This window comes from Labrus mixtus, chromosome 16, assembly GCF_963584025.1.
Source record: "Labrus mixtus chromosome 16, fLabMix1.1, whole genome shotgun sequence".
In the NCBI taxonomy this organism is placed as follows: Eukaryota; Metazoa; Chordata; class Actinopteri; order Labriformes; family Labridae; genus Labrus; species Labrus mixtus.
In genome coordinates, this window is record NC_083627.1 from 23,813,451 (window position 1) to 23,957,629 (window position 144,179).

At 39.3% G+C, this 144,179-nt stretch overlaps 1 protein-coding gene across 1 annotated transcript; it reads right to left on the minus strand.

Moving 5' to 3' along the window:
- Positions 1-4,714: 4,714 nt before the first annotated feature.
- On the minus strand, positions 4,715-120,156 carry csmd3b (CUB and Sushi multiple domains 3b). The gene is made up of 66 exons (XM_061060306.1): positions 120,057-120,156; positions 119,572-119,659; positions 119,275-119,399; positions 108,522-108,691; positions 100,966-101,069; positions 100,081-100,193; positions 91,009-91,191; positions 90,403-90,729; positions 88,474-88,668; positions 86,963-87,101; positions 86,037-86,224; positions 85,558-85,746; positions 81,678-81,794; positions 81,112-81,327; positions 79,033-79,221; positions 74,311-74,411; positions 74,004-74,072; positions 73,671-73,827; positions 71,823-72,014; positions 69,435-69,561; positions 68,803-69,005; positions 68,159-68,350; positions 67,739-67,877; positions 67,128-67,315; positions 66,041-66,159; positions 65,537-65,612; positions 65,308-65,424; positions 61,758-61,871; positions 61,551-61,646; positions 60,989-61,192; positions 60,602-60,726; positions 59,955-60,051; positions 57,067-57,171; positions 56,857-56,975; positions 56,264-56,333; positions 55,538-55,654; positions 55,088-55,297; positions 54,037-54,225; positions 52,751-52,928; positions 48,438-48,583; positions 44,480-44,560; positions 43,342-43,455; positions 43,034-43,222; positions 42,654-42,800; positions 40,154-40,342; positions 39,177-39,362; positions 38,589-38,783; positions 35,646-35,819; positions 33,619-33,792; positions 29,504-29,677; positions 28,662-28,847; positions 28,053-28,226; positions 24,077-24,259; positions 23,726-23,902; positions 22,050-22,229; positions 21,350-21,523; positions 20,919-21,092; positions 17,360-17,433; positions 16,207-16,318; positions 15,921-16,100; positions 13,949-14,008; positions 12,639-12,797; positions 10,723-10,859; positions 10,177-10,264; positions 9,236-9,371; positions 4,715-8,613 (listed from the first exon to the last, which is right to left on the minus strand). The coding sequence occupies exons 1-66, from the start codon at positions 120,154-120,156 to the stop codon at positions 8,454-8,456; spliced, it is 9,870 nt and encodes a 3,289-aa protein (XP_060916289.1). The 3' UTR covers positions 4,715-8,453.
- Positions 120,157-144,179: the final 24,023 nt, after the last annotated feature.

Here is a 144,179-nt window from a genome sequence, read left to right on the forward strand (position 1 = left end):
AGAATCACGTTGTGCATCTGTCTCCCTCACGCACTGTAGGAGTGTTACGAGCTAACACAGCCCCACAGCTAAATGCTATCCTAGCGCCTATGCTAAGGCCAGTGAGCCCGTAACCTAAATGCCTCTCCTTACGTGTTGCATAAACGTGAATGTGTATCCTGCCTTATCTGAATGTGTGTGCAACTGTCCTGTCTGTTTGAGGGGTGCGTGTAGGTGACTCACCCCAGAGATCCTCGTACGTGCCGCGACCAGCTCACTCGAACAGCCCGATCCACGAAGCCACTTGGGGTACGATCTCCTCCGCCAGCCCTCTCTTTCATATCAGTTTAGTTCATGTGTAAAATGAACCCGTGAAGTGTTGAAACAAAAACAAACGTTACTTCAGATTCAGTCTCTCAGGTGTCTGCGTCCTCGCGGCGTCTCTTCGACTCGGAACCAATTTCCACCGGCTCCTCCACAGGTGCTGCTAATGAAGATTACAGAGACAGAGCCACCACACCCCCCACAGGTGTCATCAGTACTGACCCTGCTTCTCCTCCTACCAACGACGCCTACCGCTAAAGACACTGAAGTGAATCCTCATAACGAATTATCATAACAAGGAGTGACATGCTGACTGTTTTCACTTGAGAAAAGTAATTCTATATGATGACGTCCTTTAAGTGTTGCGCGAAATCCTAGGCTATATTATTCATTCATTTGAATCATAGGACCTAATTATTAATAATACGTAGAATTAACAGCAGCTCATACAGATTTAAAAACATTTCAAACTTCAACAGCCAACAAACCACACTGAAAATTCACACAGACTTGTCCTATGAACTGTTTATAGTTTATAATGAACAGAGCAAGGTGACCAGCAGACATCAATGTGCACTCATTGCATGTTGGTGCTGATTGGACAACAGATTTTTTTTTCAGTTTATTCAGTTCAGTTTATTTGGACAAAACAGCCCACAACACAACCATTAATCCCTCGACCTTGGCAAAATCGCAGCCAGTGGCACATCAATTGAGCTGTCCTGACTTGTACAAAATGTCCCTACATGACCTGACCTCTCTTTAAAAAAGAAGAAGAAGAAGAAGAAGAAAGAGAGATTTAAAAATGCGTACAAGCAGGGAACAAGAGATCCCCAGTAATTTAAATGCAAAAAAAGAACATCAGAATAGATAACATTAAATATCGCTCCAAATTTATTTCAGAGATTTTGATAGTGACAAAGGAGGTGCTAGATCCAATCAAATAATTGCTGGTCCTGGATCTTGTTCCAGCAGGATCCGGCACAAATTGAGCCCTGGTCTAGGTCAACTCAGATTTCATAGATATTCCAGAGTTTATTCATTAGTAAGAGTGTCACTGTCCTTTGCATGGGTTTCCTAAAGTGTATCTTCACGTGGGAGTATAAAAAAATCACAGACAAATAATTCTAGTGACCAAAATACTAAACTATTTCAGATATAACATGTTACTTTTATGCCTCCTAATTGAAAAGTGGGGGTTTAGAGAGGTATCCATGCAATGTGATTGGCTCAGGAGAAAGTGAGATAAGTTAGCCTGATCCTGATAAACTTCCTGACCCTAGTTTGGTTATAACTAAAGTCAGACTTTTCACAAGTTCAGCTTCTCCCATTAACTGACAACCTGCAAATATAACAACTAACAGACATGCAACTGTATGCTTCATTATGTGAAACATTGTGCAGTAGAAACTTATGAACACCTGGACACCTCTCCAATTCTGTAGCTTGCCACCTCGAGAGGATGACATTAGGCTACATAAGCAAGCTTGATTTTCAGAACATCTCAGAGAAGACTTTTTCAACTATTAAGCTAACATTTCCCATAAATGAATCAATGTAAACCAAGACATTTCCGCAGAACACAAACAACTGCCTAAACACAATTACAGACAACAAGCAGTCACTCACACAGTAACAGCTACCAGAGTGAGAAACACTTAAGGCATTTTAAGCCCAAAACATGCAAACTTATCGTAGCCAAAAGCACGCAGAATGTAATTTGTACTCACTATTTGACGATATATCCGATGGAGAAACAGCTATATCCACCTCGAACTTTTTGTCGACTCAAAAAGCTACTGTACGTGTTGTCCGCCCTACGGAAAAGTCTGATGGCGTTTTGGTGCCACCAGCCTCCAAGCAAAACTGACAAACCGGTTTCAGAAGTGAAGTCACGATTATGACGTAGTGACCTGTGGTGATGGGCGGTACCAAACTTTTTTCAAATCACATGGTCCAGGCCAACATTATGACAAAATTTAGAGTGAGTTAACTTTAAAGTTTTTGTGCAATATTTTAACAATTGTCCACTTTAAACAGTAATGCCACAAGTAATTTAAATAAATAATGATTTCATGAATATAAATAAAATGAACTCAAATTCCAGACATGAAACATATAGACCTCTAGAGTGATTTATCAATCTATAAACTGAACTTAATTTTTCACGGGTAACTTTCAAATGTTTTCTAAGCGGGCTATTAAAAGTAAAATAAAATAAAAAGTATCCTGTCTCTCATTAGATTGAAATTACTTATTTAGAATTTAGGTTTGTGTATTGTCCATTGACCTATTTTACAAACTGCAACTAATTAGTTGGCTTATATTTAATCGCGGTTACTCGTCTTGCTGAAATTGAAAACACCACATAATCTACGTGTCTTTCTGTCATTCTCACTATAGTTTGGTACATAACTGCAGATTAAGAGGTGTTGTGTGTCTGTGTGCTCGCAGGTCCTGCTGAGCACTATTCTCATGTCTGACTGGTCCTCGCGGTCATGGGAGCAGCGCTGTCTCAGCAAAATATTGACAGGAAATGACTGAAAAAAAATTGGAAGAGAAGCAGGGATACACCTTTTTATCCCTGCTACTGTTATAGTACTCATTTAGTAACTATATCCTTTTTAAATATTCACTACCAAAAGAGTACTTTGTAAGTATTGATACTGCAGTATCGATACGCCCATCCCTAGTCATTAGGCCTTCTTGGCGACATGGGAAGAAATCTGATAACTGGCCAGTTTGTGCTTTCCTGTTAAATTGGGTGTTTTTTAATCACTGGAGAACTATGGTATCTTGCCAGAACAAAAATATTATGAGACCTGATGGGTAAATGTACCTTTATGCATCTTATAATTAAAACAAAGGTTTGAGGAAATGGGGAATGTTCTCTGGAGGTGAACAGGTAAAAAATATGTTTATCGAAAAAAAATAAACTATTACGTTCATTGTGAGGACCCGTCCACACCTATTGGTGTTCTCGTGCTGCTGGTTCTTCTTTTTGTTGTAGGTTCCTGTCAAGTCATAATCAGGGGATTAGCTACACCTGGGCCCAGTGTAGTCCTCATTCATATGTTCCTCCTCTCCAGACAGACGTTTGCTCTCCACTTGTTCTCACACCCCGTGTGAGCATTGCGGCACGGCTGTTTCTTTTTTCTTATACCTCGTCTTCAACTCCTATTTTTGTTGCAGCCTAAGAGCCAGGTTGTAACATCATGTATAGAGATCAAGGTGCATTTGAGAAGAATTCTGTTGAAGATGTTGAAAAGTTCACAGAAGATGAGTATGCAGGTTAAAGTAGCTGTTGAAATATATAGGACTCCAGGCAATTGATTCTCTCAAGATTTATTTTACAAAATGAGACTGTAGACAAATTATGAGTTTAAAAAAAATATTTTTCTCTCCCTACAAGGGGAGGTGATTGGAGCTTCTCATTGTGGTGTCGACTAAATGCTGCATCATGTTGGTTGTGCTATTTGTGTAGTTCCCTGTCTTCTTGCAATATTTGCACACAGTTTTTGCCTGTTAACTTAATAAATTAAGTTTACTTTTGTGTTAGTTTTTCTCCTACAGAACAGTGGGAAATGGCGCAGCAATAAAAGGAATGTCGCAACTATATGCACTTTGTGCCAGATGTATTTCCCTCATAAGGAACTCCTGGACTTTAAACTAGTTATGCAGGCACATACTCTATGAGCATTAAGAAGATATTAAATTCCATATTTAGCTTGTACTTCAGTGTTCATAACTGACGATCTGTTCAAGTGTAATCTCAGTTTTTGTTTGCATGGTATAAATCAGTGAAAGAAGTTATAACACATGAGTTTACAGAACAGACAGAAAGGAAGACAATTCTGTTTTTTACAAAAGCAATTAGCCTTTTTTAATCTTACATTGCATTGAAAATTTACATAATAGATTCATACATTTTACAAATAATTTCATCATAAAAATATATTTCTGTACAAAACACTTTTTTATTCTATATTTCATCTTTTTTTTTTCCAAATGGTGAATATTTCCAATGTCCCCGGGCAGGAACAGCTTTTAAGTCTTCCAAATCACATGGGTCTTATTGCGGTCAGTCAGTAGGAAAAGCTTGTGGCAAAATAGACTGAAGCTTAGAAAAAAATGACTTCTGATGGAGGGGGAGGGCTGGAGCATGTGTGTTTGTATGTATATGTTCAAGTGTGTGTGTGTGTGTGTGTGTGTGTGTGTGTGTGTGTATGTATGTGTTGGTGACAGGGAGGGTCCCATGGTTTTTGGTAGGCACTGTGTCAGATCCATACCGAAAAAACAACGACAGCAACAACGACAGTAGCAACAATTAATCCAAACTGTAATCAGAAACAATGTCACCATAGCAATGCAATGCAGGGATGTCGGGGCAACGATAAATAATCTTGGGGTTCTTCAAGAAAAGTAGATGTCTTCACTTCACTGTGACACCAACTTTAGAATCAAACTTTATATTAAAAGTCTCCAGAACAAGACAAAGAACAGTGACTCATGCTCATCGATACATGTCATCTTGTTAAGTGAAAACAAATGCTATGTGTATAGTGGTATACGGTGCATTGTCAGATCCAACCCTTAAAATATGGCACCATTATATACGTGTTATGGGAATGGTTTCTTACAAAAATCCTCTTCTCCTCTTCCTTTAGAAAGGCCAATAAACATGTGCAACAACAGCCCCTAGTGGCTAACAGGAGCTACAGATATGAAGAAATAGGCTTCAGCCAGGGAACATCAATCTGATATGTATGTGTATGCAACAAAAAAGGAAAAGGAAAAGTTGAATCTTGATATGTTTGAATTTACTAAATTTGCAACTTGTAATCTTAATGTAATCTCCCAAATCAACAGAGTTTCGGTGTCTCTGAAAAAATGTGGCTTTCTCTGCCTTTAAGCTTTTTAAATGAAATGTCCTGATGCAAAAAGGTTGATTAAAATAGTGTGCGGTACTGCCAAAGGTTGTTTCCATTTCTTAAAGACCTGTAATTACAGGCTTGTAAACTGGCTGCACCAATTTATTATTGATGCAGATTTCAGTACAAGGGCAAATTAATTTTTAAAAGAAGCTCACAAAAACAAAATTTGTGCATCCTTTTTAGCATTGATTTGTTAACACCAACACATCTTTGCACAGAGCCAAAGTCAAAGAGACTGAAATCCTGGAGGTGATTTAAGATCATTTAGAATTTAACAATTTAGTCTGAGATTTTAAGAGCAGACAAACTAGAAACACATATATTTTTGTAATAAATGAACCTATAAGAATAAAAATCAAGACTAATCCATCCCTTGTGTGATGAGTTCCTCATGTGTAATGAAAAAAAAAAAAAAACTTGAACAGTCTTTTATCTTTTTTTCTGTAGATCCTCACCTACAGACTTTATGCAGGGCAGTAATTAACATTCATTTCTAGAGAGCCAGAGCTAGATACAGCTCTGGTCGTGTATAAACAAAATACTAGAATAATTTCAGAACTGATATTTTTATATTTCCAAGACAACGCTGACTTTATCGATATCTGAGAACTGTAGCTTAAAACCCCCAGCATCTGTTAGAAGTTTGATGTGCAAATTTTGGTGACATAACATCACTGGTTAGGTTCTGAAAACAGCGCTGTTATTCCAGCATTTAAATACTGTCTGGGACACAATGGGGACCATAATGGAGGACAGATCTGTAACAGCTCCAGTGAAGAGGAGGCAAAGAAATGGCAGACAAAACACAACCTCCAGCAATGAATAGATTAGAAATCTGCCCTCTGTGATGAATGTTTGAGACAGTCACTATAAACAGCGTGATTGTTGCTGGCAAACCTAACATCTCAACAATAATGACAACTATAATACCCATGACACTCTTGATTGCCTCAGTGGGAAAGACAGTGATGGTGAGAGAAACTTTAAGTCACACAAAGAAAAGAAAAAAAAAACATTTCAAAATGAACTTAAATACTTTTTGTGACCTCTGTGAACAACACATAGGAATATCTTTTATCGGTTTCATTTTTTCTAAAAACTCTCAGGTATAATCTGTCTTTCCCCTTCAGCCCCTCCCTTGTGGTAAATATATAGCACAAAAATATAGGTGGTGAATGCTCCCGAATATATATGCAATAGATTTACAGATCAGAAGATTCTGCAGCAATAACAAAGAAAGGAGATAAGCACTCACAGAGTGCAGAATCACTGTGGAGCTGTGTCCACAAATGAGGGCTACAACCCTGTTTGTCTTTCTTTTAGCTTGTCTATCACTTTGTGTCTCTGTGTGTCTGGCTTTGTGTCTGCTCATCTATAAGCCGGTTAATCTGTGTTTAAATGTGTCTGTCTGTGGAGTGGAGACAGGGTGATGGTCTGCATCAGTCCTAAGACCCTGCTTGTCTCTCCTGAAACTGTCCATCTGCTTTTGATGGTCTTAATACCATCTGTCAGCTCTGTCTCTTCACATTTCTGTTAGTGAGTGTACCTGTCATCTCTTCTGTCTGTCACTCATCCTGTCAGCTTCCCTCTAACCTTCCATCTATCTGTCCCTGTGTCAGTCCATCTCTCAGTGGGTTAGACAGGTAGTGTTCCTGTTAAAATGTGCTTTAGTGCCAGAGCTTTCTCTGTTTCTCAAAGTCTTTTTTCTTTGGAAGTCCATCAGAGTCCTCTGTATCCGTTTGCTGTCTCTCTCATCAGAGTCCATTGAAATTCACAGGATCGGATTCCTCAAGGCCATATCCCGTCTGATCTGATTCATTATGTGGAGGAAAGGCAGACTTCTCTCAGCAGTTGATTTCAGGTTAGACAGGCTCTGATTGGCTGCGTTAGGATTTTTAAAGATCTCATCGTTTTCTCTTGATGACTCCCTCACCCTACTTCCAGTTCAGTTAGGGGTTGGCTCGGTCTCCTCTCTCATCCATTGGATGGGAGGGAGCAGTTTATCCATTTGATGAGTCCGTCTCTTCTCATCTGTTCTCCCGGTGCTAGCTCCCCTTTAGACTCCTTTTATTTTGGCTCTTGCTCTAATCCCAGTTCAGTTAGGATTATAGCTCCGTCTCGAGGGCTGCCCTTATCCTTTGCTTAGGAGTTAGGCTCTGTTCAAAGCAACTTTTTGCTACTGTCTGCTAGCATTAGCATTTTTAGATTCCATTTTTAATAATAGAAAAAGACAAGAGACTAGTAGTATCATCAGCCTCTTGTTGTCATGGAGACAGAGGGTTATTCTGTCCGTTTGTAAGGGTTGTGTATTCCTTGGTTGTTTTAGGCTAATATTTAGAAGGAGTCAGACTTGTTTACTGACTAATGACAGTGTTGTTGTTTTCTGTCAGCTTTGAAAACAGATTTTAGAACAGTTTAAAGAACAGTTTTATTTGCTTCACAGTGTCTTCTGTGACATCATTTTCATGTCACACCTTACCATCCATGTCTGTTCAGCTTCTCTCCCTCACAGAAAGGATTTGTTGAGTACAGTTTGGGGAGAAGACATGGTACAAATAATATCAAACATTTCTGTAGTGCAGTTTATCTCCATGATGTATAACCATGGCCTGAGCACTGATAATGTGCTCTCTCTCCAGGCAGGGCTTTACTCACAGAGCAGAGAGTGGCTCCTTTTCTCCAACGCTCTGTGTGAAATACAAAATTTGGCACTGGGTTAGGGTGACATGACAGGAAATCCGACAGGCAGGTCATGGCTTGATCGGTACGACTCGTATCAGGGAAAGTGAGTGGGGTTAAAGTAGAGGTTGGAGTATAAAAGCAGTGTGTGGTTAAGAATCAAATCATAATATTTCTATGAGCAGCTGAGTGTTGGGGTTAGAGTTGGATCACAGCTGGCTTAGATTTACTGCTGGATGGTATCTTTTTCATTAATATAATGGCAAATCTCAATGTGAGTTTGCACATTTGGTGTTTTAGTTTAATTTGTCGATTCAAAGAAGAACAAAACATTGGTTCTAAGGTGACACTCTTCTTTCCACTTAGCAATTTTGGATTTGTGATCGGGGACTGGAGGTCTCCTGTAATCGATGTGTAGCCCGTGTTGCTGACAGTGTCGAGGTTTTAGTGGACACGTACGGCTCCCACAGACTCGTAACCGATTGTGGTCCCATTAGAAATCTGAGTCATTAGGGTGCAAGCGAGGATAATCAATCCTCAGACCATGGTGCAGACAGTATTCAGATTGGGATCGAATCTAACCGCCTTCCCCTCCACAGCCTTGGCGTTGGTGTTGTACATGGGGTTCTCAAAGGCGGCCTGGCCGTTGTTGTTTTCGTGGACAGAGCAGCCTGTGTACTGTGTTTTTGGTGTGGTTCTAAAAAACAAAATAAACAACAGTTAAGAAATTGTAAACACACCATTAGAGATATAAAATGGTTCTAATTGTCTTTTAATATTAACTAGGTAGCCAGCAGACAATGGTGAATGCAGTCTTGGGAGTAGAGGCGGAGTAAACAAGCTTAAAGAAGGATTAGAGAGAGCACTGAGCTTTTAGAGAAGCCAAGCGAGATTCCAATCGGCCCCTCTAAAACTAATTCCTTCAGCAAGGTTCTTCTTTTCCGGTATTAAGAACAGAACAGAAGTTATTTGCAACTGATAACAATGTGAACACCAGTCGCTTGTTCTTACATGATATCTCTGAAAAATTCCAATTTAACACCGTCTAAACAGAATTGTTTTGCAGCACAGTTTGAAACTGACAGTGTCTTGAATTCCTCTCAGCGCCTCAACAGTCAAACCGCTGAGGCAGGTACTGTTTTCATCACTCAGCTTCTTAGCACACCAACAAGGCATTCGCTACTTTTCTTAAGACTACATTAACAAACAGAGATGAAGTAACAAGAAAGGGACAGGTAAATGTGACTTTTTTTTAAATCGCTGGAGTTGACACAGAAATACAAATAAATGGGACACCTTCAAGTTTTATTAGCACGTACCTTTGTTTGTAGAGATAGAAGCCAAAGCCGGTGAATATCAGAGCAAAGAAAGGCACCAGAATGGCGATAGCCACAGAGCTGCTGTTTGTACCAAGCTGGGGAGGCGGAGAGTTCTGACTCTCTGACATATTCAGACCTATGGCATACATAAAAGGATTGTCATAGTCCATACACTAAAATCAGATGAGAATAAACAAGGACTAATTACCCCAAGGGGTAGTTAAGTGTGTCATTACGTATCATATTTGATTCTATCCTATCGTAGAGTCTTCTTGTAATGGCTGCCCTTTATATCGTTAGCAGTTTGGTTAATATTTTATTTTAAAGATTTACTTTATTGTAGAGATAGGACAGTGGATAGAGGTGGAAATCAGGGAGCGAGAGAGAGGGTATTGACATGTGGGAAAGGGGCCACAGGTTGGAATCGAACCTTGGCCGCCCCCGTTGAGGATTATAGCCTCCATATATGGGACGCGCGCACTAACCACTGCGCCACCAGCGCCTCGATAAATACTTTATGTAAAGTATAAAAGCGAGACAATCCCTTTCTTTGTGTCAGATGTGCAGAACGTGAATACACTTTGTTTTCATGTGTGTGGTTATATCTCAAAAATCTATTGTCTCTAGAATTGTGCTTGTCGATTTTGAAGGACTGCTTCCAACTCTCTCTGACAGATATTACAGTCATCTTTGGATGCAGGTTGAACAGATTCAGCCAGTGTAAGATGGCTTTAAGTCTAAAGAGAAGCTTTTGCTCTCTGTAAGAATTTATCCACTGCAAGGCTGACTGAGCATGAGCACTAAGGTCACTGCTGCCAGCAAAGAGAAGCTCCCTGATCGCTTTCTCCATTAGTGAGCTTCTTTCAAGCAGCTCATGAGCTCTTTCCAGTTATAATTCATAGTACAAATGCAATTACATACTGAACCAAAGAGAGAATTACCTAGTCTTTGCAGTCCAAACTGGCCATAGTCTTTTCCCTGAATGAAACCCTGGAACACATAGCTTGAACCATCAGGCTCTGCTGATACCTGCAGAGGAAAAGAGAAAACAAGAAAACAGGGAAGACATGGTTTAAAGAGACTGTTTAGTGTTTGTGTCAACACGTGAACATTCAAGGCAGAAACTGAATTTGGGAAGTTGTCTGAACTGAATTCAGAATTTTAAAATAAGCCTGTGGCATGTGCTGTTGCTGTATTTACAGGTAATGAGAGAGTAAGAGTATGTTTTTTTCCAGCCCGATAATAATGGTACTTCATGATGTATACTGATGTCCCTTGAGAAAAGATGACCACACTATTGTGACAGTATTCGATTGCATTTTGTAGAGATGATCTAAAAAAGTCATCTTCTTACACTAATGCTGTTTTTCCTGTACTTGTGAATTACTGCAATAAGAACCACATGACATTTAGTTCTAGCTCTTCTGAAATACTCCAGCTCAGCTGAATCTTACTGGATAGATGGTTCTGTATCCACTGAGACTTACAAATCCATCCATGGTCCAGGAGTCTTCAATGATCTTGGCTGGAGTGATGGCCGAGTCTTTGAGCTGGTTCCCCTGATTCACATAGTTCACCTGGTACATCAGCAGTAAAAGCCTGGCCTCAGCAGTTTTATACACTCCTACAGAGGACAGAAGAAAGAACCGGTTTACTTTATATCTGAGAAAAATACATAAGAATGCAATGGCTGATATGATAGCGTTTGTCATATCTCTAAGGTCCAGTTGAGAATACCAACGATAAAAAAGGAAGAAAGCTTTCCTGTAGCAGCTGATAGATATGAGAAATACTGCATTCTACTATTCTGGTCAGATACGGTTTAAACAAACATCACATGTTAGACTAAACACATCTTGTCTACACCTTGGCTCTTCATGCACTGACCTAAGTATTAAATCTACTAAAACTACTTATTTAATTCTTGAAAGTAGGATAATGTGTTTATTTCCAAAAATGTGCTTAGGAATCTTGACATTTAAGAAAGACCTTGAAATGAAGTCATTCAAACATTATGCAGCTGGGTGGTGGCATTTGTGTGCCTGTGTGAGTGCTGCTTTAGCTGTTATTGATCTAAAGCGGTTCCTTTGGGCCAGGAGATGCGTGTAAGAACTCTCATAGCTGCATGGTTCTGTGATATGGGGTTTGTGCTCTCTGCAACTCCAGGAGCCAATTCTAGCTTCAATAGGATTTGTGTTTTAATAAGGTCTTAACCCCCTGCTGATACTGTTGTAGGACCCTGGGAGGTCTGTGTGTGAATATGTGTTTGTGTGATTTTGAGGGGAAATACAGTAACACCATTAAAAGTAAGCATGGCAGCTCTTGTAGAGAAATGAAATTCAGACAAAGTTAGAAAACAGCCCAGTGATTCAGAGAGGCTCAGTCAAAGTGCTGGATGGTATGAGCTGAATGCAAATCAGAATGGTTTTGTGTTTACAGGGTTCCCACTCTTTTCCAGAGATCATTTTCCAGGACATTTTCAGCGATGATCGAGCTGGTATGACAGTCCGTGATCGTGCCATGCCAATATTAAGTTTAGTCTTTAACAAGGCTAATCACACCCACTGTGAGGTACCGCTTCAAAGGTTAAACACTTAATATCATGTTATGGTCAATTTCTTACCCTTAACAACGCAGTATTGCATTTGAAGAGACAATGCTAGCAAAGTAAAAGGAACGTTAGCCAGTATTCGGCCCGTGTTTGACTCATACATCATTCATTGTGCATATGAATGCATTTTTTCACACATGACACGGTTATCTTTTCCAATCTGCAGTTTATAAACATAGCCAATTGGCATTTATCAAACGTATGAAATAATTGTATTTCACTATCACTTTTGTCAGGCACAAAGTCATAACAGAACACAGTCCTGGAAGTGAGCCAGCAGCTAGCAAGAAAGACCATTGCAAGCTAGCATGTCATTAATAACGTTAACTAACTACTGTTAATGTGCTGACCTCAAACTAAGGAGAAAGCACAATTCTACCTCCATCCTTTCAATTAAATTGTAAATAAATATTCGCTTTTGACACGAGGGGGAGGCGGAGCCATTACATTATCTATAGACTTCCATTCAATCTGTGTTGTGGACTATGTAACAAATAGATACTTTTATTAACGTGTGGCGGTGAAAATGTCCAAACCTGTAGGAGAGTGTTGGAATCATTTTCCAGGACAACACGTGATTTTCCAGGACATTTAACTTTTTCTCTCATTTTCCAGGTGTTTTCCAGGTTTTCCAGGACGAGTGGGAACCCTGGTTTATTTACGTTGCTACCTAATGATCCATGTACTGTTTGACAGACAGTATAACCCTAATACTGTGTGACATGTAAAGCACCATGTACTAAACACTGGATATAAATCATAAAGGGTGTAAGTATCTATACTCCAGCATGCCTGATAGCAGCAGGTCCATGTTGCCGTTGCTAAGGGAAACGTTGACTCTTCCAGTTGTGGAGTTGAAGCTGGTGATACTCAGTGTCATAGGCTGCTTCCTCCCACGGTAATTGTAGGAACCTTTCCATATGTAGTTAGGAGCAAAGACATCATCTGGAACTACACAGAAGAAGAGGAGAGGACGCATTACCATCAAATCAAAATGAGCAGAAGAGAGGCAGAATACAACAGAGAAGATCTGAGGAAACTGAAAAGAAGAGAAAATACAACAATGGATTAAAGCTTCAGTTAAGGAACATACTTCATTAGAATTTTGGTTAAAATAACACATTTTAATCCTTGCATATCACTGGAAATTGTTAATCAAATTGTTCCTTTTAATAAATATGTGTCTGATCTGTGTCTGTGAGTTTCCTACATTTAGTTTTTTTGTAATTTAAACGCACAGTATCTTAATTCTGCCGCAACAGAGCTCTAAATAAAAATAATAACAAAAGTTGACATCGAGGCTGCCAGGGAATCATGGAGCTGATTCTCTCTGCTACCCCCCACCCCCGATGAAAACAAACTCTGAGTTGACCAAACGACGAAACAGACCTGTGGAAGACAATATGTTTACCGACGATGTAGCTCAGTATAATTTACATGATGTCTTTATAACAGCAGCACATACAGCAACAGTACGGCAGCTTTCAGTAGCAGTTCCCCCTTCCTTATGTAGCGGTCTTTGACGTAACATCTGGTGTTTCTATGGTAATGATAAACAGTGTCTGACACAGGCCATTGACATCTGTTAAAAGGAACCCCATAGTGTAAAATGTAGCCTTTCCTGTACTGTACATTCCTGTCGTAAGTTATATTCTTAGGCCATTAAATGCTGCATCCTGCTTTGATAGTTACAGGAACATGCATCTATAGGAAACCTTGTATGAGCTTTTATAAGATGCTGAGATATTTGGAATTACAACAGAAAAGGACAGACCAAAACTAAAACTGGAGGACTGAACAGAAGGGAAGCAAAGAGTAAAGCAGCGGCAACATCACAGCAGTTAATTCACCTTTCTGTGTGAAGTGAGAAAAATATTTTGTTATTTTGTTGGATAGCAGTGAGGAACAATGAAATCGACATGAGCAAAACAGTGTGGAGCAAACAGAGCCGAGTGTGGAGCAGCAGGGAAGAATTTATTAAACTATGGTTGACAAAAACGAAAACACTGTGAAAAAAATAAAGAGATTAGATAAATCAAGAGCAGAAAATAAATGAACGGACTGTACTAGCCTGTAATAGAATCAAATGTAATAGAACTGACCATTAAGTTTGGGGCTTGGAGTTCCTGTTGCTGGTTTCACAGGTTTCTTCTTCTCTCCGGCTACACACACACACACACACACACACACACACACACACACACACACACACACACACACACACACACACACACACACACATACACACACACACACACACACACACACACACACACACAAGAAAGAAACGTGGGAAAAGAGATATTAAAATACATGAGCAGAGCTGCAGGGACTCAGTATGAAAAGATATTAAAATGTTTGCCTCTTGTTAAACTTACAGAGCCATCATCTCAAATCCCCAGAAACCCGCCTTATGCAGGAGAAAGGACTTTATATTACCAAATTAGCATGCAGTGTTGGTGACTATTAGTCACACATGCGAATAGTGAGTGACAAGTGTGCAGAAAAAGGTCCCTCCAAATAAACCTCTCTAATGGTTATTTGTAGGCCGTGCAATGCAAATAGAGTTCCTGACCGATAATTGTAGTGCATATTAGATCCTTTTAAAAGTGGCCTTAAGGCACTCTGGGTTTGGCCATTCAGAGCAGCCTCTTATCGTCACTTCAAGATGCAGCCATTGTTGCCAACAAGGAGAGGCAAGCAAAGACAGAGGGCTTTTTGTCCTAGAATCTCAAATTGGATCAGAGAGTGCTCCAATTTAAAAAGGCCACCTCAGGGTTAGAGGGGGCCAGCCTTAGTGGAATCATGTCTAGGTTGGAGCTCGCTGTCCCCCCACCCCCCTTGTGCTAAGGTTGATACAAAACTCTATCATCTACATTTCTTTTTGAGTTATTTATTAAAAAATAAACACATTGTTATAACAGCCACACTTCACAGTTTATAAAAGTATTGAGGGAAGTGATTTAATCAAAAAGGCTGCAGAACAACCACCAAATGAACTTGGTGGTGAGATTGATTTGTTTCAAAGCTCTGGAAGGCACTTTCAATCCCAACATTTAAACAAACTCTGATAAGAAATGCTTAAAGTGCTCAGAAAAGTGGAAACTTGAACATCTGTAATTCCATGGCAGCTGGGCAAACTCAGTCTGCTGAAGAAGATTGCTTGAAGCAATTTAAAGCTCCACAACATCTCCTACAGACTATATCGTGGGATTGTTTTGATGTAGTTTAAGCACTTTGTACTGGTGAGTATTCTATGGTCGTATACATTAGGTCACCTTAAAGCTCAACATCGGACATACTGTATATAGATCGAGAAGACACTGGAGTGGGAAAATTAAATAAACTGTGGCCTTAGAATTAGTCCCTGTCTGACTGATCTCTATTAACACACAGGTATCTAATCCATCATCATCCAAACTGTGTTTATATTTACAAAAAGCAAAAGTCTCATTCGAGATATAACTCAGTTTAAGGAGATGTAAACTGTCTGTGTGTACTGTGTACACATTTTGGTAACTTGGAGATCAGAGAGAATCTTCACTGGACCCATACTCATCCCTGAAACATCCACTGTTTGAAGAATGCTTTACTTTTAAGTTTGTTATATCCAACAGACACCTGCTAGGGTTCAACAGATCACAGTAAAGCTCAACGCAATCATTCTGTCAATGTGAGCTGCAGTAAAGTTGATGGGGGGGATGAGAAATGGACCCATGAGATGTGATCAATTCATAACCTGGCCTGAAAGGGTCTGACCGGGTTCATTTAATGAAGGATGAAAGACCACAATGGGATATTGTGTTATCTCTTTTTTTCTTTTTCTTTTTTTTTTTTACAGTGCTGCCAGAAGATTGACCAGCCTGTGCGGATATCTCGTCTGATTCAAGATGGCCAGATTGCTCCGACATCTTTACTGACACAGTGACTTTGAGCAAGGCATGTTCAAATCTGCCACCTGTTTGCTTATCTCTATTTGTAATACTTAATTGTTTTAGGTAAAACATTCAATGAAATGTAATAGATACTTTAAATAGAAAGAGATAGTATTCATAGAAATATATATTTTTTAACCTCGACATATAGGCATTTTTCCAGTCCAAGTCCCGTCACTCTTGCAGACTCTGTGTTCAGAACCCCCTGCCAGGAAGTAGCCATGCTGACAGCTGTACACCAAGGTGTAGCCAAATCCAGGCAGATCCATCCCCACCACGTCCACATGGAGCGGGCTCTCGGGCTGCTTACAGGCATGGGCTGGATGGAGGAGAAGAAATGTACCGGTATACACTGGAATTAGAGTCTGACAGGAAGAAAGCATAGCTTGCTGATATGTTAAGATGATAAGATGAATGTTTCCTACGTATGCACTCAGGTTGTGTTCCACTCCATGTCAGATCAGGCTGGCAGGTTCTAGAGGAGGAGCCCTGAATCAAATGGCCAGGCTGGCACTGAAATGACACCACGTTCCCCACCTGTAGAGAGAGGGAGAGAGAGAGAGAGAGAGGGGGAAAGAGAGAGAATTAAAAAGCCACCAACACAAATATTATGTCTAAACAGTTTCTGAATACCTTCAGTCTTTCACAGTAAAGGAATGTTACATACATATGCAACGTAAATTTGCATCTGTCTTTTGTTTAATTAAGAGCATCTGATGAGTTGGCCTTGGTGAAATACAGAAATATATAGATGTACTGAAGGTGATTACTGTGCAATGACAGAAAATGCATTAAAGAGTAAACTATAAATATCATATGGAGAAGATTCTCCCACAAGTGTTGCACAGTAAGTTGAGAGATTTAAAGAGCCCTCTCCATACTGAATGTGAATAAATCCTAACCTCACTACTAAAACAAAGAAAATAAAATCCTAAGTCCTAGCCCCACACACACACACACACACACACACACACACACACACACACACACACACACACACACACACACACACACACACTCACACACACTCTAAACCTCAGCAGAAGCTGGTGTCAGACTTCAGCAGTGTGTGTTAGTCAAATCAAATGGTTATCTCCCATCATTTCCGTCAATGTACTCCCATCTGTCTATCTTATGGACTGTATCCTTGCTGAGCAACAGTAGAGGGATACGTCCAAGTAGATGTATTTGATGTGTCAGCAGGACCTTTCACTGTTGATAAATCTACACACAACTGCCTGGCAAAAGTTTGCTTGGACCATCTCTGAAAGCTGAAGCCTTAATTTAGCATTAGCTTTAGAATAGCATGTTTGTTCACAGCAAAGACTAAATGATGTTCCCGTCATGTTAAAGAGAAAGGGACAGGAGCAATCGTCATAGCAACCTATAGCTCTTTTAACAAGCATATTACATATGAGTTAATATATTATATATAGGTGCTATAACACAATATGAATCCACTGCAGATAGGTTTAGCTTATTACCTCTGCTTCTTTTCCTGACAGCTTCTATATCAGCAAGTTAACTACTGTGGTATGAAGGTTGATATGGAGTTAAATGTGTCAACAGATATTTTACCTTGAAACCGTAGGTCCTGTTTAGAGAGCCGTAGCGTGGTGTTCCTGGGTTATCACAGCTGGTTTTGGTTGGTTCTGAGAAAAAAACAAACAAACAAAAAAAACAGTTCAAGCCTCTAAGTAATTACACAGAAAATCTAAAAGAAAACATAAATTAGTAGCAGCATTATTTGTCCTCTCTCTACTCTCTTCTCCTCTGTTGTCATGGTAACAGCAGGGTATGTATATGCATGAGGACACCAGGGGGCAGTAGTGCTTTATCAAAAAACGATGCAGGGCCAGCTATGAGAGTGTTTGAGAGAAAGAGTAGTGTGTGTGTGTTTGTGTGTGTGTGTGTGTGTGTGTGTGTGTGTGTGTGTGTGTGTGTGTGTGGCAGGAACATCAGCATGTAGAGCACATCCTGACGCAGAGCTCGATTCAATACAGCTTCCGAAATGACAGATTCACTCTCCTCTCTCTCTCCCTCCATACCTCTCTAACTCCCCTCACTCTCTCTCTCTCTCCCTCCCTCTCTTTCTCTCTCCCTCTCTTTCTCTAACTGCTCCCTCTTCCTCTCCCTTCCTATCTTCCCATGTCACCGTATATCTCTCCTCCCACCGCTGCCTCCCCCTCCCCTCCCTCCCTCGTCTGTCTTATTTAAAGAGCAGGCTGCTTCGGCTCAAAACTCATTCTGTTTCAGTCACACAGTAATACACATCACACGCTAACATACAGCTGCAATCACACACTAATAAATCACCCGAGCACGCGCGCACACACACACACACACACACACACACACACACACACACACACACACACACACACACACACACACACACACACACACACACACACACACACACACACACACACACACACACACACACACACACACACACACACAATAAAGTGCTGCTTTGTTTCTCTGATGAGAGAAGTGAAGGGATGTTAGCTCCCTGTGTGTGTGTGTGTATGTGTGTGTGTGTGTGTGTGTGTGTGTGTGTGTGTGTGTGTGTGTGTGTGTGTGTGTGTGGGTGTGTGTGAGATGTATATGTTTCAAAGACAGATTAAAAAAGTGGAAAATATCCATTCAAAAGAATCATATTCAGTACTTTATATTTCCTTTCTCTTCTTTTTGGGAGGTAACGTTTCAGAACAGTCCTTCTATTTTTAGAATGTCTTTTTCACCAGCAGCTCTGGACCCTATAGCAGCTTTAAAGAAACACATGCCTGATCCATTGCTATGAAGGAACAAACAGTCAAGTGTCAAAGGCTTTCTTGTATATTATTGATGTTAAAGCACCTGCTCAGAATCAGACATGTGAATTGGTGCTCTAAACATCACATGTGCTGCGGTATGGACCCAATGGGACTATTTGTAATGTGTGCTGAATATCCCTCCTCATTTTCTACTTAATCCCCTGATAGCAGCAGCTTGTTTGAAGTTGGATGTGGATTCCCTTTCCTGACAGCCTTAAAGAAATACTTTAAGTTGCAGCCAGCACTGGTGCTATCTCGCTTATGAGGAAGCACTTTCTCTGTTATTTAAGAAGGGCTTACTTTATAGAATACTCTAACTTAACTTTAAACACTTAATGTAAGACATCCCTCCTTAAATGTAAAGTGGTTTAAAACTTAAATAAATCAGAGATACATAACTGTGTACGACCTTTAACTTGGAGCCAGGAAGTACAGTTTATTTAAGCAGAAACTTGATGTTGTACATTTAATAGTTTTATAGCTTCAAAGGAAAACATCACAAGTATGTGCTCCTTGTTCTGAATAACATTAAGAGTATTTTAAGAAATTCAAAAGACACTGGATAAGCCAAGCCCACGTGCATGTATGTTTGTTGGTGTCTCTCTTGTCGCCTAAGTCTCTAAAGTGAGAAAACTGCATCTGAGTGTATGTGTATGTTCATTGAGAATGTATAATTATCTACTTTTAATTCTGTGAATATTGAAGATAGAAATAATTCCCTATTCAGAAAATATAGATTGGTTATGAGTATATAAATTAAAGACATGCCATAAAAAGCCTGTCCATTCATATGAAACACATATGAGCAGTGGTTATTGTATTTTAAATGCATCAGTGACAGTGAAACCAAATATCCATCAGTTTGTTGAATTTAAAAAGATCTTGCTGCCTTCCAGAGTTAGAATAATGACCGTATGTAACACGCTGGACTTTTAGAGATTCTGTCCAACAGTAAATCTGCAGCAGTTTCAAGGTTGGAAACATCAGTGCATCCTTTAAGGCTCATCCCTTCAAGGCTCCTCGTTTATTTACCAGATTGTCTCAAATAAGCTTCCAGTCACTATTCATTAACATTTCCATAAGTCTATGTATTTTTTAACTTTCAAGGAACAGTAGCTGCTCTGTGAGTAAACTGCAATGTGGCTGTAGACTCCATAACGACTGGTCATTAGTGGCAGTGATCTTTATGCCAGAGAGTATCAGACAGCAGCCCGGGCTCCCCGCTGAGCCACAAAGCGCTCATAATAAACTGTAAACAAAGACGTAAAGTAAATCATATATTTTATAAGTTCTGAACCCACTCAGATATTTAGTGAGGAAAGTTCATACTTTAACAAACAATAAAGATGAATAATGGAACAGTCCAAAGGAAACAAACTCATTTTACAACTTATTTTGCCTTCACAGGCATAACATTGAAAAGTCTGGGGGCTCTAGTAGGCTAACCGTCACTGCAGTATAATTTTAACTCAAGCTTTGAAGTGGGCGAGATGGGTCTGCCTGAGGAAACCAGGATGTGCTGCAGCTCATGTGAGGACAAATGATTGAGGATGTAGTCAGGAACTATTTAACAGTAATCTGTGAAATCTTAGATCCAGGTTGTGTTTGGATGATTTGGAGACTTAGTGGAACATCATTATACTGGGAGGAACTTTTCTAAACTAGGTTTATTAAAATAATCAATTTCAGTTTTCAGTTTGTGTACTTTCTGTGTTTAAATAAATATTTCAATAAAGTATTTGGAATAAACTTATATCTGGCTTTTATTTCTTTTACAAAGTTCTATGTGGCTGTTAGTGGTTATATAACATGTAAGATTTGACAACTTTACCTTTTTTTGTAAAATGAAAAAATGCTTTGTCGGATTAAACACATGCATATTTCTCAAACAAAGGTATCAAACTAAATATATTTTTGGTATCTGTTCCAAAATCAGGCACTGTATCTGCACTTTTGTAAAATGTTAAGCTACACTTGATCCTACAAGAATGGGGTTATTCCAGTATCCTAGTTTTAATACTAGTCTAAAAAATGTTTTCTAAAGTTCTTAAGATTGGGATTGACTGATAACCAGACCATGAAGAAATCCAAGGAAAACAACCACATATGTTCCAATTACCAAAATAAGCAAAGCATGAACCCTTTGGTAGGCCTTTCTAGAAAGAACAGAGTGAATGATGATCAGATTTTCCGTCCTTCTCACTAAGGAAACTGTATAACAAAAGAGTTTAAGGAAGCATTTCCAACTCTGTTTGAAAAATATCTTTAGATCATGTAGAATGATCTCCCTGCTATGTATCGTTAGATCGTTAACTTACCAATGCAGCGCGGCTGCGTGCCGCTCCAGGTACCGTCACTCTCACACAGTCTGGTTGCTGTGCTGACCAGAACAAGAGGTGGAGCACAACTGAAGGACACTTCTGATTGGTAGATAAAACTCCGTCCCTCTCTGAAACCCCCAACTGGAGTACCAGGGTCGCCACAAAACTTGGCTGCATACACACAAACACACAAAGATACACATTCACACACAATTTCATTTCAGTATGAGTTGCTAACATTGCTGACAAGCATTTATTTTATGCATAGCTCAAGGACAAATGTAGATTTGGCTTGTAACTGTAACTGACGGTTGGTACAGAATAATAACAAGAAATGTGTGTGCTTGTGCCTGGTGCAAATGCAGTGTGTGTGTGTGTGTGTGTGTGTGTGTGTGTGTGTGTGTATCTGTTTGTGTGTAAGTCCTTACGTAAACACTGTGGTAGCATGCCGCTCCAGGTACCGTTGGATACACAAGTCAGAACAGCTGGAAATGAGAGCTCATATCCAGGTGAGCAGCTGTAGCTCACACTGCTGCCCCATTCAAAGTCACTGCCCTGCAGTACTCCATTACTAATGGCAGGGGGCGCCGGGCAGGTCACCGCTACAAGGGAGAGAGAAGGAGAGCGTGAAAGAGAGAAGCTTGAGGTAACAGAGGAAGAGAAAAAAGCCTACACTAGTTTTCGGCAGCTGCAGGTGGTTCTGCTGTTTCTGTCGAAATCACTGTTATGTTAATTATCATTTTCAAAGCGATTAAAACTTAACAGTTTGATGAAGCGAGAGACACTTCAATCAGGCCTCTTAACATAGTTAATCATGGCAGCACTGAGATGTAACATGTGACTCAGACAGTAAATTTTTTCGTAACTCTTGATTGTCCTCACTGATGTAGTGACTGCAAGACAAGCTAAATCTGCCGCACCAGTCTTCACAGATTTGGATTATTACGAGTTTAATAAGATTAAGAGTTTGTGTTGGTTTCCACGTATGGATACAGCCGTTGTATAATTTTGCCTGTTTCTTTAACAGTCACATCCGCAGTACAAAGTAGTGTTAGGGGTCATTATTCAGTACAGTAAACATAAATATTATAAATACCAATAAATGACAAAGTTGGATGAAAAGTTTACCTGTACATATAGGCATATTCCCACTCCACGTCCCATTTTGGGTGCACGTCCTCAAAGGTGAGCCGTCCTCCTCCATCCTGTATCCTGGTTGGCACTGAAAAGAAACATTCTGACCGATTGTGAAATCTTCTCCATAGCGAAGGCTGTTAGCTGGCACGCCTGGATCCCCGCAGTTTATCACTGTGGAAGGGACGAGATGAACATTAAGATTACTTTACATGCAAATTTGTGGTATGAGAATGCTTGAATTTAATCTAATTTCAAAGCTATATCCTTCAATTTAGTGGACTTTCACAGGTGGGCATTTCAAAACTTGATTCTGTGCATAGCACACTCAAGGCCGAGTGTCCCTGAAAATTGGAAAACATTATGATGGTGCTGTAGGACACATAGATAACAGAAGATGAATTGGTGCCATGGAGCCCAGGTTCAAACTATTATCGTCATATTTAGACTCCAGCTCTAAAAATGGATTATGGGAACTGAGTAACTCCATCTGATTATTCCTTTTTTGATGGAAAAAAATCCAGACCATTGTGCAAAACGCAAATTGTTTCTCTGTTTACACGACTTTAATCTTATTTTGAATACCAACATTGCATTTTTTTTTAGATTTGATAACCATTCGCATGTTATATGGCTCTTTAAGTCATTAATTGTTGATTATCTACTGATGTCCATCTATCCATCCATTATCTTCCATCATCTATCCATCCACTTTTCCCATTTGGGAACGGTCAATCACAGGGCTGATATATAGAGACAGACAACCAGACACACTCACGTTCAGACCTACGAGCATGTCTTTGTGCTGTGGGAGGAAGTCCGGGTACCTGGAGAGAACCCATTTACTGGGAGAACATGCAAACTCCAAACACAGTTTTTTTCTTTATGTGCTACAAAACAAAAATTCATACAACTATTTTTTTGACGAAAAAAAAAGAACATACAGCTAAAACTATGTTTATTTGGGGTTCAATCTTAAGTTAATTTCACACCTGGACACAGTTTAGGAATGTTTTTAAAGGAGGTTTAGTACTGTATGTTTATCCTCAGAGATAAATATGCCACATGTAGCTGTTTCATTTATCTTCACATGCAGGTTGTGTAGCCCGTGTAACATTCAGCGCTGATTAACACTTGTTTAACCATGATTGGGGTCACATTTCATACTGTGTTGAAACAGTATGTTGTATTTCATGTTTATTTACTCTTGGTTATATCCCCAAGAGTCCAAAAAGCAAATTAGCTTAAGTAAACAACAATCCAGGTTATTCATGTCACCCTATAAAGTCTGTAGCAGGAGCACGAAGATTTGAGGCTGACTGCATTACTCAGGCCCAAAACTGTCACAAAATAATTTAAAACCAGGCATAAAATAAGGTCGCAAAGGGCTGGAGAGAGAACCTTATAATCAGAGTTTGGGGATGTTTATGGGTCACAGACTTGACGTCATTGCAAAGTAAGGATTTAATGCTTAGATTATATATCGTTAGTAATATATAAAGCTGGCAGTCTGCTCTTTAGCCTCCAAGTCACCTTAAACATGGGTTCACATTCCAAATGATAACGTATAACTGTATATACTTCAGATGAATTGGATACCGTTCAGTTACCAATAAACAGATCTATAATCTTTATCCATAAACCCTCACATAATTACAACAGTAGCTTACTGGTACAGTTGGGCTGTACTCCTGTCCAGGTACCATTGGCCTGGCACTGCCTTGTGGTGGCTCCGTTGAGCAGGTAGCCATCCATGCAGGAATAGATGACAGAGTGAGAAAATGTTGTTCCATCCAAACGAAACACTCTGCCATTACTGGGGGTGCCAGGGTTACCACACTGGACAGCTGTGGGGGAAAAAATGAGAGAATGAGAGAGAGAGAAGACCTTGTGCATCTCAATGAGGTTCACATCTATGACTGTGGTTATTTAAGGAGTCTCTGCAGTACATGGGCCGATCCATAACTGGATAAGTGTCAAGGAGCTGGGCTGGTATAGATTAAGTCAAAGTGTCCTCCTACGTTTACAGAAGGGCTGCGTGCCGGACCAGGTCCCATTAGGGAAGCACATCCTCTCTGAAGAACCGATCAGATCGTAGCCCTCCGTGCAGCTGAAGTGAACCTTGGAACGGATTTTGAAATCTGTTTGTTCTCTCGAACCATGAGAGGGGATGCCAGGATCGCCACAGGACCCAGCTGTGTCGCCTAAAGGGAGACAAACAAGGAAACAGCGTCATGTATGAAAACTAGGATACTCAAATCACCCAGACCGGCTGCATTCTGTACAAAAACAGAACCTAATTCAAACCATTTTGAAAATCCAAAATAGAGAAGAGAGGAATGAGAACAGCTGAACAATGAAAAAAAGTAATCCAAACAAAATGGTAATTTAATACTTGTACAGATGATGGTTTATTGAGACAGCATTGTAAAGCGAACACAAAAGTTTAGGTGGATCTTAGCATCACATTTAATAAAAAACACATTCTCGGGGGTACTCAAGTGTGAAACTGCTGCAAATGCTAGTGGACTGGACACAAATGTTGGTGACAAGGGGCATATGTTCGCCTTAACACTGTGTTTGTATGTGTACTTATGAGTAGATGGGTGGCAGTGTTGTTTGTGTGTGTGTGTGTGTGTGTGTGTGTGTGTGTGTGTGTGTGTGTGTTTCTGGCTCTGCCCTTGTAGAGAAGCCTGGTCAGCAAATTCTGCCTGACAGACTGAGCACACTCCTGGGAACATGCACACACACTTTCACACATAAACACACACTTCGTCACTTAGAAGGGTCCAGACAGCCAAATTGTATAAAAAAGAAAAAATGAGGTAACTATTCCCAATTGAGTTTATGTTACAAAGTTTGCATTGGTTCCTGATTCAGTTCTCTTAATTATGGACCAAAAATTGAATATTTGACTGAACAATTCCATTACTGAGCTTTGATTCAGGTCCTGCAACAACAAAACTTGGCGTTATAAACAGCTAAAATCGTAGCTGAATTTCCCTAATGTGTCTGCAATGTTGTGAGACTTTTGCTGATAACCTACTTTCACATCGGCTCTGTCTGTACTACACTCTAAATATCTAGAGGCTCGCTGCTAAATTGAGCTTATACAGAACACAGACACAACATATAATGACATAACATCTTCTGTAATGCCTCAGGATTAGAGACTGGGTTTCTCAGATGTGCTTTAATAACTAAATTAAGAAATAAATGTATCATCTTTGGTTTGCAAAAAGTCTACAACATGGATATTTTTTCTTCTGAATATTGGGAGCAGATCAAATACCAGTCAGAAACACACACACACACACACACACACACACACACACACACACGCACGCACACGCACAAACACACACACACACACACACACACACACACACACACACACGCACACGCACACACACGCACAAACACATGCACAAACGCAGCTCCAAAGTCACCATGTAGCCTCAGGTGTATCTGGTCTCAACAGGGAGAACAACCAATCTACCTGATGTCACCGGTGCATGTGTGTGTGTGTGTGTGTTAGTGTGTGTAGCTGAATGTGTGTGCATGCATGTGTGTAAGTTTGTGGCAGCAAGCGTTGTGAAAACTAATCTCAGTAGTTTCCCTCAGGTGACTTTGGAACAACCACTAATCGGTCACACACACACATTCATCCGTGCACAACTAGCCACACACACACACACACACACACACACACACACACACACACACACACACACACACACACACACACACACACACACACACACCTATCTGATAAAAAGGTTTGGGCTGAATTCACAGGTTACTGAGCTGTAGCTCCTCTGCTCAGGTTTGCAGAAGATCTCCTAAAGCTGGGGCAGAAAAACTACAAGGTGTAACATTCTCAGCCATCTGAATCAGAAAGTTGCTGCCTGCAGTGGAGCGGGTAAGGCTCAGAGGACAAATGACTCAGTTAAAGCGTTATGCGGTGTCTTATGAAATACATTTTTCAATCAACAGTGACTCTCCCTGCAGAAACCAATGATTAGACAATTGCTTGGCCTTTTATTTTAAATTACATTGAATGGCTAATTTGTTTCCCAGAAATATAAAGCTACAGCTAGCTCCTAAGTGGAGCATAAAAGCCAGGCAGCTGGCAGGTGACACAGTTAGAATGACTCTATCCAACTGCAACAACATCCACCTACTTTCACCTTTAAAGGTCAATAATTAACGTGTTATATCTAGTTGTTAAATCTGCTCAAAGCTGAGGTGTGAAAACAACAATGTGTGATTTCACTGAGGTTATGACCTCACGGAGTCTCGGCTAGCTTCCAGGCAATCTCACAAAGATTGGCAAAACTGCACAATGTAAAACAGCATCCTGTTTATTGTGATTTGGCATTAATAACGATTATACAATCAGGACAAACTTTGTTAATTGGTGAGTTTTAAAAGTGCTGTCATATGAACTTTAACCTTTGGAAAATTCACCCTGTTTTTAAGTCTTTGTGCTAAGCTATGCTAACTGAGCCAGTATTTATTAAACATTTTAGTGGTGTAGTTCCTTGCATGTAGGCAAGATTCAAAATGTCCTTTTGCCAAGACCAAAGTCTTCTTTGACAAAACTGCATGTGCTGACTCTAACAATGAGGCAGATATTAGAACATTTCAATTTCAAAGCTGTGCAAGTACAGTATTTATTTTAATCAGGGTTAAAATCAAGGCTGTTCATGAATTGCATGAATAAAATATTCAAGTCATGAAGCTACGCAAGGACCGCTGTGAATTAGGAGGTTATCATTCAGTTGTTGTTTTTTTACCTGGAAAAAAAACATTGGTCCTTGCACTTGATGTTTTTTGCTTTTGAATCTCAACTTTTAAAGTAGTCTACTTTAAGTAGGTCAGGCTCACAGCACCCTGGTACAAGTCAAATCTCAAATCCGACTCAAAGTCAAAGTGTGGAAGTTGGCTGAGGCAGATATAACAAAATCATTCCTACTTAAGTTTAAATGAGAGGGATTTGGTTTAAGGTTTGGAGTCTCGACGCATTAACTGATGCACCTACAAGGTTCAAATGAATGTATTCTATTCCCCTGTAATGAAAATGTGGATGCATAACCAACTTAACATGAGAACACCATTTGCTTATCAACAGTTGAGGAGCAGAATTGCAGACTTGGCACTTCTTTCTACTGGCTAAACTCCTGGCAGGTAAAAAACATGAATCACAGCTTCACAAACTATTACCCTCCCTCGACCTGCTTCTTCCCATGGCAATTGCTGTAAATAACAATGTATTCTTTGTCATCACGTCTAGAATGTGTTTTCAGTGTTAGTTATATAAGCAGGCGCTGGGAGCCTCTCGGTCTGATGAGCGATGATCATATCCTGAGCCAGCCAACTGAGGACCATATAACTTGGCCGGTTTGTTTATACATGATGGAAGGTGAGGAGGCTTTCTGTCTGGAGAGAGAATCTAGTCAAGTGGTGAGCTATGCATATACAGTCAAACCAGCAGGGAGGAATTATGTTTGTGTTCAGCACTCTACAGAACAGTGAGATTGGTGCATCAATGGCACACGATGTTGTCGGAAAATCCACTGAACACAGGAAGACAGAACAGTGAATGCTAAAGAGAAGAAGACAGCCAGAAACCTTCTGAAATAACACCTTAAAGCTGTGGACACATATCTGGAATTAGGAAACCAGAAAAGAAATGGACATGGCTAAGGATGAAGGGCTTAGGTGGAGGTTAAGCTCCACGGCCCTTTTAACAGACTTGGACTGATATATTCCCTTTTCATGCGCTGATCCTACCTTCTATCTGTCCATTAACCTTTAGACTGAGTGCAAAGGGTTAAAAAAGAGAGCCTGCAGGATGTAAAGACATGAAGTGCTCTACACTCTAGTGAGTTCACGTGTTGCAGAAGTCTCGTTTTTCCATCTACAAGTCCTGTCTATCTATAACTCATGGTGGATTTGTGAGTCTGTATTTTCAATAGAGGTTAAAATGGTTACCAGAGCAGAAGGGCATGGGGGCACTCCACATCCCATTGAGCTGACAAGTCCTGGATGATTCTCCTTTCAGCTGTCTTCCGCCCAGACAGGAGTATCGAACCGTTGAACCAAATGTAAACTTATCTCCACTCAGCACACCGTTAGGGGGAGAGCCAGGATGACCACAGTCTACAACTAGAGACCGAGAGAGAGAGAGAGAGAGGAGGAGGCAGAAAGATGAAGGAAGGATGGACAGTCCGTTTCGACTGAACAGAGCTGCAGTTGCTGCTGGCAAAAAACACGAGGAGCAGGCTAAAAAAAAGGAAGGTGTTGGAAAAGGGTGTAGAGACAGATACTACAGGAAATCAGTCAAGAATTTTCAACCAATTCATAACTTAGTGTAGCTTGATTAGCTAGCTGGCTGGCTGGGGTGGTTAGAACTTGCCAGTAAAATCAACAATTATCAGTAGGTAGTTTCACAAAACAAGGTCCCACTCTTTACAAAATAATAAAATACAAATTTGTAAAATAGAAAAAGATTGATGGTATTCATAGTAACTTAGTAAGAGGGTGAGGCTCAGCAAACAGTCTACAATAATTCCAAGACACAGTCCAAATAATCAAACCTACCTATACATTCAGGTAGAGGTTTGTCCCACTGTCCAGTAGGCTGACAGGTAAGAACAGGTGATCCAAACAGGTAATATCCTGGGTTACAGTCGTAGAAAACCACAGTGCCAAAGGTGAAGTTCCCATGCTCTATTTTACTCTGCCGGATGGAGTTTGCCGGGATTCCTGGATCAGAGCAATTGACCACTATACACAGATAGACACAAAGTGGGACACAAAGAAACACACGAACGGAGAGGAAGAAAAGCATGTGTTATTTGGCATAAACCAGAGAGGGTCAGCTCTCTCCCCTCTCGTCCTGTTTTCAGTGATTTGCACTGGGATAATAGCTCTTGATTTAATACAGGACATGAAGGAAGGTGTGGTGAAGAAGAAAAAAACGAATAATGGCTGGTGTTTAAAAGGGATAAATAAAAATGATGAAAGCAGGTTTGTGTCCTGGATCCAGCACATATACAATCTTATGACTCATCATGATCAACACTTTTAGTTTCACATTTGCAACCATGTGAGTCAGTTACCATTGTTACGTATAGCCAAAATGCTGGATCAAGGAAGGTAAAATAGGGGTGTGAAAATCCACCTCAAAACTCATTCATTAAAAAATTTGAGAAAAAAGATTAACGTTTTCTTTTTACTTAAAAATGGGTTTCAGAAGTGTTGGCGGCTGAGGTTTTTTAAATTGATTAGATTAAGATGTAGATTTGAGGAAAGATGAAAAGGAAATGGCTTAATAGAGATGGTTGCCTTAGTGACAGTAAAACAAAGATAAGCGTTGAGGTGGAACTAAAATTTGGGGATAAATAAGGTTAGGGGTGAATACACTTAACTTTTCTCCCCACCTTTACACGTTGGGGGCGGATGGCTCCACTGGCGGTTGGCCTGACACTGAGCACGAGAAGGCCCCTCCATTTCATAACCCCGATTGCAAACGAAGCTGACCACATCGTTGAGGTTGAAGCCGTTTCCCACCGTACGACCATATATGGGACTTCCTGGATGGCCGCAGCTGACAGCTATAAAGAATATAGAGTGAATCATGAGATATTTGAATCAATACAAAGATCTGACACGGGATGCATGATGAATTAATTTGAGATTATTAACAACAAATTAGGGTAAAGGTAGGTGATCCCACTTGCAAAATGGTGGAAAGCACTATCGGCAAGGCAAATAACACATCACTAGGTTTTTATTGGTACAGAGTGAAAAAAAAGGAACCTTTGTGAAGACAAAAGTGAATACAGATATGAGACAAAAGTCTTTTGATCAGACAAACTGTAGAACTGCAAGGCCTGGTTTTGATCTTTGTAAGGTTAAATGATAATTTTATCAAATATTTGTTAATATCAAAAGATTTAGCTTTGGGCTATTCATTTGGATCTTTTCTCAATGAAGATCAAGGACAATATCAATTCAAACTTTCCCTCTTTGGTAGTGCAGACTGCAACAATAATCATTTGACTTGATTCAATATAATGCCTTTTTTTATCTAAAAAAGTCAATTTGTAAGCAACTGAGCCCACTGTTTCATATTGTTGTGCTAAATGTCTTCTCCTGAAGCAGGGTTGAATTCAAGTGTGCCATGTTGCACTCTGTGGCAAACGGTTACACCTAGCCACCAAGAGTTCATTGTTTAGAACATCTACCAAAGCGTAGATTTAGAGTAGATAAGTTTGCCTCTCATACACTCTTTGGTGAATATTTATGAGAGTGTCAGGCGACTGATAAGGCCGAGGCGGTATCCCATTTAGAGTCATTATTTAGAAGATATTAGGTCTCGCCATCTTTATTGTTAGGGATGAGTGTCCTCTGTTTGCCATTGTGCATCATAATTATGCATCCTGTTAACTTCTTTCACCGGGGCTACTTAGAAGTTTGTGTGTGTCCCTTGTCCTCATTGTTGCTGACGCCAGGCTTTTGATGTTTGTGTAAACAGGCAGTTTACAGTTACTGCCAGCCCCTCTCATCTGCCTCTCAATCTTTGCCCTTTTAAATTTAATGCCTCACAGGGAGGGGGCGGGAGGAGAGGAAATAGGAAAGAAACAGACTAAGTGGGTAGAAAATTGACCAGGGAAGGGAACACACCAAAACAAAAGAGCAGAAGAGAGAAAAGAGGAAAAGAAGACCAGAGCAGAGGAGAAATGATCAAGACCAAAAAAATAAAGAGCCATGTTTTTTTACATTATCAGTGAAAATCTGAAGTTTGTTTGCTTGTTTAAAATATAAATCTATCTGATGTCATAAGCATGCCCTACAGCTTTGCACGCACGCACGCACGCACGCACGCACGCACGCACGCACGCACGCACGCACGCACGCACGCACGCACACACACACACACACACACACACACACACACACACACACACACACACACACACACACACACACACCATACTCGCATCATCATTCTCTGTTTGCGTCTCTAAACAAGAGCCTCTCATCTCCATAATTACAGCATAATTTGGCTGTAAAATGATTTCCTCTCAATAACTCCTGCATGAATAACCCCAATAAAAACAGCAAAGCACAGAAAAAAAACAGATACACACACTATTTTAACCACAAACACACAGATGTATGCAATACAGAAGCAGACATACATAATTAAAAACATATTGTTACACATATAATTTTTTGTTATGTTCAAAGGGTCATACTGAATACAATAATAGAGAAATACATTTCCTTTCATACTTCTTCTGCTGCTTAAATGTAGACTCTGTCACCTCCTCCCTCTCATAAACACTGTTCTAAATTAGGCAACAAACAGGCTGTCTCTTTTGGTAAACTGCATCTGTGTATTTGGCTGGAGTCGGCACTCATCATCACCACCTTCTCTTGGCCCGGCTGCTGTCTAAAAAACATTCAGGACACTTAAACAAAGTCATTTTAGGAGCTTTTCACAGTAGCCCGAACAAATCAGAGCCTTCTCTTTTATCCTTAAGCTAAGCTATCTTAACTAGACCACGCTGGTAATGTGGAACCCTTTATAGAAAGACTGCTGGGGTTAATCTGCAAAACTGCAACAGCAGACCTTAAGCCTGCTGTTTTAGTTATGGGATCACTCTTGGACAAATTATCTGTTCTGAATTATCTGATTTCTCTTCCTAATTTTGACTTTTCAATCCTTGACTGAAATGTGGCTGAGGTTTATCAGCTCTAGCAGGCAAACCCCCTTGGTAGAGAGCTTTAATCTGTTCATAGGCAAGGTTAGAGAAGTCACACTGTTGTTACTGAATTTTTAAGACACTTTCTATTTTCCTATACAACTCCACCCCAACCTCCAAATATGAAACTCACACACCTCTTTAGAGAAGAAGAGGTCCTTGAGCTATGAGCTCATACAAAAATGTTTCCATTTAAGCTGAACTACAACTATGTTCTACAGCTAAGTCTGTCTACAGGTTGGGATGTGATACTGAACACCCCATACTGTATAACTTAGCACGCATTTTATTTGTTGTAAAGACCCTGAAAAGACGATTATGGCCACCGTTGAAAGCCCCAAAAAATTTCATAGATTATTTGATGAAGATTAAACATCTTTGTTTGGACAGTTTTTCACAGAGACACCAGCTTCTGATTCAAGATTCATCTCACATACACACAAGGCAATTTTCCGTTCATATAAATACAGTATAGAGCAGTTCAAATGACTGTATGCCAATGAAAACCAATGAAAATGATGCAGGAGTAGACACGGTTTAATGAATGTAATGTAATTGTCATATTTATACTAGAAAGAAGAATAATTGTCTTTAAAAACATTTTTTTCTCATCTCCAGTGTTTTTTCTACATTGGTTTTAATACTGTTTGGTATTAAAATGTTGACTTGTGAAAGACTTTGGCAGAGTAATTCCTTTCCTTGTTTGCTCATCACCGCATATGCAGTTAAATGAAGCATATAGTCCTGCTTTAAATGATTCAGACTGACCAAAGTAAATTCCACTCTACATCTACATAGTTTCAAAACAGTTTGTAAAATCTGTCCTCGAGTGTGATGCGAGCTGTGCTAACCTCATAACTGAATTCCACTTACCTTTTGAGTAGTTTTACTGTTGTACTCGAGCACTGTTTCATTTTTTATTTCTTCCACTGAGGCCATTTTCCACTTTTACGCTGATTTATTTAGCTAAATCAGGTCTCAATCTTGTTGCCTCCAAATGCCAATTCCACTAAAACACCTTACAAATATCATACCACATAGTAAATCTTAATTTGTCAAACATAAGGCCTTTTTCATTTGTGTGCCCCCAGAGTGATTTGTAAGATGTATGATATTGATTCTTCCACTCAACAGGCCAATAAAATATCCAAACTTCAAATGCTGATATCTTGATAAAAACCTCAACCTGGAATCACTTCTCTCTTAAATGGACATCCATTTCTGTGGATGTTATTTTGCAAACAGTGGAAGGTATCAAGACATTGTGAACTACAACATTTCAGTGTGATTTCCATTGATCATCTCCAAGCACACAAACACATACGGAGACTAAAATACAAGTTTTGATCACTCGCTTTTTCCCCTCCCCTCAGCATAAACAGTACAGAGAAAGATGATTTTGGAATTTGTGTCACATTTCAACTCACTGTGCATTTGACTGTGCATTATGGACATTTCACTTTACTAAAAAAAAGCTGATGAGCAGATGCTACAGTAAAAGAGAAGATGTTTATAGATGTTGTTAATAGATGCATTTAGAGTTACTGTGAATGATTTGGCTGGAGATGTTTTTTGAAAGAGTTTGTGTTTTTGAAATCTTGTTCTTTAGTTTTGTTTGAAGTTATTTTCTGTGCATTTTGTCTTCAAGTGTGTAATTGTGCTGCCACCTGTTTTGGCACAGGGCGCTCTGGAAAAAGCTCATTTTAAATCTTCACTCCTCGTCGGATAACGGGTATATAAAATAATGAAATCAAGAGAGAGTGTGCTTTGAGTGTTTTCCTTACATATACAGACTGGCAGCTGTCCAGACCACTGGTTGTCCTGGAGACAGATCCGAACTGATGAGCCTATTAGACGAAAGCCAGGCAGACACTGATACACGACCGTATCTCGGTAACCAAAGTTCTCCCCAATCACCTGGCCGTTCACAATGCCTTCTGGGATTCCACAGTGACCGGCTGAAAAACACAGAAAGAGACAGGTGACTCAGAATATGCTGCTTTAAAGAGACAATTGATGCACTGACTTTTTTAAACATCTTAATCCAAAACTACTCACATTTTTACCAACCTTGCTTTTAACATGATTCCCTATTATCCCAGGGCTTTGCTTCTTATTTTTCCTTACCTATCTCAAAAACATGCCCTTGGACTTAATCAAAATCCAGTATTAACCTTGCATTTGGAATTTTCCCTGGGTCATTAGCATGGATACAAGGACAATATCAGCAAAACAAGAGGATTTTAATCAGGTCTGGGAGTTTAAAGGCAAACCCAGAGGATTGAAATTAGATTTTGTTGCCTCTGTTTGCATCATTAAAACGTTAAACATCGGCTGAAACCTTTTGCAGAGGTGTAAAAGAAGATAACTGCAGCTTTAAATCCAGTTCATCCTGCATATTAGGCTCCTGATTTTTTTTACACACACCATGAAACATTTAAGTGGCAGCACAACAAACTCTATGTTGACAAAATATCAGATGCTGGATCAGCTGTCATATATGGTGGAGGGTCAGACGATGCTGCCTGATGAGTCTTTCTTTGTTGTTGCTTAACCTTAAAAAAAAATCTTTGTCTAAAATGAACATGTTCAAATAATATCCCTGATATCAAGGATGAAGGCTTACCAAACATCACCTTTACTGCCTCGTCACTTTCATTTGGTCTGATTAATGCAAAGAGTCAATGTAAGAGCAACTGTAAAGTAAGAAGGAAATGTGTACTTCTCTCTCTAGACCTTGATTTGAGTATTGATTACTTTTTTAAAAGAAGATAAAACCTGCACTGTGGCCACTGTGTCAGTAATCGCTAACAATTTCAAAGGCAGCCAGGGAGGTGTGAGAGAACGAGATGAGAAAAGGCTGACTGACACCACCTTTGTCATTTCAGGCTATCTTTGAGGTGTTGATTTCCAGAGTTAAAGGGCATACCTCAAGTGAGTCACACTTTACTTTCCTGAATATGTTTTAGAGAGCTGTATTTTGGGGGAAAGACATTCGTTCCAATTTATAAATAAGTGAGCTAATTTCCATAATTCTTAAATATGATTGTTCGGTTGAATCAAAAAAAATAATTTTGCGTTCATTTAGTCTACACAAGTTCCATCAAAAAATAATTTTACAAGCTCTCATTTTAATTAAGAAAAATAACTAAATTAAAGCCAATTACGATTGGAAAGATAAACGCTTTTGAATGAAAATGCTGTTTATAGCACTTTTCTAGAGCAAAGTTCCTTCCTTCTTGTTTGACACAATGATGCCTCCTCATCAGTCAGGTTACGAGTTATTCAAATGTTTCTTTATAAACCGCAACTCCCCTCTGTCTCATCCTGTAAATTAGTCTGGAGAGCGATGTTTTTACTTCATGGAGACGTGACAGCAATGTGTCATAACATCTGTTAGCTCTTGCCCAGCAACAGTAGAAGGTAGCTAATTTTTTCGGCTTGTATAAAAATATATTCAAAAAAGAACACTTGTTCTAAAAGTATGGCAGAAGCTTCCTCGTGATAGTCTGGCTTGTGAGGTGGAGGAGGCCGAGGGGAAGCAGCTGTGCACCTGGGAGTAGGGTTGAGGTCACATTCACTTCCTACCTTTGATACCTGTTCTCATTAGACTGACTTGAAAAATCCTCCAGACTTCTCTGACAGTCAACCTTTGAGTGCATGTGAGTGTATAGCTTGGCTTCAGAGTTTGCCAGCATGAAATATATACAATAATACTTACATTTAAGTCAAAAAATGACATACAGAGTCTAGATATTCTGTAAATGATTCTGTATGTCTGAATGCATTACTAGTTCCTGTAGTCATATACCTAAACACCGTGTTTCCGTTCCACTCCAAAGCCCAGATGACAGGCACTCTCTGACGGCTGACCCCACCAGCATGAAGCCAGCATCACAGGTAAAGATGGCTGTAGCCCCAAATGTTGTCTGAGTACCAATCTTCTTCCCATTGGGCGGAGATGGCTGCTCACCGCAGGAGATAACTGAAACACACAGGCAGCAATTTAAAGGCACTTGTGCAACAATTTAGCACAGAGTTAATTTGAGGAGCTGGCAGTGCTCATTGCTTTCTGTGAGAAAAGTACTGGCGAGCTGTTTATCACACAAAGTTTGTGCCAATTATTTTCCAACACTGACTGAAAATGCCAGCACATTTTCAAAAGTCAAAGATTTTTTCAAAAGGGGGAAAAAACGACTTCAAAATGTCAAGAAGACAAGACAACAAGAAGATAACCTAAAAGAAACATTTGAGATGACAAGGACAATAAAAGTATTCTTTTAGTTCAGTGCATGATTTGGAAGAGCACATTGTGTTACTCACAATGTAACTCAGCTGTCATTAGATTTTGAAACCTTAGTAGTAATAAAATTAAATTACTTACAAGATGAAATGAGTTAACATTGAAGAAACACAGCTGTCATTAGAGGAAGGATGATTTGAAATGACAAGCTTTAACAACCACATACAGTACATGAGATCCCTGTACAGTTCAGACCATGTTTGTTATGTCCTGCTTTAAATCTGGCCAATCACAACAGTTTAGACCTGTTTGAATGTATTTTTGGCATATCTGTGAAAAGTTACAATGGCTGTTGCTTATATTGACATTTCTGAATCCCCCTTTGAGCCAGTATTTAAGCCCCTGTGAGGAGTTTCAGCTAGTTAGGAAATAGACTGAAATTAATAGTGGTGCCTTTATATGACCGAACAAAAGCAAACAAGACAATCAGCAACATGTCATGGTCCAGCATGTCATTCCTAAATCTTGCTCTCCCCGGTTTCTGACTCTTCCCACTGTCCTATCTCTAAAATAAAGGCATAAAAAAGCCTAAAATGAATCCTAAAATTGGAACTTTTGTGTTTTTACTACTCGGGTTCAACTGATATTTATAGCTCCTTTAATTTTTTTTGGCCTGTTATTCCAGTGAAATGTTGTTTGTAAGATATAACACAGCAACCTGCCACTTGCAGGTGCTATACTGCATTAGCTACATCCCATAGTGCTCTAATGTCCAGATGTAAACCAGCATAGTGGATGGATGGCATCTTGTAGCAGGGAGCTGCTTGGCAGCATTTTGATCTAGAAAATGGAGATGAAGTAGTGCGTAGGCTGTATCAGGTTAAAGTATAACCACACGATCAGAGCAACCACATTCAGAACAGGTATGTTGACATTAACCTGAAAGGTGAACCTAAGGCCGTACGTCTGTGCAAGCACTGCTAGCCACACTCTGCAAACCAATTCGACAATGTCAACCTTCAGAAGCTGTTAACCTGGGTTCAGAGGTGTGAAATAAATATATGAATGTGGGTATTTTCTTACTTTTAAACCAGTTGACATACATTTGATGTTAGTGTTTAATTTGTAAATGAAAATCTGTCTGACTTATATTCATGTTTTCTCTCATTCCCCGCTCACATCTGTTATCCAAACTGCTCATATGACAAGTTCCAAAGATAGCATCAGGCCGCCTGATGTCAATAATTTCTTGGCTGAAAAACTCACAGGCTATATACAAATACTACAAAGAGCCTATATGAACCCTTTTTTTAGTGTATGCAGAGTTAATAATTCCTGTTGTTATCTAAAGCAAATGGCAAACATCTTTAAGATAGCAGAGTAAACACACAGATATATAACATGACTTCAGTTGGTGCAGTACGATCTGAACCCAAGAATCAGGGTATCTGCAGGTTTCAGCAAGTCAAATTTAAGACTTTTTAAGACCTTTTTAATGCCACCTTGAATGAAATTTAAGACCGAAAACACTATAAATATAGGCGATGGTTGGGGGATCCCGCTGTATTACAACCCAAGCATAGCATGTGTGTCACTCAATGAGACTCCCATGAATTGCGAGCCCAAGTAACGCGAATGCACTTGATCTCCGACCCAATATCGTACGTGCACGTCGAGTTGCTTATTTTTAGTAGCGTGGTTCAAAGTCTCGTCGAACATTAAAACAAAAAAAGACTTGTTGCTTCTGATGAAAGGCGCTAGTCCAAAACGAGTTATATAGGCCGTCTTGTCCTTTCCAGAAGTAAACGTGCTCGCGATTTGTGAGTCAGGGAACATCAAACGGAAGAGATCTCCTATCCCCTCATTGGGGTTGTAAGACTGGTGCTTGACCACTGTGTTTAAAATCCACAAAACCTCAGATTTCAGTGTTGGTGTCGCACCAAATGCTGCTCTCAGGTCAGTGCTAGTAGCAGCGGGGACCGTTGTCTGCGGCGCTGGCCCCGGGGCAGAGACGCAAAACTGTGATATGGCTGGGGACTGTTGGCTCCTGGTAGTGGTTTTGTGCTTTTCGCACTGCATGTGGCTCTCGACAGCCTTAACCCCCATGGTGCCGAGCTTGAAGGTCCTTTTGCACAGAATGCATCTGGCCTCGTCTTGGTTGGCAACAGGCGTGAGCCAACTTCGAAAATGGACGTCGTCCAGCCAACTCTCAATAAATTTGCACTTACCCATAGTCGCAGACTAGCTAGCAAGCATGCAGATAACCATTTATATCAGCAGCTAGTAAGAAAGTAGCCTCTCTACATATCCTCTACAAAAATAAAAAAATATATAACATTAAATAGTCCTGCCCCGACAAATTTAAGACCTTTGAGTAATGTATTGAAGACCAGCATATAACATTTTTAATGAATTTAAGACATTTTAAGGCCTTCATTTTAGATACATGAATTTAAGACTTTTTAAGACTTTTTAAGGATGCACGGACACCCTGAAGAATGTGATACTCACTCTGACAGTGCGGCCTCTCATTTCTCCAGCTCCACACGCCATTGGGTAAACACTGGATGTGGGCAGGCCCTAATCTGTAGTATCCCGGATCACAGGTGAACACAATGCGGGTTCTGTATTCATAGTGTGAGCCATTGACAATCCTCCAGCGGCCGTGCTCTAAAGAAAATGACCCGATGCTGGGACAGACCACCACTAGAGAGAAAAACAAAGCCTCGTGAAGTTTGCTTGCATTGAAAAAAAGAAGAAAAAAAGAGCCACAAATACCATTTTTAAAACAGTATTTGATAGTAAATAGAAGGCAGAGAGTCGGGTCATTCACAAAAAAATCTCTGCGGTGATAATAAGGAATTAATTTAAATATTAACAAACAAGCAAAAACAAACGCCTGCCACTCATAGATGTAATAATATGTTGCTTACAAACAAGTCCATACAGTATTTCTTGGTCAGAAGGAGATGAATATGTTTCTTAAGAAATGACAGGATTTAAGTCGCAGTGGAGGCTTGTATTTACATTCACAGTGTGTTTACACTTGTGGTTAAGTGTGTCTAAGTTGATCTGACATTTACTGAATGTGTTACTAACCAGAACATCGGGGTATCTTGTTGTGGTTGCTCCACGTTCCATCGGGCTGACAGATGGCTGACGTCAGTTCCTTGCTGGACAGTCTGTACCCATCGTTACAAAAATAGGAAACTCTCGTTCCGACAGAGTAGTCAGCTGTTAAAACGCCGCCGTTTATAGGAGCCTTGGGTGCCCCGCATGAGACAGCTAAGGGAGGACAGATACACTCTGGTTAAGAAGACAACATGCAAACAGACGCCCATGGAAAAGCCCCTAATGCAGGCTTGTGTCTGGCAGGTAGGCAGGTCTGATGTTTACTTTGTTTGAAATGTTTCTGGGGATTCAAATCCACAGAGGGTATAGTATATTTGTCAACAACACTTCAATATTTTCTTCAATGAAGCTATCAAACCGAATACATATTGTCAAGAGATGCTTGATCTCAAGTTCCAATTAGTTCTAACAAAATATCCTGCTGAACAGTCCACAGTGGGTTTTAAACAGACCGGATTGTAGAGCACCGCACCGTGTAATTACACAGTGTCGACAATCTGCTATACATCCTTCATTTGACTTTCTATCAATAGCAGCTATATGCTGAGCCTTGCTTGGTTCTTTTGATGAATGTAATAAGACATTAGAGGGTACGACATACAAACTTCATCCAATCTTAAAAGCACATTGTAGAGTCTTCGGGAAATACACATAAAAGGACAAAGATAGCGAAAGAAAAGGCACTAATGTGAAAATAATAGAACTCTTTTTTTATCATTCACATTTCCTTACCGTCATATAAACAATACTTTTGGCATTTTATGCAGTAAATTTGGAGTAGGTCTACTCTGGAGAACAAATAATAATTTGGGCTTTTAAGGGGAGGAACAGATTAGATTAGATTACCTTTAATTTCGGTTTGAACTTTTACCTAAATCAGTGTTAGCCACATTAGCCACGACAGCTAATCATTAACTTTCTCAAACACAGCCTAATAAACACACCTTGACACGCAGGTACAGGAGAGTCCCATGAGTGGTAGCCGAGTGGTGAGCGGCGGCACGTTGCTGTGGCATTGCCTATGAGGCGGTAGCCACGATCACAGGCCCAGCGCACCACGCTGTTAACGTGGCCGCCGCTCTGCGAGGAGATAGAGCCGTGGAGCGGGGAGTCTGGTGTTGAGCAGTACAGCGCTAAAGTGGAGGAAACAAAATAAATAAAACAGAGTTCTAAAACAACATCACAGTGGATGGTTCACTGTCAATAAAACAGCAACCAGAAAATGAAATCAAGCTGAAAAGAAATAACCAAGAAGGCAAATAATGTCAGAAACCGGCAAGATCATAGCTTTAATATTTTTCTATATTGATACTGTACTTGTTTACAATATTATTCTGCAAGACTGTCTCAATGTATGTCTCATGCAGATAAACAGTATTTTATCTGCTACAATACAAATATTGTTATTAAAGTTTTACATGCAAAGTTTAAGTGTTAATGACATTACACTCATCATATTGAAGCTTTAGTGATCATTTCCTCCAGTCAATATTTATCATTGCAGTATTTATGACACAAAAAGGGGCCCAGCCAACATTTACCATTAAAATGAAAGTATATCTATTTCCCTCTGACCATTATAATCCTGGATTATGTAGTTTTAAACATTGCTATTGCTATACTTAAGTAATAAAGAACGCCATCAACCCAATGCCATTGTTGGACATCACTTCAGACTAAGATGAAGAACAAGTCTTTCATCAGAAATGTTAAGATGCACATCAGTACAGATGATTATACCTTTCATCCAATTACAAGCTTTGTGACATGCTGTTTACTGCTCAGTGAAATAAAATAAAAGTCTCTGCTGGCACAGCGTTTGGATCGAACACTGAATCGAGTTATGAAAATGTCAGACATTACTGGACACAATTACATAATATTTGTTCATCAAAAAACACTAATCCATTACTCCAGACAATAGTGGGCAGCTGCTAGAACACAAGAGGGATTCCTGCTGTAAAGGCCAACAACTTGGCAACAAATTGAGTTTTGTCTATGTTTGTGTGTTCATTATTAATGATTGGCATGCTGTAGGCTTTGCATCTATTGTATTAGATATATATATATTTTTTACAATGGGCCTTTATCTGCTAGCTACACATACCATACCAGTCTCATATGACAGATCACCAGTCGCATTTATATTTTGTTCCTCGGTGATAGCAGATAAAGACCAGGCTTGAGTCCAGTTGGAAGTCACCTCGGGAAAGTTGCCTGGTCAGTGACTCTACATTTTGACAAGGACCCAAAAATAAGTTATTCACTGGCCTTATGCATTAGTGATGAGTCTGTTTTATGCGTCCCTGTGGTCCGCCACTGGCCCAGTATCATCTGTGTGGTCAGTTTTTTAAGCTTACGGGTAAGTGAGGGAGTTTTTCACTTCTTTTTTTGTGTGTTGAAAATACAGAAGCAGCCTGTAATGTTTTGCACAGTTTCTCGGGGATTTCTAATATAAGTCCTCTGACACAGCTAGTAAAAGATTAAAGTCGATGGCCAGGAAAGGGCTGATAACACTGGACCAACACATAGGCCAAGCAGCCAGAGGAATATCTCAATCAATCTTTACTCTTTAATATTTCTGAGATTGATTGATTTGAAGGGGGAAGTTCAATGAAACAAGAGCATTTTCACAATAAAATACCAAAAAATCTTGTAATAGGGACAATGTTTTTGTTTTTTTAATCTAAACAAGGTAGTTGGTCCTAAAAAGATCATTTTAATATATTCTTCATAAGTAAAAGCTAGAGCATATTTTGGTTCCTGAAGTAGTGGCAGGATTATGTTGCTTTATAGTGGCCTGACTGTGCAAGTAGAAAAAAAAAATTAATGAAGTTGAACCTTGAATATTAGTAGGCTTACAACATATGTTTAACAATCCTTGCAAATGTTCACATTAATCACAGCTTACAGAGAAGGTTACTGAGTGTCAGAGTCCTGCGAGGCTTTTCCCTGTTATTATTCAACGTATAATTCATCATACAGAGCAGTAGTGTTTTAAAGGTTAAAGAAGCAGCCTCCTGACTAGATGGTGTGGAGTGGAAAGGCAATCTAAACAAGTGAAACTGTCTCCTCCCCCCCTTAACTGTCAAAAAATGCCCTTGAAAAAGCTTGTAAGCCTCATTACACAAGTGAAGGTGCTTAATGCCCAACATTCAAAGATTATTCTTAGCAGGCCCAGGTGTATTACGGTCTAAATGTGAAGATTGCTGTAAAACGGCATCTGTGCACATGAAGATGTTCTTCAATGAAAAAAGTTAAGACAAACCCATAATGCACTTCAGTAAACTGTTAAGGAGACAGACAGAAGTGAGGTCTAATGTAAGCTAAAGTCAACTAAAACTTTATTTTCCTTCTGTCCTCCTCTGTCTACCTGTTTTACATGCATTATGGTAATATAAGGTAGTAGTAATATAAAGTTGGGATACATACTTTGGTACTCACCAACATAACGAATCTTGAAGCCCTTCTTGTTTGTGCCGTGGTCTGAAGACCAGCGAACCAGGAACTGATGACCAGAGGTTGTGAGGTTAAAGGGTGTCGGGAGGTCGCCGCTCAGCGTTGCCAGAGCTGGACTGTTGGGTGTCGAACCTGAGAGAAATAAAGACGAAGTTGGAGCAAAAGGTAGAGATGTCGACACAGCCAACAAACAAGGGGGTAGTACTTTTGAACTAGTTCTACATTCGTACACTTCTTCATATTTTGTTTGTATTTGTTGATCTGACTGTGTGTCCAGATTTCCAATGTTGTTTTTCATGATCAAGTTTCAACCCTTTTAATCGTATTACACTGTAAGTCAGAATATGATTTTGTGTGTGTTTTACCATCAAATATTTCCAAAACGTCAAACTCTTTCTCAGTGTGGAAACTTTCAAAGGTGATGGTGACGTTGTATCCCTTCTCTACTGTAATGCTCCATGAACACATCTGGAGGTTGGGGTAACTCTCGGGCCAGCCGGGGCTCAGGATGACACCGGATGAGTCATATCGGACATCATGTGCAGGACATTGGACTATGGAAGAGAAATAAAGTAATGGACAAAGTTAAGTTGTATGAGTATAAAATATAGGGTTCATTCAAATCATGTGAACAACAATTATTGAAAATACTTTGGAATTGCCAAACACACACCTTGGCATGTTGGGGGTAATGCATCCATCTGAAGTCTCTCTCCCAGGCGACATGTTAGAATCTCACTGCCAACCAATGAGAATCCAGGATGGCATCTGTATCTGATGATGTCGCCTGGATGAACAGTGAGAAGAAAACATTATTAATTTCTTTAAAAGTATATGATATGTGTTGAAAGAACCTAGAATTACAAACTTTATACTGTTACGGCTGTGTGTTTTCCTATGCTGTGTGTTCCTTCTCCACTTCCTGTTGTCTCCAGCCCAGGTGAAGCCACTAATTGCACAAGGAGGTACACCTGGCCTCAGTGCTTAAAAGGCCAGTGGTGGCTGCAGGAAAGGAGGCATTTTGAAGAGGCATTTTTGAGGAGGCATTTGGAGTTGGGACTGCTGTGCCTCTCAGTCAGGGATTGTCTGTTGTGTTTTATTAAACTATTTTCTAATTTAATCTTTGTTATCATTAAGTTTAAGTAATTGTAATAAATCCCTTTGTTTTGACTTTTGTTAAGGTATTTACTGTCTTTTAATAGGTCAATGTGTGGTTTGTTGTTAGCCCCATAGGACCGTCTTATGGTGGGGCGTAACAATAGCCATAACCATGCTGTGTTAGACGGATAATCTTCAAACATGTGTTTGTTTAAATGATCTCAACTGTGATACAATAATAGCCTATCAAAATGCACAACATAATTATCAGTCTACTCAGCAAAATTCATGTTGACTTGTTCCACTATAGACCCAAACAGCTGATCAGTTTGCTGCAGGCGGAGCAACACATATGTGGTGTGATGACGTAGTTCTAAAACAAAGTGGTTTGTTTCTAGCTTCCCTGTCTGCACAATGGCCGCTCTCTCAATAAAGAGGCCACGCTGACCGGCCTCTCCTGTGGCTAATTCACTAACTATTGATAAGAACCTCATACAACCCCACTTCAAAAATACCAAACTATCCCTTTAAGTGAGTTAACATTTAATGTTGCAAGCATGTCTTTGCTATTAAAATTAAATGAGTAAGATGTATTTAAAAGTGATATGTGTTTTTAATGGAGGAGATTAAATGTGAGGAAATGGAAAGTCCCCATTTGCCTCCTTCATCAAATTGACACATCTGGGTGCACTGCAGGCAGACAGACAACTCACCTATCTCTAGCTCGCCGTCCTCCATCAGCATGTCAGTGTTGGGCACCTCTGGAGGAGGCTGGCAGACCCTTAATTGGTAGGCTAGGAGAAGAGACACAGCAGAGGAGAGAGGACAAAGAGAGGACCATTATATAAGGGTGTGTAAGGGGAAATGTGGCCGTTGAAAACTGAAAACCACTATTTTTTTTGGAGTGAATATTATAGGAATCATGTTGATCTAACTCCACTGATGTGTAATCTTCCACTTGTCTGTGTCTGCATCAACTGCCCACTCGAGTTGTGAAGGTAAATGTTGAGAAAACCAACTAGCGTGACACAATCTGATTTTATTTAGTCTTGGTTGTTTCAGCTTAACTTCACTTTTTTTAAGTTCATATGGTCAGGTCAGCAGAGCCGGTTACACAGATACAGCACTGCCTTAAATCATAAAAGAGAACCGACTTCAGAGCTACTGAGCTGAAGGCTGTAATCGATATTACTGCATGACCATAGATCACTCACTAACAGAGAGAGAGAGAGAGCGAGAGGGGGAGAGAGACAGGGAGATGCGGAGGAATAAGAGAGAGAGAGGGAGGAAAGCTGAGGGCTGTAAGTCAGGATGAAATTGACTATGAAAATGAGACCTGCCAATAGTATCTGCTGCTCTCATGCATATCAAAGCCCTGTGGTCTGTGTGTGTGTGTGTGTGTGTGTGTGTGTGTGTGTGTGTGTGTGTGTGTGTGTGTGTGTGTGTGTGTGTGTGTGTGTGTGTGTGTGTCTGTGTGTGTGTGCGTGTGCGTGTGTGTTTGGGTTATATGTGTGTGCAGATGTAGCAGCTGTGTCTTTGCTACTGTGCGTGAGAGGAGAGGTTCAGTGCGAGCAGACATTGATCTCTCTAAGCTCTGAGACCTTTTTTCATTGCTTCTCTCACATTCATGTCACATCTGCTTCCTTAGTCTCACATCCATGACAACATTATCCAACTGTGTGTGATTCACATCTCTGTATGGGATTTTGGCATTTTTGACCCAGAGATAAACATATAAAATGAGAGTGACGTAAATCAACGTCCCCAAACAGTGGAGTGAAGCTTCCTTTGGGCTTCTTTTGGCATTTACAGCCGAAGCTGCACTTCAGCAGATGTCTCTGTGACATTCTGAATTTTCTGTTGCGTCACAGGAGAAGAAATGCTCAACCTTTGTCCATCATTGTGACAAGACCCTGGGCAAATAAAAGCACATTCTTACTGTATTTATCACCTATATGCTATCTTTTCAAACAAAAATGACAAAATAATGCTAACAACCACTGAAGTACATGCCATCCACTATCCCTCTCATCCAGCTCCCCCTGTCACTCTCGGCTCTATCTCCTTCAATAAAGCAGAAATTGAAAATAAACTTGAATCCATCAGATGGTTCTGCTCCTGTGTGTGTGCGACAGCTGACAGTTAAAACCTGCCAACAGAAATTCATTAGCAACATGACATCTGCCTGAAAAAAAAAGAGGGATGCTGGCTCCAAAAAAACAACTTGACATGTTTTCACTAAAGAGCACTGAACAGAAAGTTTTAAGGAGAAGCAAATATGTGATTTATGTGGGCGAGGGCGGTTGATATAAATGTGTTTATGCTTGTGTGTATGTGTGAGAAAGAGAGGGAGAGAGAGGTAGGTGGGGGGGATTTAGACAAGAAATGACAACTGTGTTTTGAAGGGTAAAGAAAGTACATATACTGAGACTCATTAGAAGCCATTCTGTCAAATTAAAACTTCATAAAAAAGGCAACTTTCAGAAACTTAATGCTGATGATGATGAGGAGTATAAGCCGCATGTCTGCACTGTCGGGTGGATAAACCTTGCATAGGCAAAATGAGACCTTTTTGGTTTGATGCATTATGCTGCCTTCAACAGCACATGAGTGTGCGTCATTTGAAACTATTTTATTTTTTCTCCTTTGGTTCAAGTTAAACAAAAAGATATTAACGAATGACATTTGCCATGGAGAATATAAAAAGATAGCTGTGGTATTGGCATGTGAGACATATGTGCTGTAAGCAGAGCACCAGATGTATACATGCTAACTAAAAGGTAAGTCAAGGTGCATTCATGTATATTCTAATGTTAGAAAGTATTCGTTATAGCCACAAGATCATTTCCCCAGTTCTATAACATTATGAAGGTTTCTTATACATGTTAACTGCCTACATGAAGATGTTTTTTGCTCTCCAAAAAATACAAGTGAAGGAATTCTGTTCAAAGTTGTCTTTCAAAAAAGAGATCAGATTATTATTTGGACAGTATGTCAATTTTTGTGAGCCATTATTTTAAATAACTGAGTTTAGGTTGTCACCACAGAAGGGATCACCTTCTAACAGGACAATAAACACGATCAGCTGCATATCCCTGCCACTTGAACAAATCACTGTACCTCTACATTATGTGTTATCAGTGCTGTCTATTTTTAAACCTGTTTGTTCAGTGAAAGTTGTTTTTGTCAAAGAAAAAATTACTTTTCAGTGTTGCTTTAGTCCTTGTAACCAAAGCAACTTATGACAGACAACACAAGTAGAGATGTGGTAACTATAAGGTACTTCTGTATCTTCCAGCATCTTAACTTACTTTGTTGTGCATCTTCTAGGAAGTGATGGAGAAACAAACTCTGATAAAAAGTCAAAGTGTTTGGTCGTACAGATCTTTGTCAGATAAACTGTTAGTGTCTACTGTGTCAAACAAACCAACAAAAGTAATATTCCTTCCAACAAGTGCAACAATCACATACAATATGACATTTGTATAATGTTAACTTGTCACTGACCATCAGCATATCTCACATGAATCACTAAAATCAATAGATCATGAGCTTTACTGCGGCAGATCATGAACATATTTATGATAAAGCACTCTAAACTAAAGTGGTCAAATCTTTTACATAACAAAGAAAGTCAGAGCTGACAAAAATGGCAAAGTGACATCTCAGAGTTTGTGTTAGTACTGAATGACTCATTTTTAAGGCTGACAACTTTAATAAACAATAACTCGAAGGTCACGTTTTATGCTAAATACACTTCATCATGTTTTTCTAACACTAATATGTGTCTCTAGTCTGTCTACAAACCCCCCAATTATGAGATAAGTCCATCCTCTCTATCTTTTGCCTGCTCCACTTCTCAGTGTCATAAAATGTGTGCTCAAATAGGCAGATAGAAGATTTTCCCTTCATGACATCACAAAGGGCAGTAAGCCCTCTCCCAGGTTGGTGACACTCCCACAGCTAGGTGTTTGTTCTGTCCTCTGAGTCTGCCTTCTCGCCGTTAACTAATGGGCATGGTGCAAGAAAATCCAAGCTACCCAAGCCCTTCTAGAGGGGGGTGTGGTCGAACACAGCTCACTTTCATTTAAAGCTGCAGACACAGAAACAGTCTGTTCTGTTAGAGCTGAAATAGAGGGGTTTATAGGCATGCTTTAATACAGGATCAGATCGTTGTTTTAGCAAGAAACTTCAGAGAAATATTTTGGGACTTCTGAGTCTTATTTAAACTGGTTGAAAGGAGTATAATATGTGACCTCTAATAAGAATGTCTACATATATAAAATGTTGACAAAATGTGAATGTTCAGAAGCTCTAAAAAGAATAAAAAAACACTTAATTTGTAATGTGACGGCTATCAATAGACTGTTGCATCATTACTGTGGAAGGCTTTGTTAAAGAAAAGTTCTGCAGGAAGTCTTAAACTTCATGAGTCAGGTAGAGACAGAGGCAGCAGGTCTGCGTGGGATGTAATGAGGGAAAGGTTGAAAAGGGTCTAAGACAACAAACAGATCGATGTCTTCACTGCAGATACAACTAATGATAGCATAATGGCTTTACCACTTAAACTCAACACAACAAAGCCAACTGAAGAGAAGACAGTTGATGAGCCATTTTTTTAAAATAAGCACTGGCTTTGCTATGATACTGAAAATGTTGTTGCTCTCTTACCATGGTAGCTTAAGACAAAGAATCCGGCTCCAGAGAAGTCAGAGTGGAACTTGATGAGGATGATGTTGGAGGTCGAGTAGACCGACTCTAACGCCGTGTTGCCGCTGAACTGGCCGATCTGAGGAGATGATTGGTCCGGACCATCCCTGGAGGAAAAAAAAATAAACCAAACATAAAGAAAGCTTGTGTTACAAAGGGGGTACTTACAGACTAAAGAACCGTGAACCAATGCACTTGGTCTTTCAATATAGAACAATGCCGGAGAACAGTTATCCTAAAACATAATTTGAATAAGTTATTGCAGTCATCTCTGTCAGTTAAATGGCTATTTGTGATCAGGAAATGGTTTCTCTGAGGCAAGAAACAAAGATAGAAGAGACTTGATGATATTTATGGGACAAAACGAGGAGCTGCTCCATTGACTGCAAATGGAGTCAGACATTGTGTGACAAAGTGCCCAGAATGATTGTGCATGGCTATGGGTTCATCTTCCATCTCAAAACAATCTTAAGAAGAATGTCAGGAAGCTCACTTAGAAAACCTTCACAAAGTCGCTTACAAAAGAGTGCTTCCTTTCTGTCTCTTGACAACGACACACTTTAAAGCCCTGGCTCTCCTCTTCTTGCTTTGGGATGCTCTAGTTCATAAATATTGATTGAACTGTCGTCAGATCATAAGAATAACAAATGGGAATCCTGTTGTGGACTTGGCTTTAGATTTGCCACTAATAGCAGCCTGGCATTCATGAAAAGTTAAACAATTTCCACCGAAGGCAGACAGGACGTTGTCTGTCATCTGGCAGGTCAGCGCCTCTGTGCAAAGTCACACATATTTCATCTTTAACGCCAGAGCCACCAGCTGTCAGAGTGGAAGCGACCAATAGCTGACTCATTATCAGAGATTAAAAATAATTATCATGAAGTTAAATGGAATGATTATTTCCTGCTGTTAAGTGTTTTTGGATGAGGCCAATTATACCTGTCAGGTTATGTAAGGAATCATCCTCGTCTCTTGATTCACAATGAGAGGTTCACAGTCATCAGTCGATTCATTCATTGCTTCACGCTGCTGATTACTGCTAACAGTCGCTAACATTAATGAGCACATTAGGGCAACAAAAGCAAGATACTTAAGGCTTTCAGATACAGGAGAAAGTATAACTTTTTCATAGCTCTCTTAGCAAATGGCTGTGCAGCAGTTTGAGTGAAAAGTAGACAAAGATGTAAATAGAATAACTATAACCGGTGACCAACGGTTCTATGACTATATCTCTGTATACCTACCCCTCTTACTGAGCTAAAGCCTCATTAATGACTTTTTAGTCATGAAATGCAGAATTACAACAAAATGTCATCAAATATCTCATCACATTTTCAATGTACTCTTTATAATAGCATTTAAAGAGACCCAACTTGAATCCACAAACGAGCAAGCACTTGAGCAACAGTGAAAGGTCTACTTTCTTTTAACAGGCAGAAACCTCGAGCAGAACCGGAGTCATTGGTAGACAGAGAGGAAAAGACAGAGACGGAAAGAGACAGAGAAACAAATGGACAGAGAGACGGAGGGAGGGCCGGACAGACAGAAACAAAGACGGACCAATGCCAATAATTAAAGTAAAAATATGCCTAATATTAGCTATAACAACTATTCAAATTATAATGCAAGTATGAACTATTATTGCTTTATTATTGCATTGCATTATATCATATTATCTATAAAAATGTGTTGTAGTAATCCTGAGACAGACAGTAATCCAGAGAGAAAGAGAGAAGCTAAATAAGCAGAGCAGAACGGAGCTGATCTGGAGGCTGGAGCCTCCTCCGCACCACATGCCTCTGCAGCGTGTACAGGGTATAGCACAACACAAGGTAACATCTGTGACATACAGTATATGATAATTCTACGGCTGGAATCCTGCACTAAGCCTCTCCGTATGAGACCAATTAGCAGACTAACTGACTGTCAGGCCAGCAGGATCTGGACTGAGGAGATCGCTGTGCAAATCACACCTCTGCCACTGACACTGTGCTCTCTACAGGAAACTAACTTTGCAGCTGTGTGACTCAGATTGTGTGTGAGGCGTTTGCTGTCTTTGCTTTGTGTGAGTTCAGCATTTTCTTTTTTGGTTCACTTTTCTTACTGATGGCAGGGTCAGGAACACGCAGTGAGACCAATTTCATGGAATTCACAAATCGGCAGAGGGCAAACGCAGACTCCACAGTGTTGTGGTGTTTGTGAGGGGATGGTGGGCTGCATATGGCAGATGAGAGCTACGTCTTTAATCTGGAGACATCTAGACGCTACACAATCCATATCCCAAAGGATGAAATAAAGAAGAGGTTGCTTTTGATAACATTAGCGGCACCCAAAATGGTTTTAAATACAGTTAAAGAGAATCAGTACTCTAATGTCAAATGTGTTCAGATACCTAAACCTATACCTTTTCACATTTATCTAAAACAATTTGAAAATAAAAATAAATGAACAATTGAAAATGATTCAATAACAGTTGATAACTGATGTTTTTCTAATTTACTTCATAAATAATCAACAGTCTCTGGTGAGTTGCTTTTTCCTTTTATTTTTCTATTGTGTGTATGATGATTCTTTTGTTTTTTGGTTGTTTCAGTGGTTGGACAAAAACAGGCAATCTGGCAGCATCATCCTGGACTTTTCTCAGTATTGTTGTGTTTTCTTACATTAAATCTCTTTACTTTGAAGATACATGCAGTAGTGTTATCTTGTAATTGATTGTGTAGATAGAAAATACTTATAGCAAAATAAGTGATGGAGTGATAAAGTTATCTCTGTATGTTTTTTTATGATCTTGGCTGAGTGGCTGAAAAAACAGAAAATAGGTAAACAGAGTTTGTAGCCACTCGTACCTGAATATTCCAATTGGTGTTTAATGCTGATTTCTAAAGACTGGATTGGTGTTTAATGCTGATTTCTAAAGACTGGAGGAATTGGTCTCCAGACATTAAGTGGTACATTTGGCAGCGAACCTTTAAGCTTTTATTTGCATCTAAATTAGAAACCTCTGCGGTAAAGTTTTCCCAAAGGGATAATAGACTTAAATGGAGTTTTGAGGAGTAGAAATGAAGTTATCGTAACTGACCTTGGGTCGCTTGATTGGATCGTTCATTCTGGTAGAGAATGAGGCCAATAATGTTCTGTTCTCATGTGTACCTGTCTTTCAATCATGAAAGGAGACTATCCAAGTAATGTATAGACGTTGTTGTTTCACGCTTTATTTTCTGTCATACTGGTACTTGTCTAAAAAAGGGGGGGGGGGGATTGTTTTTGGAAGGCTTTCCTGAGAGATTGCAAGGTGTTCAGTATAATAAAAGCCCTTTCGGCCTTTTATGAGAGTTTTGAAAAATATTAGCCTTGAAATTTGAAAGGTTGATAGTCCTTACATCAAGAGAGGCAAACAGAAATAAGAGTCATGCCATTGGTACTTCTGTGTTCCTCCAAAAATGATTTGCAGAGGCAATCTATCTGCAGCCTATCATGTCTTACCCTACCATTGTTTATTCCATGTCTGTGTGCCAGGTGATGTATCTAAACTTTTGATGATGCACCCTGACATCTATTTATTGGTAAACAGGCTCAGCTATAGAGTAGGGGCAGCAACATGTCAGCCATAGAAAAACAAATGTACAGTCTATTTATGTGTCTGCTGCCACCTAGTACCTGCAGAAAAATATATAACATGGTGTCAAAGCGCCATTTGAACACCTGCATTGACAAAACGTCTGCTGTTGCCAATGGCTGCTCTGCTGGAAAAGAATACTGAAGAGAGAAGTCAAGGCTAGGCAGGAAAGGGGAAAAAGACGGCTTATATATAACACACACACACACACACACACACACACACACACACACACACACAAAGAGTGAGTCTGTGAGACAGCATGAGGAACACCGGGAAGAAGAGAGAGAGAGACTTATGGGTTAAGACAGCTAGCTAAAACATGACAAGAAGGAAATTATGTCAGAGCAGTTTTATATTCAAGCAGAGATGTCTGTCGTCATAGTAACCCTTGCTGGAATTTAGCCAATTAGTGGCCAGTTTTGGAAAGATGTTAACAAACATGACACCTTTGTTTGAGGGAGAAAGTGTGTGTGTGGCAGAAGTAGAATAGGTGGTAAAAATGAAATGGTTACTTAGTTAAAAAATTAAAAAAAAGCTGTGATGAAGCAGGAAAATAATCAGTAATAAGTAGTACCTAACGAGGATGAGCAATGTCAGTAATGGAGATTAAAGATGTGTTCATCAGATAAAAAACAACTGAGAAATCACCTACCAGACGGTAATGTAGTCATATATGGGCTCAGTGCTCAGTACAGTAAAATTGATATATATCCCATGTCCAGGAGGCACTCGAACACTCCACACACAGTCCTGGAAGTTGGGGTACTCCTCAGGGTGACCGGGAGAGTAAATGGTTCCATTTAATGATGTGATGTTGCCACCGCAGAGAGCTGTGAGACAGAAGAATTACAGAATAACTCTTCATTCATTTCCAGCTAACTCGTGCTACCTTTGTAGTCGTTTTAGTAAATGTAATTGTCTTGATGACATCTCTATGGCTCATATAATAACCACTGGATAACTACTTAAGACCTTGAATAAATGGTAATAACAACATTTTATTTAGATTTGTAACACAGGTGTTCCTTTGGATTGTTTTTGTTTCTGATCATTGGTGGAAAATTGCAACAGCTCAGCATGATAACGCTGAGATATTAACTTTGATTCCCTAAATAAAGGGTCCTTGAATGAGTGTTTGTGCAGGAAAGTCTAGGCTATAAAATAGAGAAAATTAATTAGATTACTGTGCAGCTACTTGTCATAAAGGTGGAATTGTATCTTTAATGATGATCATTTCACAGCTGGGAATGCACAATAACAACCTGCCTGACACTTCTTCTCTTTCCTACAGTTTTATTGTATACTCTTTCTTTCCAGTTTAATTATGCTTCTCCCATTTCGTTTGATATACAGAGGAGTGTTTGTGTTGACTCACTAGTTGCATATGCTTGTAATTGCTGTTTATGTTTTTCTCAACTAAGCTTGCAGAGCAACAATTAATATCAACTGGTTTTACTTTGGAAGAAATACCCAGAATAATATTATGCTTGCAGGAAGGAAGGAAAATGTAAACATGAATTTGTTACATTACACAATTGCCAACATTCCCAACAGTAGTGTTATCAGAGTTGAAAAGCTATTAAAAGCTTCTACAAGTGTGGGTGTCTTTGTGTTAACCAGGGGAATACATGGTCTCTAAACAAACTCCTGGTGCAGTTACGAGGGTACATGTATACTTAATGTTGGGCTCTGGGTACATGATAATCCCATGTTGCAAGTCCCACATAATCTTGAGTGTTCTTTGTCAAAGAAATCAAGATGTACAATATTAGCAGAGACAAGGGTAATAAAAGGGATTACACAGTTTCTATTCCCTTCACAATAAAGCACAAGGACATTTCATGTCTAGTTGTAGACTGAAGACTGAAACACCATGCAGTCAAACAGAAACACTCCCTCTGACATGGTCATATGTACAGTGATGACTATCTGTATTACCTTCACATCTTGGCAGCGGGTGGTTCCAGTTCCTGCTGATTCCATGTAAACATGTGAGTGAAGCATCCCCGATCAGAGAATAACCAGCCAGACATTCAAACGACACTGTCATCCCAACGCTGAAGTCTGTGCCAATCACGATGCCGTTTCGAAAAGGCCTTGGATCGGGGCAACTCTGGAGCTGGTAGGCTAGAGAGACAATGATCCAGCTTTGTGAAGGTAAATGCTAGAAACAATATGGGACTGCAGTAGCTTAGAAATGGCTTGGACAAGCTGTACAGTTTGTGATCCTTTGTCATTTATAGAAATAAGTCCTGTGGTTTGTTAAGATGAAGACCTGTAGCAAACTGCAGACATATTGCAAAATAACTGATGATATGAAACTCTGATTAAAATAAAATAAAGTGTAGTAAAATAACCTTTAGGTCACAATTAAGATTGCAAACCTTTTGAAAACGGTGTCATAAACAAACATTAATCTGTCTGCTACAGTATTTATCCTTGCAGTCACAGTGAATTTCACAGCCAAAGTTAAAGGAGTCAAGGGTTTGCATGAATAAAGACAGACACGTGACTGAGAAGGACTAACTTACAAAGCATTTATAATCCTGTTTTAAAATGCTTTGGCAGTCATGAGATAAATGCTATTATTCATCTGCTGCTGTAATTTGCACATTAATGGAATTAACTTTGTCAAGTTTAGGTTTTTCACATTGAATATGAGACTGCTCAAAATATTTATAGTGAATGCATATAACATGAATCTTATTTCTGACATTTATCTCAAATTAAAGACTTTTCATTATATTTTTGAAAGTCTTTTTCAGGTCAAAGAACTTTTGAAATTGTTTCCTGCATGTAAATGATTTTGATGTGAGTTGCTCCAGTTGCATGTATACACAGTTATGAGAAAGTTGAAATGTACTGATCAATTTATTAAAAAGGCAACAGTTTCTTTCAAAATGAAGCACAATCTTCTCGTGTTTTTGCTTAGAAAATGATCCGTCTGCACACAATGTGAGGAAAGACACTTTTTAGGAACAACGTTTACCTTGATATGTGATGTGGAACCCTGGTTTGTTTTGTGAATAGTCACTGTGGAAGAAGAAGCTGGTCTGGTGCGTGGTGCTGAACAGAGGCTTGGGGATGACTGGGCCGCTGAACCGGTCAATGACCGAGCCTGTCTCCAGCGTTCCACTGCGGATCTCTAGGTAATCGTGGATCGCTTCGGTGGAGAAATTCAGAAACTGGAGATGGATACCTGAGAAAAATACATAGTCTTTGTCTTTTACAGCAATTAGCAAAGCTTCAGTAACAGAGAGGCTGGTGATAAAAGTTAGACGCAGCCACTCATGAACTACATGGCTAAAGGCAGCCAATACAGTTTCGATGCACTACTACATGAAGATGGAGACAGAGAGAACATGTTACAGGGAAAATTAAAAAAGAACCAAACACACACTGTTTAAAACACAAGTTAAAAGTTGACAGTGTATCTTACCAAAGCCGACAGGTAAGTTGACTGTCCATGTGCAGTCTAATCCACTGGGGTAGTTGCCGGGGTAACCAGGACTGAGAATCACTCCACTTACATCTGTCATGGACCCACCACACTGAGCTGGAAACACACACACACAATGCACACGTATTACACAGAAAGGCAAAAAAGTAAGACAGGGTTCTGCATTGAGAGGAGACACACAGTCCCTCTGTTTTTTTTATACACTTCCTCTGGTTGGACACTTGAGTATCTCCAACCTGACATTTTGTGTCACATTGAATAAAACATTAATATTCTGAATCTTTAATAAATGCCCTTCTTGAATAAATCACCGTTGTGCATGTAGATGTGTGTCCAAGGCTTGTTTCCCTTTTGCCTCAGTGCATGCTGATGATTTGGCACAGCGTGTATGTTTATGACAGAGTCTGTCGGAGCTTTGCATCAGTGTAAAAGCTTAATCATATTCTGCACAGCATACTAAATAATCAGCTCATCACAGAGAAGTAAATTGATCAAACAGCTTGTTTTTTCAGTGAGTCAGGATAGGCAGTGTAGACGAGTTGCATCATTTCTGCAGCACTGAAGTTTTGCATGAATCTCGATGTATTCAGGCTAGATTGCCTCTCTCTGTGTGTGTATGTGTGTATATTTGTATATGTGTGAGTGAGTGAGTGAGTGAGTGAGTGTGTGTGTGTGTGTGTGTGCACACTGCAGTAGAACACCTACCAAGACATAAAGGAACAGGGTAGTTCCACCTTCTGACAGGCCCAGGCATGCAGGTGATATGGGCATTGCCCTGAAAAGTAAGAGAAACCACAAGGTAGTGTTATATTACAGTTGGCAACAAATATTAATTCATTTAGTTATTATAAATAATTTATGTACTCTACAATAATATTCATGCTTTGCAGTAACAGCTGTTGGCATCTGCATCAGTGCTGTAGAGCTGCAATAATCAAAATCTGTGTATTAAGCATAAAGAAGCAAACCTCTGTTTGACTTTTATACTGCACAGAAATTGGGCAGACCACATCAGAGACATAAATAATGCATGCGCTGAAATAAACCACACCAGCGTAGTATGTTTAGTAAAAGCTGAGAAAAACCACCCAAGAGTGTGGGTTCCTTCTGATTCACAGTTTAAAAAGTTCTTGATTTGAGCAGCCAGGGAGAAGGAGTGAATGGCAGCACACTCGGAAAGCTGAACAGCCTTTAATAATTTCACATACCCATCTGGCAGTGGGATTGCATTAAAAAACTATTGTTCTTAGTGGTAAGTCAATGAGTAATAACCCACACAAATGTTGTTCGTTTTTTACCTGAAGAGAGTATCCTTGTTCACATGAAAACTGTACGACATCTCCAACCATAAATCTGTCTCCTTGTCTTATTCCATAGCTCGGTGTCTGAGGCTCTGGACAAGACTCAAGGCCAATAGCTGAGAAGAGATGTGAAATGATGTTTCAGTCCACATATTGTGTTTGAACAAAAATGCAAAAGTTAAAGCAGCATAAAGGAAAATATGTTACCTGTGTATTCCAGGTGAAAACCAGCAGCAGAGACACTGATATCAGAGCTGAAGCTGAGATGGAGGTTGTTGGATGTACTATTCAGTAGAGGAGGAATGGTGGTGCCTGAATACAATGAGAGAGGCAGAGAGCATCAGAGAAGCACTATCAAATGTCTTTATTCTTTAAACGGAGCCTTGAAAGCAACGTTCTCAGTAATCTGACAGGGAAGGGAACAACAAAGGCCTCCAAAAACCTATAATTTTACTTTTCTTAGTAATCTGTTCTCAGAGGAGGAAAAGGAGAATTACTTTTATATGAGACATCTGTTTTATTTGAAGTCCCTTTTAAAATGTTCACTTGGCCTACTTAGCTTGGAGAGGCAAAGTACAAATGAAAAATAAGGTACTGAAGCAAACCAGTGTAATCATTTCAGGGTCCTTCACAATAACATAAAAGATAATTCAACTTAATGTAAAGAAATATTAACCCACTCTAACTTCCTTATCAATGTGCATGTGTCGTTGTCTTATTTAAAGGAAGAATGTGCAACTTTTTTATCCAGTAGATGTCGTCCTGGAGCACCAGCATGTAACCAAAACAAACCGCTGTTTGGCGACACCTCCGATATTCTATAAGGAGTTATCAATTAGAACGCACCATTATTAAGCGCCATTAAGCGCAAGCGGCAGACCAAATTGTTCTCTGCTCGAGCTGCAATCGCCTGTGGCCTGCATTATTGTGTTAGCAGGCTAATGTTAGCACACTTTGGTTAACTCATAGCTTCACATTGCATATAAATTGACACGGAATGACTGTGATCTAAAGACACTTACATGACATTTTCTCTCGTCCTTGATTATAACAGCTTGATACGCAAGGCTGTACCGTCCATGTAAACATGATGTAAACACAGCTCCGACAACAGTACAGCTGGCAAGACTCGTGCTTCTCACTCATTGTAGACAGTCATGACTCAGAGACACACAGATTCTGATGTATTTATGTGTAAAATGTCCCACATTCTTCCTTTAAAATGGCAACAGTGGTAAAACTCTGATAGTGGCCACCTGTGGAGATTTCCTACTTGCGCAGAGGCAGAGAGCTGTGAGCAAAGGCGTGTTACCATTTGCATGTTTTCTTTTGTTCAGTGGCAGTCAAAACTCATCAAAGTTACAGAGCAACCTCTGAATCAACAGTGAACTAGGCCAGCTGATGTTATCGGTTGCCTGTTGTGAGGGGAATTCATTAGCACATTTCTGAACAGTCTGCCGCCCCCCTGCTGGTGTCTTTCACAATCCAGAGAAAATCTCATTCATTATCGTAACGGAAAATAATAAATTATTTTTCCTTAATAATACATGATGAATGATGATGATGAATGACTATTGCATGGATTTCACCATAACAATCTAGGATGTATGACAGTACTAATTAATAGTTGTAATGAACCTGTAAAAAGTTCAATTACCTCCCTGCATGTATTTATTCATTAATAACTTTTTATATGGGAGTAGAGTTCCTGTCATGATAATTTCATTGCCACCAATTGAATCTCTTACCCAGCTAGTCATAAAAATGTCAAGCCCTTCCATAAATTACTCAGCATAACAAGCAGATAATCAGATGGCTTTGCTTCCCTCATAGTAGAATGAGTTAACTCCCTCCTTTAACAGCTCGTTGAAATACAACAGTGAATGTATCCACAGAGATGCTTCACCTCAACTGAGCACGTTTTTAGTGGCTGGCGCAAGAGGCAGGGACTCTAAAATTATCCATACTGTAAACTGCAGGGAGCAATCAGACTCATGGTACACTAATGTGCAACCTTCTTCTTGGGGTTTATTTTAGTGTGCAGTTTATTTTAAAAACAACACAACGGTTGTATGCATCTTTGGGCTTTTATTGTGCCTTTATTATTTAGAGATAGAACATAAGATAGAGTCAGAATATTAATATTCACACTTTAGTTTTCAGTTTTGGCTTTCATGCATTATCTAAGTATTTAAGAGCTATATTGTTAAACATGATGATTAGCATATTGAAGCAACATGTGTGCTTCTTGTTTGTGTTCAATTATTTTAACCAGAGCAGAAGTCGTTGTTTTTTACGTTGTAAGGCTTTATTGTTGGTAATCAGTTGTAAATATCAAACATAGTTTAATTAACTTAGGCTGGATTTTCTTGCTTTTCGCATTCAGCTGGTGATACTGTGAATAAACATGTGGGAGAATTTAGAATTGGAAATAATCAGATTGTTTTGGAAAGAATGACTCTGATTCATCGTCTCCTGGGTTGATCAGAAAACATTCATAGAGTTTAAGAGGATCAGTAAGCTATGGGACATCTATTTCTTTCGAGGAATTGCAGACTAACAAGCAGGTGTAAGACTTTGTGTGTCTCAACCCCTGCTGGGAGACTCAGAGGGGAGTCAGACTGGCTCTAACTGCACTCTTAGCAGAGACTCACAAGGTCAGCATCTTGTATGCCCCAATACACCATGACAGTATGCAATGTTTTTCTAACTTTATGCATTAAACTGTCAAGCTGTATTTGCTGTGATCATGTCAGACGATAACACAGCTCTCCTTTGTTTTGCTATGTAGAGTGAATGTTTGGTTTCTCACTAAATTCTTCTACCTTAGATATAACCAGCAGATGGCGCTGTGACAGGCAGTTTAGACTTTAATGTTGTGTTTTATGTTCTCTAAAAGTGTCTTTTGAGTTACAATGTCTTACTTCAACAATAACTGCTACTGTAATATGATTTAAAACTAAGAGTGTTATTTCATAATTCATTTTTTAAAATAACTATCTGTTATGATAAAACTGTCATTAGTATAAAAAGTCCATACCTTTGTGTTTTGAGTTACATTTTCAATAAGCTAAAATAATGGTTTGTTTTTTTACCAGAGTAGCTTCCCAGTCGCGGTGCGTGGTTGTCAGCACCGTCGTAGAAATCCAAAGAGTCCCAGTTATGCTCAGTGGCGAAACTCACAACTTGTATCTGCAGAGAGAGATAAAAAGAAATGAGGAGAAAGGATTTGTTCTTGTTAGCTACTGTTTCATTGTATTCAATAAAAGCACTTATGTTGTCATTTGGTTGTATTTGTACAATGGACTCTAAATTTGCTCATTCAGCAAACAAAAAAGTGAAAAAAGGAAAATACAAAACACAGTGTGTCCATGGTCTGTGGAACAGTGAAAATAATCAATCACACTGTCAAAATAATATAAAAAGGAATATGAGTCTTATAATGCCAAAAAAGAAAAGAAATGCTGAGAGGTGTCTGTCTCATATTTGTAATTCATTCTATATGGTGTCAGAGTCATCTTTGCCTTTGTATTTGTCCGTGAGAGAGGTTTAGCTTACATGCAATCAGACATGATCTCTCACGATTAGATCCTATCTAGTTATCTCTGAATGGTCCGTCTCTCACAAACCATCCATCCATTCACCCTTCTAATAATATCTTATCTTCCTTGACATCCTGTCTGCTCAGCTTATAAGCCAATGATACATAGGTCAGCCAGAAAGCTAGCGTGACAGGTTCTACCTGTATTCCAGCCCCTTCCGGCACAGAGACCTTCCACACACAGTTCTGGTTGTTGTCGTAGGGCTCTGGATACCCAGGCGACAGGATGGTCCCACGACGAGCGGTCAGCACTCCCCCGCAGGGAACTGTATGAGGAGAGAGAGCAGAAAAGAGAGGAAAACTGAGGTCATAGCAACATTTTGAAAGTAACAGAGAAAGACAAAGTCTTTTAAGCCGTCTCTCACACTGGAGAGGAGAGGGCCAAAGCGCCTGAAGCCTGAGTCAAAACTTGGGCAAGGTAAAATCCAGGTCAATGAATAGCTATCCGGATTTTATTTTACAAAGAGGATAGTCATTCAATTGCATGACTTATAGCACACTATGGTTTTACCGAACTGTAGTATTTACCTATGCATGTAGGCAGCGTGTCGTTCCACTGGGCCAGGTTGTCTGGAACACTCTCACACCGTATGGCAGTAGATCCGTGTAGGACATAACCAGGGTTGCACTCAAACTGCACCATGGAGCCAACTGCAAAGTCATTACCAAGACGCTTCCCAAAGCGTGGCTCGGGGACTGAACTACACTGGGTGGAGCTGGTCCTTGGCACAGCTGCAGGACAAAGACAGATGTCAAAACCAATCAGAGAATGTGACTATACATAAAATACCACATGTACAATTATTGCTGTCTGTCTTGAGCAAGACATGATTGGAAAACAGCTTCCATGTCTCTGTGAGTTTAGCATATGTATGAAGATATATAACATTCCATAATGTTAGTGTGGAATTATGTAAAATGGCAATATATAAAAAATACAGCAATAGCCCAATATACCCCAGAGACAAAGAAAGCCAAGGTTTATGAGCAGTAAGAAAGCAGCTTCTGCAAACCTTTAAACTGCTATTACTGCTACTAAAACAATAATGAGAATTTCAATCATTTTTCTGGCTAGTTGTGCTTGGCTGACCTTGGTAGACAAAGTGGAATCCCTTAGCAGTTTCTGGTCCGACTGTGTTAAACTTGACTGTGATCTGGTTTCCAGAACTCAAAGGAAGAGACTCGCCTAGAGAGAGGAAGACAGATTTAAAGAGAGATAAGAACAAAAAGAAAGAGATACCAATGGTTCATTCATCTTTCCATATATCAAGCCATATATCCATCCATCTATTCCTACCTGAGTGGGACCCCGACAGAGAAGACAGCAGTGTGTTTTGTTGTGTAGGTCCATCGTAGATTTCCACCACATCATTAAGAGATGTCTGGAACAACACGAACTGACCGAAGAGTACTGGAGACAAAACAGGGAAAAAAAGTGAAATAAAAGAGATGAGTTAACCAAACATGAATAGTAGCAAATTATTATTCCATGACACTGTCAGTGCCTGACCTTCCTAGATTAAATTTTAACCTGTGAAATCAACATTAAGGTGTGGTGTCATCTTCTATTTGAAACCAACTACTGGCACAAAAGTACATATCAGCACATGTCAGGTCAAAACACCACCTTGTCTTCAGTCTAACCTACATGTTCATGAGTTGGCCAGGTTGCAGGTTGCAGAGGTGTTATCAGCTAGTGTGAAATGCTGCTGCTGACAAATCTCACTCACTTTGTCAACACATGTCATTAGAACAAGTTTGTCTGTGTTTTCTCCGCAGTGTTACAAGAGTGTTTTAGTATGTTGGAAGCGTAAAGTCTGCTGCTGTGTCCAGGAATGTAGCTCAAGCCTCCAATAAAATAACCGGAGATTCCTTTGTTGACCAGGATTTTTACAGTGCAGCCGTGGCGGCAGGTAGCATGGACAGGTCCCCTGGAGGACAGAGGCGCTGTATTCGCAAAATCTAGCACAATTCTCTCTGTCTTTGTTGATCACGGTTTCTTCAAATAAATCATAAATTGCCTTAAGCTACTAATCTGTAGTTGTTTAAAATAAATGTGTTTTCAGCACATGGAAAAAATGTCCTTTAGGATAAATCAAATTTATTTCAGCTTCAATGAAGCCCTGAGTACAAACACAAACACACACACGCACGCACGCACGCACGCACGCACGCACACACACACACACACACACACACACACACACACACACACACACACACACACACACACACACACACACACACACACACACACACACACACACACACACACACACACACACACACACACCAGCTCCACATTTCTCCCCCACCTCTCTTTCTGGCCCAGACGGCTTAGGTGTTAAGGATTAAATGTGAGCATTGCCAAGGATATTCAACTATAAGAAGGTCATTGGTCATTTTGTACAAGGCTGTCTTTCTCTGGAGTTCTTTTAAAGCATGATTTGAATTTAGCTAAAAGATTTAATCTGACTTACAATAAAAACCAGCCTGCTTCCAGGTTAAACCTTGCTTCCAGTTAAAGAAATGAAAAGGTGTGCAGAACAGAAAAAAAAAAAAAGATTTCCAGTTGTGTCTCCAGGTGTGAAAGGGAATCAGACAGTAATACCAAATCATCAAGAAAGAGTTGAGCTCTGCAGGGTTGATGAATCTACCCTCTAATACTTAGAGCCGTGTCATCGTTGTACACGAGGATGTGTTTAAGGGCATGCTGCTGAGCAGTCGTAAAGAATGACAGGATTCTGCCTGTCAGCAGAAATACTTAAAAGCTCCCACCGTGTATGGATTTTAAGGAAATCAGAGTGATTATGGTTTCCATCATTCCTCACTATGGTATTGACACACCACAGAGCAGGGGTGGAGTTCAAAGCTGACACTGCTTCAAGACAGCTCGGATTCCAGGCAGGAAGACACACTTTCGCCATCGTTAACGGCCAGATTCATTAAGCATTATCACACACAGAGAATGGCTTACGCTCTTTCATTTATCACAGTGGATTTCCCTTTCACATACTGAAAATACCAAAGAACAACATAAATACATAGCAAGCACAAACAGGCCAAACAAATGAATACACAGAGATACATGATCACAGCAGTGTTGCCCCTTGCTGTGCTCACCACATGGCTTGTTGGTAGTAGAATCCCTCTGAGCTGCAGTCACATACGCCTGATAGATCTGTTCACTTGTACAGGGTCTTAACATGTCTGATCAGTCCGCTGAGAATTTTTCACTGTTTATTTAAAAGATTCCTCAGCTCTTGACGTCAGATGGAGAAAACCTGGGCAGTGATCCCTGCAGAGCTGCCATGCCTCCTGAAGAGCAGACTGAGAGGGTGTCCTCATCCATGTCCTCAGAAAACAGGAGGTATGGCGTCTCCACAAGGGGGGAAAAACACCAAGTGTTTTCACACCTGGCGGACTTAAGACTGAGGGAACCATTCGTATGAATGCTGTAATGTCAAGAAGCATTTCACAGCCAGTCCTGTGGTTTGATTTCAACTCCTCTGATAATAAAACTTTTGAAACCTCAACATTGAGTCTTTAAGCTTCGTTTGCCGTAAGATCATTATTTATTTATTATTGTATTTTGAGAATGAAAGCAGTTCAGAAGATTCTGGTAATGGTAGAACACAACTGAAAGGTAACACAACAGTCTAAGGTTCAAAGAGGCTGTCACTGCTTGTCATATTCAATATGTAGGCAGACCAAATGATACTGTAGCTCCTCTCAGTCAAAATCCCTACAATGAGATAAAACTGCAAAAGCTTCTATGCAAATATAATGAGACAGCAACCATCAACGCCTCAGGGAGAACTCTTATTTATTCATTACACCACAGGGCATGATTGGAAATCATATCCACCACTACAATATTTATATAATACTTACTGTTATTAAAGCCATTATTTCAAATAGTCAATAACTGATGTAGAGATATAAGAAAGACAATGCAAATTTGTGCGCTATAAAATAATAACAAATAACGAGACTGCGTATCATGAATTCAATTTACTTGACAACAAGAGACATCCATCCATCAATCCATTATCTTTGCCGCTTTCTAATTCGGGGTCACAGGGGGGGGGGAGAGAACATGAATAGGGAGAAAATGGAAACTTGACACAGAGAGGCCCTATCCGACAGGGATTCCAGGAACCTTCTTGCTGTGACATTAAAATGCTTCTTCACACAAATTTTGATTGTAAATTAAACCCCTACACATGTTTGGAGAAGCATTATTAACATGGGTAGGATATACTGGAATCAAATATTCTGTCAGACAATGTAATAGACTACAGTATAATCATTTATTTATAGTATAATACTTATTGAACATTCAAACCTTTAAAGAGAAAGAGGTTCTACATGCGTGTAAGAAAGTATAAAAGGAGACACTTCCTTTTTATGAACATATTCAAACCCTAACGTGAAGAATCCTCTACATTATTCACTTCTTTATGATTTGTCATTTATGCCTGACTTAAGGACCAATGTTGAAATGTTAAAAGATAAAAACAGGCTCATCTTTAAATGTCACTTGAATAATAAAACCCTGACCTGGAATCAAAAATAAATGGCCAATGACCGTCTTTTGATCATCTATAATATCTCTGAAAGTTTTAATGTCACAGAATGTCAAAGAAACGTATGACCACAGTTTTTCATTCCTTTTTGTAGTTACTTCACCTACACTTCAGAGTTGTAAACTTGCACATTAAATCTTTTTAAGTATAAATAATGGATTCCCTTAATATTCACAATTCCATATTAACACTGTATCACACAGAATGGATTCCTGCAGGTACATAATTTAATTCTGCAGACAGCATGTATGGACTTACCAAACTCTCTTGGCACAGATATAGAGTAGACACAGGTCTGTCCAGATGTATAGTTCCTGGGAAAATTGGGAGATAAAACAGTCCCTTCTGATCCTGTAGATCGACTGCCACAGGGAGCTAAAATAGGAACACACACAATCAGATACACATAATTATTTGTTGTATTAAGAGAGGTTTATGCTCTGTTTGCTGAGCACTTTATTCCACTCTGTGCATTAGTTTGTGTTACCTTGACAACTAGGCAAAGCCCTGTTCCATCCAGGTCTGCCATCATCTCCCATACTGCAGGTGAGAGTCGAATAGCCCTAGAAGAGATTTTACAGTGAAAAAAAACATCCCAACTGGTCAACAAACAAAACAACCTTTTAACAACCAGCAACCCCTCCAATCAATCAACATTTACACAAAATGATCAACAACAAATCAGTAAACCAAGCCCCACCCATCCATCCAACCATCCATGCAACCATCCATCCATCTATCCACAAGCAGCTCAACACATTAAACTAACCACTAAACCAATTATCCATCTAGCTGATCAACTAACCTTAAGGATCAAATGGATCCCAACTGATCAGCTAGTTTAGCTGAATAAACATGCAACCATCCATCCAACAAGCTCCAGCCATCCAATCACTAAACAACCAACCTGTGACCCCTATCAACCAACTAACCCTCCACCTACACATCCATCCATCCATTCAATTGTTTTTGTGTTTTTTTGTATTTTTACCTGCAGCACATATCCAGCCTCACAGTAGAAAGTAACAGTAGAGCCTAGCTTATAATCAGACCCCAACCTGGTCCCATTCAGAACAACACCTGGGTCGAAACAGGATTCCCTCAGCTTGGCTAGAGGAAAAAAGAGAGAACAAGTGTGCAAGTTAGAGAGAGGATGAGGAAAAGATAAAGCGACAGGCACACATAAATACAGACTCAAATTAATAATAACTAAGTCTCTCACTATAATCAAATGAGGCAGGCATTACGTTGGCCTTTTTCAACAGTCTGTTTGACTTAGCTGTCTTTGCCGAAGATAGAGGATGAACCAGAACTTCATCATCCAGCTTATGAATGGTACATGAACCTTGTAAATTACGGCTTTGGCCCACCTCCTAAAAGATTAGCGGCCACCATGCATCAACTTTAAGACTTAATTCCAGAGTCCACATGAAGCCAGTGTTGATACTTTTGTTCAGGTGAATCAAACTCAATGCTCTGGCAGACTATTTCAACAGACACTAATTCAACAGGGACTTTATAGGGAGGGCAATCCGTCTATTTCATCTTAAAATCAGCATGATGCACACTGTCAGCGGTGTGGGAGCCTTAATTGCATTCATTTTGTATTTGATGTTACGGAATAATTCAGGAGACGTCTTTGTTAAATGTAAGAATTCAATATTTCTGAACACGTTCTGGAGACATCCTGTCACTACAGGGGGCCTTTAAAACATTTTTAGACGGTTGTACAAGTTTGAAAACCTTAACCAGTAGTTTCCCATGTTACCTTGCTCATGAAAAACAGAAACGAAAGAAAAGCAAATGCAACAAGAAAAGGATATTAAAATTATTATTCAACAATTGGCCGCTGCAAACTGGCTGTCAAAACAAAATGAAAGAGGACTGCTTTAACTTAGATTATTGTGATTATACCAAAGCGGATTTACCTTATCATAATGCAGATACATTTTACTCTGTTATTTCCTACTGACTTAAAGGTTTTAAGACAAAAATCAATGTCTAACAGGATGGATATTCTGTTCTTGCTGATGCCTCTGATCTTGTAAAATTGTCTTAGTATTGGCATTACATTTTACCTTTGTACTCCAGGTGAAAGCCAATGTAGGAAACAGACCCATCACTGCGAAACGCTAAATGCATTGTATTGGAACTGCTCTCTATCCGCTCTGGGAGTTTGCTGTCCTGGAAGCTGCCAATCAGAGGGCTGTTGCTATCTGGACCATCGTAGATATACAGGAAGTCATAGTTTGGCTCAATATTGAAGCTAGAGATGGATATAAACAACACAGACAGGGACGTAGGGTAGGAGGGCAGAGAAAGGGAAAACAGGGGGACAATGAAGAATCATGTCAATTGAGAGGATTAGAGGAGCATTTGCAGAACTCTTTTAACTTTTAAGAAAAAAGTGTCAAATGGTGTTGTTTGTGTAGTTGAAGTTAGAACAGAGCCTTCTTGACATTGAGTCATTTTCTTTGACAAGCCCCCCAAAAATCTTAAAATGTATTGAACACACATTAATGCTGTCAGAGGATGGATTTCATGATAGTTTGTAACAGGAGATTGGTGTAGTAATAACAAAAACTGAATTTCTGCACATCAAACTGTGTGCCCTATTAACAAGCAGCAATGTTTGAGTCAAGTTAAACAATCAGTGGATTTGGATGGTTAAACAATAAATAAGGGTTACCTGATGAAGGCCAGTGACAGGACATAGTCAGAGTTCACAGCAATGAGCCAATCACAGTCCTTGGAGTGGGGGTAGGGATGCGGGTAATTAGGTGACAGTATGAACCCGTTGGAGCCAGTAAGGTTTCCTCCACAAGGCGCTAAGATGGGAAATCAAGAAACGTTTTTATTCATTCTAATGAGTTCCAAACATACTATAAAGTTGGAGTATTATTCAAAGCTCAACCATGCAGGACAAAATAATAATTTCACTTAAACAACTTTAATTTTCACAATTTAAGTTAATCTTATATGATTTACATTTAGTAGTAGCAGTATGAAGGGAGCAAGGTAGAGTAATACAATCAACAACTCCATCTATGCATACATAACATCTATCGTGTGTTCCTGTTTATAAATGTATAGAAGCTGGACTTTTCACCTATGCAGACAGGCGGACTGGGCTGCCAGTAGTATCTGTTATCCACTTGTATACAGGTGATTTTGTCATCCCCCTGGAGCTCATATCCTGGGTCACACTGAAAGGACACTGAATCCCCCGGCTCGCGGCCATCTCCACTACGACTGCCATTCATCGGTACGCCTGGGTCCCTGCAGGCTGTAGCTACTGAACCTGGATGGAGAGAGACAAAAAGGGGACACAGAGAAAGAAGAGGGAAGAGGAGAAACAGATGAGAGCAATTATAAAGATCTGTGTCACACTGGGTATCTATTGCTGCTGAGACAAAGCATAAACTCAGAGCATAAAGTCGTTACCAATTAAATAACTGTTTACTCTTCTGTTTTGTGAAGTACCTGTTAAGCTCATTCCTGGCTATTCAAGTGAGGAATTTCAGAACATCAATTATGCTGATTGAAGCTTTTAATTATGGTATTTGATTATATTCACATTTTATGTCAAGTGAAGAACCACTAGACAAAGCACTGTGTTCCCTTAGCACCCTGTAAACCTGGCACAGTCTCACACACAGACTAAAATAATAAAATAACAGAATTCATAGTGGTAAATAACCTCATTCCTATCAGCAAAGCTTTTCTCAGCATACATCCCTGGGCTTTACTTACTGGAGAATTGGATGGCGAATCCCGATTTGCTGATGTAAAAATCCGTCTCAAACTGAACAGCGACCGTGTTCAGGGTGGAGTGGATTCCCTCAGGAAGCAGAGACCCACTCAGCTCTGCCAAAGACATTTCATTCTCAGGTGGTCCGTCCCAAACCTTCAACATGTCATGGCTTGCCTCCGTGTCAAAGGACAAGAACTGAAGACTGTAATTTAGATGGGAGAAAAATAATATGATCGACAGTGCAGACCTCAGATCTCTTTATTTTTTAATTGAAACACCAGACTCTTAAAGTCTTAACATTTCCATCATTAAACTTTACCAAATATTAAGAGGTACAAAAGAAATCCCAAAACAACTGCAGGGACTCTCTTTAAAAAATTGGAACTTGTACCTGTGAAACACTTGTTCAATATAGTGTTTTACAAGTTCAATGAACTGAAATCCCAAACTTGGCCTTAGGTTGCTCGGTAACACTCAGAATTTGGTTCATAATTTTTACTCTCTAAATACATGATCAAATATCTAGACAGATCATGAGCACTGAATCTTGGGAATTTATTTTATTGTAGTCACTAAAATTGTATCGTTTCATCAATTTTTACAAGAAAGACTTGTAAATGGCCTTTGTTACCTCACTATATTTCCTGAGTCCACTTCGATGATCCATGTGCAACGTAGATTGTTGTCGTAAGGAAATGGATATCCAGGGGAGAGAATCCTTCCTGAAGACTCGCCTTTAAACCGACCTCCACACTCCGCTATAGGAATCAAACACACAGGTAAGAGACATAAAAGACCATTGATATGTACACACATATTAAGACACAAACAACCTTTAACTATATATGTGTCTGTCTGACTAGCCAGCTATACCAACATCCCAAATACCAGCAATTCAGTTGGGCAACGTAGTGGATGTATGACAAGCCAAGCGGTTATCTGTCCGTGGCAATTGTTTATCAAGGCAATCAGATCCACCTCAGCAGCCCCTGAGAAGTGATTAAACGATCACCACAGAGACAAATGGATTAAGAAAGGAGTTAACACTCTATCTCTATGTCCCTCTATCTTTCTCACTGTTTCCTGAGCACAGAGAAAGAAGACAAACAGAGAAAGAAGAGACAAACTGCTGATCCTACAGACATCCTTTAAGAAGGCCCCAAACATTATATAAGAGAAAATAACTCTCTCTTCTCTCTTTGTCTCACTCGGTTATATATTTTCACAATCTTCATCCCTCCCTCCCCGTGCTCCTCCTCCCTCAGGCTCCCCTCCCTTCATCACTTGAATATATTATCTGCAGTATTAGGAGCAATATTAAGAGTTGGGCTGAAGAAAAAAAAAAGCAAGAGAAGAGGCAAAAGATAGAGAAAATGGAGAGAACTAAGGGGGGTAAAAGAAGGAAACATTACCAAGTAATATAAAGAAGCAATATAATATTAAAACTGGAGGTTAGCCAAGGTCACCGTGTGTCACTGCTAAAATATAAAATCAGGGGAATATCAGCAGCTTGTTTTATGAGGCTTTCATTATTGATAGTGAGAAGGAGAGCGCCTTATTAAGCTGAATCTAAAATCAGAAAGTTCAGAGGCAGAAATGGTGGAAGAAAAGGTTCTAAAATATCGGACTTGCTAGTCTGAGTCACAGCTGCTGCAGCCTCTGTGTGTGTCACTCTGTCTATGCTTTCATTTGTTCAGGTTTAATTAGGGAACGGACTGTATAAGTCTTCAAATATACCTCAAAATCTATTCAAATCAAAGCATTTCATATAAAACACATAGGAATATGTGAGCATGTGTGTATATAAATGTGAGTTCTGCAGCCCTGATATTGTACAGCTTATACTGTAGAAGGCAATTATTGACTTGTTGATATTAATATTCAGAGCTGTGGTTTGCTTTCCCCCATCAGTTTCAAGCCATGAAAAATGAATTAAGAAGGCAATGATGTTTTAATGGCATATTTAGAAATCGGTTGATACTCGAAAGGGAGTTGCTTCCCAGTAAGTTTTATTGTTTCCCTAAAATTGCCGCTGATTTGATACAGTGGTCTGACAGAATTCAATCGATTTAAATGTGTTTATGAAACGATTCCAGCAAACAGGTTCTCCACGTCGCCCTGTTTATAGAGAGGGAATGATATAAAAAAGAGCCGGTTAGAAACAATTCAAGAGACAAAAATAATAACAAGGAGATGGGCCAGTGTGGGTGTGCACATATGTGTGGAATTTGTCTGATTGCACAGCAATCTCAAAGTACAGAAAGCAAATGAGCCAGTAGAGGAAAAGAAATAGATCAATTAGAGAGAGGAAGTCCAGGTGGTAAAGTCTCCTGAATAAATAGACTTTTTATTGAGATTTCAGAACTAGCGCAGTGTGTGATCTCATGGAAATCAAAATGGCGATTCCGCAGGAAATTGACCTCCAGCTGCTCTTTGCAGATTATTGAATGGACGTCCCGTAAGAAGGGTCTTTGCATAAAGTAGCAAGGGACATTTTACCAGAGTGTAGGGAAAGACTCAGTGCAGTAATGTGTACTGCTTGTAAAAGGTATAAGTGCACTAGCTGCTGGGTTGTGGGAAAATTAGATGGACCCACTTGAGAGTTAAGTATTATGTGAAGAGAAGAAATTGTCTAATTATGCTGATATTTATGCAGTGAATATATCCCGCTCCTGACTTAAGCCTTGAGAAATGTAGAGTGAAAAACAACTTACTTTTAAAATGCTTCCAATATTTGTGACAGTTCTAGGTTAACTCTGCAGCTGTTCAATAAATACATTTTCTAACGTCTGTAGAAGAGTTATTGACCCCAAATAACACAGCACGAATACCAGAGAGAGTGGATGCAACAATAAACCCTGTGAACAGTTCCCTCTCAAACTTATTAAAGAGCTCTTTTCAAGGTCCCACTGCTAGTAAGTTTCTTTTGTATGTATTTCTGTACGTTTGTATACATCTCTGTGTGTGTGTATGTGTGTGTGTGTGTGTGTATAAGTGCTTCATGCAGCAGGGCACATACCGATACAAGAAGGCAGAGGGTTATCCCAGGCTCTCCTTTCTCCTGTCATGCACTTCAGTGTGGTAGCACCATGCAGAGTGTATCCAGGCTCACATCTGTAGGTGATGCTGCTGCCGGTGAAATGACCTTGGTCATTGACCTTGAAGCCAAACTGAGGCACGCCTGGGTCCTCACAATGAGACAACTCAAAACCTAGAGAGAGAGAGAGACAAAGAAAGAGAATGTTTTTTTACTATCTGTACTTTTTAAAACACTCACGAAAGTAGCCACAAGGACACACTCCAGGAAACAAAATCAGTGTTGTTAAGATGCAAAGCAATGCTCCCTTAATAACTAGCACACTAAAGTATTCTTTTTTATGAGCTTCCTAAGATCACACATTCCTTTTAAGCACTCTCCAATTTAATAAAAAAAGCGGGAAAAAATACATGAGACGTACCAATATTAGTAGAGATACTGGAGGATGTATACGCATTATTCAATTTCATGTTGTTTATCACAGTCTTTAAGCTCGGTTTCCATGGTAATCTTCAGAATATTCTTTTTATTCATGTGCACATTTTTGGAGAGGGGGATATATACGGGGTTTTATAAATAGCTTATCCCTATAAGACCTTAACCAGGATTTGATATGCAGTTTTACCTGAAAGATGAGGTGTGCAAGGATTTGAGTTATCTCCTGAAACACTGCAGTAGGTGCAAATCTAAATCCTTGAAAAATGGCCATCTGCAGAGCTAATATTTTTTTTAAGTAATGTGAACACATCTGCAGTCCTCCTGACGCCTGGTATGAGTGGTTGCCAATCTGATATTGTATCTTTGACATGTAGTTGTATAAGAAAATAAGTCATCATGCATAATTCAGTGAATGAGATTTATTGGATTCCAGCCTTTATATCAAATTCAGCTATAAACATTTCACAAAAAAAAGTATTTTTGGATGTATAGCACACTTTTATTTGCATCAGAGAGCAGTAGGGAAAAAATGCTGAACCCACTTTCACCCAGCAGAGAGATAATACATCCTTTGCAAATCATTTAGTATGACTCCAGTCAAACTATTTCATTTTGTATTTCCATCTTAGAATCTAAGAGGGGATGCAAAACATGGGTGTGCCTGTGTGAACCACAGAAAGCACCTTTAACACCTGATCCTGCATAATATCTGAACCCCCTGAAAGCTTTGTTAATCAAACGTGACAAGCCTCTTGTGATGAGTGGTGCTTCTGTGATGGTTTCTCAAATGAGAACCATTTAGAGTTAAAATTGATTAAGCAAGTGTGTCACACTTGTCAGCAATTAGAGCATCTGTCATGTGGAGTTTAATTGCTTATACGACATGACTCCCATGATGACTAGCTTCATTCTCATGTGCTGACATTGTCCAGTCTATTTTTTTTTGTCTTGCTTAACAGCAAAAACACTACACTACATTACACTTGCAGTATTTCCTGGTTTGTTAAAAGCTTATGATTATATCATGCACTGCAGTAATGTTATCATCGTGTCAACTAGCAGTGTTGTTTATTCCACTGGGAGGTTATGCAGATATGTTTAAAATTTAACAGTTTGTTATGTATACAAACATTCTAGTCGACTAAAGCTTGCTTGTAAACTCTGCATGCTAATCTTACATTCATGCATGCGAAGAGCGCGATTATTTTTTAATGCAGCTAAATGTTTACTTGTTATGAAATCAGATAAACAGTGATGACAAAGATGTTTCTTTTATACCCTGCGCTGTATTCTCAGTTGAAATAGAAGCCAAACAAACACAGTAAGGTTTGGACTTGCTAAGGTTGTACGCATGTATAAGTTTATATTGCTATTATATTTCCGATTGCTTACTTGAGTAGACCAGTTTGAATCCTTCCCCTGTGCTTTCTGCATCGCTGTAAAACTCCAGCCAGAGGTGGTTTGAAGTGGAGATCAGCGTCAGGCCCAGCATCGAGGATCCCGTAAACGCTCCAAGGACATGTGCTGTGTTGTCTTTACCGTCGTAAATCTGCGATCACAACAGATCAATTAACTCCGGGTGCAACTACAAAACTACAAAGAACTACTAACGCTCAAGGTTTGTCCCTGAAGGCATCATCATTTCATCGGCCCAGATAACGTTTACACACAGATGTCAGGAATGACAGAGAGATCACATATATGTATGTGCGTGTGTGTGTTTACTTTGAGTATATCCCCTTGTGCAAGATGAAAGGTTCGAGCAGAGATGTTGATGCCTTTTCCAGCCTGAACCTAAAGAAAACATGAATCCAGAGTCAGGTTTGTAGGCAAACAAAGGTAGAAAACATGCTTCCATAAACATTTAAAGAAAGTTATTACCTCCTACAGGGATATTTCTGTTTCCGTTTGTCTGCTCATAAAAATGATTTCATTGTCGGAGGTCTGCAATTTCTATGATCTTAAAGTTAACACTTCCACATCTTCACCTCTCTATCATCTTGAGTTATGTTGTGCTCTTTTGTTTGTTTACCTGGATGCTGTAGATGCACTCGTGGTTGTTGTCATAGTTCATTGGATAGTTTGGAGAGAGAAGGATCCCTTCATTGTTCATGACTGAAGATCCACACTCGGCTAATGGCAAACACAGAAAGAAGATCATACAATATGATGGATTTATGTACCAAGAAATGCCACTCAAGTGTCCCCCCTTCTAAGAATAGATTTAAGTTGCATCTAAAAGTAAGATAGAGAACACAGGCTGTCCTAAGAAGACTTCATCTTAAAGCGGCAGAAGCTTCCTTTTCCCCTTTAAATGGACACTTTGAATGAGTGCTTGTGTGCAGGTGTGTGTGTTATTTAATATCCCTCTTAAACAGCTGTGTAGTTGGCCATCTACTTCCTTTAAGGGGAATGGGCAGGTAGTAAAACACAGGAACTAATTTACCTAAAGATTCTCGCCCTGCACATCTCACACACACACACACACACACACACACACACACACACACACACACACACACACACACACACACACACACACACACACACACACACACACACACACACACACACACACACACACCCTTTATCTGCAGAACCATGTCCCCTTCCTCTTTTTTTTCCCACCCTCCTTCTCTCCCTCCCTCTCTGTGTCTCTACTGGTGTAATAGTCATATTACAGCTGTCATATCGTCAATAAATCAAGCTGCTACAGTTTCCATTTAGAAAATTACCTCTCCACCCTCTCTCTCTTTAATCTTTAACTCCCTCACTCTTGTTCTCTCCCTCTGTCTCCAGCTCTATGAATAGAGCTTTCTTTACCCTACTCCACTTCAATCAACCTACCTTTTACGCTTCTCCCCAGTTTCCTCTTCTACTCTACTGCCGTCTTCTTCGACTGTTCCTGATCTACTTTTATCACCTGCTTGTGCCGCCTTTCCCCCTGCTTACATGCTCAATAGAAGCTCATGTCCATAAATAAAACCATAAACACTTACCCACAAAGCAATACTTTAAATCTACAAAACACACCCTTAAGATTTCAAAATACTAACAAGCACAACTTTGGCTTAAAGTGTCTTTACGTGATTAGTACTGTATTTTACATAACTTAGGATGCTATAAAACGAACCCAAACAAGCAAACGTTTGCATAGCTAAGATATCAGAGGTGTTGAATCACTTCCTTTCTCTCTTCTTCGCCCCTCCTTTTGTGATGTGCATCTCATCCAGCATCAATTCAACACAACACACAGAAACTAAATATAGAACACAGCACAACACCTGCACCAAACCCCCGCTCCCTCTCTTTGCATTATCATTTTTTGCACGTTGATGACAAAAAGCAAAAAGACGTAAACAGCATCACAGAAAGCTGAAAATAAGACCGGAGTGTAAAATATTCTGAGCAGGAATCTTCAATTATTGTGTTCTGCATCTTCTCTTTAACAAGATCTGGATGGTAATGTCTGCGAATTGCGGCTCTGCATATTCCCACGCTTCTCATAGTGTGAAGGAGTGCTGAAACATTTACTGCTGTCTCTTTTGATTGTATTCTTGCGCTTTATTTGTTTTAAATCTGAAACCTGAATCAACTCTCATTTGTTTAAACATTTGTTTACCAAACACCCTGAAGTTATGAGCACAAAGAATTGATCCTCTTGGGTAAGCTCCTGTTCTGCATCAGACTTATTTTAAACTATTTCTGAAACAGCAGGTAAGCCGTTCTGTGGTACCCAGGGAACCATTCTAAGATTGAGGATAATGACCAGAGAGCTGCTAATATACCCAGAGAGAGTCAACGCAAACATGGAAAAATAAATTAACAGTGCAGAAGAGCAAAACAATGACTCATGGACACAGTTTTCCCTTTAGTTTTTGTCATTATAGCATCTTGGTTTATTCTGATGTCTCCTTTTTCTCAATGTCTCTGTGTTGAACAGAAGCAAACAAAGTATTCTAAACCTCACAGTTACAGATATTTTCTTAAGGGGGTTCATATGTAATGCAATGAATCAAGTTTCAATTTCAATTACAATTCTGTCCTCCCACGATCATGAAAACAAGATAAATCGAGATTAGATAATGACTGTGCTGTATGCTGTGTAACGCTTGTTTTGTCCACAGGTTTTGTCACGTATGGTAAATGTTAGAAAGTAGTTGTTGTTGTATTTTAGCCACAAGAGTACATCACCAAACTAAAATATAGTTAATTGATTTTAATGAATTGATTGTTATAAATTATTATTATTATTACATTCATATTTTTCACTTAGGCATTGTCATTTATTGCTTGTTTTTCAAAGTGTTCGGAACCTTTAAGTGTGTTTAAGTTCAATAATTGCATATGATCCAGATGCTGTCAAATCAATGAGTAATCATGTTTAAATCAATCGTGATATCAGCATCAATCAAAATGATCGGGATCATGACTTTTGTCATATCCGAGCAGCCCTAGGCTCTATGTGTGTGTTTCTGTACCAGCCCATATACAGTATGTCAAGAGCATTGTTTCATGTAGTCCAACCAAAGCTAATGAGAACTCATTTATTTCATGTCTTTCATGGCTCCTTTTATAATGTTTCCAACCCTGGACATGAATTAATTTGTGATACGGCTGAGGACATGTATACATTTTGCATCCAGTATAAAACCTTTTATTGTAATGAATATGCCTTCTAATTTGTCTTTATGGATCATGGAGCAGTTCCTCATTCTTGTATTTTTGTGCGACCTCACTGCATTAATATCCCTCCTCATGTTGTCCCTTCTTCATGTTTTTGGTTGCTGCTCATTATACTGTAAAGACACGTGATTGTTATGAATCAGAGTTTAATTTGGTGCATAACTCTACTATAGATCCGGTCGATCATACACTGAATCCAAATCCAGTCCTTCACCCATTTATAAAATAATTGACATATGAAAACCGCAGTAATAGACACTAAAAAACTATACACAACAAATATACATATTTAAAAAAAAATTATATATAAGTGGTATGCATAAGATTGACATGACACTGTCATATCCATAATATGACACCTGTCATTAACATGTAGGATGTTTTATGAATGATTATGAATGTTGTCATTTAGTGGCATATGTTCTATTGTATCATCTTTAATGCAGTTGACATTGTTTAGGAAGTCTTTGTAATAACAACTTGACATTGACCCAGACAAAATAACCTCGTCCAAAGTGTCACACTTTACTTGAGTTCAAGGAAATGATTCATGACACTGTTATAAAATCATTTGACTTTGTCATAACACTTAATGACATCTCAATAACTTTTCCTTGGTGTCCAACTTTACTTGAGGTCAAGGAAATTATTCATGTCGCTGTTATAATGGTGTTATGAAAGCCAATTTCAACATTAACCACATATGACAGGTTAATGTAATGTTTACAGATACGACTAAATACTTTCTTTAAGTTTGATGATCAGGCCTGTTATGACGTGGTAATGTCAAAGACATCCTAAACCATGTTAACTTTGCAATAAAAGTGACATAATTGACTGACTGACACTCATTGACAACATTCATCAACATTCTTTAAATAAAGTGTTACCCAATAGACATTTCCCTCATGCTGTTTACGCAGCCACAATATGTCCATACAGTTTTGAATATTACATCATCTTTTCATTAGAGGGCCATTCATCCCATTCATTAGTTGTTAGTCTGTTGTACAGCAGAGAAATTTAAACTTTACAAAGAAGTTTTAACCAAGGCTGTTTGAGCCGCAAGTATCTTGGAAAGGCAAACTTAATAAAAAAGAAGATATTGCATACAACAATGTTTGTACTGAAAATATGTCTCTAAGGTTAATAAGGTGGGTTGTTAAGGCATTTACAATCGTAGCCATTCTAACAAAGACATTTCATAGGCCTGTCATTCAGAATATTTATATCTCTTTAATAATGTCTTCTGATTGAATTGCCAAAACTTTCCACCTCAGGTTATTCAACAAGTTGTGGAAGCACCCAAGAGCTTGATAAATTAAGTCATATTTCTAATAATGTCCTTGATTGTGCAACACATAATTAAAAAGGGTGTTACAGGATGGTGAACAGGCCAAAACTCTCTGCCCACTGGTGACTCACCTCCAAGAAATATCACTGACATTTATTGTTCCTTCAGTAACTGAAATTTGGCATGTATAAATGTGGCTTTTACACAGATTACTGACTGTAGAACTCCTATTCAATTTCAGAGCCAGTTTTGTTCCTGATTTAATACAATGTTTTCACACCGACTCAAAAACTATCTTGGAGACAATCAAGGACAGAGGAAGGAGAGAGCTGAAACACAATACATGCTCCTTTTCTGTTTGAAATTTACCACAAAAGTAAAACGGCCATGGTTTACTAAAGGATAAACTAGTCACAGTGTAGGCAAAGGTTAATGTGTTTAAATAAAGTTCAAGACAGCAAAGTAGCCAAAAATATGTTTTGATCACTGCAGAAAAAAAAAAAAAAAAAAGATATCCTTGAGAAAGAAACATTTATAATCTTCATTTCAATAAATAAAAAATAAGACAAACTTATCACCATTTCGATATAATGATAGCTAGCAAGACATCTTGTCAGCTCAATCAAAGATATAGCTTGGCAGCCCTTTTAAAAGGCAGACTTCACTTCCAGCTAATGCTACATGCTACTTGGTGACTGAAAAAGGAAGTGCAATTCTTCCCCAAAGGGAGGTTCGATGATAAGAAATAAAAGCAGAAGTAACTTAACAACATACCGACACATCTTGGTAAAGGTGCACTCCACATTCTCCGTCCTCCTCCCAGACAGATTAACTCTGGCGCCCCCTCTAGGCGGTATCCCATGTTGCAAGAAAAAGACAGCGTGTCTCCGACGCCAAAACTGTAGCCGTTTCTCCTACCGAAACGAGGCATCCCTGGGTCCTCACAAGGCTCCAAAGTATACTCTGCAGAAAATCAATTGAAAGGGAATTCATACCTATACATAAATACATATTAAAATGACAGTACAGTGGATTATAAATTAGGAATCTACACTTTGTAATGTTCTTTAAAAAAACACTGACTGTCCTTTGCACATGTACCATTTAATGTGCTAAAACAACTACATCAAGGTATGAAAATATACTTTTAAGTGTGTTCTTTATTTTGTGTTTTTGAACAACACACAAATTTGCTGAGTGTTGTGTAAGTGGCATCAGAGTAAGTGAGAGGTGGTGAAATTAAATTAGAGTGGCCTCGACTAATGGTGTTAAATCAACAGATCAATACCCACCACTCTCAAAGTCATGGAAAATCTACTCTTAAGCATATATTTTTGAAAAAAGACCAAACCATTAAAAGTAAACTGAGAGATGCAAACACTTTATGGTCACAATTTCTCTCTTTGAAAAAATAGCCCATTAATAATATCAATGGTTGTGATAAAACCTCAGTTGCACTTCATTTAAATTAAAATCTTTGCATGTGGACTAATAAAAGTTGCGAGTTGACTTCACTGTGTCCCGAAATGCACTTGTGAAATTTGTGTTCAGCTCAGCAGGAGATTTATTTTCAGTGTGCTAAGACTGATGATGTGATGTGTGTTTTGGAGTGTTCTGCCGGATGACACAGCCTGTTGAACATGTTGAGATTGGCAAGTCACATCTCTGCTGACACCTCCCATGTGTTACATACTGAGTATCAGCTTATGCCATCTGGGACGCAATAAAACGTCCCGCAGACGCAGATTGAAGTGCTGCTTTATTTCAGAGTCAATGAGAGAGCGCTAAAAGGGCGGCAGCGAACTTAATTTATGAGGAGCACATGAAGACTTGGACTCATAATCCTGCCCCTTAACCTTTTCCTGCTTTTGGAGGAGGTCATGGTTAAATAACACAATGTAACACATCAGATTTCCACTTCATGTTTTTCCTCACCCCTTGTTGTTAAAGGATGGATGACATTTTGTGTATTGTTGTATAACCTCTCTCTTGTGTTAAGGTTATGTTTTACTTAAGCGAATCAGAAGGTATTATGGCTTGTCCAAAATGCAAGTGCTCTAGCCACAGACTACTGTATATGTCTATTCCTAAAAAACAAACACACAAACAAATAAATAGAACTGTGGTGTTCCCCAAGGTACTGTTTTGGATCCTATTTTGTTTGCAATGCAAGATTGTTTTTTTTTTTTTTTTTTTTAAAGCAACATTGTGTCAAAAATGTGGCAACTTGGGGCACAAGTATGCAACTCCAATTATGAAGATGAAGGTATCTTGTTTCCTGACTGCATGATCATGAATTAGCTGATTTCAAGAATTTAGTAGGAAACAATCTCAGAGCCTTATGAAATGTTTCCTATTGCCTCACTTAGCATTGTCCCTAAGGTGAAGAAAATAACTTGTGTGTCTTTCATCGACTCTTGGATGATCCATTTTCAAATCCCTTAGATCACATAGAAGCTCCACAAGGTCAGACACCCACCTGAATTAAAGATCTACATAAGACGTACATCACAAGAAGGTCACTCAGAACCTCTTATCAGGCCTGGTAGGCTGTACCTTACTGAATATTCTAAACTAAAAAAGGCCAAGTGCTGTAGTGGCTGTGCCCTATTAGATTGAAGCCTGTGGATGAGTTGGACAACTTTAAAAAATACATTTTGGCACCTTGTCTAGAAGTAGCCAGGGATTGCATTTTTGCATCTTTTAGCAGCTTACAGTCTTATTAAGAATTCTTCTCTCCAATATGAAAAGAAGATAACAAAAGCTTCTTTAACTTATAAATCAAGGGGGAAAAAAGTACAATACATGAGTATAATACATATATAATAATACAACCATAGTACAGTTATTTACCAGAAAAAGTTATGTTGAAGCCCTCGTAAGAAATGGAAAAGTCAGAGATGAATCGGAGCTGAGCTTTGAAGTTGCCATAGAGACCAGCATTGATGTTGCTAGGCAACTCGTTCCCGGTCAGGCGAGCCAGTGGTTGCACAAAACTCCCGTTCTCGGTAACCAAGAGGTAGTCGTGTTGGTCCTCCAGATGAAAAGAATTGAACTGAAACTGAACTCCTAAGGACACACAAACAAACACAAGACGTTCAGTTAAAAGGTTTAGAAGTCTGTTATATTATCAGCTCTTCAGTATCCAAACAATTTAAATTAGTATTGATAACCTTACACCATGATATTTAACAAAAGGAATTATATATGTTAGCTTTATTTGAATTTTAAAAGAAATTCAAACATGTAACAAATAAAAATATGAATGTCAATATGTCTCTTTAGATATGTAACAAACTACAAAATACTCTAGGAATCCAATGGAATGAAGGTTTGTGATTTTGTAGCAGCAGCTGCACTGCTGTGTGTGCGACTTGTCTCTTTCTATTAGGGCGTATGAATCAGCTTGTGTCTCTTGCCTTTCCCATGGCTGACTTCAACCGTCCAGGTACAGTTGAGAGATGAAGGGTAGCTGTCTGGATAGCCGGGACTAAGGATGGTACCCCAGGGACCTCTAACATCGCCGCCACAGAGAGCTGGACAGATTGAGAGAGACAAGGTGGGAGAGAGAGGCAGAGGGGTGCGGGAAAGATGAGCAGAGACAGAGGACGGAGGCAGGCAGAGGTTAGCATGAGATAGTTGACGGCTTAAACAGATAATGTTTCCCTGTGGACCTTAAATTTCACTTCTGTAAAACATACACACACACACACACACACACACACAAACGCACGCACACACACACACACACACACACACACACACACACACACACACACACACACACACACACACACACACACACACACACAAACGCACGCACACACACACACACACACACACACACAAAATGCCACATGAAAGGCATAGTTACAGAAAATGAAAGAAAGAGAGAAAACCTCCAAAACCTGTGATGTAAAAAGGTCAGATGCAAAATCTCTTATTTTACCCTCCACTGTTGCAGAGACACAACAAAATGACATATAGCGTAAAACTTTACTGTATACTTGAATAATATATTTTTAAAATATAATGCATTTGTCTGTTTTTAAAGTTAATGTCTTTGAGACAAACAGCAGCTGCTCATGATTAACTATGGCAGCGATTCCTCCTGGTTCATCCAATATTTTCTTCTGGTTTCTCCATACTACAGTGTGTCACATATGCAGTTGTTTTTCCTAAGCAAATGTAGTTTAGGTCAGAAAATGTGCGGCTATGTAGTAAGTGACCGTGGTGACCCCTGCAAGTAAAAAGTGTGGCATGTTCACCAGACAGAAACATCTCTCACATAATTAGAAGAGCACTCTGTGCTCTGGAGCTCAAAGGAGCTTTCTACAGGCCTCTAAAAGCCCCTCCACATGTAGGATCAGACTGTAGGTGCAGACAGATGGTGCATAAATACTCTGATGTATTCTGATTCTGCAGCATTGAACGATAGAACCACTCTCCAGCAGAACACAGAGTACACTTCAGCTTCTTTTCTTTGGGATAATTAGCTTGAGTTTCATAATGTTTCATGCTAATTAAGTTTTTATTTTGCAGTTAGGTATCACAACTTTACAAGTTTATCATAATATGTATAACTCAGCATGGCCTATCGTTATTGCAAAGCTGCTTTCAAATACATAGTTGGAGTTTTGCTTTGTCTAATGTAGGGTGTTAATAAGAAAATAATTCAAACTATGCCGTTGTTGTAGCAATAGATTACTACATCAATCAAACAGCATCCAGTATACCAACGTCCAATGTATCCAGTTAGTAATGACTGTATAAGGAATGAGATTACAAAAGATTGATTTCAAGTCACTTAAAACAGTGACATTCAAACCAGGGAAGGGTTTCTTAAAGACTACTTAAAACATTTTGAACATTTCACTGTACGGCCTCAGAATGACCCTGCAAGCTCTGCTCACTGTTCAGTTGTGCACATTGTTATGCAGTAAGAGACCAAGTCCGCAGGAAAGCTTGGTGAAATCTGTTGCTCATTCTATGCATACTAATGCATGCATATGTTGCAAGGTGCTTCATTCCTGCTCGCTTCAGTTGGTTCATCTTACAGTTGGCCGACTGGCCTGTCATTCCCTCTTACAATAAACCTATAAAATGCCATAACATTACCTCAAAAGTGCTACGGTGGCAGAGCTCCTGGGACAAGGTCAAACCTGGAAGTTCTGCTGAAGTTTTCATGAGCAGGACAATTAAGCAGTTCAATGCGAGCGGAGAAACACCATCTCTGAGGACTACCATCAGTACAGACCCTCTGTAGTGGTGAAAGCCACCACAATCACATTAAACAGGCAGGTCAGGCATTATTAATGTGCTCAGACCACAACAGAGTGACGCATCAGTATCTACATTACAGTTTGAACCACACGTACAACATCAGCATACCTCAAAACAAGGATGAGGAGTAAAAATATTTCCCAACCAGACAAGTACATAGATGCAAGCAGACATGGGCACGCTCCCATATCGTACACACACAGCTCACTCACGCACAAAGGCTTTCATGGACACACACGCAAAGTTCCATTAATTATGAATTATTTTCTGCCATGAAGCTCTTAATGTTAAATGCTGAGCTGTGTGAGAAATTTGAAACACCCACCAGTTCCCTTATATTTTTTCTCGTTACTCCCTCTCTCTCTCCGTCTGTCTATCTTTTTCTAAGATCTTCTTTCATCTTTCTCTTTTCTCCACCTCTGTCGGTTAGCTGGTCTTCCAATTTGTTCTGTCTTTCATTCAAATAAAGTTGGATGAAGTGATCTCCAAAAAAGTTAATCTTCAGACTTCAAAAAAGGTGTGAAAAGTAATTTTAAATCATATTTTGATTCACTTTCATTCACATAATTGCTTGAGGAATTCATCAGCTGGATTGAATTCTAATTTCTTTCTATCAATTTTTTAATTTTTTTTACTCAAAAGTAAAGGAGTTTGGTTAAAAAATGTAGAAATCTTTTCAAATATCTATTAACACAGGATTGATTTGTATCTGCTAATACGTGACATAAACTAAATTGGATTTAAGCAGCATCCTGCAGGATTAGGTTGGCTGCCCTCTGGCACCATCTTGCTTGAATTCTATGTGCACTAGTTTCTAGTTTTCAATCATCAAAACATTTCTGACCAAGCTCAGCAATAAATAGTTCCTGTATTTGTATGGATGCATACTGTGTAAACACTGCCTAAAAGCATTCAGCCTGCAAATTCCAGGCTGCTCTCTTGATTCTTATATGCCCAAGGGTGCTTGCAGGAAAATGGTTGCCCATCTGAGGGAAAGTGCAATTCAAATATGGTTAACAAGAGAATGAGCCAACAAAACTGATCTCCTTCCTTCCCACTACGTCTCTGACATGATTAGAATGAGAGAGAGCGAGAGAGACCCCTCATCACCCACCCCCTTCTCCCTTCCCCTTCCCCCTTCCCTGACTCCTTGATTTGAGGGGGAAGAGAGAGGAGGTGACAGCCAACACAGGCTCTCATCAACCCTACCTCAAACCGTCCTGTGTTCACGGTTCATACAGGAGAGAAGGTGACAGGAGGCACACAGATAAAAGCACCACACACACACACACACACACACACACACACACACACACACACACACACACACACACACACACACACACACACACACACACACACAAACACATAAAGGCACAAGTACATATATAAGTGCTGACATACAGTGCACACACACACACTACATGCCCACAGATCTCTAATCTTCTCCTCAAATCATCTCCTATCAGACACAGCAGCCTTCCCTGCAAATGGCCCCAGCATACACCCAAGTGTGTGTTCCTGCTCGTGTTTGTGTGTGTGCGTTTGTGTTGTCGCAGAACAACGTGTTCCTTATGACTCAGCTCCCTATACAGGGATGGTGGGCTCCACTTCTGATCTTTTTTCCCCACACCTAGGCCCCTTTTTGTTCTTTAAAAACTTGTATAATTTGGTATAAAACAATTGGTGTGGACACTAAATGGATATCTTCCTACTTTTTTATCAAAAATAAGTTTTAATTACATTTATTATTTAGTATAAAGAGAGGCAAAATTTGACATGTGGAAATTGTATTTGTTTAAAAAAAGGATTTTGTGGTCCAAAATATCAGTGTACTACTGAATCATAAATAAGACTGCAGGCAAGTTGACCTTGTACCATGTCATGTCAGTATGTGCTCCCTACAAAATATGTGATCACTGCTGCAATAAAAAGAGCTTTGATGAAGAGTGAGGGACACCTATAAAGACCCTGACATTACTTTTCTTTATGAGAGGTAATCTTTTTCATATTTACCATCACATGTAGGTAAAGGGTGGCTCCACCAGTGGTTCTTCTCACATACTAGTGGCTCCTCGTGGCTCAATCTGTACCCAGAATCACAACCGAATGATACTGTGGACCCGATGGAGAAATCCTGCCCATAGCGGATACCGTTGACAGGGATACCAGGGTCCAGGCACGAGTAGCTGTCGACTGTAACACCTGGAAAAAAAGGTTAAACTTTGTAAACGTTTTGGATGAGAATTAAGACTTTATAGCTGAGTTTAGATGATCAGTATAATCTAAAACCATCAGATTGTTTGGTTGTCCACATAAAGCACCATGCTTTGAAACTACAGTAGTTTGAACCCTCTGACTCGTTAGGGGTTGCTGTAAGTGTAACTTTAATATTCAAATCTACAGAAAATACATTTTAAAGTCAGCTTAGTATTCTTGGATGCACACCCACCAGTGTATAGCCCAAAAACATGGTTTATATGTCTCTGACTTACTTTCATACAATAGTTTGAAGCCCACATTTGATCTGCTGTTGTCTGTGGTAAACAGCAGATACAGAAAGTTGGTGCTGCTGAATAGGAACTGGGGCACTTGGGTGCCATTAAAGGAGCCAACCATAGGAGACAAGAGGTTTGGTCCATCATGGATCTCCAGAAAGTCATAACCCAGCTCAGTCTGGAACCTGCAAAACAAAAATAAAAGTTCACCATGATGATAACCACTTTTTGGAATAAAACTGACAGTTTAAAACACCTAGGAGAATTCAAAATACATTTAAAGTTCTTCACCTACTGTATCTATCATCAGCATCTACATCCTCTATATCATTGAAGTGAGACATAAAAATCATGGCTGCTATTGAATTGCTCCAGTGACCAATTTGTCTCTGAAAGCTGCTCAAATGTTTTAACTGTGCAGTTTACGACTTTTGAGAATATAACTTGAAGGAAACCTTCCATATACTTGTTGTTTTGTTTATGTTCATTGAGTTCACATGCTGCAGAGAGACAGAACTCTAGGAGGTCGGAGGATGTTAGTCGCTCTACAGGTTGTTCAGCCAGTTTTGTTAAATGCACTTTACGACTAAATCAATTTTAAAAAAAGGAACTCAAACCAATAAAAACTCATTTACAGGATCTTATAAAGTCTTGTTATTATCACCAATGCTAATCTCAGAGAACACATAACATAAACCAAAATATTACCCAGCCTTCCTAATAAATATACAACCCACAATATTCATTATCCAGACTGTGATATTTACATTTTCATTCTTGGTGAAACCCATAAACTGTAAGTCTTTTAAATCTTTGCTTTTCGGTACAAATGGATGGAAATTCTGATAAATCTGCACAGTCCTGCCTGTTCAGAGCTCGGAGAGCTTTTATAGTGCACCAAATCAAAGATTTATGCCACCCACCTGTCAAATGTGAGTTTGATGGAGCGCCCAGGTTCTGATTCAATCACCCACTCACAACTTAGGGAGTCTTTGTAGTATCCAGGCCACCCAGGAGACAAAATCACCCCATTCGGGGCTGAATAGTGGCCCCCACATGGAGCTGGGATGAGGAAGGGGACAGAAGAGGCAGCAAGAGAGGGGGGGAGCACACAAAAGTCAAATGTAAGATATGGTGAGAGTGTAAGCAAACTGATGCCTATTAACACAAAGAGCAGATAAGAAGCAACATATAACATAATATTTGTAAATCTAAGACCAATAATTTCTCTCTATATATGTTTTGCTCTCAACTCTTGAAGGATAAATCTGGCTCTTTGGCTGAAAGAAAAAGATGCTGCACCTCTGCAGTATACTGAAAATAGCTCTCAGGATGGAGACTGACCCTGATGAACACATTCATGAATCTTCAGAGCGATTGAATGGCATGTTCATCAAAACTACACATGAACAGTGTGCTCTGGTGCTCCCCTTCATTATTTAAGTGAGAGAAAAATGAAATGACCCTTTAGATAGTGTAAATATGGCATTCATTGAATCTAAAAGGAACATCAACACTTAAACATGTTCTCTATCATCATCCACCCATAATTTAAGAGTTTTTAGCAGCATGTTATCATGCAGTTAAATTAGCCTGAAGCTCTTCTGTTCCAGTCTTCTTTTAAATCTGAGCCCGTTTGAAGTTAAACTTAGAGTCTGAACTCAATTTGTTCTGGTCTGTACCTGCTGCATTCAAGTGTGTGTGGATGTAGAAGTAGATATAGACAAACATACCCAACAAAGGATCTGGAGATATTAAATTACCTGGAGCACAATTAGCATGGCCTCTCTTTGTACCATCAACAGTTCTAACAATAGCTGCCGTGCCAGATTTATTTTAAGTTAATTACACCTGCTGCCTTTGGAGATCTATCTAAAGCACTTATACAGTGTTAGATGTTCTGTTTCATCAGAGATTAATGGGTCAAGCTCTTTTTCTTCTTTTGTAGAAGCTGTTCAGAAGACTTTGGGCTTTTTAAATCAAAACAAAGGAATACATTTCCAAATGGAAGTATAATTAATGTGACTGATATGGATGTGAAAATCAGCATTTGATAGTTTTAAATGGATATAATGAATACATGTTTAAAAAACAGCAGTCATCAGGGAATAGTGTTTTGATTGACTCAGATTTTTGCTAATTTTAGGCTGTGATTATGTTATGTCCCCTGATCATTTCTCATGTAAAGGTAAATAGTTTTATATTCATAATATATATATTCATTATATTTGTAATTAATAGCTGTCTACACAGCAGCAGTGTATACTGTATGTCGTTACCTCCCTGGGTATTTAGGCTAACTGGCCACCTTATTTCCCCATGACATGCTGACAGCAGATGATTTCCACCTCCTGTGTCTGAAGTAATGATGATATCTTGGTTGACATATTGTTCCCGAGTTAGTAGTTTAATCAGCAATCCAGACAAAATTTACCTTCACATTTAGGAATTGGCCCACTCCACATGACTTTTCCTCTTTCTAACTGACAGGAGATTGTCTCGGTTCCCTGGGTTTTGATAAAACCGTCCTCGCAGACCACAGAAATGGAGCTGCCAAGCTGGAAGCTGTCTCCAAAGCGGCGAGCGTTGATGGGAATACCAGGGTCTGGGCACTCGTTGTGGCCAAACGCTGGTGTAAAAAGTGACAAAGAGACAGAGATTTGATGAGACTAGACGCTCAAAGACGGACACATACAAGAGAAAAGTTATTAAGTTATATGAGAACTACACTTAACAGGCACTTACAGGGTACATTTTGATCTTTATTTTGATGAAATTCCAGAGAACCAATCATATAGATCTATTACTCTAACGTGACGTCTTTGAGTGCTCACTCCCTGCCAGAAAAGCATCTATAAATTTCTCCTGTAATCTGTCTCCTATATTTTCTGCTCTGCCCCTTTCCTCATTTCTCATCCCTACAATATATGTGCCCTGCTCATGATGGATCAAAGCAATGTAACTTCAGCTAAAACTCATGCAAGCATGTCTGCTGCAGGATAACATCTGGCTCATCAGATCAATATGCTGTAAAGTCCAACTGTAAAAAATGTGCATGTTTTGCTAGATGACGCAATCAGGTTTGATCAGGTGATAAAGAGATTTAAAAATGACAAATACAGGTAATAATAAAGTAAAAAAAAAAAAAAGAAGTACTGAGTCACACTTTGACCAAGGACTTCAAGATTTGGGAGATGCTTCTGTCTGCCATCAGACTCACAGTAAGATGTGAAGATTACTATCTGCTTCCATTTCTGTTCGTCTGGTATAGAGACGTGTTTAGCCTAAATTAGCTCAAAGACTCCAAGCAGGGGCAAACAGTTCGCCACCATCAAATGTGAACAATCATGCCCTCTATCAAATCCAAAGCAGTCTTATTTAGCGTACATGTTGTATCCTGTTGTCTACAATCATCAATACATCGAAGAGTCACCTGAGGTTTGATCAACAAAAGTTTTCACAGCTGACAACTGTACAATGCAGATGGAACATCTGAGATTTTACCTGATCCCAAAACACTAATGTCTCACTTTCTATTTCCACACAGGTTAAAGACGCAAGGTATGATGTTTAAAAAAAGATTCTTAGGTTTTTTTGTGTGTGAAGAATAATTGTTTCACTTTGACAGAATTAGGCGTACAGTTTCTGCTCATTTCATCTACGTGCTAAGTGGAGTTAAACGCATCCTGGACTTCTGTCTGTACCGGACACATGGAGATGAAAAGGATATCAATCTCATCTGACTCTGTGTATGACAACAAACAAGGCAAAGAGTTCCTTTAATATCTTCTATGCCTTATTATCCTCTTTTGTTCTGCTAACCTGCACCTCTATTCTTAGCTGCTGCATTGGCCACATGACCCCCGCCTCAGATCAATGAAGTTTGTCTTCTGTCACACCACAAGTCTGTGTTGTTGAAGCCTCCAGTCAGATCTAACATGGGACTGTTTTAGAGTGGAAATGTGCCTGCCAAATCAAAGTGACTCTTATGATGAAAACTAAGAATATCATGAATTATACATTTCTGGCCACAGAATGTTTTCAGGAAAAGATGGATATTCTGTTTTGGTATCAAGATCCTCAGATTGTATAAGATGACAAAAAGCCATTGGCTGAAAGTGATACGTATACATACTGAATATATACTAACAACAACTCAGACTCTGCAGATGTATCTGCTGCAATTGAAAAATAAGACCCTACATCACCATTTTTTTTCTCTTCCTGATGTTTCAAACTGATTTTTCCCTATGCTGTTTATTGTTAATAACCTATTGCCAAAGCACAGAGAACAAAACTGCTAATTTCAGTGTTTGTATTTGAAAAGGCAAGCCATGTAAAATGAAAAGGATTGATGACGTACTGCTGTATGTGATATTAAATCCTCTTCCTGACATGGAGTGATCAGCCTGGAACTCCAGCCTCAGCGTGTTACTATTGGACGTCAAATGGGAGGGGCTCTCGGCTCCAGAGAACCTCCCGATGACTCCGGCGTCATTGGTCTCGCCATCTTTCAACGTTAGGGAATCATAAGGAGCCTCCAGGTCAAAGTCATTGAAGGCCAAGTGTATTCTGGATCCTGGATCAGACTGGATGAGCCAGACACAGTTCATGTTGTTCCCGTAGCCTTCTGGGTAATCAGGGGAGAGGACGGTTCCTGAGGGAGCTGTGAAGTTGGACATGCAGGGGACTATGGGAAAAAGAGGAGTACAGGGGGAGAGACAGGGAGACGGATAAACAAAAGGTGATGGGGTACATGAAAAATAAGAAGAAAAAGGAGGGATAGAGATACAGAGAGAATAATTTTCTGTTAAATATTCATCACCACGGCGTCATCGGTCATCATGCGCTTCAGGCCATAATAAACTCTGTTCTGTCACCATGGCGACAGGTCAGATGAATGTTAACAACATCACAGCAGAGCACATGTCATATCTGTGAATCTCACCTAGGAATGACTGATACTTACATATGCATATGGGGATGTTTGCCGACCACTGATTGTTGTCTTGGCAGGAGATGGTTTTCTCTCCAATCAGCTCAAAGCCAAACTGGCACTCAAACCTCAGGATGCCTCCATTAGAGAAGCTGTCCCCTTCTCTTATTCCATACAGAGGAGTGCCAGGATCGCCACAACTCTCTTTGTCTATTTCTGTAAAGACACAGTTTACAAAGGACACATCAGAGTGTTATTCCTGTGCGCCATCTTTCCGATCAGTGTGCTCCTGAAACAATTCATGTTGTTAGTAGTAAGTCCAATTGTTGGAGTGAAGGTTGTTGAGAGTATTCTGACAAGATGAAATAGAGGACAAATACAGCATCACTCATTAACATGAATCTTGACCTACCCTTAGTAAGTAGTGAAGATATGTCAGCGATTATACTGTACAGAAATAACCTGTAGCATTACATGGACAAAGTGTGTAAAATAATAAAAATTTCACAGAATGAAATCAAATTAAGCAGCTTAGTCTTAATTTAAATAATCGTCATCAGTGTCATCAGGTGTTGTGGCAGTAACACCTTTGGCTATGACATGTTATCTGGAGAGGGGGGGGGGGGGGGGGGGGGTCAGGGGGTCATGGAAAACCCCCTCACGTTATATTGGTATCAAGTTGAAATTACCTAAATGAATAAATGATGTACTGTCATGCAAAAGCTGCATGACAGCACTAAATGTTTTCAACACTGATCATTTATTTGTTATTTAAATTTTGCTATCATCAAACAGTTACATTAAGGTTGCTCTATGCACTGTGCATAATCTATAACCACAATAATGCATATCATCCTCATTTTACTCTTTAGGAGTTGATGTTCTTTTTTCTTTCACAAGCATTGGCAGTGAATATATATCGAGCAGCAGGCCTATCCAATGTATGGAGTGTGCGCTTGACAACATTTGTAGTCACCATTGCAAATCATTGGCCTCAAATGCCCAGTGGTCATGTTCCCCTGCTGTGTTTCACTTTGTCTCAGTACTAGAGCTCATCGTGCATTTTAACAGAAATATACTGCCAGCTGAACAGAATCTTGCTCGAAGCTGCTTGGCCCTTGTTTTGCTGTGTCATCAGAATTTCTTGAATGCTTCTACTTCTTTGTTCACCTAGCCCGGAGCAAGTTTGTATCCGTCTCATTCGGTATGCCTCCTTCCCCTGAGTTTGCAAGTATTCATGACACCTCTTTTCTCACATGACCATGAGGTTAGACATATCCGTCTTTGATCCTATATAAAGGTGCCACTGTGTCGCCATAATTCTCTTTAAAATTTCATGAGCTGTATTTCAGGAAATGCACCCACTATTTCCCCAGCTGTCCACCTCCACTACTCTCCTGCTCTCCTCTCCTATTTTCAGTTTTATTTACAAGAGTGGCCCATGGCAGGAAGGTAAGGTGTGTGTGCTCTGTGTGTGTGTGTGTGTTCTACCGTTAGTATATGCATGTGGGTGTTTGTGCCTGTGCTTTGTGTGCGTGTGTGTGATGTATTGCATTAATTTCCATCATGACATCGTCTTTATGAGGCCCACAGACTCAACCAATCACAACCTGCCTAACACACACATGCTTGTGCATGAACACACACTCAGATCTACACACACCGAGCAGAAGAATGGAGGACAAATTGCTTTGGAGTAAAAACAGGCATACTGCCCGAACATTCCTATAGTACTACTACTTCACACACACAAACACTTACACTTACACGCACACACACACACACACACACACACACACACACACACACACACACACCCACATACACACAATCACATCCACAGTCTGTCTCTTCCATAGCATCACACGCAAACACACATATACACACACAAATAATCCTATTGTATTTTTAACAACAAGGCTGACAGACTCACAAAGGGGATTAGGCTCCTTACAGAGTGTGTGTGTGTGTGTGTGCGTGTGTGCGTGTGTGTAGTTGCACATTGAGCCCCATTCCATTCTGTTCTATAATACTCCATCATGCTCACACCATATTGTCCATGGGAATACATATAGCCTATATGCACACAAACATGTAAACTCCACACACAAGCATGCACACACACACACACACATAAAAGGAATGTAAATGGGCTAACTTTAAAGATCTAGGAGAGAGTAGGGCAATAGATTTTGTGCAAATAATGAGATTGGAGGAGAAAAAAGCTTATTGGCTATTTCTCTTTGGTAACCAATGTGAAATTGATTTTCAGCTAGGTCGCTAATGGTAATTGAATTCTGAATGTATCGCTGAAGCAAACTTCCATGCTTTTCATGTGATAAAATCTCTTTTCCACAGGTTCTGGCTGTTATTGTTTAATGTGTAGCCCTTACAATTGTCTTCAATAGAAACCAGACGGATAAACAAATTAAACAAAGTAAAACAAAAAATCTAAGGCTGCTATATGAGCCAGAGAAGAAGAGGAATGAAGTGAGAGTCCTCATGTACACTCAAAATGGTCTGCAGCAGGAGGAAGCAATTACACATCCAGCCTGTCTAATTAGCTCCTAGTTGTCTGAATCTGCGACCTAAAGGGAGTGGCTCGAATTGACTTGTTCACACTGTAGACATCAGCAAGAGCCGTCTGTTGAATGAAAATGATCTCATTTATTACACTCCGTTTTTTTTCTGGTTGCAAACCAGGCCACTGTGGAGCTTTTGAGGATTGATTTGATGGGAGATGTGTATAAGAAAGACATCAATTCTATGCTCTCATTAAAAACAGACAATCTCTGTCTGCCCTTATTACATGAGCTGCACAAAATGTTTCTTTATACTCTGCGGTGTAACTCCCATACACCTACAACACTCTGCAAATTGGTCCTCAGGATCATAGATAATAATTGAGCTGTTTTTTCTTTGATCTGGACACATCACGGGGTAGAAATACATCGCTCAGTCTGCAGTAAAAACTTCTCAACTACAGGTCCAGACTGTGTTTTATGACCCTGTAATAGGCTTGTTGTTCCCGCATCATCAGTGAAACTCAGGATGAGTCTGTCCTCACAAGCAAACTGTGTATACGGATAGTACTTGGGACACAACAGGACACTAAACCCTGGAGGTTTTTTGCAACTTTTATTCCTGTAGAATTGTTTTTGTTGTTTCCTCTCGCCTGCTGACAACATGTTTCAAAATTGAAATGTAATAACCAAACAAAGCTTACTTCTGTCAACATATCCGTGTCTTACTACTCTGTGTGTATCAAAACAAGGCAGTAAAAACAATAAAAGTCTTTCAAGGCTTGACTTGAGAGAGGTTAAAACACCAGTTACCAAACGTTTCTTTTTGCATATAGAGTCTGATGAGCCTGAGACCATCTGGAGCTGCTTCTCGATGAGCCTTCCAAATGACTTTATGACCAATGAAGACCAAAACAACCTGTGTTACAAGAAGTATGACACTGTTTACTCAACCCTGTTTGCCGCATCGATTTGAGTGCTAATGAGGTCCTTTTGTAAGGAGAGCTGCGGGTGAAGTTTTAAATGACCATCAGTCAAATTAAGGAATCTGTACAATTCTTCAAACAGTCACTGCCCTCGCTCGGTTATCAGACATGATTTGAAATGTATGGAATATATTACTGAGTCCTAATTAGATCTACTATAGATTTTTCACTAAACAGTTTGACAGGAATAGTTTTTCAATATCAAAAACAGTGTAAGGGGGACATATTACATCAGTCAATAATTCATGGCTTGAAAACGAAATGCTGTTTACAGTTGTGTGATTGAGTAAGCTTTTCCCTGCACAGGTTACCTTTGAATCATACATGAATGTCAACATATATATATGCATCAGCGCACACACACACAGACACACACACAGACACACACACACACACAGACACACACACACACACACACACACACACACACACACACACACACACACACACACACACACACAGAAGCAAAAAAAAAGTGGGCAGCTGTGGCTCACCAACACGATACAGAGTTTATTGACTGTAAAATTGGACCACATTTCTAGTTATGTTATGAATGAATATTTCATGAATTCCTATTTCATGGTGTTTCGGCAGCTTTGAATGAAAATCTGTTTAGTGCTGTTTGATTAACAAAGGTCCTGCTTTAAACCAGGGCTACAGACTTGGAACCAGATTTGAGCTCCTATGGGACCAAACACAGAAACAGTTGAGGAAAATGTTTGAAATAATGTCGGCCATGAGCGAGCAGATTAGCTGTTGTTAGTGAGCTTAACCATGCTTGTAATTTTTGTCCTTCAGTATATGTATCTAAATGTCTTAATGTATTCAATCTTATCTAATAATCAACATTTCTTTTCAAAAACAGACACACCGAAACACATAAGGGCACAAATGCAGACACACACACACACACACACACACACACACACACACACACACACACACACACACACCACTGCTGTCTCTCTAACACACACACACACACACACACACACACACACACCACTGCTGTCTCTCTAACACACACACACACAAACATGGCTTTAATGAACCAGGGGTCAACCAGGCCATAAAAAAACACCTTGACATCTCTGCTTGCTATAAAATACATCCAATATTAAGAACCATAAAAAGCAGATGAAAAATCTAAAATAAAATCTCAAAAGTAAAAGCTGACATTAAGACTCTCTGATGGGACTCAGCTTGAGAAGACATGAGGAGAAAGGAGAGAAGAAGCAGCAATGATGGAGTGATATTTAAATTCCAGGGACAAACAACTTCCCATTGTTTCCCTTCTCCCTGAAAGAGGCTGTGATATCATGTGTTTTATGCATTAGCTTTGGCTGCAGAATAATTGCAGTTAGGCTAAGAGAGGGGTGTTATGAGATAAACCTGGGAACATCCAGCATGCCGAGCGTTCTAGATAAAGAGAATTGTTTGTCATGAGATTAACACATCTGCCACCTGGATTTAGTTTACAGCTGGCTGTGAGGCAGCACTTGATGTTTATGCCGCAGTTTGTCGTCTCTGAGTGTTGCGTTACATAACACAGGGTGATGGGATGGAATGATGCACTTGAAAAATGAGAATCTTGAGGAATGACTCATCGCCTGTGTCACCATTCACGTGTTTTATAGCAGAAAGAGATGATGGAAAAGAGAGAGGTGAGGCAAATATTTAGCAGTCATTTTTTTTATAATTTAAGGCAAGGATAGAATAAAACCTGTATATGGATGGACATATATCTTGCAGGCAGTTTAAATACTGTATGAATGTGTATAATGTATAATGTTATATATACGTATTATGAAGTGTTTCCGACAAAGCTCCGTATCAAACCACTGCCCGTCTCACAGTTTATTCAATCTAACGAATAAGCTCGCTACTCGCCACATGGTCAAAATGCAGTGAGCTAGCGAGCAGGCGATGAGAAAAGGCAAAATGAGCACCTGTGTCTGTTTAAATTGGCAGGAATCAGCTGTGGGTCCTAAGTGGAACAGAAGGTTTACTCTGTGTGCAGTGTTGAATCCCGCATCAATCCAATTGGCAGCTGCTTCATTTGAATTATAGAAAGCGATGGCGGCGCTAAAAAAATCCCACTCTGTGGCCGCCGTTACAGTTCAAAAGGAAAGATGAGCTGTGGTGGTGGGATTCTGATGTGGCCCCTCTTGAGGCCTCAGAAACAATCCAAGCAGACTTTGCAACAGAATCGCTGATTATAAAGACAACAGGGGGAGGGAAACTAAAAGGTTCATTCTGTGTATCGCCGCTCAAACCGCACATAAACCAAACCCTCGTTTTTGACAGCGAATATCGCTGACAAAGTTAAAAACACATCACTGTAGGGTATTAACTTCATTCAGAAGACTTTAAAAACAGAATAGGCCCCTCTGCACTCACACTAAGAAGCAAACTGTGTACAGTTCTTCTCTTTCTTTGTGTTTTATGAGAATACATTGTCTTAAAAATGTCCACATTTTATATGTTTTAATGATAGAAAGAGAGAGCTCAAAATTAGTTTTATCTGTGTGCTGTGGTTCACAGGGCTTATTTGTTCAAGACTGACACAAACAACTTTGAAAAACTTTAGGATGTGATTAATGCATCTCCTTAGAAAAAGCCTGAGTTACACATTGTAATCCTACTAGGTGACTGGTTTAAACTGACTGTCTCATGGGGTGCCAGTTAGCCTAGCGGTTGTGTCCTGTACCCCATCTATGGAGGCAATAGTCCTTGTTGCAGCTGCCGCGGGTTCAAATCCGACCACTGTCTTTTGCTGCATGTCATTCCCGACTGTTCTCCCAACATTTCCTGTCTCTCTTCAGCTGCCCTATCAGTAAAGGAATAAACGCCCTATCATTGTGAATGTACACATGCAGAGGCCCTGCCTGACACGAGTACATTCACACTCATACACTCGCAATATCTTTTCTCATATCATAGAAAATGAAAATAAATCACTGAGGCACCGTTTTATTGGTGCTGAACTCAAAGAACAAAGCCAATTTAATGCAAATAAGTTTTGAAAGTGCTCGTATTCCATAATAGTAAGCATATAAACACACACATATACATAAATGGATGAAGATTGTATGCTTTCAAAGACTCAGTAAAACGTCTTTATGGTTTGTGTAGGCACATACAGTAGATACGTTTATGATAATTATGTTGTTCCAGAAAAACAGAAACCGACTGAAACTTGGATGAAATCATGTCAATAATGATGGAAGTGCACAGCTGTGACCCGATTCAGAGCAGACTGAAGGATCGTTGTACATGAAGTCTGGCTAATGTGTGTGTGTGTGTGTGTGTGTGTGTGTGTGTGTGTGTGATTTGTATGCAATGCAACAGGGAGGGAGTCAAGGTGTTGCCAGGTTGTTGACCTTGGCTTTAATAATAAATGAATGGTGACAAGAAAAAGAGAGGGACATAGAGAGAGAGATAAGGAGAAGAAAGGAGGAGAAAAAGAGTACAAAAGAGAAACAGAGATTTAGGATTGGTCAGCTGAGAGGACCTGAGAGAGGACCTGAGAGGAGAGGAGAGGAGGGGAGGGGAGAGGAGAGGAGAGATGTTGTGATTTTTTAGAAAAAGAAGGGAGGAGGGGGGCTAGAGAAACCGCTAATGAGGAAAAATGAGACGGGCAGAGAGCGAAGGGAAGAGAATGAGAAAAGTGAAAGAGGTGAGTGACTTGTTGGTGGAGCTTCGTTGGCTCACTGATGGAGGACCTGTCGAACACACACACACACATTGTGTAGTGCATGGGTGACTTTTCTGAAAGGCTGGCGTTACTGATAATGTTTATATTTCATAGCTAAGGTCTATGGGATCTTAAGGAACAACACACACACACACACACACACACACACACACACACACACACACGCACACACGCAACATGTCTGTCTCTCTTTTTCTGTCTCAAAAATACACATAGATCACATGCAGCATTTCACTAAAACCACAAGGTGGGTGATGGAGCCAGCACTCAAACACTAACGTGTGGTTTTGAACTGATAATTCAAATAGCTTCTCTGTGAAGTTCCAAAGATGTTGTAGAATTTAAAAATACAAGTGAAAACAACACAAAGCCTGTCATTTGATTACTTGTTCTGTTATTTTATTCTCAACATTGTAATGCATCAACTGGTCTTCAAATTGAAACCAAAGGACTTTAGAGGGCGGAGATATATCAAAACAATGTGTGATTTGTCCCATCAGCAGTAGAAGCCTGACACAGTACGGTGACCTCATTATGACTATAAATCCACAGATGATGGCAACCAAATGAGGCATACAAGGTTTATTTCTGCAGCAGAGCTCCTCTTTCTGTGTTCCACTGAATATCATGTCATTCACTCTACATCTATCAAACACTAAACTTTGGAAAGGTTAGGTTTTTTTGTGCATGGTGAGCGCTGACAGAGAATTTAAAATCAATATTAATCAAAAGGTTAGTTGGTGCCGATTCAACATTTATTAGAAATGTTTCTGAAATTCTGTTGAAAATGAGTCAACTTTGCGGGTGATAAATCTTAAAGTTCAAGAACAAGCACTTAAAAAGTATGTACAGTTTGAAAAGCCATATTTTGTTCTTAAGTGACATACGTACTTTGAATCCTCCACAAGTTTGGTCTTTTGTGAGAGTTGGAACACATAGGTCCTTATGTTGAACACAATGAAAAAAAAAATACCCTCTTCACCTCACAGCCACACTTATCACACACACAAAGCCTTGAGATGTGTCCCACCACTTCATGCGAAAACAATCAATCAAAGGCTCGGGGGAATAACATTCATTTGTGCAAACCTCTCAGCACCTGTTGCTCCTAGTCAATTACACATCTATTTCATATATTTGATTTTTAAAGGGAGATATATAGGTTTGCAGAGCAGTGTTCACAGTGGCCACGAGTAGTTGTTAAAGGGTAATGGCATATTGTTCTTTGTTTCAAAAAATCTCTCAAGTCTTTTTCTCTAAAGTCAGAATATGTGGCTGACGGTGGGCAGAACAAAACTAAATGCAGGGAGAACCAAACATGACTGCTTAAGTGCTTGTTCTGTTTAGGGATTACACCAATAAAGTTTTTGTCTGTGACATTCTTAACCTCAGAGACAAAAAATCTGCCAATTCGCTTTGAAAAGAAAATTATTTTCTCTCTTAAGATTGGCGCAGTAAGCAACATGGTCAAACCCACATCCAAAGTACTGCAGCTGATTTCAGGGGAGTGGAGGTACATTAGCCCAAAAAGAACTATTAATACCCCAAATGTTTGTGTCCAGAATTTGATCCGTTTGGTCCAATTACATTTGGAAAGTATGTCAGTAAAGTATCTTATACTAATGAGTATGAACAATTGAAATTAATTACAGGGGTGCCACAAAGTATCCAGCTCATATGCATTGCAAGAGACGCTGCTAACTTTAGTATACTACACTGTCATATTTCTTCTTTAAAACAACACATACGCTGCTTCAGTAACTTAAAGTGGATCACAACACAAACAGAAAGTCATCCTAGTCTGTAGAGTACCATACAGCAACTACAAACAAAAATATAACCCGACACACATCTTCCTTTATTATCTTTCATAGCTTACCTTTGTAGTTGATCTTAAATCCTATCGATCCGACGCTCTCATCTGACTGCAGGTGGAGCCACATCTGGTGGGTCATGCTGACTATCAGGTCAGGAACAAAGCTCCCTGAGAGGCTGGAACACAAAATAAATTGACATTCAATCAATGTAATCATCATTATCATTATATAAATTATAATTTTCATCACTGCAATCACAGCCATAATCAAATTCTCAAGTGATTTGAGTGCTAACAAATTGCTGGAGTATTCAGGACTAGTATTGAATACTTTGCTCAGAGAACATTCAAACCATCCAGTGTTATTTCAGACGCCAGCGCCTTTTAGGCATGAAAGTTAACAGTGACCAACTCCAAAGTGAATTGAAATCATCCACTTTGTTAAAGCTCTACATCTGCTATCCTTTTGGGCACTGCAGAGTGTTTTTTATATTCAAGCACCGTTCATCTTTTTAAGTGGAGCACACATTCCAGACTTCTGTTCTACGACGGGACTAATTGCGAAGAAAGGAGATGAAGGATTTCAAGTGAGCTGGCAGTCGCTGGCTTAAACAATAAGAACCAGAATGAAAATGGACAAGAAGAAAAAATTTTAGTTGTTTCTTCTCTGATGATTTGGCCTTTTTGTGGTGCATGTTAGAAGTGTTTATAGACCGACAATAGCACTGCTGATCAGGATCTTCTCCATGGAGTGACTGAGAATAAAAAATACAAAAATACAGTGGAGGCTGTAAAAATGCATGAATAAGGCCCAAAATCAAGGGTATTTTTAGACTGTCTACATTTCACACACCCCATTCTAAGATTCTTGATTTGCATAAAGAACTCCTCACAAGATAACGTTTTCACGGCAAAGGGCCATATGTAAAAGGATAGCATCATACTTACACTTGTAGTATGGCGGTAGGATCTCCCACCTCCCCTCCATCTCCTATAGTCAGAGTATCGTAGGCGATCTCCAGGTCAAATTCTTCAAAGTTGATCTGAATCACCTAAAGGTCAGCCGCAGAAACACAGAGGCGTACATGTCAGGTTAAAGACTCTTTCAGTTCCACCCAGTTAAAGTCAGTCCAGATGTATAATTTATAAGGTGAGGTAAAGTCAGTTCATCAAACATCCAGAGGAAGGAAAAGTAGAGATAGCAGATCACACAGACTGACTAACATTAAACATTTCAGAATCACGGTTAGTGGGATGCATATTGATCTAAATCTTAAAAGCATCAGTTTAGAGGACGTAAAGCTACATTGTGATATCTACAACAGAGTATATCAGCCAATATTAGGGAAATAAATATCTCTTATCTTCAGACATTTTTACCAAATTCCTGAAATGCAGACTTTTATTCTCAATATGACGCCTTTAAAAAAGTTGATTTCCTTTTATATAACAAAATATACTTTCTTAAATAGTGGCACAGCATTAATCAGAAACTCACATATACAGGCATGCTAAGAAATGGTAAATGAAGTAATGATATTAAGAATTAATCTACAGTTAAACAATTTATAATGAAAGGCATTGCTTGTGATAAATCAGGACACTGACTCCAATCATCAACCAACAAATGCCCCACAGCAGGTTTTAAGTCTAGACGTTTACCTCCAACCGTATCAAAGACACATTTCCCCTCCCTTAGAATAACACTTGACCAAAGGTGAATCATTAAAATTCAATATTCCATCATCACACAATGTGGTGTGATTACAGTTTGTATTGAAGGAAGAAGAACTAGGAGGAGAGCGATGGAGGACCACCTCCTTTGCTGCACTGGAAGCTGGGATTTCTGATCAGGAATTATTAAACCCACACTTTCTGTTTCATCTGAGACCAGAGAGAAACACATTTGGCAGCAACAGAGACAGAAATGATTAGGTGAAGAAGTGAAAGAAAATAAGGATGAGAGAGGGACAGAATACGGAAGAGGAGATAAAGATGAGTAAGAAGAGGGAGATGTAGTGAAGGAAGACAGCTGGGAGAAAAGTGGGGGTCATAATGAGCAAGTCTTTGATGCAAGCAATGTACAGTGTTAGAATATTTTAAACTAGACTTTGGACTTGACCCTCAGGGGGGAGACTGTAAACCTACTCTGCCTATCCTTCTTCCACTTTCCTCTGAGAAATTTTCAGATTTCCAGATTCAATATTCTAAAGCAGGACTTCAAAAACATCCAGGTCTCAGTCTGCTGTCTGCTGGTGAGGTAACGGCGAGCATATTTATGTGCAAATCCTTCTTGTATTATTTCTGAGCATCTCCTTTTTTGTAGTCTGTATTCAGACATTCTGTTTGACTCAGACTTCATGGATTTAGTTGTTTTTCTTTTCTTTCTTCACTATCTGCAACCTGAAGACCTGGAGACATGATATCTCTCGTGTGCATATTGAAGCAGAAACAACTTATCCTCACAGTGACCTTAACCATTGGATCTGTTTAGAAAGGAGGGAACAAATGAACGCTGAGCACATAAAACAATAGTCATGCAGTTCTACTCTCCAACTGTTTAACTGCTTATCTGGTTCTGTCCCCTGACTTGCTTTTTGCTCATGGGGTTAAGGCCTTTCTTTTTTGTTGCGTACAAAAGACATTACATACAACAACTGATGCAGCAATAACAAAATTACGTCCTTGCAAGCCATCACCTGATGTGGAGTTAAATGAGGGGGCAACAAAGATGAAGCAGGAATGTGCCCATTGCTCCCGATGCTGACTCAGTCTTATCTGCATGTAAGGCAGCAGATTGGATTAAAGCATCACCTACAAACCTGCTAAACTCTCTCTGGGAAGCACACACACGCTCAGAGGTGCACAAACACTCAAGCCTACAGTATCGTAAATATGAACTGGCGCACACACAAAAACAGGAACACACTCACTTACACAGACAGGCATGGCTTTATGGAGATTAATGAGTCTATTTCTGATTACCTAGTCACTATTTTCACACTTATCACAATATTCCTATAAGCCCAAAGCAGGTTCTCAATACAACATCAAGTCTGAAATAAACAAATACACCTGTATATGTAGAGAATTGTTTCACTTATTGTTTTCAAAGGAAAGACCTGATCCTGCATATATAGTGTTAATTTGTTTGGCATGGCGAATATGTTTTATACTGTTAATGCTGAACATTCAGATTTGTTTTGTAAGACCTTCCAGCCTTCATATTTTTGCTCTTACTGCACTTTACAGAACAGAACAGATTGGTTAGTTAACTTCAAAATGTGACCACTCTGGTACCGATCATAGACTGTATAAAGCATGGACGTAATCTTAGTGATATCACCCATTGGTTTGTAAAAAGGCATTATGAAGCCAATGCCGGTTGGCATATGGGAAATCCAGTGTCCACCTAAATGTCAATCACTCTAAGCATACAAAGAGGTTTAGCTTTGGTGGGCTTCAAGCCACTCTGCAAATGCAAACAGTCACGGCCCTAATTATACCTACTTGTGCAAAACTCTTAGTCTTGATATAAGCAAAATAGATGCATTTAAAATAAATGGGCTATAGAGACCAAAACTGCTTTTTGAACCAGGTTTTGAACATATTTATACCTGCTGCAAAAATATGAAGTGGACAATGCATATTTATGCAATTCTTCATTGACTATTTTTCAACACCAATGGTTGCAGCTAGGTAAAAAAATGACAATTCGATTAAGAAAAGATGCAGAATACATTTTAAGACTTTTTGACGTGAAAAAGATCATGGTACTGTACACACATGCTAGATTCTTAAGTCAGCTACCTTACTGTCATCGCATATTTTACTCACAAACTTCAGATGTTTCAAACTTAGATTAAATAACTTTTTAAGATCTATGGATTACAGTCCTGTATTTGTGATCCATCCATCACCCCTGATCTCCACCGATCCCTTTGGTATTATTCTTTCACGTGTCTGATCATTGACCAAGCTGCCTTATCTGGAGCCGGGAACTGTTTGGCTGTACACTGTATAAGGACAGAAGAGGGCCTGTGTGCTCTGATGGTGCACACTGGTCCATCCATCTCCTTGTATACGTCCTTTACAGAACCCCCTAATGCCACATCAGCACTGTTCACACAGCATTAAACACAGCTAGAATAAAACTACATTACACTGTGCTCATGTGTGTCTGTGTGGGTCTGTGTGTGAAAAGACTGTAGAGAAGTCAACTTAAATGGAAAAGGAACCTCATTACTGACTGTGTGTGCTTTAGTGTTTATGTGTGCATCTGCATCTCTCCAGTTTCTTTTTTATGCATGCGTGTGTAATGCATGAAACTGAAAACTCTACATATTTCTCCTCTCCTCTTAATAGGTTGGTGTTCATGGAAACATCCATCTTTCTCCCTCTCTCCTCCATCTTTCTTGCTGCTCTCTTCTCCTCTTTATTGCTGTCGCCTTCACTGTCTCTCCCTTTCTAATTGGCTGCTGCAATCCTTCTTTCCATCCATCTATGGCTTCTAGCCAATGAGGCGACAGAATTGGATTTCTGCTTGATAAAGCACTTCCCATGGTTGTCGTGCAGACAATGAGGTGGGGGAGGCTCCTCCCTATCCATACTGTAATAAGATCAAAGGATACCTTGAAGATACAGTTGCGGTAGCAATATCTGAAACACCAGGTGAGCCACAGAGTCATTGACGTAAAGGGGGCACAGATAGAGTCGAGAACAATAGATCGTCTCTGACAGTAAACCCTCCGCCATCCGCTCCACTTGAACATGCATTCTGCTTGACTGTATAAATTGTGCCATAGTGAGAAGAGCTGAGCTTTGGCTGATGAAGACTGATGGCTAGAGCCGGCTGCAACTTAGTGTTTTTCCCCTTACTTCAGTTTCATTGAGCTGAAACCAAAAGAAATCTCTGTTTTAGATACAAACTCTGAAAAGAAACCTATGTGAAAAGCCATGTGTGGCTTTAACTGTTGCTATGCAACTATTGCACAATTAACTACATATCTATCACAGTGCTGATCTGTTTGGCCTGTCATTAGATTCAAAAGCATGCCATTTAGGACCCTTCTAACTGAATGCTTTTGTAATATGTTCTTCTGTGTTTGTCAGACTGGTGTTATGCAACAGTGGTCCTCTTGGTGATGCCTTACACTGTGTAGTGTTCACTGAGTGATGCAAAGCGAGTTCATACATAACGCTGTCCTATAACATATCACTCCAAGATATAGCATAAGTCCATCAAATAAGGTCTGTTTTTTTGTTTACATATCTTCATCGTTATTGTCATTTCCTGTTTTATTTTGAAATACTTCTGGTCTCTGTCTTCTTCCAGATCCTGCTCCTCATATTTTCCTGCCTTGTGCAGCGCTGCCCTGATATTACTTTCCTGCTTCTTATTACCCCCTGATTGTCTCTGTATATAATCCTTTTTAGTCCCCCTCGTTCCAGCATCCATCTCGTCAGTTTACTAGTGTATGACCAAAGCCTGTTTTATGACATCTTTGCCTGCTCACTTTTTTGACTTGTTTGCCTGGTGGCCAGTATTTGTGGGTCATTCACTCATCTGCTTCTGATAGTGTCTGACTGTATTAGTGACCTACAAATAGTAGACAGAAAGTTGCCTCACCTAATGCTGCATCATAAACAGATTATATTAAGAAAGTGCTTTGATAGACTGATTTCACACAGAGAAGAGAAGAGAAGAAGAAAAGGGAAAGGAGGAGAAGAAGTCTAGTAATGGCCATACCGTCATGCCTTCCCCAAGGTTAAATGAGAACAGGAGGGAATGAATTGGCTCTAAAGGCCCATTCTGCCAAAACTAAATGAAGCAATAACATCAGAGAGCTATAGAACCCCATTAACACTTAACCTGAGAGAGGAGGTGAGGAGGGGCGGGCAGTCAGAGAGGGAAAGATAGAAACAGATTTACAGAGAAAGAGAAACTAGAAGCTATAGCTATAGCTATAGAAACCCTTTGTCTCTTTACGTTCAGTGTATAAAAGAAGAAGACAAATGTAGAATATGTCTGGAAAAGCTGAAATAGAGATAGGGATTAAGTAAAACAGTGAAAAACAGATTTTTCCACACCATCCCTCTCTGTCTTCTCCTCTCCCTCTATAGTAATTTGATGGTTTCAGGCAAGCTCTTTAATGAAGAATCAGGGTAATACTGAGGACAGACCCTCTGGGAGTGAAGGAGGAGGAGGGAAGGGCAGTGTGAAAAAGAAAGAAAAAGAAGAATGAGACAGGGGGATGAGGGAAGGGGAGTAGAGGATGAAATAGGTAGAGACGTGCACAAGCATTGAAACGTGATGTTCTGCTGGTGGGAGAGACTCATTTTGGAGATTTTTTTTCTACATCATGACCCTGTTCCCCTCCTCTTCAGCCTCACACTCTGTCTTTTCAGGTTCCAGGTGTGTGTTTGTAGATTTTGTTGGCTTCTCTCCTCAGGAGATCAACTCAACGTGTCCACTAAGCTGCCCCTCATTCCCTCATCAGCCTCCTAATTGAGGACAGGTTTTTATTGCAGTTCGCCAGATCATCAGCACTCTCGTTCTGCTCTTGCCTGTAACCTGATGTTTACCTGCCAATTCCCTGCTGTTTGTTTTTGCCTCCACCACCTGCACACCATAAGCCTGCTTTTGAACTATTACATTTATCTGTGAATCCACATGCAATGTCTCTGGATCTGCAATTAGCTGTTGCCAAATAATCAGGAACTACAACTAAATGAGATTCCTTAGGATACTTGACATCATCAAAACGACGATATGCCCTCAGAAACATCTGTGAGCAAGGCATCAGCAAAATGTGCCAAAATGTCTGTTAACCAAATCGTGTTTCTTTTGCAACAAACCAATTGATCATAAATGCATCATCTTGTGATGTAAAGCAAGCCATTTATGTGATTTACTTTCCAATTAATTAAAAGGGCACAACAATCTCTGGTCCCCAATTTTTCACTGAATAAATGTATTCTGAAAAGTAAGAAGTTAGCTTCAAGCATAGCTTTTTCTTAGATTATTAATATAATGGTTTAAGTCAAAGCCTAGAAGTATTTCTTTATTTCATGTTTTGAAAATATCCTGCTGTGTTCTCACATCAACCCAATTCCTGTATTTCTCTGTCTTACACTGTGCCGACTGATGAATGTGACCATTTGGCCCTGGGTTAACCTCCAGGAAGAGAAGTGGTCTGATATGTAATAAATAGTTTGAACATAGAGGTCCTTGAGATGAGCTAACCCCTGAAGGCTGAGTAAGAACCCTAACCCCTATCTGGTTGACCTCTGTTCCAGGTCATGTCCACCTTAATTGGTCACAAAGGAAGCCGGGGACATGAGCAACTTGTTAAGCTCCTTGAATACCCAAAGCATTGAGAACTTATCTACAAGGATGATGTTCAACAAAAAGCTATTATTTTTCATTTTTATACAGCTGTACACTGTCTAGAAGCAATCAATGCAAGTGGCTCTGTCTCTGTGGGCTTGCATGTGTTTGCACGGTATTCTTGTGCATTTCTGTCTCTAAAAACAAAATGATTGTTACTGTTTTAGAGGGGGAAACATATGCTTCTTGTAATCCCTAAAAGGATTTTTTTGAATGTGATGTTCAGGACTTATCTTTATTCCTCCAGTTTTCTAAACTATTCTGTAAATTGAAAATGAAAAAGAGGAAAGTAGGGTATCTTAAGATAAGCAGGAGTCAAGCTTTATATATGTCCCATTTCTTCGGTTATATGGTCTATTTAGAGGTAGAGATGAAATAAGGTAAGAGAAAAAATAGGATGGTCTCAGTTGAACCAAGGACATCATGGTTCATGTATTACATGTCTCTGCCCCTCGGGCAGCTCCAGTATGTTTGCTCTAAATGGATGTCCATCCTCTTCAGGTCAGTGATGTACAAATTTAAGGTTCCCCGAAGGCCTTATGTGTGATTTTTTACAAGTCTTGTATGCTGTGTGATGCACAGTAGTGAATGACGGGTCTATGATTTAGTATGTTGCATGACAAAATGTATATATGATGTAGTGTGATGAAAGGCAAGCATAAAGTTGTATTCTAAGCTACATTTTATATTCAGTGCGACATGAAATCACATGGAACATAAGAGGAGAGGAAAAGGTGATTACAGTTAGGGCCTCAAAAGAGATGATGTAACCTCATATGATCTCTTAATTTAGGGCAATATCCATAATCATACATAAAACATACACAGTTTTCTTTCATTTCCTAACATGCGAGTATCCAACAGAGTGCAGAGGGGCATTTTTACTATAGCCTTTAACAGTCTCATACACAGTGCAGCCTCTAGCTGAGAATGTATTGCTCTAGGCCATAAACCAGAGGCCTTGGGCAGTGACAGAGAGAGCTGTGTGAGAGAGTCAGGGGAGAAAAGGAGAGAAAGGTTCCGAGCACGAGCAAAGTGTATGTGTGTATGTGTTTGTGTGGAGTTCAAAAGCTCTGTATGTAAAATGTGTTTGTGAGTGTGCGCATATATGTACGTGTGTCCCCATGGTGCTGACGCAGGTGTTGCCATTGACGACAGAGCGGTCACCACAGTGACCCTGAGTAGAATAAGGATGTGTCCCCTGAATACCAATCAGATTTCTCCTGGGACACAAAGCGACCAATGGCAGGCATCCATCTAACCCCCAGCCTATCGCCTGCGCCTCTGCAGGATTAACCAATCACACGGAATTAGACATTGATATGCTACGACTTGCATATAATTTGCTGCACTCGTACATGAATTATTGTCACCTCATTTCAGTTATAAAAAAACTGCTAAACTAACTTTGTAAATGCCTGCAAGAACTGCTTGATTATATCAATTAAAATTGTATTGAATGCATAAAATTGAAATAGAACAAAGCCTGCAAGCAAGTTCAGGACTTGAGCTGGGACACTCACTGCACTCTCTCTCACTGCAGCTTACTGATAAGTTTACCCAACACACATTTTACAGTCAGACAGACTTTAAGATGACATGAACTGCAAGCCCCTTGCTTTGCCAATGTTGTTCTTGCTTGTTTAACATTTTATAAGCTCCACTTCTGTCCCATCATTCACTTGTATTTTGTTTTCCCTGTAGACTGGAGTTGGTGTTGTAACCCCCCACATTTTATCTGTGTCTTGCTCAGGTACAATTGCAGGGAGTAATGAGATATCAGCCTAAATGCAAATGCCAACTCTGTAAATTCAGGAAATTTGCATTTACAGAACAGTACATGAATGCACTTTGTCTGTGTTGGCTGACAGAAGCACCTTTACAATATAATTAACAGTACTAATGCACTCAGAGTGTTCCCTTCAAGCCCCTTAATGAGTACATTTCTGATTAGACCTACTTAAAAATATCAGTTTTACAAATAAAGGTACGATTGTTCAGCCTTTGGTTGATCAATTTTATATTGAGAGTTATATTTGAGACAATAAACAAAGTCCATATTCCACTTATTTCCAAGATAACAAGTTACAGTGTGTTTTAAACCAACCCGAATTTAAATGTGAGAGTGTGTTTGGTAGATTGGAAGAGACAAAGAAAAGAGGATTTACCTTATTAGGATTTGAAGCAGTAATTATCCACACACACTGTGCGTTGCTCTCATACTGAATCGGGAAGTTAGGAGATGTAAACGTTCCTGACGGCCCTTGAAGATTACTGCCGCATGTCTTCACTGTGAACAGAAAAAAAAAACAACATAATGCTGTTGTTATAATCAACAACTGTGGCAATAGTAAGGGTATTAGTAACAGCCATTGTTCTCTGTTGAGTCATTGCACCACAGAGACAACACAATATTTACTACAACTTAACTATTAAGCTGAAACTTTGCCAGAGATTCTCAGAAAAACTCTTAACAGCACAATTCGGCACTTGAGGCCACAGTAGCAATGTAGTTAGAACAATTTAATAAGACACTAATACAATGGGAAGGGAGGAAAAGATTCAAGTGCAGAGACGAAGAGAACGAGGAACAGAAGGTCAGAAAAATGTTATTGATACTGTCAGAGACATCTCCCTGGAAAGTAGCGCTTAATTGGGAGCTATTGGCTGTGAAATACCACAGGAATAGCTAGCATTGACTGATAGAGACACTCACCAGCAATTTACTCCCAAAATCTATTGGAAGTCAACCACTTGGAACTACTAGCAGGGTAATAATTACATTCATTTCAACATCTACACACTGTCTGGGAACAAAAACAGTTTACATTTCATACAGCAGGATGAAAAAGGTTTTGTCTACTTGAGAAATAAATCTTTGGTTAGCCGGTGGTGTTAAAGTTACACTCACATGGTTTGAGTGGAGATTCCCAATACAAATCCACAGAGGTGTATTACCGTATGAAGGCCCTTGTGTAGGAAAGTCATACAGCCTCATAAACCCTTACTCATAAGCTACACTCAGTGGGGTGTTGAGAATGACACATGCTAGCTGTTCGATAAAGCAGCCGAGCCTTTATTATGCTCCAACTGGATGTGATAGAGAACCCTGCTCGTCTGTCCTTGGGTCGTCCTGTTATAGAGTCGGGAGGTAATTTTCTGGTTGGTTTGAAGCAGTGTTTGTTCCTTAATTAGTTTGTTCAGCGGTAGGCCACAGAAACACGACCAGTTAACAGACATGCACGCACATGCACACAAATTAAAACGACAAAAAAAGCACAAAAGTATGAACGCTGATATGGTCATGCTTAAGAAGCAAAGATGTGCAAATATAGGCACATAGAGGTAGTTTATTGTGTTTTAGCAGACTTACAAGTGAAGATGCATAAAAAAAGCATTACATAATTCATACATACTCACCATGCAAAACACAATTTGTACTGTCAAGCCCTCACATTAACACACCCCTCGATGCTAACGTGACACAGAAAGCCTGCAAGGGGCAAGTACTGTAAAAGAATAAACCCAAAGTATGTCTGGTGTGCATGTAATGGGGTGTGTCCGCAAGGTGCTCGAAGAGAGTGTAAGAACAAGACCCTCAGAGACGACCATATATGTTTCCTGTCTGTGTCTGCGTCTTCCTTTCTATCTCTCTTTTTCTGGATCACTGATTCAAGTTTTCCCTGAATGAACCTGGTTAACGCTTGTTTCTTTAATTCTTCATGCATCTTCGCTTGACCTTCTCTGGTGTTCAGCTAGCCGCAATTTATAAAAGTGATAGATACAAAGAGATGAAATGAGTGTTTATGTGGGTGTGTGTCTATGTGTGCGTGTGTTTGGGTTGCACATGAGAAATGATTTATCTACATGTCCTAAAGAGTGTGTGCGTCATTGTTACAATGTGTGTATGTGTGGGTGGTGACAGCTCAATCAGCGTGGCCAGAACAAATGGCCGCCCCATCGCGTTGCCAACAGCAGAATGGGCACGGTGTTGCTATAGCGATAATGCGCAGAGCGTTATCACCAGAATTACCAGAGGAGCAAAGACATCATCATCTCGATCAAACTCCATCCATATCTTTGGGTCTGCCTTTTTGACTTTGCCTGTGCACCTTTGCGCTGTCTTGAGCCCTCTTTCATTCGCTCTTAAAGTTCATCCATCTCCTTTCTTCTTCATTTTCCTTTCTGTCCCTTTCTGCTCATATCTACTTCATACCCATCCCCCCTCTATGGAGCCGCTTACTTTACTGTTAGTGTTGGGAAACAATTGCCTATTTACACCTTGAGTCAGTCCAACATTCTCCTCTCCTCAGCTAGAAAAAAAAAGATGGATAGTTGAATTTGCAGGCCAGGAAAATGAAAACAATGAGCAAAAGATGTTGCAATTTGGGTATTACCTCTTGTTGGGTACATCATTAAGGATGACATCTTTAATATTGTATAATTTAAGTGATATATGTGAATTTTAAGTACAACTTTGGATGCAGAACTTTTTAGAGCACTTTCTTAAAGCTTGTTTGCGCTCTGACAGCCTCTCTGTCTCACTGTGTCTGTCTTTCTCCCTCTCTCAACATTATTTATGCTTACTAACAGTATAGAGGGCTTCAAGCCAAAAGGGTTTCATTATCATTGAAGTGATAATGAACTGTAGATCAAAATAAAAATATTTTGATGTCTATCCGGTCCTAAAGGCTATTGTTGGCTCATATGCAAGATTAACTGAATGCTTTTGACCAAGGCTGTCAAATGAATGCATGAATGTTTTAATATCGCATTGATTGCGTTCTATTTTGTCCTTTAAGGCGCATCGTAGCCAAGACAGTACACTTGGTATTTTAAAAAACTCCCTGATATCTCTGTTGAAAAAGAAATATTCACCTTTTGACATCAAACATTTCACTTTTTTTACTGTCCTTTTTGACTGCTTTCATTTACTTTTCAATTCAAAAAGTTCTTTTTTTTTCATTAAGTTCATGTTTTGACCTTCAGTGTACCACAAGCTCCTTCTTGTCTTTCAAAAAAAGCAGGTTTGCATCAAAAAAGGTAAGTAAAGTATCCATGGCTTAAGACAGTAGAAAAATACAAAATAAAGCACACAATTGTGTAAATGTGATCAATAGCAATAACTAATTAATCTCAGCATTTAATCGCTAAGTAAAAATGGAACCGTTTGGGCCCTATTTTGAACATGAACTGCAGTGAGACTGTGTGAAAGAGTGTTTGTTTGTGTACTGTATGTGTGTAAAACAACATAGTCTCTCCTGAGTTTATATATTCAGATCAGCTAGATCCCCCGAGGATTTGTGCTCTCTCACTCTAACATGCACACTCACAGAAACTGTTGGGATGCAGACAAAAATTAAATGATGTTTCAGGCAAGGATCACACTGCCAAAGCCTGTTCTCAAAATGCCCTTGCTCACACTTTTCCAAAGTTTTGTTTTATGGCTTCAGAGCAAGACGCACCCCATGAGCTCTGAGAAGGTTGCAGGGAGAAATGTTTTCTTGGACTGAATTTTAACGCTGTTCAACTTCACAATGTTTTGTCTTGGTTCTCCATTCTAGCATGGCAAAATCTCATAACTTTTGCCTTCACTTTGATCTCGTCCTTACACTCAAGGTCCATATCTCTGCTGCTTTCTCAGCGGATGGCCTTTTGCGGTGAGTGAGTTGTCCTCCCAGTGGAGGGCTCTGGTTCAATCATCCATACAGCAGTACCTGCTGAAGCACGCCAAGGACGCTTAACCCCTACATGTTCCACATTATCTGCCTGACCCTGCATCCCGAACAAAGAGTGTTAAGAGACTTTCAGGACAGGTAAATAAAATACAAAACAAAATTGAATCATAAGGGTGAGTTTCCAACAATGCACAACACAGTTTTATTTCAAAACCGCCTACTACTGAACCAGCAATGTCCTCTTGGGTACAAATACATACTTGTTCCAAGTGGTGGCCAGACAAAGATGTTTACCACATGCCATGCTTATGCCAAAACTCTGTTTTATGAATAAACTGTAGCATAAAACTGAATAAAAAGCCAGGATTCCATTAATGGTGTGCATTAGTGACATTTTATAGTCCAACACAAAATGCCTAAAAGCCAAGTGATTAACTTTGTTCTTTTGAATTGTTTTATATTAAATAATTGTGTGATTATAGTACACAAATAATAAATGGAAAATCCCCATAAAAGGACATTTCTTATTAAGTGAACTGACAAGGATGATAGGCAACCAACAAGAGAGTACTAAACTAAAGACTAAAATAAAAACCTTGAATTATTATTTTGACAGAAAGGGCCAGAAGGTTGTCTTTCATTTCAGTAGTGATAAAGACAATACAAATGTAACTTGTCAGGTTTTCAATTCCATTTTAACTGCAGGTACCCCTTGTCAAAGTATGACAGCATTTCAGTCAAGCAATTTTGAATATGTATTCTGGCAAGTAGGAAAATGTCCAAAAACTTATTTAAAACATGTTCAAAGTTTGGGTGTTCAAAATGAGCCCCAGATCAAAGTGTTGGATCAGATTAGAGATCAGAAGCTCCAGCAGGATGGTCGAACATGCTGTTTTAAGAGGCTGCCTACAGGAGCAGATAGATTGACCAATGGACACGGAGAATGATTGATGACATCATTAGGCTGGCACACAACGTTCGCATGGCCCTCACTCTGGTTAGAGCTCTAATGGTTACAAACACACACACACATACACACACAAACTCACTCAAACACACACACTTGTCTTTTTTTTCCTGTTTGAAGTCGACATATGTGTGGATTCAGTTGACATGTAGCACCCATCCTTGAGTCAGTGTATTCAGGCAGATCAACTGATCCCCCCTGGATTTCAAACACTCACACACACAACATACAGAGAGTTGGCTCTGTGGCCTTGCCATCTGTCCATTAATCAAGGTGCCACATGGACTCTTTCTCTCACTCTCTCTGTCTCTTTCTCATAAAGTATTATAAAAGTGGACAGAAGGACATTGCAATTTAATGACTGTTGTTGTAGTTTATTTTTATTTAGTTTTTAAATTGTTTAATTGTAGCTAATAAAGTGATAACTACTCTATCCCTCCGTCTCTGTGTGATTTTCATCAGTCTCTCGTTTGTGTTTCAACATAAAGGGCACAGTTTCAAGATACATTCTCTTTATTTTCCTCTAATGTTCCAAAAAACACATTTAGCTGTATTAAAGGATTTGACAGAGCTGACCCTTTAATAAGTGAGCTGGCTTGATGCTCTCTGACAGATTGCCCGTCACTCGTTATTTATGAGTTTCCACTTTAGCTATTGGCTGGCCTGGATGGAAAGGTCAAATCTGAGCCGTGTTCGATTAGACACAGCCTCTGTTCCTTTTTAGTCCAACAGGATGAAACAAAGTAGGCTTAATAAGGAGAACATTATGTTTTCTCAATGAACATGTATTAAAACACCAACGTGGCTGGTCTGCTCTCTTACACAACCTTACCTGCGGAGCTTACTCCACAATATCTATTTATTTCCATGTGCCTGGACAGCCAGCAGAGGTGCAAACAGAGATCCAGCAGGCCCGGCTGTCTGGTGTTTTTGTGTCTTAACATAAACTTGTTTATTCCAAGGCTAAAGGAGTGGTGTGGATCAGGTGGGGTTTTATTTTTATGCAGATGCAGCAAAATATTTTTTTGTTGGCCTACACAATTTTGGAATAAATTGCACTGGTATTCCCACCAGCTCAGACCCCCTCTTCAAACACTGTGGGTAACTGAATTACTTTTTTTCTACTGAAACAGGTACTTAACCTTCTGTATTTTTCCAGACACTGGAAGGCCACATGGGTGCCATGTTTACACAGTGAAAATTGCTTAGAGTATCCTGTTTAGAAAGAAAGTCTACTGACAATACTACTGGATGTCGGTGTAGGTTCTCAGTCATCCAGGTCATGGATCAAGCTTGGATTTGACAATATCACTAGAAACATGTTATGAACTTTCTTCTGCTAGAAATGTAGAGCAACTGAACAAGTATCTCGAACTCTATATTTCATAAGCCCATGTTGGTACTGCTAACTAAAGTTAGTCTTACTTCTAGAAGCTTAAACTTAGTCTTATTTTAGCCAAATTTGCAAGATGAATTATTCCACAAGCCCTTGCAGTTGGTATAACTCAGCCAGATTCAAACATCCCTACTTTTCGTTTGCATATGTCTATATGATGGGAATATCCTAAAGCCCACACCTAAACGATGAAAAAGTCGATTCTTTTCACAGTCTATTAGATCTAAACTAGCCTCTTCCTCTCTTGCCTCTAAGGCATTCATATTTTCAGAATTTCAATATTGGATTTTTGTCCCTAAGGGGAAATGGATTTTTGTGAATAGGTTTAAAAATAGAGGAGTAGAGGAGTCTCTCTTCTCAATGCTTTTTTAGCTAAGCCATCAACACTAAACCAACCCAGTTCAAGTATTGAAATGATTTATAAAATGTCTATGCATGCATAGTACTGTGTTTACTTCTTTTGTTTTCTCTTCTAAGTGATCCCAGTATGTAGTTCAAATAAAGCCTCAGCATTGTTTCCAAAATAATTTAAGTGAAACACGAATGTTGTCCTTCAAGCAACCTCCCTGTGTTTATCCTGGGATTTATGGGATTTTTGAAGATGGATGTCTTTCTGTTTCACCAATGTAGGGCAGAGATACACCGCATAACAATGCCAGAGTCGCATTGTTTGCTTTTATTCCAAGGATAGTTTTCGAATAAAAATAGACTTGTGGATACTGTAATGGCATTCACGGTCGTGGGTAGATTTGTCAGAGATCATGTCATGAAGTGAGAGAATTAATATCATAAATAACTTCCTGCTGTTTGCCTTTTAGCACAGGGCAGCATAAATTGAGTTGATAGATCCTGTATTAGGGCACCACGCTGGAGTAACAGTGCCCTCCATTGTGAGATGCTTTAAATAACAAAGATCAACTAGCACAGAATCACTCGTTACTTAGCAACACCCACAGAGCAGGACGGTGCACTCTGTCACAGCTTTGTCAAAAAACTTCCTCTGTGAGCAGTCGTTCATGCAGGGAATACCAGCCGCTCTGTTTTAAATTCAACAGGGCTTTAAAAATGCACACACCTGCTACTGGGAAGCTACAGTAGTTCGGTGAGAGTGTCTCTTCCTGCCCACATACTTTCCCTTCAAAGAGCCATGCTGACTGTAGACTGCCTACTGACGGCTCTGTTTCGAAGTGATGGAGGTCATTCTTTTTAACCGTTCCCTGCCTCAGGGGACGCCATCACTGACTTTTAATGTCATTGCCAGTCTCCCTTTGGGGAAGCTTAGCCCATCATCACATGCAGGTAAATGCAAGACTTGATTGGCTTAATGTTAGTAGCTTTATTAAACTGCTCATTACAGCTATTTAGTGATGATGAATCACTCATAGCCATTAGTAATCTAAGAGAGCCAATCAGAGGGTATCAGCACTATAATATCTCTGATAATTGAGTTGGATAATAAGGTTGATTGGCAGGGACCAATCAGAGCCCCTGAGAAGCAGTCATAACCAAACAGTCTTGGCCCAGGTTATTTCCTGTCTGCTTTGAGGATATATGCCATGCTGAGAAAAAAAAAGCTTAATGAAGGTCAGTGCCCTTGTGTGTCTGGTTCACAAGAGAAGCAAGCCAAGGCTTGTGTCTAGACTGTGTCCTTTATCCACAGGGTAAGAGTGCAGGACCACATGCTGCCAAGCATCTGTCCTGCCCAGGTGTCCCTAGCCACATATTGTTTCCCTATGGATTTCCAGGGTATTTCTATATGGCTGACCTTGCACTGCTGCTTCAACATTTTTTTCCATTCAGATTTCAATATCTGGAATTGAGCATTGGCCATAGCAAAGACCCCCCAGATACAAGAGTAACAAAAAAATACAGATAATATTGATGGGCTGACATAAGACTTTCTTCTCCTGCGGTATCAAACAGTCATTTCTTGTTAATATCCACAAGATAATTTACAGGACACCTGTTGTGGGATAATACATTTTTGCAAGGAAGAAAAGAAAGAAAGAAAGAAAAAGATAAGTGAACATGGTTAAATCATTATCTAAGGCTGGTTAAATTCATCCTGGGGTGAAATTCAAATGCAGAAGTTTAACACTTCTATCTGTGAGTTATGTTCAAGAAACTTTAAATCTGTTTTCAAGACTTGTTACTTTTCTTGGATTTTTTTTAAGTGGTGTTCATATGCTAATGCCTCATGATGGATAGAGTGAGTTTTACTTTCAGAAGCTATAATTTAAGCAGAGTAGGTGTGACATTTTTCAGCTTTCCCCTTTCCCATCCTTCTTCTTTTTCCCTTCTTGCACTTACTCTTACTTCCGGTTCTATATATCTCCAGTAATAATGAGTTGGATGTTAAAATACCTCTCTTGCCTCTTCCCTGCCACACACGCTCTCTCTCACACACAGACCCACACACGGTGAATATTGGTTTTTATGTTAAAGTATGTGTCTCCGGCCAAAGTCTGAAGCCTAGTGAAGGGAGAGATGACAAACGACTTTGGCATTTAACACGACAGACGGCCTCTCTCTCGCTCTCTCTCTCTCTCTCTCTCTCTCTCTCTCTCTGTGCATATGTATGTGTGTGTTGCAGGTCTGAGACTGAAAACGGTGCCAGCTGTGAAACCAGAACAAGTGAGGGGAGGCTGAAGAATGAATGTCTGAAGCGTGTTAATTATCAGAGCACTTAGAGAAATGATGAAAAGCGCACAACTGTCCCCATGTAAATACAGCCATAAAATATGGATGTAGCTTTCACTGAGCAGTACGTAGGAGCAGCTTTTTAATCATGTTAAAATTACTTTGTTATTTGTGTTGGTATATTAAATATGATGAAGGGACTGAAGGGGCTTCCCACAGTTTTATATGTATGGTTAATCTATTGTGTGGGTGAAAGAAGGTGTTTTAAGGTCCTGAAAGAAACACTATCAAACCTCTTTCCTCCTGAAAGCATAAATCTGCAACATGTTAGTGAGCTGCTTCACTGCAAACATCGGACTGCTGAAGTGCTTTGTTTCATGATTTCACAGCCAGTCGCTCTGGGCTGAATTGTTTTTTATTTTCAACATTAAACTCAGACCTGATCAACACAAACTCACACTGTGGAGAGGCCAAGGCAGCACGCTGGCAACATTTTACGGGACTGGATATGGGGAGTTGTGCTTAATGGCTTCTTATCTTTACAGCTGTGATTACAAACTCTAGCTATTTTCACATGTGCACTCCTGAGAATTTCAGGAGGACCGCCTCTGAAATCATCCTGATAGGGTTGTTCACACATTCACCTCATAACGGGAGACAATCCCTGTCGGACGTCTCCTGAGGGAGAACATCACGTAAAAAAAAAAAACTACGCGAAAGTGTAGGACGGACCAACAGAGTCTGCTTTACAACACTTTAATGAGAATATTTGCCTCTTTTAACAATGCTCTTGTAGTTTGACTGAATCACAATATCAACAGAAGTGCGGAGAAAAACATAATGTCGAACAGAAAACGTCATGCAGCAGTTTAATTTATCACACTTAGATTGCAACAGTTGGGTGCATACAGTCAATTAACATACATCGATCGCAGGCAATAAACGTCACCACCCCACTCCCACTCAAGGTGAATTCCCCTGATTATATCCTGCTGTGTTCTCACATCAGGTCACTTGGATTTAATGTGGAAAAAATGACCTGGGGGCTGTCAGGAGAAAAATCCAGCTGATTTTTTTCTTGAAAGCACCATCTGTAAAAATCTGTACCTCTGTCAAAATCAGTCTGTTACGGTGGAGACAGTCATTTGTGTGCTTTCACAGATGCATGCTGGGATCATTTTCTCACCTTTGCACACCGGCCTGTGGTCGCTCCAGGCAGCAAAGACTTCCGCCACTCTCTGGCAGCTGATGGTTTTGCTTCCCTGAAGAACGTAGTCTTCTCCACAGGTGAACTGCACCACACTGCCAAGGCTACACACACACACAAACACACAGAGATATACTTACACTCAGAGGTAAGACAAGAAGTGAGCTATACATGCAAAGGAGAATAAAAGGTTCATATTTGTGTGTGCATCTATGTCTGAATATAAACATGTGATTTAAAGTCTCTGAGTGCATGTTTGTGAATAGAAAACTGCACCTGAAATCATTGCCGTGGCGTTTTCCATTCTCTGGCTCTCCCGGGTCAGGGCAAGAGTTTGACGCCTGTCTCACGCCACCTTCATTTACTACACAGAAAGAGATGAAAAGGTGTGGGCAGACACGTTAGAAAAAAAGCACAAACATGGCTTACTGTAGAGTAAAGCAAGACTCCAGAGCTCCAGAAGGTAAGATCTCTCAGCAAGACATCTAAAATGATGTTTCATGTCTACAATAACTAATTGCTACAATCAAAATAATGATAATGAATTAACTGAGACTCGTTTTTTTTATGTGACTGTTATAAAAAAAATGCCCCAAAATCCACATCTCAGCAGCTTCCAAATACCCTGGCATGAATCTAAAAACCTGTCTCAGTCATTCATTCTATTGATAGCATTAAGCACAAGACTTCTAAAGGTAATTTCCAGCTCTCCACTTTTTAGATTCAATTTTGGAAGCTTGCCTGCTCCGTCACTCATTCACACGAGGCATCGGGAAACAGGTGGAAGGTGGAAACAGGTAACAGACGGGGATATAAAGAGAAGGAGGGGTTAGACGTCAGGTAGGCAGGCAGTGAGGACATGGTGCGACAGATACAATCTTAATTATAACAGACACACTAGAGCTAATCTTGCAACACTCAGTAACACCACAGGGGCAAGAGACAGAACTGTGACACCACAACAAATATGCATCACATATAATGCCTTTAATAATTTTGTCTCTTTCTGTTTTTAATTGCTAAACCGCTTTTAAATGTAAATTTATGTTTTCTCCACCTTATTTATTGAACTATTTATTATGTTTCATTCACACCACTGAATGTAAAATTAGGCCAATCTGAGGTTTTGTATTTGTTCGCTGTTGTTTGTCCTTTACTAATATGTGATGTGAGTGGAATATCACCAGAGGGAGAACATGTCTTGATGTGTTTATTTGCTGCAGCTATAGAAAAAAGCTAAATGCCCCGTGGTGTATTTTTTAAAATTCAGATGCATGAACTGATGTTGTGATGAGAGAAGACAACTCATCATGAACGTTGGTGCAGTATAAAATTAAGCTTATTTCCAAAGATGCACAATGTGAGGGCAGTCTGTTGATCCCTTTGTATAATTTAACCATGTGTCATCCTGGAACAACATGTTTCTATTCATGGACAGCGGCTACAATATTCTTAATGCTGATTATTAGAGTTTCATGTTTTTAACACGCTAATCTGATCTTTAAGCGGCCATCATGCTGCTGTAATATGATGGCTTCAGATCAGGCTTCTGATCTTTGGCTCAGATTGTAGCTCACAAAAAGAGTTCAATTACAGACAGCAAATGGAAGAAATAAAGACAGAGAATGTAGCTTAACTGCTTACTTCACAAAAAAGCCAAAGAAAACAAGTCAGTTAATCGAAAACTAAATGTCTAAATCACTGAGCATCACATTATTAAAGGACCAATACAATATTTTATACTTTACAAAGGTAGTCGGGGGGGTTTAAGTGTTCAGAATGTTTTTCTAAAGTGTTGTTCTGGCAGACGTCACCAAACAAAAAGTGTTGAAAGTGATAATAGTTCAATTTGAATTCTCTTCTCTCAACTATGCAGACACTAGAGAACTCCGGCAAAGGCAAGTGATGTTACTGCCCATTTCTAATTTCTCACAATCACCCAGGCTGTTCAGGCTATCGGACTAACATGCATGTACATGTTCAGTCCCTATCAACAAACCCAGCAGGTGGTTGGTTGGTTGGTGTGTGTGTGTGTGTGTGTGTGTGTGTGTGTGTGTGTGTGTGTGTGTGTGTGTGTGTGTGTGTGTGTGTGTGGTTGTGTGTTTGAGTAGATAGTTTGTTGCTTTGTTGGAGCGGCTAATTTGACCATCTGGACTATTAACACCATAACAGAGGGACTGGTAACAGTATCAGCGTTGTGTGAACACACTCATGCTCACAAACCACAAAAAGTCACAAACTGACACATATACAGACATGCAGATATAGAAAAAAGACACATAAGGAATCATATTCCTATATCACAAGCATGTGAAGTTGTGTGCTTCATTGGAGAGATAAACCAGTCAGAGCGGAGCAAATTAAAACCAGAACCAATCAGAGCTAAACTATTGGACATCATCAATTCACATCTGAACATTCAAACCATGACTCACCAACCTGTCCGGAAACCTGAAGAAAATGTGATGAGCTATGTGCACTTAGCCTAGCTCGTTCTGTGTTTAAGAGGTTCACATGTACACAAACATAAAATAGGAAAACGAGCAAATAAATACAGTAAACAACACAATTCTAAAAAGCATCATTAGCAGCAAGCATGCAAACCAAATAACAACATGGGCAAAAAAGACCTTTATCTTTTCTCTGTCTCTGTGTATGTGTGTGTGTGTGTGTGTGTGTGTGTGTGTGTGTGTGTGTGTGTGTGTGTGTGTGTGTGTGTGTGTGTGTGTGTGAGTGTGTTTGAGAGAGGGAGAGAGAATCATTTTGTATATATTAGAGTGTGCCTTTGCTGTGATGTATCTGTATTTGTTCATATATGCCCTTAATGCTAATATAGCTATATGAATGTTAAGTATTGATGCATTTAGGAACGTCTGGGTTGATGTGAGTTGTGTTGCTATGATTCAAGTAGGGACACATAAAAGTGCATGAATATCCTCCCCACTTTTAATAATGTGTAAAGAGAAGAGTAGAGAAGTAGGTGTAATAAAGAGACAAAGTAGTGAAAAAGAAATAAGAGGGAACTGGTAGTAAAATAACTCTAAAATACTGTTTGTGAGCTTTAAGTGAGCACTGAAAGCTTTAATATGTGAAATTCCAGTTCCAACAAGGCGCATCTCTTTTCAGGGAAAAATGTCTTCCTCTCTGTAAGTTTTATTTTAATGTCAGAGTGAAAGGCTTTAGAATAAAATAAAAATCATGCAGCCCGTTTTGCATGACGGCGCATCAAATGACTTATGCACCATTAGCGCCCCTTAAACTTAATAATTTTACTTCAAGGTTTCTAATTAAAGAGTTGGACTCTGAAGACAATTATTCTTACACCTTGGGAAGGAAATTGTGGTAGTTCTAAAAGAAGGGCAGTAACAGGAAACTTTTTCTACTTGTCAATGTTGGCCTCCTCTATTTCACTATTGTGTTTATAATTGGAATAATAAAACCACTTTAGCGCTTTCATTTGCTGCTGACTGTGTGTGGTTAAAGATAATCATACTACAACATGTAATGTGAGTAAAGGGAGAATAGATTATGCTTTATATATGCTGGATATATATTTTTTGTGTTGACCTCTGTGGCAGAGTGAGGTTGTGTTAAAAACAATAATTGTTCTGATGCTCAAACTGATGTGTTGAAGGGGAGAAAATGAAGTTAAGTGAATAATCAGAGGAGAAGAGAAGAGAGGGATGAGCAAATCAAAAGGAGAAGAGGCAGGGAGGGGGCGGTAAACAATAATACAGCATATTCACATTCCCTAAACAAGCCCAAAGCATGATGAAGCTTATTAGAAATAGCCATGATTAAATATATATCAAAGCAAGCCTTGAAGATGCATGCATAAACCAAGATACCATGACAAAAAACACATAAACAAAAGAGCAAAACCACAGTAGGCACAACGAATGGCATGCTCCTATAAAGGCTGTTTACACATTTCTGTATCAAAAATGTCAAATTTTAACTTGGAAATGTTTTGTTTTGGTGCTATGTCAGAGTCACTAATTTGTGGTCTCCAATGCTAACACAACATTTTTGAGAGGCACAAAAGTGTTGAAACTAACAGCCTTTTAAAAAACCAAAGGAACAATCAAACCAAAACATCGAGATAAATCCAAAACCAAGCCATCACATGTTAGTTCATTAGCCAGAGTGACATTAAGTTGTGAACTCACATATTGAAAACTTGTTGCTGGAGTCTTTGCCAGGAAATAATTTAACGCCCCGCGATTTAAAATCTACTGATCGCTTCACTGCGGAGGAAGAACAAAACACAGAAAAGAAGAAAATCAGAAAACATATCGCATAAAGTTAACCAAAAATGAGACTAAGCAAAGGCATCGTTTTAAAAATATGGCAGATTCTTCTCCCTCACAATGCTGAGAGAGAAGAGTACAGTGACAAAAGTTATAAAAGGCAAATTAAATGTTTAAATGAGAAAACTGAACTGAGCCAGATAGACATATAGAGAGAGAGACAAAAGCAGAAAGAGGAAGAAAGTAGATATGATTTGAACAATAGTATCTTTGAGCTCATTTGCTCATGAGAGGCTTCATTTTTTCGCTTTCTCTGTCACTCAGAAAGTACATCATTTGCAGAGATTTTGCTGCAAGCCCCAACATCTTCTGAACAACAGGCTGATAAAGAAGAAATTGCAGCTTTTAATCAAAATGACAATGATGCAGCTCTGTAATCAAGGCATTCAGATAATGGCACGTTAGAAAATAAATGGTTGCTTTAATCAGAGAACATCAAGCCAAAGTGAAGGAGGGATTCCTGTCAGCGTGAGCTCTGCTTTCAAAACATCATTTCATTAGAGAGTGTGCAAAATTGTGCCTTAATGTTACGACAGCAGCTCAGCATGTATGGTCAGAAGAAAACAGTATGACAAAGTAAGACCTCTGCTGTAAACACATAAATCAACAACATTTGGGTAATACCATTTTTCCCCGTAAAAATGAATGACTACCATACCATTATGAACAACAACACCATAAACACAAACATGTACTGTCCTGAATGACAGAGTGATGTGATCACTTTAATGAATGTCTGACAGAGTGGCTGACAGGCGTTGTTTCTATAATGACCTGACTGATCCATTGGATGGTGACAAATGGCAAGATGAGTTCATGTGCTACAATTACAATCCAGTGACTACTTACATGCTCATACATCAAAAACATTATATTTGACATGGTTAAATTACATCATGTGCATTTTATGATCCCTTAATGTTGCTTTATACATGCACATATGTTAGTGGTGCTCTACTTACCATACTTGCTTTAAAACAAGCAGATTAATGTGCCAAAGATTAATCTTTTGTACAGCTGATGAACATGAACTCCATTCTTTCATAATTAGTCTAAATCACAAACATGCTAATTGAGTGTGGGACAAACTGTATGTGTAAGTATGCTTTGTGTGTATTTACCACAACAGTAAGGGACACCGACCCCCATCCTATGCTACTCAGATTGAATGAAAAATGGGTCATGGCTTTATGAGTCTTGTAAAAAAAAGTGGATACAGAGCCTAAGATGATCACATATGCTAAGCGGGCAATGGATTCTGCAGCCCCCACATTAATGACAAACACTCCTGTAAATCACTGTATTTGATTAACTGTTAACATAACACATTAGCACCATACGTTTCAGCACTACTTATTTGACATAACTGATACATGATGTTTCCCACATCACAAATGTTTTTGACAAACCTGTGAGCAACAGAAGATTGATTATGGACATTGAATTTACTAAAACAGGCACACCCGGAGATCTTTTTTCAGATAACAAAAATAACCTCATGTATGAAACTTTAAAAGTAAACCATTTTTTGTTGTTGTCTGCAACCAGATCATTTGTGTGTTTCTTGTTGTTGGAGTTGTGTTTTTTAAACATTAGCTGCCAAATGCCATATTCGTGTCTGAGTTTATAACATCACGTTGGAGGCCAACACAACTCGCTTGATATCACCGTCTTTTCCTTAAACGGTTTCTTGATAGACTTCTTCCAGCTACTACATGTGAAATCTTGCACTGTTAAATGAATGCAAGCTGTGTCAGAACTGGGGGCAGAAAATTCATATTGCGACTGACTTTTTTAATATCTTAATATATATATAATAATAATAAATGTTATTTATAAGCGCCTTTCTGGACACACAACGACACTGTACAACAATCAACATTTAATCTTCTCACCTCCTATGTGTGTTCTCGTGCCACACACACATAGGAGGTGAGGACATGTCCATTTACTTTTTAAATTAAAACCTCATTAAAACCTTTTTCTGGACAGCTGAGGAGCGGAGAGGGAGCAGCTGGAGCAACTCGGGGTTAAGTGTCTTGCCCAAGAACACATTGGACGTGCGGCTGCAGGAGCTGGGGATTGAACCCCCAACCTTCTGGTTGAGAGATGATGAACTCTACCAACTGAGCCAACGGCCGCCCAAAAATAGAAAAGAATTACATACTTCTTGAAGACTTCTTTTAACACCTAATATTTCAACTTCAATATACTATCAACATCTGAATGTCTTGTTGTATGTCAAATGAAATCAACCAACAACCAGACAAACTATACTGTTTTGACAAGTTGGGAAAGACAATTCTTCATCAAAAATACGATGGAACAATCAAATCTGAGTTTCCAAGGCATCTTATATATATTTTTACGAAATTAGTTTGATTCAAGCAACTTCTGTAAAATATGTATATGGCTCCCTTTAAGCACAGAACACCAATAAACAAAATGCAAAAACATTTAAACCTCACAGCACTCCACCTACACAAAGAATAAAGTTGATATTCCTGACACGATGTCAAAGCTATTTCAATCGAGGAAGGGTACACACTTGATATCTGATACTGAAGTTGTGTTACGTAACAAGTGCATTTCACTGCATTTTATGTATAATATTAGGGAGCAGAGAGTTATAAGTCCCCCAGCTCACCCCAATGTTTATCAGCACCTTTCACCACTTGCAACAGCCACAGACAGCTGTATTTATAAATACTGCACCCAAGAAACTGTGACGAGAGTGAAGTTAATTTATTTTCCGTCTCACAGCATTGCAGACAGAAAGCCTCAGACAATCTGTGGTTTTGTTCTGTTCTGTGTACATTAAAAAACTCTTTGCACTGATAACAAAACAGCACAAAAACAGGAGAAAAACCCACATCTTACCTAATTGCATCACTGCCTTCAGATTAAACCGGTTTCGGGAAATCTCCCAATTGTAAGAAATTGAGAACATTCATCAACACGCTCTTGTTATTTTTGACAACAGGGGGAATCTCTGATCTACATCAAAGTCTCACAGTCAGGTTTGAAATGTATTTCTCCGCTAGTTAGGCTGCCAAATCAGGGATTCTGGGCCAAAATAGGTTAAAGTCAAATTCGTTTAAGCCGGAGCAAATTCATTCACAGTACAAAGCCCCTGTTAATATGCATCATAAAACCTGTCCTGTGTGAATATGCATCAAAGTTAAATATGCCCATGTTAGTATTCAGGCCTACAAGCAGCAGCTCTACAGCAAACAACAGATGGAAGGGCAGCTGTGTTAAAGTAAACCATATTAATGATCCAAACCATTGCGTATTTAACAAAACTATATTTAACTAGCAGGAGAATAACTAAGAACTGTGCTAAAGTTCAACAGCAGGACAAGAGACAATTTTAGACATGCTTAATAGAAATAGACTCTCTGATTACCTTTATCATCTCATTGAGTCGGCTGTGGGCTGGGTTTTTATACTTCAAGCCAAAACTTAAGTATATTTCAACATTTATTATCAAAAGCTACCCCTTCACTGTTTCCTAAGGCAGAATGAATCCAGCTCCACCACTTCATTATTTTAGTCATACTTCCTTGTTAACTTCAGAAGCATCTGGTTTTCACTTTTCTAGAGACTGGAAGTGTGAAACAGTGAAACTTTCGAGTACTGTTAGAGGAGCTGCAGAGATTGTGGTTTGTCTCTTACTCGTGTTCAGTGTACTGACTAGGATAAGTGTTCACTGGTGTTCATGTGATCCAAACTGTGAATAGGGAATCTGCTGCAAACATAGATTCAGTCTATGTCTAACTTTTTTAAATAAAAGTGTCAAATGTATGTTTAAGGACAGAGCAGGTATGAAGGAACAAACCCCACTGTTTAAGCATTTATAAGCAGTACAGAAAAAGTATTGAATACTTCTAGCATACCTTTATTTAGTTGTTAGCCAAATGTAATATTGTGTCTATGAATTAAGGTTATAAACAAAGATAAAAACATGTAAATATGATCGTTAACAAATACTTTACATTAATCAAAACCTAAAATATCATTCAGTCTGGGTGTCTGGGTTAGAACTGTTTATAGAAAGTTGACATACTGCTCACACTATGTTTAATAATTCATAAATTGCTACCTGGTAGGGATGCTGGATTATGGCGAGAAATATAATCCAGATTACTTTGATTGATATTGAGATCACGATTATTAAACCCACTACACATCTGCATCACATGCATTTATCAAACTTAAACACTCTTACAACTTTACCATTCTGAACAACTTTAAAAACAAGCAATAATGGAAAATAAATAAGTGATAAATATGTAATTTTTAAGATTAATAATAAATAATAAATGAATACAATAAAAGACCTATGTTTAAAACAGCATGCGGCAAAGTCATTGTTTAATCTCAATTATCTTGAAGCCAAAATCATAATGGAAATTGGAACTGGATTAATTTCCCAGCACTAATACCTGATAACAATTACCTTCAACTCATCCACGTATCTGTCAGACTGACTGTCTATATAATATATATATATATATATATATATATATATATATATATATGTATATACAGTATATAAGACTTCAAGGTAATTGTCACTATAGTTGGAAAGAACTAATAGAAGTATAAGTGACAATATAGGTTACAATTTTCATGTAGTATAAACCCTCTGCTCACATTGAGTTAACCACACTTTTAATATATACAATTAGTGTGTACAATCAGTGGGTGAGAACAGTTGTCAGAGCTGTAGACACATCCTCCACATTTGATGAGCTGCTTTGTAACCGAAGACCAGCAATCATACTTCTCCAGATTGTGTCTATGCAAACTAGCTGCATTAATTTAACCAAGTTCATTCACTGCAACATTTACTGTAATAATCCCAGTACTGACAGCCCTATTGATATATCCACGGCAGAAATAGGAGTAAACAATGAAAGCCAAACTGGTGAAATGCAGCCCCAAAATAATATAAAAGATGATAAAGGGCTAGTTCATAGATTTATGAGCTCATCTGAAGCCCCTGAGGACTAGTGTCTGTTCTTGGTTTGACTGATGGTTCCTAAACCAAAGCTGAAAAGAAAAGACTCCAGGATTTATTTACAAGAAACTAATAATATTCCTCATGTGCTAAATGCTCTCTTCTCGCTTGGCAGTAATTATCCAGAGCATTTCACGACATGTGCACTTGATCACAAGCCGGTTTCAGACATTATGAAAGTCATATCAAAGGTACCATGCAGTCGGCAATATCCAATATGTCAACTTCCCTGAGGGATAAACTGTCTCGCTGCTCCCGTTGAATTATGTTTCCGTACCAGTGGTTGACTGGTGTTTCTTTTGTACCGACTGACTTATTTTGTTGCCATGGCATTGGCTGACTGATAATGCCGTCAGTTGTTCATTAAGAGCCAATCACAGCCCTGCAGACACAGAAACTCATGAATACATAATGAAGAGAGATGATGGAGGGATGTGATTGGTAGGTTTTGCCGCAGGGAAGGAAACAGATTGTTCATACCTGACACACACGAGTAGACAACGGGCTAACAGGGGCACACACAAATACACCCCCCCCCTTTACACACACAAAAATACATACACACATACTTATATTTAGAAAACAACTGTGCACCCTCATTATAAATAAACACGTATTGATAGATTCATCAACTTTAAGAACACATACATACATATGGAGACTCTGACTTTTAATGCACATATACAGAGAAGAGAACAGACAAGCAGTGACCAAAGCTGGTATAGACAGACATTCAGATATGTGGGCACACAACCCTGTATGTGCAGACACACAAGGTTACCCAACCAACAAACAGACAGACTCTCTGCCAGGTGTTGAGGGTGTGGAGTTGGCTGGACTCGGGGCAGCATGTAGACAGAATATCTTATCAATGTGACCCTGAGCATTTGCTAAACCTCATCCATGTTAAAGATTGTATATCCCAGTTATTAGAACCAGTAGAACATGAGAAAAAAGTAAATATGGTGAATTGCAGAGGAAAGGACACCACTGTACACCTGATCTATGAAGATATACTGTATGTGGTGGGTGGAACGGAAATTATAACATATCACGATTTTTTCTGGGAGGATTATGATCATGATTTTATCACAAATTCTTTGATATGTGTTTTCATAAAAAGATAGGTCAGGAAAACGTAGAAATGACAGACAGAGCGGTAACCATAGTATCACAATTGCACCTGCCTATTATGCACTGAATGAGAGGAGAGAGAGAGAGAGGAGAGGGAGCTGACTGAGATCAATTGCTGTAGCATGCATGGAAATACATGATACTGTCTTGATGGGATGGAAATAAAAATAAAAAGTGGTCTGGACCCCCCTGATATCATGCTTCCCTCTGTCAAATAAAGTCCCCCGAACAACATCACTGTAGTGTTGAAAAGTTTCATTTGCACTTCTGTTATCACAACAGGTGAGCCTCATGTGAAGAGCCTTGTTAATGACAAAGCAAACACTTACAATCACAGCACAAGATTTACCTCTGCTTAGTGCAGTATGGCTGATCTCCTTGCTGTTCGACTGTCAGCATAGTGTTTAGGATTTTGTCTCTCGAGGTTTGTTATGATGCCATCCGATGTGAAAACCTTATTTGTGGAAACTTTGCAAATAACGTTTTTTTTGCGCCCTGTTGACTTTGGTAAATCCAAACCTGTTTCATGTAACTGAGACAGAGTTTTTGGTAAGGGACTAACTCTTACGTTTTGTTTTTATTTTTAGACATGAATCCCGCTTTGTTGTGAATTTAAAAGGGAGGGGAATGAAAAACCAAAGACCCTACCAACAGTTTGCTAGGATTGTTTTTTTTTATCTGTAAGGAAGGCGGATTGACAAATTATGTGATTTGTCTGAGAAGAAAAAAAAACTTTGGATGAATCCGTGTATCATCATAGAACTGCAACAGAAAGAAAGTGCATTGTAGCTCGATGCAACAATCTCTATTCTTTGGCAGATCGATACATTCTAATCCTTCAGGATCTAATATCCCTATGGCACACCTGTATGGATTATTTTTTAGCAATACAGCCAACACTGGTGGATTTAGTTTTCTGTAGAGGACAAATGGATAACAGCTGACAATACACATGTTGTCATGACACAATGAAGGGCTACAAATAACATAATCCCAGAAACATCTTACAGTACACACAACAAAATACGTGTGTGACAGGGTATTTCAGTAAGGCTAGAAAGCCATGTTCAGAGTCCTGATAGTTTAGGAGCCATTGGTTTTAACGTATCTTCTACTGAAGGTTTAAAGTATGTGAGCAGCCTTCCAGTACGTGTCTAGCTGCAATGCATAATAATTATTGCTGCTTGGATTAAGTATCATAGATGCATAAGCGCTGTACATGATCAATCAAAAACGACGGGAAAGAGTGTAACTCAATAAACTTGGTGTCATCTGTAGTCATGTGTATAACTCATATTAGCCACACGGGGGCAGGAGGGCTAACACAAAGTCTTCACATCCATAAAAATTGATTTAGGGGGAAACGATCATTTATATTCAACAGAAAGGCTGCTTCAATGCTTTGCATTAGTTGTGATTTTAGTGAATGGGTCAGAGGTTAGAGCCAGGGTCATGATCACACTGGCATACTGCGATGGTGGAGAGAAAAATGCTCTCTAAACATTTTAAATATCTGATGCTGAAAGAGGCTATTGATCTAGAGGTGCTACCTGGAATTCAAACAAGGTGACCACTTAAGGTCAGCAAGAGCACTTGAGCTCACTATTCAGTTGCAATAGACCTTTTCTGTCAGCTCTCAGAAAGACAATCTCCAGTATCTTTTCTTAACAATGCAGGGTTATGACTAACATTTAAATACAGTGACATAATTCTGTTTGTCATCCTTTCATAGTTAAACCTTTTACAGACTGTACAACTGCATCCCCTCTTTGTTGAATGTGGTTTGGACTGTGCCACCAACAGCTGTGTCAGGCTCTGGGCCATTTGTTTAGCATCAAACCTTTGTTGGAACTGATCGTCCAGTCATGAGCCACAAAGTGAAATGTGTCAGCAAATGTACGAGTGTGTAAACTACATTGGCCACAAGCACATGCGATGTAAAAGTGGGGTATGTTGCTGGAATGTTTGTTTCAACAAATGTTTGGGGATGCTTTCAACATTTTTTACCAATATTACCATAGACATAAATGGAAGCTGGTCATAATTGCTGCTGTTGTTGTTTTCTTTGTATTTAAGGCTATTATGTGTGCCTGTGATCTATTATACCATGTCTGTAAAGCATTCTGGTCAGCTGAGGCCGTTTAAAACGTCCTATACAAATAAACTTCACTTGACTTCAACAGGAGATGAATATATGATGATTAATAGAACTGGTGTTAAATTTTTATTTACTGCATAACTTTCAGTTGTGATAGGACTGTATGACAAAATATGATATTTTGTGATAGTGCTTCAAAAGCTTCGGTGGAAGCCGGCCATTTATTTGGCTGATTGGAACCTGCCACTGCTAAACCTTGAAAATGCACCTGCTAGCACAGTGTGATACCTCTGGATTTATTCTCCATTTTAATGTGTGAAAAGACAAAATATGCTGTGAAACGCTGGCAAAGAGCTCCCCAGCGCACTAGCTCTGCTTTCAGCAGGTACTAAATCAGGAGAGGCGCAGACATGTCAAAACAATCAACAATAGCAAAAAGGGTGTGCTATTTTCACTAATGATATACAAAGAACAACATGTGGAAATGGAAATTAAACACATTAAACACTTACATAAAGAGGTGTTCTTTGATCAGGGTTCAAATAATCTGGCTTTTCATGTGTGGTGAAACTTGTTCAAGACCTTTACTTTACCTCAACATGACACAAAGGGAGATTAAACTTCGTAGAAACTACACCAGGTAACTATTTTATCGTTCAAATTTGCTTTATAAGTTTTTAAGTTATTATGATGTAAACATTTGAAGATTAATTAGGAATTCATCTGAAATAAACCCTATTCATGGATTACTTCATTGGTTATTGGATAACAATCAAAAAACCTGCAATGTTTAAGAAGGTATATATAATAGCTAGAAGGCTTTATGGAGAATCCTTAAACACTGTATATTTTCTCTTAGTAACATCTTTGCAGTCAAACTTACCTTTATCTTTATATACCGATCAATTTCTTTTCATATCGTTTTTTCTTCAAGGGACATAGGGATTAAATAAAATTGAAAGTTAATTTTGCAGCTTTGATGACTGTTTTCAGGTAAATTGTGACATCCTGAATTTGAAGTGTAGCCAGGATCTCAGCCCCCTCCACTTTCTGTAATGTTAATGTTTATTAATAAGAGGCAGACATTATTTCTTAGGCATACCTAAATTTGTTCTGTAAATGGAACCACTGGCAATCATTCAATTGACTAGATGGCTGGCTGACCGACCCGCTAACTGGCCAACAGCCAGAGCAAATAGATGACTGACTGGCTGACTGACTAGACCCTCCAGGCTTTGAACTAACACTTTTCTCTGAGGTACTTACAGTAAGTGCAACAGTAGTCAAATTCAGATTGAGTAATGCGTTGACTGGATGTGAAGATTTGTGAATGACAATTATACTGTTGAATTGTAGTCACTTTCGTGTGTGGTGGTGTGCACAGCAATTTGCTTCAATAGACTCGAGTTGAAGAACTGCTTTGCTGTTGTAGTTACTGAATGGATGTGTTTTTGTATCGATTGGATTAAATAAAATGGAATGAAACTGATGGAACAATTACATAAAAGTATGATGACAACACACTGGGAATGAAAATCAATGGCTATGGTTTCTTTTCCCTCAGTTAGTGCAGTTATAACGGAAACAACATGGAATTAAACTATACTCTTTGGCTTAAGGCTTTAATGGATATGTAGGCACAGTATGTGAATGAAAGCACTTTCATTGTCACATGACAAATGGACTTTCAAATGTACTGCAGCATTCTGTGAATTTTCAAATGAAAGTAACTTTTATCAGATTTTATCAGCTAAAGATAGCTAGTAAGCTAAATAGCAGTTATTGGAAAACAAGGAGGTTGAAATTGCTTTTTTGGATACATTTTAAGTTTTTTCAAATTACTTAAAGTTTTGTGGAAGGGCTTTAGGTGTGCAATTGGTTGCGACAGATATGCTACTGTTTCAAAAGACTGAGGGGAAAGCTGCATATTCCAGGCATTTGATAGATGTATCACAAGTTGTTAATACCTCCAGAAGAAAACAGTACTGGATTTGTGTTGAAATGTATAGTTGACCTAGTTTATCTCGTCTTTTTAAAACTGTCTGAAAATTTAAATTGAATTTGACTCACTAGCTGGCTAGGTGTCCATGGCTTTTTGCCATTTATTCTTATAAATCATTGCATAGAAAGAATGTGTGAGATGTATGACCCTGAACATGATTTGTGTTGACCTACTGTATATAAAAGGGTAAATGCAATGTAAAATTGTGTTCTCATATATTATTCCTGTATCCTCTGAGTTTATTTGGCAGCAAATATTGTAGGGGGGGTTTCAGCTCTAGAGAAAAACTGTTCTTTTATGAGAATTAATTCCCTGTCCCATCTGCAGCCTGGGGGTGTATTAGCATGGAGTCAGAGCATAGTGTAACAAACAAAGCCACATCTGGAAGCTAGCTTGTTTTACACAGTCACTACATATTGCAGGTAACTTTAAGTTTATCACTTAGTCTTTTACTGCAAAAAATCTCTACATTCAAACATGCAACATTGGTTTCCAAATAAGCTGCTGCTGCTGCCGCTGCCACAGTCACCATTCACTTATGATGTGTAGAAGTTAGTTATATAAAATAAAGTCAAACTGTTGCCATAAAGTATCCAATCTAATTTGTCGTTTCAATGTAAATGGCTTTAGGTCTCTAACTGTAATTACAGTAATGAGGCTTAAAGCAAATGTTTAAGCAGGAAGACAATTACCCTTCTAATTTGATCAACACATTAGGGATCTACCTTTGTCATTAGCCTATCCAGTGAATCTTCTAAGAATTATTTGGTGACTATCCTGTCAAGAAATGATCATCCTTGGTGAAGGACATTTAAACTGTAATACCTGTCAAGTACCTCAAGTGGTCACGGCTGTTTTTTTCACTTTGTCCGCCCATCGCCAGTACCAATGCTCCCATATAAGCCTTCTTACGCGGATGTCAGAATGGCTGCTTTTTATTGAGGGTTTTAGCTCATTTAAATAGATTTAATTTACAGGGTCAATGCAAAAGTCTTATGAATTATTAACAATACGACATCTACACGTTGTTTATATCCAGTGACATTGTGGTTGAAATCTTTTCCAAGGACTGACAAGGACAGCAGCACTGACAGTGTATGACAGCATGCATTTATAAATACAAGCACAATATGAATAAGAACAAAAAATAGAGGTATAACATAAGATATATGGGGACAAAAATAAAACAGCTCATTTAAGTGTACACATCTTCAACGAGTGGGCTACTCATGGCCCATTTCTGAGTCCTCCACCCTGCAGCACTTAAGCCTGAGGTCCACATGACAGATCTACAGTATACTACACAAGTTGAATGTTTTAGTAAGTCAGTGTCCCAGGTTGGAGAGCACACTTACAAAGCTTGGGTACAGTACCCAAACCACAAGATGTTAGTTCAATGATGATGAAATGAACTCACAGCCGTTCCCAGAGTGAGAGTCTATCAACTCTGATTTCATCTTGTCCTGCAAAACTCATCAAGCAAGACTCTGAAGCATGTTTTAAAACAGATCTCATGGAACATAAGCTTTCTATATTAGATCAAAATATATATTTAATTAGATTTTGAGCCTAAGGCAAAAATAATTTACACCTGCTTAGAAACATTGACACAACTGAACTCTTAATGTGCTTTGATTAAACATGCTAATGGACAAATTATGTTTTTCATGGTATGAACCTTAAAGCAGCAAATAGTTCATTCATGATTTATATGCAAAGGTATAAATTCTATAGTCAAGTGTGTATGGTAAGACATAATTAAACATTATGAATATTTAATAGTTACTATAAATATGACAAGAGTAGCTTGAGAGCTTAGCTCTAAATGTAAATTATGTAAAGAGAAATGTCTCCCTCGAGGAAGAATGATTTGAATTGAAAAGGTTAATTCCTTTAATTTAGGTCTATCAACACATAGCCTACAGTATGTTTTCCAACCTTGTTATTGTGAATCATTTCGCAGCATCAATTAAGCATCCATATGGACAATTAACTCAGTAAATTTGGTTTAGCCATGCACAGGAGCTGCAGGCTTTTTGTTCTTGATACACCACACCAACAGGCTTCTTCTGTGTCCAAGAACCCAGGCAGCCCTCCTTACACATTCACTCCCTGTCCCTCTAAAACAGCCATTTATAACAGCGGGACATTAAAATGCTTCTTGTAAATACTTTAATATTTAGCCAAATCTTACTGCCAAATGACTTGTCCCCCCAAACTACCCATCTCTCTCTGGCTAGCTACCCCTCTTTTTTTTTTTTTTTTTCCCCTTGGTTTACATCCCTCCGTCTCTTTTTATCTCTTTTCTGAATCTCCTCATGGTTTTAACAAACCCCCTGCTCTCTTTCTCTGATGTTACTTTTTGACGTTCTTTGTTTATTTCGGCATCTCTGCCCCTTCCTCTCTGCAAATTTGGCTATAAATCATAAGGAGGTTATTATCAATTCAGGACTTCATAATTTGGCAGCAGCCAGAAGAGTAACGGTTTTATGAGCTGAGTGTCTGACCTATAACACACAAAGACAAACAGACAGACATTCAGTCTGTCCAGCTAGCTGGCAGCAACGAGAGCCAAACGTCCCTCTCTGAGGTCTCATACAGTGTCTTATTAACTGAACTAACCCTGCCAAGGCATAGTTCTTCATTTAGTCTCTCAGAGACAAATTAAGGACTGTTTGCATAAAGTGTTTCCACTAAACTAAACCATGGCTGCCTGAGGGTTTTGCTGTTATTATTTATTCTCCTGGAGACAAGAAGACCTTAGTAGAGCAGAACAACACATCGCTTGTAGGGCAGAACAAGAGTTAGAGTAAATAAAACAAAATAGTAGAATTAAGTGGAAGGGTTTGTTGTTTCGTGGAGTTGACGAACATCTTAATAACGATATTAAAAGTAGGGCACTGGTAGCCTAGTGGTTAGTGAGCGCGCCCCATGACAGAGGCTAAAGGCCTCCAAGCGGGTGGCCCAGGTTTGAATAATCTGTGTCTTTCCCAGCTCTCTCTAGCCACTTTCCTATCTCTAAATAAAAGGCATAAAAGCCCCAAAATAAACCTAAAAAAATCATGATAATAAAAGAGAAAGTAAATCTGAAGTGGGTAGAGTGTAACAAATTCAGTAGTAAAGGTCTTTTTTTCACTCATGCTGCTTTAATCAAATTCTCAGATGCTGGAATTTAACTATATCTCAAAGAAGTTTATATTCATAAAGTGTAGGAAGTGTTTAAAGATGTCCTCTGGTTTTAATCTGTAAGGTTTTAAGGAACTTTGTATAAATATATTCAAATGATCAAGCATTAGCAGTGACTTTTCAACCCCTCTGCTAATGTGACTCAGCAAGCTAATGGTGATGACTGACAGCTGACAAGAAGTAGCCAATCAATCACAAGCTTGTTAAGAACTCCACAAATTAATCAACTTACCCTATCAAACTGACAACCCTCATTAACGTGTTAATTAACCTTTTAAACCAATTACGATCAATTACACCAATTAAAAGCAAAGTCTCCAGGGGAACGGTCAGGTTGTCCGTCAATCAATCAAGAATAATTTTGAGGGAGTCAGAGAGGGAGATGTGGAGAGGAAATAAGGACATGAGGAGGAGACTGGGAAGGAAAGTATGATGACATAAGCTACTACTATGGCAACAAAGTGAATGAGAAGGAAGAGAGGGATGGGCTTTGAAGATGGCTTAAACTTTCATTTCTATGAGCTCCTTTCCATATTGTGTGCTGCACATTTAGAATACTGCATTGCAAATCTGAGTTTAATCTCTACTGTAGTTGAATTTTTGCCTTTAATACATTTTCTAGAGAATCAACCCAGACATCTTCACTTGGTTGTCATTCTTTAAAAACCAAGTACAAATCGGTCTTGAGGTGTCATCTTGGGTCATATTCAACTTAATATGCAAGTCACACCCGCAGATTAGGAAATCACCCGCAGTTAATTCAAAATCAACATTGACTTATCCACAGTTTCAATAACTTAATTGGCTTAATTGTCCTCAGCCCTGCAAGCGGCTCATGGGAGCGATACATATTTAACACTGTAGGGGTCATAAAGAAACCTAACTCATATCTAAAACGTAATGTCAGTTATCTCAATGAGTACATACTGTCATATGCTGAGGGGAAACTAAAGGAATCCGAGAGTGAAAAAAACTCATTAGATGATTTATTTAGTTAGAAAAGGACTCTGATGTAGTAAATGGGTGCTTTACATATGGTCAAAATGTGCTGTCAGTAAAGAAAAGTAAATATTGTAATAGACTACACAAGACAATGTGGGTATGAGGCAACATATTCACTTTTCAAGACACAGTTTAATCAATAACTCTCTCTAACCTGTCATGATGCATTATTTTTTGTTTTAATTTGTATATACTGTTACTTGAGATACTTCAGTTTTGTTACCTGTCTTGGGATAACAGATCATCACGACCATTTTTTATAACTAAATGAGATACTAACAGCCTAACTCATTGCACATGTTTGATAACATACGTTGTTTAAAGCAAATAAACAAATGAATGTATAAATTATTGTAAACTGTATTCTGTGCATACAAAGACAAACACATATGTGAATAGTCAGAAATTTAGTGAAAGGGTTCAAAGATGTAAAACTCCAACAAATCAATACTTCTTCATTGATTAGTTTACCAATCATCTCAAAACCTGCTCAAGGTGGTGATGCATATTTCTACCTCACTAGATCATTCTCAGTTGCAAACTTAGTTTGTTTAGAAAGGGTGTATTTGACACAAAAGGTGTTAAGAAAGGCTCTGGGGTTATGACTGTGATAGCTGTCAGCAGCCCTGCCAAAATTTGTGACTGATCACAATCACTGTGGAAGTGGAGCAAAGGTTTGAAAATATAATACAATGCCAATGAGGGGGGTAGTGTGTTGAAAAAAACAAAACAAAAAAAAATTAAAATAAAGTATTTAGAAGAACTATAATATGAGTAGAAGGAGTGATTTTTCTTTTCATTTTCATGTGTAATTTCTGTCACATCTCTGAATGCACCCTGTAATTAAGCGTGACTTGTAAACACAAACATAATATTGTGTAATTAAATACCAAAAAGGAACACAAACAGGGCCCAGTTCGAGGAGAGCACATTCTCTGCTCCCATGAGGTGGCTTTTTTTGGATGGGTGCACACCTTATTTCTCTTGCCTGAGTCTGCCTGATATGTCGGTGACTTGCTGTGAACTTGAACGTGCTGAAGTGAGAGGCGAGGCACAGTGGGGAGCGTGTCAATAATAATCAAGTGGCACTGTGCAATTTTGGTGTCAAGCATGACCATGATTTATGCTGCTGCTACCCGCCTACTCAGACCAGGTCACCGACACATTCAGGAAGGTACACAGTACTGTTTCCATGACTTAAGCTTACACAGCTTTAACTGTACAGACATAAACTGAAAGTGAAACATGTAGAGGTAGATTAAAGCAGCTAATTGGTTTACTATGATTGATGCTAGCAAATTAAACATCTACTAAGACTTTATTTTCATCACAATAAGTTTTCCAGCTGTACTGCAGGAGTGCCACATGCCTCCGGGCATGAAAATACCAAACACAGCTCCAGGCCCTGTGCACCTTGTGAAGCTGGATAGACTTTGTGAACCATGCACTACTTATGCATGGTGGAAAAAATGCAAGTTGTGTTTATAAGGATTGTGCCTTTTTTCTAAAGTAGAAAAATTAAACAAGATGTGATCTGAGACTAAATAAAGCCATGTAAGAGTATAAAAAGCTTGTTCCAGCCTGTCTGTGCAGTTGTTCTACACACTCAGCTCTCATTATGGCTGAGTGGAAACATGGACGATGCCAAAAGATTTTCGGGATGATTTTTTTTATTTTTTATACCAGTTGAGGGATGTGCCAAAGACATCTAACTAAACTCCTATGAGCAGTAACCCTGGAGGAAAAGACAGAGAATGAGTGAGGGAATTGGACAGAGGGGAGTGATAGAGGGTGACAAAGAGAGAGAGAGAGAGAGAGAGATGTGGAAAAATAGAGAAAACTGTAGTAGAGAAGAGATGGGAAGATTGGAGTCAACAAGCGTAATTAAAGGCAGTTAGAGGCAAGATGATGAGGAAAAACTGTCAGCTGGAAAGAGAAAAAAAAACAGCACAGAGAAAGAAAAAAGAAAAAGGCAGAACTGGAAAAAAATAAAGGCAAAGAAGCATTAACAGACTTCAAAAAGAATCGTTCTCAAACAAAACAACCACACTGGTAGATATTTCTTATCAATATTAGAAGCTTTACATATACATATGAATTTATGTGTCTGTCTGAGTGTGTACATTGAGAAGCATGTCTCTTTGCATGTAATTATGTCTTACCTTGATAATGTGCGCTGAAACCACGGTAACGGTGGTTGCCATCAGTCACAAAATGCAGACGAAGCCAGTTCTTGTTGCTAACGACGGGAGAAGGGACATTACTGCCTGACAACCTGAAACAAAGATAGAAGCAACATTAGTAAAAAAAAAAACCACATCCTTACACACAAACACACTCACAATACCTTGGCTTGGCCTTTATCTTCTTTTTTTTTTACCTAATCCTACAATAGACCCTTAGGGATGAGCTAGAATGAAACAAAATGCCCCCGCTCTGAGGGTCTTAAACTTTAATTGGCTCATTTAAAGATAGAAGTAGAGACCCTGTGCACGCACACATGCATGCCTGAGTACATACAAAACGACTCATCATAGAAGAAGCAACAGCAGACAGTTTAGGTTTTGTTTACTCAAGATTCCTTTCACTACCATCTTGCCTTAGTTTTTTTGTTTCGTTTTGTGATCGTGTGCGGCTGTCTAAAATGAAGCAAGAACAAAGTGGGTCGTTGACTGTAATGTCACAGACTGAACTACAAAGAATGTCAGGACCTCTCCGTCCGTTGCAACTACATTGTTTGTGCAGCTCCTCTGGAGAAACTGGGGATTACGCTGCACGCTCAAGGGTGCATCTACCGCTGTTAATTAAGTAAGAAATGTTTTTCAATCAGTGTTCTTGTCTTGATCTGGCCCAGTTTTACTAACCAAGTAAAATTACGTCTTTACCAATGACAATACCAACTTTTTAGACAACCATATACCACTTTTAACAGTATTAGCAGTGTGGCTAGGCCTATTGAAGCCAGCTTATGAATTGAAGCTGAATTGGAGATCCCTTCATTGGAGCCGGAAATGAACCTAGCTCTTGTGTGTGGCAAAGTGAAGAGTGTTTGGTGATGTGACCGCCTTCAACACTAAGATAATAAAACAACCTTGTTGATGTGTAACCTCAAATACAGGTAGCTCATATACAATGTCTGCTGGTAATAATGCTCCTCCATACATCTGTCATTTGATGTATGGTGCCTCCAACGCGCAGCGACAAACAACAAGTGCTGTTTCTCTCCCAGTAATATAGTAATATATCACCTTGGTTGTTACCTGTACTACACACATTAACATGAGTATAAAAGTGGTCTGCACTCTCATGTAAGGCAGTCTCCTTCTATAAGCCCCTGCTGTTAACCTTCACAGTCTATTAATATCAACATGTACACACATACACACACAAGGACACATCCTTACACATGCACATGGATGGTGCATACACACCTTTTCCCCCACCTGTACCCATCTATTAACAGTAGACTAAAGTGGAGCGCAAGAATGCTGAGGCGGCGTTTTAGAAGGTGTGTTCTTCTGTGTGCTGGTTTGTGTGTTAATATGTGCTTGTGTGGGTGAGACAGACAGACAGACAGACAGACAGACAGACAGACAGAAGGTCACCTTGTGCCCTAGATCAGTAGGATTTTCTGTTGTCTGCTATTAGTCACACACAGTCTCACACATAAATTGGTTTTACAGGCCCAGATAAACACCAACATCCTGATTTTGATAGTAAATAGTGACTACAGTGCCAACACAATTATACAGTTACATGAGGGTGAATTGAGGTGAACACCAAAAATAATAACAGAAACATCCTTAGTTTGCAATTACATGATCATAGTTTTTGCGGCCCTCGAGGGAATAGTTCCAATGTAATAGCAGTGTACTATAAATGTTGGCTAGTCGATGTTTTTATTCCTGTCTTTATTCATCAATACTGCATGTTTTTTTTGTATTTTGGGGTATTCTGGTGGTATTTTCCAAGCATTTCATAGATACTGATACAAAATCACTGTCCGACTACAAATCAGGTTTCGTGGTTCATGGCTACTGCAGAGCAGAGGTGGGACAAAGTCGTTGTTTGGCAAGTCACAAGTAAGTCTCAAGTCTTTGGTCTCAAGTCCAGAGTCAAGTCCAGAGTAATGACAGGCATGTCCCAAGTCAAATCAAAAGTCCCAACCTTTGAATTTCGAGTCCTAAAATAGTTGTTAGTGCTCTTCATAGGGCCCTTAAATAACACATTTAAAACTCAAGAATGTACGAGTCATTAGGCTCACGTCCAAGTGAAGTAACGATTCATTGGTATGGAAGTCCAAGTCGAGTTGAAAGTCCTTCATGATTTTGTCAAGTCGAGTCCAAAGTCTACAAATCTGTGACTTGAGTCTGACTCCAGTGCAAGTCATTTGACTCGAGTCCACACCTCAGCTGCAAAGAGAACCACCATGCTGCTATTGGTTGACTGTTACACACAGCTTTCGCACTACATTCTCAATGATAGAACGTCTACTTTTCTACAAATACATTTAATTAAAATTGGTAATTTACTACTAGTTAAAGAATTAGACACTTTAAATGTATCTGTTGATCAGCATGGTTCTAAAGAAAAAGGTTTATTCACAAGTTTTTAATGTGTGATTGTTTGGATGAAACTAGCAATAAGGGATAGATATTTTTGAATAAATAAATAACAGGTCACTAAAGTCGCAAAATCACAGATTCTACTGATCCATAACCAATGAGAATAAATCATGCAAACGAAGTGCCTTATATTAGAAGAGGAATATCTTAGATACATTCATTTTTCATAACTGTAATTGTCGTTGCACCTCTGTGCGTCAGGTTGGTAAATCATTAGATATGTGTTCTTTTCAGATGAGCATAGACTGTAAACACTTGTGATGCATACTTAATTATCATCGAAAAAGCAGACATAGAAAGTAGATGAATACCAACTCTCGAGGGACCCAGGTGTGCCAAAAATAGATTAACCTTTTCCACAGGAAGAACTCTGAACACAATCTCAGCTTTCACAAAATACTCTAATAGTATTAGAGTACTTGTGTCACTTGGATAACAGTGCGCACAAAGCTCAGATAATGTACATGGTGATGCTAAAATATGCTAACAGGTATATCTTCAGACAGCTCCAACTGCCTTGTCTCTTTCTAAATGGTGTAATCTTTTTATTCCCTTCCTGGTGTAGCTAACAAGCCTTCCTGTTCCACTCCTCTTTTTCTACAACCTTCACCTCATTGCCTCGGCTTTCTAACCCCTCTACTTGTGTCTCTTCATGTGTGCTCAAACACATATTACTCATGCTTACAGCTCTTAATTCACTTCCGCCTATGACATCATTACCCGAGTGCATCATTAAGGGTAGAGTGTGTGCATATTCAATCTGTTCCAATATTAAAACAAGAATTAAATCATAAATCTATACAGAGAGCCTGTGTGTGTGTGCGTGTGTGTGTGTGACGCTGAAATATTAAACTGCATGCTCAGAAAGCACTTAACAACTCGGAGCTGCAGAATGAAGGTTTAATTATAAAAATCTCTCCTGAAGCAGAAGGCAGGAGGTCAACATTATTTGAGGGAACACCTCCTCCACTATAGGGCTCTTTGTCTCAACAAGCACTGTAAAGATAGAGCAGGGATCCTGCATGGCTTTAATAGATGCATGTGTATAAGAGGATATTGTATTGAAAAAAAGACTGGCTGCTTGGCTACTACATGGATAATTAAAGCATCAAATGATACATCCAGCAGAAAGCCTAATACTTCCAAAAAACATCCGCCTCTGAACTGCTTTGGAGCTTGTTGATTTTCCCCATGTGGACAATTTGTAATGCATTATTAAATCATTCATCTATGCTGATGGCTTCGCTCCGTGACTAGTAAGTGTTTCCCCAAGATATCTGCAATAAAAGCACTTCAGAGCTACCCCAGAGGTATTATAGATCATCTTCAGATGGGCTGCAACGTTTTTAATACCTCGGCCTGAGAGGGGGTCCAACAATGAGTTTGACAATGACAAAGATGTTAATCAGGTGAATTTTGGACTTACTATTCAGAACTTCTAACACTTAAAAACTTCTCAAAGAGGAAATAAAGTGCAGAAATATGTTTTTAAATATTAAAA

Excerpts from the sequence above, each read along its gene's own strand:
- csmd3b (XM_061060306.1), bottom strand. The coding sequence starts at position 120,156 with ATGTCCTCACTGCCTGCCTACCTGACGTCTAACCCCTCCTTCTCTTTA. Across the intron at positions 87,102-88,473 it reads GCCAATTCCTAAATGTGAAG|CTCCATGTGGGGGCCACTAT; the intron begins GTAAATTTTGTC and ends TCCTCATCCCAG. Across the intron at positions 40,343-42,653 it reads CTTCAAGATTCGTTATGTTG|CGCTGTACTGCTCAACACCA; the intron begins GTGAGTACCAAA and ends CCTCCACTTTAG.